Raw genomic sequence first — 144,179 nt, forward strand, 5'->3', positions numbered from 1 at the left:
TCAGACGGGATGACTGTTCTCATGGTCAAAAAGAAAAAAAATATTTTCTCTTCTTTTGGTTTTGAGAGATAGGGTGTCACTTTGTCACCCAGGCTGGAGTGCAGCGGCACGATCATGGCTCACTACAGCCTCGACCTCTCTGGGCTCAGGTGATCCTACAGCCTGAGTCTCTCAATTAGCTGGGACTACAGGTATGCAACACCATGGCTGGCTAACTTTTGTATTTTTGTAGAGACAGACTTTCACCATGTTGCCCAGACTGGTCTGGAACTCCTGGACTCAGCTGATCCACCCACTTCGGCCTCCCAAAGTATTGGGATTATAGGCATGAGCCACTGCTCCCAGCCTTTATCTTCTTAACCACGAGATTGTTGTCACAAATGAAAGGCTAAACATAAGAAACAATTGTCATTGCTAAATACAAAGGAAACTGGCAAGTGTATAATATGAAGAAGTTAATATTGATTAGAAAATCCAATTATTTCTATGGTTTATTCTGATATATCCCAAGATAGCTGTTTGTCAGCAGGTGAATTTCCTATTTAATTGGCATGATTGAGTAATTAGATGTATTCTCAGAGCAGCAATAAAATGAAATTCTCATGTCTCAGTAACACGGTCGAGGTTTTTGTTTTGTTGTTTTACTCTTGGGTTTATCCAACTGAGACCAAGTAGACTTTGTTTTATCTGGAAATAATTTTCAATTTAATATTTGGTAAGTGTGTGGTTATATAATTATTTTAATAATAAGAATTATGAAAAAATTTATAAATGACAAAAATTGTGATAATTTACCTTTTTCTCATACTAAATCCTTCAAAGCCTCACTGTCTTTTTCTTGGGTTCCTGCAGGAGCCTTCTGATTGGCTTCTCTCTGTGCGTTGCAGAACTTTTCCTCAGGTCAACTTATCTTCTAGAAGAGAAAGTTTATCTTTGTACCATGTAATCTATATCATAATGCGTTCATCTGTAAATAATATAAAACTATACTACAGTGGCTTAAACAAATAGGGGTTTATTTGTCTCATCCATTACACATGTGGGGTTAGGTACAGTGGCTTCAAATTGCTTCCAGGGTTCCAGTCTCTTTTCGTCTTTCTGCTCTGCCATCCTTGCTATATAGACATTCACCCTCATGCTAGTTGTGGCATGAATGCAAGATGACTGCTTCACCTCCAGGCCTTGCTTCTACATTCTAGGCAGGAAGAAGGTAGAGGGTGAAAAGGACAAAAAGGATTAAAAAGTCTCGAGAAGACTTTGCCTTTTTCCATAAAGGGAACCCCTCCTTGAGCACTTTTGACTAGTTGCAAAGGAAGTGGAGAAATTAGGTACTTTGGTTATTTTAACCTTAATAGTAGAAGTAAAGAGAAAGGTAGATATTATTGGTTTTTCAATAGCCAAACCATAGTTTTTATTATATACTCTTTTTTTTTTTTTTTTTTTTTTTGAGACGGAGTCTCGCTCTGTGGCCCAGGCTGGAGTGCAGTGGCCGGATCTCAGCTCACTGCAAGCTCCGCCTCCCGGGTTTACGCCATTCTCTCGCCTCAGCCTCCCGAGTAGCTGGGACTACAAGCGCCCGCCATCTCGCCCGGCTAATTTTTTGTATTTTTTTAGTAGAGACGGGGTTTCACCGTGTTAGCCAGGATGGTCTCGATCTCCTGACCTCGTGATCCGCCCGTCTCGGCCTCCCAAAGTGCTGGGATTACAGGCTTGAGCCACCGCGCCCGGCCTTTATTATATACTCTCTATTCCATATAAGATCTTCAGAGGTTCATCATTGCTTACAGTGTGAAGTCTATATCTCTTATTATTGTGTAGTATGATGTTGTAGAATGATTTCTTACCTAACTTCAAGAATTTATAGACAATTTAACTTCATTTTTGCTAATGTACATTTATTAGTCAGGGTTCTCCAGAGAAATAGAACCAATAGGATGTGTAGATGTATAGAAAAAGGCTTATTTTAAGGAACTGACTCACCTGATTATGAAGACAAGCAAGTCTAAAATCTGCAGAGTGGGCTGTCAGGCTGGAGACTCAAGAAGAGCCAACACTGCAGTTCAAGTCTGAAGGCCGTCTGCTGATAGATTCTTTTTAACTCAGGGGAAGTCAGCTTTTTGTTCTAATTAGACCTTCAATTCACTGGGTGAGGCCCATCTAAATTACGAAGGGCAAACTGCCTTACTCAAAATCTACTGATTTAAATATTAATCTCGTCTAAAAATATCCCCCTCGAAACATCCAGAATAACATTTTATCATACAGTTACGCACTGTGGCCTAGCTAAGTTGACACAAAACATTAACCATCACAGCACCTAAAATAAGCATGCTTGAAGGCCGGGCATGGTGGCTCATGCCTGTAATCCTAATACTTTGGCAGGCTGAAGTGGGAAGATTGCTTGAACTCAGGAAGTCAAGACTGCAGTGAGCTGTAATTGCACCACTGCACTGTAGCCTGAGTGGCAGAATGAAGCCCCCTCTCTCTCTCTGTCCAAAAAAAAAAACAAAAAAAAAAAAACCATGTTTGAACACCAGGAAAGAATGATTGAGAAAGATGAGCCCAAAGGGGTGACAGAGACAATATCGTGCACGGTAGTACAGGCCCTGATGAGGAAAGAGCAGCCTTTATATCAAGAGCAATAGAGATTAATGAAGCATTTTAAATCACTTCAGACAGCGGTTCCCAACCTCTGAGTGGCAGACTGGTACCAGTTGTTGACCTGTTGGGAATTGGGCTGCACAGCAGGAGGTGAGCAGCAGGTGAGCAAGCATTACTTCCTGAGCTCTGCCTCCTTTAAGATCAGTGGTGGCATTAGATTCTCATGAACCCTATTATGAACTGCACATGCGAGGGATCTGGATTACAAGCTCCTTATAAGATTCTAACTAATGCCTGATGTTCTGAGGTAGAACAGTTTCATCCCAAAACTATCCCTCTCCATCCATGGAAAAATTGTTTTCCGTAAAACTGGTCCCTGGTGCCAAAAAGGCTGGGGACTGCTGACTTCAGATGTTTACTCACCTATTTCCTCCCATCTTTATTCTGACCCTTCTTCCAACCAATGTAGTTTGTATGGAATTGGCCTCAAATTAAGACGTTGAGCAATGTCTGGCTTAAGACGTTTGGCTTAAGATGTTTAGCAAACCTAATCCCATTGGCCACAGTGATTAGTTCAGGGATGAGTCAATAAGACACAGTATTCCATTTGCTGGAGCTTCTGAGAAAGTGGCCTCTTTTACTGTGTTTGCTGGAGTAACTATGTGATGCTTAGAAACTGCTGCCGCCATGTTGCTATCACTATAGGAGTAATCTTAAGGTAACACTGACACACAGAGAAGACAGAACTGTGAGATGGAGCTTGGTGACAGATTATAAACAGATTCATGTATCAAGCTGTAACTGAAACTCTTCTACTCCTAAATCTACAGTTGAGACAGAAAATTACCTTTTATTATATTTAAAACCACATGACTTAGGCTTTCTATGCCTTGCAACATGAATATTGTTAATTAGTATATGTCAAGTAATCACATTTTCATTTTAGAAAGCTTATTTTGGTCTGTAGGGATAATGGATTGTAAGGCATAAGGTAGAGAGACAAGTCCCAGTAATATTAGGTCACAGTTTAAAAATGTCCTTGGTTTGCAAAGATGGTGCACCTCCGCTTCCAAGTTCTGGGCTCTTGCTGTTGCAGGGCAGACTATGGCTGCCAGCAAGCCACCCCAGGCACCTTGTCAGAGGAGAGCAGTACTTTGGACCTGCCATAAGCCTATATGTGAGGGATTATGTCCTGCAGAGACCCAGCCAAGAGGCCAACAGCAAGGCTTTTAGTTCTGTGAAATTCCATTCTTTTCCTTGCTTTTCTGATGTGGATCCAGACACTAGTAGCCTAAATACTGAACAAAATGACTCTGGGACCACTGAGAACTTTTTTTTTTTGAGACAGAGGCTGGCTCAGTCACCCAGGCTGGAGTGCAGTAGCGTGATCTCGGCTCACTGCAAGTTCCACCTCCCGGGTTCACGCCATTCTCCCGCCTCAGCCTCCCCAGTAGTCGGGACTACAGATGCCCGCCACTATGCCTGGATAATTTTTTTGTATTTTTAGTAGAGACAGAGTTTCACCATGTTAGCCAGGATGGTCTTGATCTCCTGACCTCGTCATCCACCCATCTTTACTTCCTAAAGTGTTGAGATTACAGGTGTGAGCCACCGTGCCCAGCCAAGAACTATTGATTTCATCTTTTAAATGAAAGGCCAATCAGAGACTAAAGAAGAGGATAATGGACTTCAGAAATCTCTGGATAAATTCTATGAAATGTTTAGCTATCCAAAGTTAGCCTCTGGGAATCCACTCTCTGCATCTGTCTGCCAGTGCCTGTCTCAGGAAATCCCTCAACTAAGAGTCCAGGAGAGCCAAAAGTATGCCCTCCATAGTTTTCAAATGTCCCAGGTCATCTTTAACTGTGAGGCTGCTCAGTCTTGCAGAGGGACATCCACTTCTACTCACTGGAGGAAGGAAATATGTCTGTAGAAAAGCCAACCTAGAACTTTCAAAAGATATTAATTTTCTCTTATGGCAGAATGCAACAAAAGACCCACAACTGGTGCCTGGCGGTGAACAGGCAGTATTGGAGGTATAGGCTATGACCAGTACTATTGGCTATGACCATCCAGATACCCTAGGGTCTCTTGCCAGCTCACTGTGCGCAATCTTAACTAAGTGATTTGTGGTTAAAGGCTGGCATCTGTGACCTGGTGTTGGAGTCAGTCAGTCTGTATAGAAAGCAACAGGGTCTGGGGGTTTTATGTGCCTGTGGCTACTCCACCTCCCACTCCCCTTGGCTGAGGCCATTGACTGACAGGGTTAGGAGTCAAAAGCCCAGCTCCCTTCACAAGGAGGGACACACTCTGAGGCATAATTTATACTCCATAGGTCCCTCCCCTAGCAGTCAGGCCAATGCTGGGAGTTCATATGAAATCACACTCTTTCTGGGCTTCATTCCTTTCTCCATCCTCCTCCCATTCATTTATGGGTCTGTCTGTGAGCCTTTCCTTAATAAACCTCTTATATCTGAAAAAAAATTGCTTTGTTCAATATTGCACTATTCATACACAGACCTCATATTTAAAATCCATTTCCAGGCAACCACCTTTGGGTCCCTTCCCTTTGTGTGGGAGCTCTGTTTTCACTCTATTAAATCTTGCAACTGCATTCTTCTGGTCTGTGTTTGTTACAGTTCAAGCTGAGATTTCGCTTGCCGTCCACCACTGCTGCTTGCCGCCATCGCAGACCCACCGCTGACTTCCATCCCTCCGGATCCGGCAGGGTGTCTGCTGTGCTCCTGATCCAGTGAGGCACCCATTGCTGCTCCCTATTGGGCTAAAGGCTTGCCATTGTTCCTGCATGGCTAAGTGCCTGGGTTCATCCTAATTGAGCTGAACAATTAGTCACTGGGTTCCAATTAGTCAGTGGGTTCCATGGTTCTCTTCACTGACTGACGGCTTCTGATAGACCTATAACACTCACTGCATGGCCCAAGATTCCATTCCTTGGAATCCGTGAGGCCAAGAACCCCAGGTCAGAGAACACAAGGCTTGCCACCATCTTGGAAGCAGCCTGCTGCCATTTTGGAAGTGGCCCATCACCATCTTGGGAGCTCTGGGAGCAAGGACCTCCCAGTAACATTTGGCAACCACGAAGGGACCTCCAAAGCAGTGAGTAATATTGGGCCACTTTTGCTTGCTATTCTGTTCCGTCCTTCCTTACTTAGAATTGGAGGAAAATACAGGGTACCTATCGGCTGGTTGGTCTGCCTGGAGCCAGCTTCCACTTTTCATTTTCTTGGAGAAGCTGAGGGCCAACTAGAGGCAGAAATCTGTCATCTCAAACTCCTGGCATTGGCCGGTTGAGATCATGGTGCAGCTAGAACTCTCTACTGTAGTCGCCCATGCATGTGCCCCTACCTTTCCTTCTGACCCATACCTCCTGGGTCCTGACCATGACTTTCTTGAAAGTGTAGCCCCAAAATTCTCCTTACCTCTAAATTACTTCCTCTGATCCCTGCCTTCTAGGTACTAATGGTTCAGACTTTCATTTCCTCTAGCAAGTTGTATTTCCAAAGGAATGTGAGGAAGCTCTCTGCTACATCCTTAGGCCTCTAGATGATAAACTCAGGGAGTCTTATCCCTGGTGTCCCTCCCAATTTAGGTATTCAGCTTTCAACATGGGCAGTTATATGGGACCTGTTTCCCACCACACTTGCCAGGGCCCCAAGTTTGTAATGGCCAAGAGGAGAGAGAGAGACAGAGGAGAGAGAGAGGGATGGAGGAGAGAGAGAGAGATGGAGGAGAGAGACGGAGGCGAGAGAGAGATGGAGGAGAGAGAGAAAGATGGAGGAGAGAGAGTCGGAGGAGAGAGAGAGAGACAAAGAGGGAGTCAAAGAGAAAAAGAAAGAGAAAGAAATAGAAAAAAAAAGTGTGCCCTGTTCCTTTAAAAGCCAGGGTAAATTAAAAATCTATAATTGATCATTGAAGCTTCTCCGTGACCCTATAACACTCCGGTACCACTTTGTTGTCAGTGTAAATAAGAGCGTATCCCAAAAGCACTGAGGCCACTGACAACCAGTAGCCTTCCTATCAAAAATCCTTAACCCAGGAACCTGTGGGTGGCCCAAATGCATTCAATCTGTAGTGGCAACTGCTTTGCTAACAGAAGAAAGTAGAACATTAGCCGTTAGTGGAAACTTCATTGTGAGCACACCTCACCAGTTCAGAACTATCCTAAGTCAAAAATGCAAAAAGGTAGCTTACTAAAAAATCTTAAAATGTGGGGCTATTCTGTTAGAAAAAGGTAATTTAACACCAACCACTGATAATTCTCTTAACCCAGCAAATTTCCTAACAGGGGATTTAAATCTTAATTACCATACAAAGGTCCGACCAGATCTAGGAGGAACTCCCTTCAAGACAGTACGATAGATGGTTCCTCCCAGGTGACTGAGGAAAAACCACAGTGGGTGTTCAGTAATTGATAGGGACACTCTTGCGGAAGCAGAGTTAGAAAAATTGAGGCCGGGCGCGGTGGCTCAAGCCTGTAATCCCAGCACTTTGGGAGGCCGAGACGGGCGGATCACGAGGTCAGGAGATCGAGACCATCCTGGCTAACACAGTGAAACCCCGTCTCTACTAAAAAATACAAAAAACTAGCCAGGCATGGTGGTGGGCGCCTGTAGTCCCAGCTACTCAGGAGGCTGAGGCAGGAGAATGGCATAAACCCGGGAGGCGGAGCTTGCAGTGAGCTGAGATCCGGCCACTGCACTCCAGCCTGGGTGACAGAGCGAGACTCCGTCTCAAAAAAAAAAAAAAAAAAAAAAGAAAAATTGCCTAATAAATGGTCTCCTCAAATGTGTGAGCTGTTTGCACTCAGCCAAGCCTTAAAGTACTTAAAGAATCAAAAAAGACCATCTCAATCCTGACTCAAAGTGTTACCTATACCCTCTCTGAAATAACTTTGCATAAGAACTGTTGTTTATGGGAATGCATCTTGATGGGGCAGCTGGGTTGTTATGAAATACTCTGGAAGCCAGCCCAGCTCTAGGACTCACCCCTGAGCACAAAGGCAATGTTGGGCACACTGGCAAAGGACCACTAGAATCCAGCAGCCCGGACCCCTTTCTTTGCGGTCAAGAAAGGCCGGAAAAGGGGTGCAAGACAGCTACATCGGTGAGCATAACTAATCCGATAAGCAGAGGTCCGTGGGTAGTTATGCACCCTGGAAAGGAATAAGCATTAGGACCATAGAGGACGCTTTAGGACTAATGCTCGTCGGAAAATGACTAGGGGTGCTGGCATCCCTATGTTCATTTTTCAGATGGGAAATATTCCCCCCAAGGCAAAAATGCCCCTAAGATATATTCTGGAGAATTGGGACCAATTTGACCCTCAGATGCTAAGAAAGAAATGACTTACATTCTTCTGCAGTACTGCCTGGCTACAATATCCTCTTCAAGGGGGAGAAACCTGGCCTCCTGAGGGAAGTATAAATTATAACACCATCTTAGAGCTAGACTGTTTTGTTTTCTCTAAGACCACCAGAGCGGGCGCAAAGGAACCAGCGACTAGGCAAGGGTAGGAGCAAAACTGCAAGTTTATTTTGGTCACCTAGCTTCAGGGGAAGAAGGTGGGTAAGGAGAGGTCTGTTGGCCTCCGGCAAATGAGGCCCACAGAGTTCTCCGTGCTGCCCTCGGACGGAGTTCCGACAGTCCCGACTGCAGTGGGGAAGCTGGGAAGTCCACGCGTAGCACTCGTCCAGAGCGGCTTTTCTGGGAGTGGGAGGGCGATAGGCGGGGCACGGGCGTGTCCGGGGGCGTTCCGCAGGTGCGACCAGGTAAATCTTGGTCTCTTCAGATTGACGTCACCTGGCGCATGCCCAGTTGGTCTGCACCTTCCCGGGCGTCGGCTGCATTTTCGCGCGCGCGGGAAAAGTTGGGGGGGGATGAAGAACCCGGAAGTGCACCATCTTGCCTCCGTTCGTCCAAACATAGACCTCTTTTGTAGAAAAGAAGGCAAATGGAGTGAAGTGCCATATGTACAAACTTTCTTTTCATTAAGAGACAACTCGCAATTATGTAAAAAGTGTGATTTATGCTCTACAGGAAGCCCTCAGAGTGAGGTAACCCTCCCTACCCCAGTGTCCCCCTGACTCTTTCCCCAACTAATAAGGACCCCCCTTCAACCCAAATGGTCCCAAAGGAGATGGACAAGGGGTAAACTATGAACTAAAGAGTGCCAGTATTCCCCGATTATGCCCCCTCCAAGCAGTAGGAGGAGGAGAATTTGGCCCAGCCAGAGTGCATGTACCCTTTTCTCTCTCAGACTTAAAGCAAATTAAAATAGACCTAGGTAAATTCTCAGATAACCCTGATTGGCTATATTGATGTTTTACAAGGGTTAGGACAATCCTTTGATCTGACATGGAGAGATAAAATGTTACTGCTAAATCAGATATTAACCCCACATGAGAGAAGTGCTGCCATAACTGCAGCCCGAGAGTTTGGCGATCTCTGGTGTCTCAGTCAGGTCAATGATAGGATGACAACAGAGGAAAGAGAACAATTCCCCGCAGGCCAGCAGGCAGTTCCCAGTGTACACCCTCACTGGGACACAGAATCAGAACTTGGAGATTGGTGCCACAGACATTTGCTAACTTGCATGCTAGAAGGACTAAGGAAAACTAGGAAGAAGCCTATGAATTATTCAATGATGTCCACTATAACACAGGGAAGGGAAGAAAATCCCACTGCCGGAGAGGCGGTTCCAAGATGGCCAAATAGGAACAGCTCCAGTCTACAGCTCCCAGCTTGAGCAATGCAGAAGACGGGTGATTTCTGCATTTCCAACTGCGCTACCGAGTTCATCTCACTGGGCCTTGTCAGACAGTGGGTGCAGCCCACCGAGGGTGAGCCGAAGCAGGGTGAAGCACTGGGAAGCACAAGGCGTCAGGGAATTCCCTTTTCTAGCCAAGCAAAGCAGTGACATAGACGGCACCTGGAAAATCAGGTCACCCCACCCTAATACTGCACTTTTCCAATGGTCTTAGCAAACGGCACACCAGGAGATAATATCTCGCACCTGGCTCAGAGGGTCCCACCCCCATGGAGCCTCACTCACTGCTATCACAGCAGTCTGAGATCGAACTGCAAGGCAGCAGCAAGCCTGGGGGAGGAGTGCCTGCCATTGCTGAGGCTTGAGTAGGTAAACAAAGTGGCCAGGAAGCTCGAACTGGGTGGAGCCCACCACAGCTCAAGGAGGCCTGCCTGCCTCTATAGACTCCACCTCTGGGGGCAGGGCATAGCCAAATAAAAGGCAGCAGAAACCTCTGCAAACTTAATATCCCTGTCTGACAGCTTTGAAGAGAGTAGTGGTTCTCCCAGCACGGAGTTTGAGATCTGAGAACTGCCTCCTCAAGTGGGTCCCTCACCCCTGAGTAGCCTAACTGGGAGGCACCCCCCAGTAGGGACAGACCAACACTTCACACAGCCAGGTACCCCTATGAGACTTCCAGAGGAACAATCAGGCAGCAACATTTTCTGTTCAGCAACATTTGCTGTTCTGCAGCCTCCGCTGGTGATACCCAGGCAAACAGGGTCTGGAGTGGACCTCCAGCAAACTCCAACAGACCTACAGCTGAGGGTCCTGACTGTTAGAAGGAAAACTAACAGGCCGGGCGCAGTGGCTCAAGCCTGTAATCCCAGCACTTTGGGAGGCCGAGACGAGCGGATCACAAGGTCAGGAGATTGAGACCATCCTGGCTAACATGGTGAAACCCCGTCTCTACTAAAAATACAAAAAACTAGCCGGGCGAGGTGGCAGGCGCCTGTAGTCCCAGCTACTCGGGAGGCTGAGGCAGGAGAATGGCGTGAACCCAGGAGGCGGCGCTTGCAGTGAGCCGAGATTGCGCCACTGCACTCCAGTCTGGGCGACAGAGCGAGACTCTGCCTCAAAAAAAAAAAAAAAAAAAAAAGGAAGGAAAACCAACAAACAGAAAGGACATCCACACCAAAACCCCATCTATATGTTGCCATCACCAAAGACCAAAGGTAGATAAAGCCACAAAGATGGGGAGAAACCAGAGCAGAAAAACTGAAAATTCTAAAAATCAGAGTGCTTCTCCTCCTCCAAAGGAATGCAGCTCCTCCCCAGCAATGGAACAAAGCTGGATGGAGAAGGACTTTGACGAGTTGAGAGAAGAAGACTTCAGATGATCAAACTTCTCTGAGCTAAAGGAATAAGTTCGAACCCATCAGAAAGAAGTTAAAAACCTTGAAAAAAGATTAGACAAATGGCTAACTAGAATAACCAATGCAGAGAAGTCCTTAAAGGACCTGATGGAGCTGAAAACCATGGCATGAGAACTACGTGACAAATGCACAAGTTTCAGTAGCCAATTCAATCAACTGGAAGAAAGGGTATCAGAGATGGAAGATCAAATGAATGAAATGAAGCGAAAAGAGAAGTTTAGAGAAAAAAGAATAAAAAGAAACAAACAAAGCCTCCAAGACATATGGGACTATGTGAAAAGACCAAATCTATGTCTGATTGGTATACCTGAAAGTGATGGGGAGAATGGAACCAAGTTGGAAAACACTCTTCAGAATATTATCCAGAACTTCCCCAACCTAGCAAGGCAGGCCAACATTCAAATTCAGAAACTACAGAGACGCCACAAAGATACTCCTTGAGAAGAGCAACTCCAAAACACGTAATTGTCAGATTCACCAAAGTTAAAATGAGGAAAAATATGTTAAGGACAGCCAGAGAGAAAGGTCGGGTTACCCACAAAGGGAAGCTCATCAGACTAACAGCAGATCTCTCGGCAGAAACTCTACAAGCCAGAGGAGAGTGGGGGCCAATATTCAACATTCTTAAAGAAAAGAATTTTCAACCCAGAATTTCATATTCGTCAAACTAAGCTTCATAAGTGAAGGAGAAATAAAATCCTTTACAGACAAGCAAATGCTTAGAGATTTTGTCACCACCAGGCCTGCCCTACAAGAGATCCTGAAGGAAGCACTAAACATGGAAAGGAACAACCAGTACCAGCCACTGCAAAAACATGCCAAATTGTAAAGACCATCAGTGCTAGGAAGAAACTGCATCAACTAACAAGCAAAATAACCAGCTAACATCATGGTGTCGGGATCAAATTCACACATAACAATATTAACCTTAAATGTAAATGAGCTAAATGCTCCAATTAAAAGACATGGACTGGCAAACTGGAAAGAGTCAAGACCCATCAGTGGGGTGTATTCAGGAAACGCATCTCACATGCAGGGACACACATAGGCTCAAAATAAAGGGATGGAGGAAGATCTACCAAGCAAATGGAAGACAAAAAAAAAGAAGGGGTTGCAATCCTGGTCTCTGATAAAACAGACTTTAAACCAACAAAGATTGAAAGAGACAAGGCTATTGCATAATGGTAAAGGGATCAATTCAAGAAGAAGAGCCAAGTATCCTAAATACATATGCACGCAATACGGGAGCACCCAGATTCATAAAGCAAGTCCTTGGAGACCTACAAAGAGACTTAGACTCCCACACAATAATAACGGGAGACTTTAAGACCCCACTGTCAACATTAGACAGATCAACGAGGCAGAAAGTTAACAAAGATATCCAGGAATTGTACTCAGTGTTGCACCAAGCGGACGTAATAGACATCTCCAGAACTCTCCACTCTAAATCAACAGAATATACATTCTTCTCAGCACCACACTGCACTTATTCCAAATTGACCACATAGTTGGAGGTAAAGCACTCCTCAGCAAATGTAAAAGAACAGAAATTTTAACAAACCGTCTCTCAGACCACAGTGCAATCAAACTAGAACTCAGGATTAAGAAACTCACTCAAAACCACTCAACTACATGGAAACTGAACAACCAGATCCTGAATGACTACTGGGTACATAACAAAATGAAGGCAGAAATAAAGATGTCTTTGAAACCAACGAGATCAAAGAGACAACATACCAGAATCACTGGGATACATTTAAAGCAGTATGTAGAGGGAATTTTATAGCACTAAATGCCCACAAGAGAAAGCAGGAAAGATCCAAAACTGACACCTTAACGTCACAATTAAAAGAACTAAAGAAGCAAGAGCAAACACATTCAAAAGCTAGCAGAAGGCAAGAAATAACTAAGATCAGAGCAGAACTGAAGGAGATAGAGACACAAAAAACCCTTCAAAAAATCAATGAATCCAGGAACTGGTTTTTTGAAAAGACCAACAAAATTGACAGACCGCTAGCAAGACTAATAAAGACGAAAAGAGAGAAGAATCAAATAGACGCAATAAAAAAATGATGAAGGGGATATCACCACCGATCCCACAGAAATACAAACTACCATCAGAGAATACTATAAACACCTCTATGCAAATAAACTAGAAAATCTAGAAGAAATGGATAAATTCCTGGACACATACACCCTCCCAAGACTAAGCCAGGAAGAAGTTGAATCTCTGAGCAGACCAATAACAGGCTCTGAAATTGAGCTGATAATTAAGAGCCTATCAATCAAAAAAAGTCCAGGACCAGACGGATTCACAGCTGAATTCTACCAGAAGTACAAGGAGGAGCTGGTACCATTCCTTCTGAAACTATTCCAATTAATAGAAAAAGAGGGAATCATCCCTAACTCATTTTATGAGGCCAGCATCATCCTGATACCAAAGCCTGACAGAGACACAATGAAAAAAGAGAATTTTAGACCAATATCCCTGATGAACATCGATGCAAAAATCCTCAATAAAATACTGGCAAACTGAATCCAGCAACAAATCAAAAAGCTTATCCACCATGATCAACTGGGCTTCATCCCTGGGATGCAAAGCTGGTTCAACATACGCAAATCAATAAACATAATCCAGCATATAAACAGAACCAAAGACAAAAACCACATGATTATCTCAATAGATGTAGAAAAGGCCTTTGACAAAATTCATCAACGCTTCATGCTAAAAACTCTCAATAAATTAGGTATTGATGAGACGTATCTCAAAATAATAAGAGCTATTTATGACAAACCCACAGCCAATATCATACTGAATGGCCAACAACTGGAAGCATTCCCTTTGAAAACTGGCACCAGACAGGGATGCCCTCTCTCACCACTCTTATTTAACATAATGTTGGAAGTTCTGGCCAGGGCCATCAGACAGGAGAAAGAAATAAAGGGTGTTCAATTAGAAAAAGAGGAAGTCAAATTGTGCCTGTTTGCAGATGACATGTTTGTATATCTAGAAAACCCCATCATCTCAGCCCAAAATCTCCTTAAGCTGATAAGCAACTTCAGCAAAGTCTCAGAATACAAAATCAATGTACAAAAATCACAAGCATTGCTGTACACCAATAACAGACAAACAGAGAGCCAAATCATGAGTGAACTCCCATTCACAGTTGCTTCAAAGAGAATAAAATACCTAGGAATCCAACTTAAGGGATATGAAAGACCTCTTCAAGAAGAACTACAAACCATCGCTCAACAAAGTAAAAGAGGATACAAACAAATGGAAGAACATTCCTTGCTCATGGATAGGAAGAATCAATATTGTGAAAATGGCTATACTGCGCAAGGTAATTTATAGATTCAATGCCATCCCCAACAAGCTACCAATGACTTTCTTCACAGAATTAGAAAAAACTACTTTAAAGTTCTTATGGAACCAAAAAAGAGCCTGCATTGCCAAGTCAATCCTAAACCAAAAGAACAAAGCTGGAGGCATCACGCTACCTGACTTCAAACTATACTACAAGGCTACAGTAACCAAAATGTAACCAGCATGGTACTGGTACCAAAACAGAGATATAGACCAAAGGAACAGAACAGAGCCCTCAGAAATAATACTACACATCTACAACTATCTGATCTTTGACAAAACTGACAAAAACAAGAAATGGGGAAAAGATTCCCTGTTTAACAAATGGTGCTGGGAAAACTGGCTAGCCATATGTAGAAAGCTGAACCTGGATCTCTTCCTTACACCTTGTACAAACATTAATTCAAGATAGATTAAAGACTTAAATGTTAGACCTAAAACCATAAAATCCCTAGAAGAAAACATAGGCAATACCATTCCGGACATAGGCATGGGCAAGGACTTCATGTCTAAAACACCAAAAGCAATGGCAACAAAAGCCAAAATTGACAAATGGGATCTAATTAAACTAAAGAACTTCTTCAGAGCAAAAGAAACTACCATCAGAGTGAACAGGCAACCTACAGAATGGGAGAAACAAATTTACAAGAAAAAAACAAATAACCCCATCAAAAAGTGGGCAAACAATATGAACAGACACTTCTCAAAAGAAGACATTTATGCAGCCAACAGACACATGAAAAAATGCTCATCATCACTGGCCATCAGAGAAATGCAAATCAAAACCACAATGAGATACCATCTCACACCAGTTAGAGTGGCGATTATTAAAAAGTCAGGAAACAACAGGTGCTGGAGAGGATGTGGAGAAATAGCAACACTTTTACACTGTTGGTGGGACTGTAAACTAGTTCAACCATTGTGGAAGGCAGTGTGGCGATTCCTCAGGGATCTAGAACTAGAAATACCATTTGACTCAGCCATCCCATTACTGGATATACACCTGAAGGATTATAAATCATGCTGCTATAAAGACACATGCACATGTATGTTTATTGTGGCACTATTCACAATAGCAAACAAAGACTTGGAACCAACCCAAATGTCCATCCATGATAGACTGGATTAAGAAAATGTGGCACATATACACCATGGAATGCTATACAGCCGTAAAAAATGATGAGTTCATGTCCTTTGTAGGGACATGGATGAAGCTGGAAACCATCATTCTTAGCAGACTATTGTAAGGACAAAAAAACAAACACCGCATGTTCTCACTCATAGGTGGGAATTAAACAATGAGAACACCTGGACACAGGAAGGGGTACATCACATACTGGGGCCTGTTGTGGGGTGGGGGGAGGGGGGAGGGATAGCATTAGGAGATATACCTAATGTAAATGACGAGTTAATGGGTGCAGCACACCAACATGGCACATGTATACATATGTAACAAACCTGCATGTTGTGCACATGTACCCTAGACCTCAAAGTATATATAAAATCCTACTGCCTTTCTGGAGAGTCTGAGGGAGGCATTGAGGAAGCATACCTCCCTGTCACCTGACTCTATTGAAGGCCAACTAATCTTAAAAGATAAATTTATCACTCAGTCAGCTGTAGACAAAAACTTCAGAAGTCCACCTTAGGCCTGGAGCAAAACTTAGAAACCCCATTGAACTTGGCAACCTTGGTTTTTTATAATAGAGATCAGGAGGAGCAGGCAGAACAGGATAAAAAAAAAAAAAAGGCCACCGTTTTAGTCATGGCCCTCAGGCAAGCGGACTTCAGAGGCTCTGGAAAAGAGAACAGTTGGGCAAATCAAATGCCTAATATGGCTTGCTTCCAGTGCGGTCTACAAGGACACTTTAAAAAAGATTGTCAAAGTAGAAGTAAGCCTCCCCCTCGTCCATGCCCCTCATGTCAAGGGAATCACTGGAAGGCCCACTGCCCCAGTGGACGAAGGTCCCCTGAGTCAGAAGCCACTAACCAGATGATCCAGCAGCAGGGCTGAGGGTGCCCGGGGCAAGTGCCAGCCCATGCCATCACCATCACAGAGCCCTGGGTATGCTTGACCATTGAAGGCCAGGAGGTTAACTGTCTCCTGGACACTGACTGTCCTTCTCAGTCTTACTCTCCTGTCCCAGACAACTGTCCTCCAGATCTGTCACTATCCGAGGGGTCCTAGGACAGCCAGTCACTAGATACTTCTCCCAGCCACTAAGTTGTGACTGGGGAGCTTTACTCTTTTCACATGCTTTTCTAATTATGCCTGAAAGCCCCACTCCCTTGTTAGGGAGGGACATTCTAGCAAAAGCAGGGGCCATTATACACCTGAACATAGGAGAAGGAATGCCCGTTTGTTGTCCCCTGCTTGAGGAAGGAATTAATCCTGAAGTCTGGGCAACAGAAGGACAATATGGACGAACAAAGAATGCCCATCCTGTTCAAGTTAAACTAAAGGATTCCGCCTACTTTCCCTACCAAAGGCAGTACCCCTTTAGACCCGAGTCCCAACAAGGCCTCCAAAGGATTGTTAAGGACTAAAAGTCCAAGGCCTGGTAAAACCATGCAATAGCCCGTGTAATAGTCCAGTTTTAGGAGTACAGAAACCCAACGGACAGTGGAGGTTAGTGCAGGATCTCAGGATTATCAATGAGGCTGTTTTTCCTCTATACCCAGCTGTACCTAACCCTTAGACTCTGTTTTCCCAAATACCAGAGGAAGCAGAGTGGTTTACAGTCCTGGACCTTAAGGATGCCTTTTTCTGCATCCCTGTACATCCTGACTCTCAATTCTTGTTTGCCTTTGAAGATCCTTTGAACCCAATGTCTCAACTCACCTGGACTGTTTTACCCCAAGGGTTCAGGGATAGCCCCCATCTATTTGGCCAGGCATTAGCCCAAGACTTGAGCCAGTTCTCGTATCTGGACACTCTTGTCCTTCAGTACATGGTGATTTAATTTTAGCCACCCGTTCAGAAACCTTGTGCCATCAAGCCACCCAAGCACTCTTAAATTTCCTCGCCACCTGTGGCTACAAGTTTTCCAAACCAAAGGCTCTGCTCTGCTCACAGCAGGTTAAATACTTAGGGCCAAAATTATCCAAAGGCACCAGTGAGTAATGTGTCCAGCCTATACTGGCTTATCCTCATCCCAAAACACTAAAGCAACTAAGAGGATTCCTTGGCATAATAAGCTTCTGCTGAATATGGATTCCCAGGTACAGTGAAATAGCCAGACCGTTATATACACTAATTAAGGAAACTCAGAAAGCCAATACCCATTTCGTGAGATGGACACCTGAAGCAGAAGCGGCTTTCCAGGCCCTAAAGAAGGCCCGAACCCAAGCCCCAGTGTTAAGCTTGCCAACAGGGCAAGACTTTTCTTTATATGTCACAGAAAAAAACAGGAAAAGCTCTAGGAGTCCTTACACAGGCCCGAGGGACCAGCTTGTAACCTGTGGCATACCTGAGTAAGGAAATTGATGTATTGGCAAAGGGTTGGCATCATTGTTTACTGGTAGTGGCAGCAGTAGCCGTCTTAGTATCTGAAGCAGTTAAAATGATACAGGGAAGAGATCTGACTGTGTGGACATCTCATGATGTGAATGGCATACTCACTGCTAAAGGAGACTTGTGGCTGTCAGACAACTGTTTGCTTAAGTATCAGGCTCTATTACTTGAAGGACCAGTGCTGTGACTACGCAGTTCTTAATGCAGTCACATTTCTTCCAGATAGTGAAGAAAAAAATGGAACATAACTGTCAACAAGTAATTGCTCAAACCTGCGCCACTTGAGGGGACCTTCTAGAGGTTCCCTTGACTGATCCCGACCTCAACTTGTGTACTGATGGAAATTCCTTTGTAGAAAAAGGACTTTGAAACGTGGGGTATGCAGTGGTCAGTGATAATGGAATACTTAGAAGTAATCCCCTCACTCCAGGAACTAGTGCTCAGCTGGCAGAACTAATAGCCCTCACTCGGACACTAAAATTAAGAGAAGAAAAAAGAGTAAATATATATTCAGACTCTAAGTATACTTACTAGTCCTACATGCCCATGCAGCAATATGGAGAGAAAGGGAATTCCTAACTTCCCTTTCTTAGGGCTGTTGGCCCAAACTGTGGAAACCCTCACTCTAGGGTGCACACAGAAATTCCAGAAGCCCCGAGGTTGAGGCTGACATGCAAAGCTTCAATGATCACAGCACTAGATTCTAGCATTACAGAATACTGTCTACGGAGAGTGCTAGCTGATTCTTTGAAGGCACTGTGAAGAAACCCTATGACAACAGTGTTGATGAAATTCAACACTGTGTGTAGCTGTACTTTGTTGATTTTCGTTGCTATATGATATTCCACTGTATGAATAGACCCCCTAAATTATTAGACTATTGATGGATATTTTGGTTGTTTCCCATTTGGAGTAATTATTTACAATGCTGCAATAGACATTATTACTATTATTATTTTGAGAGAGGGTCTTGCTTTGTTGCCCAGGCTGGAGTGCAGTGGTGTCATCACAGCTCACTGCAGCCTTGACCTCCTGGGTTCGGTTCAAGCAATCCTGCCCGCTCAGTCTCCCAAGTAGTAGCTGGGACTACGGGAGCACACCAACATGCCTGGATAATTTTTAAATTCTTGTCGGTGGAGATAAGGTCTCACTATGTTGCCCAGGCTGGTTTTGAACTCCTAACCTCAAGTGATCCTCCTGTCTCAGCATCCCAAAGTGCTGGGATTACCCGTGGGAGCCACGGCACCCAGCTGGCATTATTTTACATATTAAAAAGAACAGAAAAACACCCTGATTCTCTGGATTAAGCCATCATCCTTACAATAGTCCTTGAGGTCCTATGTTACTTCTCTGATGTAATACCTACTACTCTCCCCCTTGGTTATTCCATCCAATCATACCAGACTTTTAGTTACTCACCAAACATGCCAAGCACCCTCCTGTCTTAGAAGCACTGCACTGTCTAGTCCTTCTGCTGGGAATGTTCTCCCCAAGATCTGCACAAGCCTGTCTCCCTTCCCTCCTTTAAATCTGCTTCCATGTCGTCTCCATAAGACCTTTTCTGACCACACTATTGTAATTTCAATTTGCTTCTGTAACAGTCATCCCCCTTTATCTTGCTCTACTTCTTTTCTTCATATAATTAGGTATAAATTTACATACAATATATTTTATTATGTTTATGACTTAATCTCCCTCCCCTGGCTAGATGAAAAGCCCTAGAGGAGGAATCTTTAATTTTTATTCACTGATGTATACTAAGTGCCTACAAGAGTGCCTGGCACGTAGTAGGAGTTCAAGTGATACTTGTGGAAGGAAGGAGAAGAAGGAAAAAGGGAAAAGAGAGGAGGGAGGGAAAAAGTAGGGGAAGGAGGGAGGCAGAGAGGGAAGAAGTAAAGAAGATAGGAACAAAGGAAAGAAGGAAAGGAGGGAGGAGGAGGAGAGAGAGGAAAGATGGAAGGAATTTTGCCCTGAATAGGAAGACATAGGAAGTTAGTAGATAGAATCAATCAGTGAAAGAATTTTCTAGGATGGCAGAGATTTGAACATGTCCCACTTCTGAAGAAAGGAACCGGTAGAGACTGGAGGTCCAAGAGCATAGACTGAGCCAATTCTGAGAGTGTGTGAGGAAACAAGATCCAGAGCAGAGGCAGTGGAATTAGCATTAGACAAGCCCAGGGCTGCAAAAAGCTGCTTTAAATCCTGGTGAATGTTTTGTCAAGCTCCCAACAAGAGTGGACAAGCTAAACATATGCCATGGGATTTCTGTTGCTACAGAATTGTTGGCTCTTGGGGTCCTGAGCTTCCTTCTAGATGGCTGGGCCTGGTAATTTTTAACCAAGTCCTCCTTACTCTACTGCCACCCCTAACCTGTCGGCCTTGGACAAATCAAAGGATGAATGACCATTATAACTGGAGAGAAGGAAGGATGGATGATGACGCAGACAAGTCACAGACTTACTGGTACGATCCTAGTTGGAAGTGCTGGTTTGGTAGCTAGTTTTTTCATTATATTTTTCACAGAAGTGGGGCTGAAGTCATTTGCTATGATTTAATCATGATACTGGTGGTAGGCTTTGAGGTGAGAATGGAGGTACAATATTTTTGTTATTAAAAATAGGAGAATCAGCTGGAGGTGGTGGCTCATGCCTGTAATTCCAGCACTTTGGGAGGCTGAGGCGGGCGAATCACTTGAGGCCAGGAGTTTGAGACCAGGCTGGCCAACATGGTGAAACCTGTCTCTACTAAATATACAAAAATTAGCCAGGTGTGGTGGCGCACATTTGTAATCCCAGCTATATGGATGGCTGAGGCGTGAGAATTGCTTGAACCTGGGGGGCGGAGGTTGCAGTGAGCTGAGATTGCGGCACTGCACCCCAGCCTTGGCAACAGAATGAGACTCTGTCTCAAAACAAAACATAAATATAGGAGAATGGTAGGAATTGCTGCTGTGGTAAAAGGTAGGGGAATATAGAATTATGTCTAGTTCGTGTCAGTGATGTGAATTCATGGTTGCTAGAACCTGCCCAACTGTGCAATGTACAGCCCAGGTACAGGCATGGAGCTCCAACCCCTCTCTCTTTTTGACCAGCTGAGATAGAACAATGGTGCAAATAATTCAAGGCAGCAAAAGCATCTTGGCTGAAGTGATAGACAATGAAGTCAAGGCTAGATGAGAAAGGGAATAAAGATTTAAGGAAACGGATAGAAATAAAATGGAGGATTCTACAAACTACAGCAGTAATGATCAAACTTTCATGTGTGTAAGTATCACCTAGAGGGCTTCATCCTGAAATTGTTATTCACTAGGTTTGGGTGATGACCAGAATCTCTATCTTCAATAAGGATCCTAGTAGATTCTAATGAAAGAAGGTCATAGACCAATTTTTTGTGAAATAGTGGATTTGAAATTGTAGTAAGTTTAAAGAAGTGTTTTTTTTTTTTTTGAGATGGAGTTTCACTCTGTTGCCCAGGCTGGAGTGCAGTGGCGCAGTCTTGGCTCACTGTAGACTCTATCTCCCAGGTTTGAGCATTTCTCCTGCCTCAGACTCTCAAGTAGCTGGGATTACAGGAATATGCCACCACACCTGGCTAATTTTTTTTTTTTTTTTGTATTTTTAGTAGTCATGGGATTTCACCATGTTGGCCAAGCTGGTCTCAAACTCCTGACTTCAAGTGATCCACCCACCTCGGCCTCCCAAAGTGCTGAGATTACAGGCATGAGCCACTGTGCCTGGCCAAGTGATATTTTGAAAAGAGCTGAAGAGAAGGAGATGGAAGTGGGGGTGAGGGGGACAGAGAGAGAGAGAAATAAAAGGGAGAGCATGTGCACAAGACAGCAATAATGAGCTGGAAGAACAGGTCATTATCGTGGGAGATGATGAGTTTGTGATCTCAAAAGGTGAAGCCGATTTGAATGATAAAAGCCTCAGGGAGTGACCAAGGCAGTGGATGGCTGAAGTGCAGTGGAGGTGAACATCACCAGAGGTGAGGAGGTCAAAGTATGGAAAGCCTGGCTAATCCATGTGGACCTGAAGCCACCGCAAATGATAGCAGTACTCGGGGTATGAAGCAAAACTTGAATAGAGTTCAAGGCCATTGGTAAATGAAGGGGAGGAACTACAGGTGGGTAAACAAAACAAAATACACGTAGTAGAGGGGTGGAACTGGTTAGGAGTTTTTACACAATGGTGGAAACATGAAACCGGCTAAAGTCAGATGAGTGTTTATTGTTTGCCAGGCTTTTGCATACATTAGTCCATTTAATTCTCAGAAATGACCTTCATATGAAACAGGTACTGATTTTATTCCCATTTTATAATGAAGGAACCAAGTTACTGAGAGGTTAAACATCTCACAGTTCTTATCCACTATGTTATGCTGACTCTCTTAAAAAATGATCATGGAAGATGTGTTAATACATTTCAACTGAAAAAAAAGGTCAGATCCCCTGAATATTGTTAGGAGTTGGGTTAACTGCTTTGGAAAAATAATGGAAATATTTAAATTCCAGTTATACTGAAATATCTTCTAACATCCAGCAGGTGGCAGCACTAAGTAACAATTCCATACTAGGTCATCTAACAAACATTAATCCATTCTGCACATATCAAGACTTCTGTACACTCCATGCCTTGATGATTTCTTCAGCAGCATCCAGTGTGCTGTCTTTCTGTAAATTAATGAAATAATCATCATTATTACAGATAGACATAAATTCAAGATGAAGCAAATATTTAAATATACAACATAATGAAGATTTAAGTGAATATCTGATCTCAAGTGAAGAAAAATTTTCAAAGTGAAAAAGCAAAAGCAGAACCCAAAACAGGAAAACAGTTAACCAAATGAATTATAATTACAGAAATGGGTCAAAGGGTACAGAAGAGTTTACACTGAAAAATAATAGCTATCTGCTCCACCCCTTTTCCACCCCTTCCAATGACTCCCTCTACCTTCAAGATAACCTTTTACGGCAATTTCTGGTTTTAGTTCTAATGGCTACCACCAAAAATCTAATAATGTGTTTATGCTTCTATTTCCTTATTTGTGAACTTCACATATTATCTACTATACCTATACTTTGCTCTAAACAAAAAAATTAGTTCATTCACACTACTCTGCCCCTTGTTTTCAAGGTTTCCTAGTTGTAATTATTGAAAAATAGTTTATTTTTTGAATAGGTGATTCATACATATAGCATAAAATTAAACAGGTGTAAGCAGAGAAAATCCAGCCTTCTGTTGTTCATCTTCTGTTTCTCTACTTCTTTTTCTTTGTCTTTTCTCTCCTCCAGAATGATTCAGTCTGAAAGCCAATAGGTGAGGCTGAGCAAAGTGGCTGTCCATGTATAGGGCTGGAAGAGCCTTGGCAACCCTAGTGCAGGACACTGCAGCCAGAGTGGAGTGAGCAGGGTGGCTAGCACAGGTGTCATGAGGTGAAAGTGCTGGCTGCAATAGGATGTCACACTCTGAGTGGGGTAAGTGAGGCACCTGTATGGTAGGGTGCTGGAGCCTGGATGAGGTGAGGCAGGCATCTGGCATGGTGTCAGTGCCCAAGAGGGGCAAGAAGGGCTTCTGTGTAGTAGGTGACAGTGGAGGCCTGGTATGGGGTACTGGAGACCTAGATGGGGGCACCCCTCCAGGAGGATGACAGGACAGGTCGGCATGGGTGATAAAGCCCAGGTAGGATGAAGATGTAATGTAGCAGCCTGGCACAAAATGTCAAAGCCTGAACGGGGAAAAGGGTATCCTCTCAGGGACTGGGAAGGTGAGGGGTGCGCAGTGGCTTTGACAGGAGATTGATCCCATACAGAAGTATTGATTAAATTAGTAATTACATGACTAGTGGACAAATCTGGGAAAATCTAAGTATCAAAATAAGTAATAATAATAATAAATTTTAGCCCACTGTACTATCAAATAAAAATCCAGAAGTCCACATTGATACATATGAATAAGTTAATAAATGGCTTAATGAGATATGAAATATTTTCATAGTACCTTACTATAAAATGTTTACTATTTAACAAGAAAAAGTGTAACTTTATGCTAGAAAAGACTGGCAAACACCACCTTAATCAGGTGGTTAAAGTTAACATCACTGGTAATAGGAAAATTGAAATCATGTGCCACCTGATACAATGAAAAGGATAGACCATCATCACTTCTGTGGTTTCCTGCCGAAGTGTATAGCCTGAATCTGAGCATGAGGAAACATCAAGCTTAAATTGAGGTACTTTCTTAAAAATAATTCGTTGATAATTTTCAAAAGTATCAAGATCATGAAAGTCAAAGAAAACTGAGAAACCATTCTAGCTTGAAGGAGACATGACAACTAAATGTGATGCATGATTCTAGCCTGAATTAATTAAATAAATTGTTATAAAAAGGACATTATTGGGACAATGAATGACATTTAAATTGGATCTGAGGATTAGATGGAGTATCAACATTAACTTCATGATTTTGAGGGTTATATTGTGGTTTGGGAGGACAATGTCTTGTTTGTGAAGAATACACAAGAAAGTATATGGGGGTGATAGAAGCATCATCAGTAATTAAGTTGACGACTTACTCTGAAATAGTTTAGAAAAAAGTTCTTGAAACTTAGGTTGAGAGCATTTCAAAATATTTGTTTTAAAGTAGGTCAGCTTCTCACCTATCTGCCTCAGTCACCCAGTTTTTCTCTCCAGAGGCAACACTGGGATTTCATTATATATTTTCCAGAGATTTTCATCTATCTTTCTTTTTAAAATTGTATATTTTTTATTATTCTTGTTTATTTATTTTTAACTTTTATTTCAGGTTTGGGGGTACATGTGAAGGTTTGTTACATAGGTAGACTCATGTCACAGGGATTTGTTGTACAGATTATTTCATCACCCAGGTATTAAGCACAGTACCAATAGTTACCTTTTCTGCTCCTTTCCCTCCTCCCAACCTCCACCCTCAAGGAGGCCTCAGTGTCTGTTGTTCCCTTCTTTGTGTTCATGAGTTCTCATTATTTTTGGCTCCCACTTATAAGAGAGAACATGTGATATTTGGTTTTCTGTTCCTGTGTTAGTTTACTAAGGGTAATGGGCTCCAGCTCCACCCATGTTCCTGCAAAAGACACGACTTCATTCTTTTTTATGGCTGCGTAGTAGCCCATGGTGTATATGTACCACATTTTCTTTATCCAATCTGTCATCGATGGGCATTTAGGTTGATGTAAATGTACCATCATTTATTCAAGTGGCCCCCACTGGTGAATAATTTTGTTGTTTACAATATTTTGCTATTACAAATGATGCCTCAGTGAAAATTCTTGAATACAAGTCATTCAAAATGTGCAAGTAAATCCACAAGAAACTTGTAGAAGTAGAATTGTTGGGTCAAAGGGTATGGGAAATCACATCTGGATAGAAATTTTCAAACTAACCACCATGGAGATTTTACAAATTATACTCCCACTCTCAATTTGTGAGAGTGTTTTATGAAACTTTTTAGTTGTTTTGGTTGTTTCCAATCTAAGAGATAAAATAAAATTTCTTTGCAATTCTAATTTTCATTTCTCTTACTATGAAATAAGTTTGACAACTCTTATAAGTTTAACAACTACTAAGGATCTTACCCATAATATTACAAAGTGCTAATTTTGCCTTACATTTATTTATTTTTATCATTTCTATTTTGCTCTGAATTCAAACTGCTTTCTTTCAGTTTCTGTTTTCTTGGTATGGTTTTGTCATTCTTTTATTTTTAGCCTTTCTAAGAGGTGGAGTTAGGTGTGTCCACTTTCCCTAGAAACTTCCAGCTACTTCCACACTGTCTGCCAATATTGACTGTTGATGTAAGAAGAGTCTGGGTCCACACTGATCCTCCTTTCCTGGCCCCTCTGGAGGCCTTGATCTTATTGTCTAGGTGCTCAAAGGAATTGTCTTTGAAGCCCAATATATCAAGCGAGGTATATCTCAGTGTTAATAATTGTGTGACAATTATTATTATTTCCAGGTTCCATTTGTTCTGCTCTTGTTTTTTTCTAGCAACTCTACGTATTTTATTTTTCCTCTGCATCAATAATTTTTCTGCCTAATATTTTAAAAATTATTTGTTCCTTTCCACTTCCTTTTGTTCACTTATCTCCATCCTTAATGTCCTTACGGAAGTATTTAGTGTTCTTTTAGTGTTCATTATTTCAGCAAATAATGTCACCATAATTTCCAATAGCTTTATTTATTCTTTGCAATTTCCTACCTGAACTCTGATAGCTCCCATTTGATCTTCTTATAACATCTTACTCTATCTTCCCTGAATTCGTAAAATCTCTGCTTTAATTTCTCATTTTAAAGGTTTTAAATTTGAAATAGCACTAATTTTATTTGCTCTAGGGCAACATTTTTTTTTTGGGTGAATATTCTCTAACACTTGTTTTTCCTTGTACCTTTCTCTTTTCCTTACAGTGTCCTATATAGATTCACAGTTGGTTCCTCTTTTATTATTATTATTATTGTTATTATATTTCTTGAGACAGAGTCTCACTCCATCACCCAGGCTGGAGTGCAGTGGAGCAATCTCAGCTCATTACAACCTCTGCCTCCTGGGTTCAAGTGATTCTCATGTGTCTGTCTCCCGAGTAACTGAGATTACAGGCATGTGCCACCACACCCACCCCAATTTTTTGTATTTTTAGTAGAGATGGGGTTTCACCATGTTGGTCAGGCTGGTTGTGAACTGCTGACCTCAAATGATCCTCCTGCCTCGGCCTCCCAAAGTGCCGAGATTACAGGTGTGAGCCGCCACACCTGGACCCTCCCCTTTGATTATTAATCATTTTTTATTGAATTCTCTTTGTAAGCTTCCACTGCCAAAGCATGTACTATACCTATTGTTCTGGGTAATAAGCATGCTACCTGCTGGCTTTGTCTGTGATTTGAAGATAGATTTGCTGATTTGTATAAGGGAGAAGCTGGGGCAGCACCAGAAAAGAGCAGAAATTCTCCTTGTCTCATAGTAAAATTTAATAGAGTTGAAAATTACATAGTAAAATTTAACTCAGTGGGCGGGAGTTCTTTTAGACCAGACTTCTTACCAAATAATTAAATTGGTTATCCCCAATTTAATACATCTCTTCTGCATTGCTTCAACATAGCTTTTAGCAAAATGACAGGAGTAAATGAGGAAATCTATAGACCAACCAGAGTCTCCTTTCCACCTGCCTCACATAGTTTCTGGATGACATGACTGTATGTTTTTGCCCTGTTTCCTCCACGATGCCAAACGGTCTAGAGAAGTTCCTGCTGCCAGTGCATCAACTGCTTCTATTGTTCTCAATAATGAGTATGCTGCCTTCTGGCTTTGTCTGTAATTTGAAGATGTAAAAGCAGGATCCTTTCTAGGTATCTTCCCTCTACTATCACCTTCACAGTATTTAGCAACCTTTCCTTAAACACTGGGGAATTTGTTTTCTATTCTCTTAGTTGTTTTTAAATAATTTCTAAAAAGCGATTAGGGAAGGGCTGGGTTTACCATTTTAAAACTGGAAGTCCTATGTTACTTCTTTCTTCTGTTAGTTTTGTTTAAAATTTCAAATAATAGGCCAGGCGTGGTGGCTCAAGCCTGTAATCCCAGCACTGTGGGAGGCCGAGACGGGCGGATCACGAGGTCAGGAGATCGAGACCATCCTGGCTAACATGGTGAAACCCCATCTCTACTAAAAAATACAAAAAACTAGCCGGGCGAGGTGGCGGGCGCCTGTAGTCCCAGCTACTCGGGAGGCTGAGGCAGGAGAATGGCGTAAACCTGGGAGGCGGAGCTTGCAGTGGGCTGAGATCCGGCCACTGCACTCCAGCCTGGGCGACAGAGCGAGACTCCGTCTCAAAAAAAAAAAAAAAGATTTCAAATAATATACCACTATTTCTCAATCCAGTATAAGATGATGGATATTAATAGTGTTACTGTTCTTTAAAATTTCAGTCAATTGAATGTTTACATTGTTAGGTTGTTAATATTTATATTCTATTCTGGGCAAGTCTGGCATAGTCTGTCTATCGGTTGTCTCTAAAAGTTGAAAACAGTGTCTATGTTACTCTGACTAGGTTTAAAGATGAGTGAGTTGATAAAGTGTCTTGATCTTAGTAAGACTATTTTCAGTACCAACTACATTTTAAAAACAGCAGTAACATACTTGGAACCTTTTAAAAAAGGAGGAGAAGTTTGATGGTGATAAATCTCTCAACTTTCACTCTTCAGGGATATCTACTTCATTTTCATTTCTAAAGGATATTTTCCTAGATATAGTATTCTAGGCTTTTTTTTTTTTATGTCAGTGCTCAGAAGATGTTATTTCATTGTATTCTGGTCTCCATTGTTTCTGATAGGAAGTTAGTTAACATTTCTACCGGGACCTGCTGGGCTTATGCGATCCTTGTACCATAAACTCCTGAGTAGCGAGTACCATAGGCATGTGCCAGCAAGCCTGGCTAATTAAACATTTTTTTTATAAAGACAGGATCTCATTATGTTTCCCAGGCTGGTCTTGAACTCCTGGACTCAAGCAATCCTCTCGCCTTGGTCTCCCAACATGTTGGGATTACAGGCATGAGCCACTACACCTGACCTCTGGCTGTTTTTTTTTCCTGTCATCTTCAATACTCTGTTATCCCTATAAGTATTTCATAGCAGATATTATACTTTTAAGTTCTTGAATTTCCACTTGGTTCTTTTTTTTTTTTTTAATAGTTTGAATCTCTCTGTTCACTTATTATAACCACGTTTTCATCTAATTTCTTAAACATACTTCAAATGTTTAAAGTCCTTGTCTGCTAATTTCTAGATTTGGGTCACCTTTAGGCCTATTTCTATCAACTTATTTTTTGCTTTGCTACAGGTCACATTTTCTTCTATTTTCCTATGTCTAGTAATTTTTCAGTGAATGCTGGAAATTGTCATATTACGTGGTAAGGGGTCTATATTATGTTGTCTTCTTTCAAAAAGTGTTGAATTTTATTTTGGTAAGCAGTTAATTTTAAAACCATAAGCCAAAATTTAAAAACTGCATATGAGCATATCATTTTTAGAAACAGAAGAAAATAGTGCTTTACAAATGGAAATGAGGATACTATATACGTGTTTTCAATAGAGCAAGGAACTTACTTTAATGAAGCAAAATCGCACAAACTTCTCAAACTGTGATTTAGTCTCTGAGTTACAGAATGCTGAAACGGGGATGGCTGATAGTTTCTGAAAAATAGAAACATATAATAAGAAAATTACACTTCAAATATTAATTTTGGTACTATAGACACTAGAGGCAACTAGATACTTTTAAATAGTCACAATAATTTCCAAAAAGAAAAATGCTTTTAAAAGCCACAAGTGGAGTATCATATAACAACATTATATTTGATCGATTCCAAAGCATACTAGCAGGTTTCCTTCATAAATTAACTATAAAATATAATACAATCTTGTAAAGGACAATAAACATTACCTTATGTTTAGTCATCCATTTCACAAACTTATAGTCATAAGGCTCATTATTCTTCATATCAGAGAGGTCTGGATCTAAAACCACAATGAAAATTAGGTGGCCTATGAATTTCATCTGATGCAACATGTATTTCATTTCAGTCTATCAAGATTCAACATTTTCTCCTGTTTAAATTTTCTCAGAACATAGTCACAGAATATGCTGGAGTCTCACACTGCACGGTGGGGTGAGAAGTGAATTCACAGAGCTTTACTGATAGTCTAAGGCAGTACTCACATATACATTAGGGTGATTAGGCTTATACATGCAGCTTTCAGCACAGGAAGAGAGTAGAAAAGGTGAAGGGCAGAGGAGGGATGCCTTTCCATTTAGAAATAAGATTCTATGATTATTACTAAGGAAATAACTGCTAAATTTATAAGTATTCATCAGCAATGATTATATCTCCACATAGCCGCCCATTAGACTATAAGTTCCATAAAAGTAAAGTTCTGTTTTGTAACCTATTGTATTCCCAACCCCTAGGTCAGTGTCTAGCATATAAGTGACAAAAAGTATATTTGTTGAATGAATAAATTAATATTATTCATTATTTATAAATACAGGATATCTGTTTAGCTCTTCCAAATGCTACTGTTATATTTCATCTCTTACTTCCATATATTATACTGTTTTTTAAATTTGTGAAAAAGTCAAATATATACTCCTACTCGCTCTTGCCTCAATCTTGCTTTAAGGTCTGGGCAAGATATATCTCTGGCATTCAGTTTCAGCAATCCACATTTCATATTGTTTCAACTTTATTGACTTAATACTCTTTGATCTTTTTGAACGCCCTAAAGCAACTAATGTTGATGCTTATCATCATCAATGAAATTTTATAATGTATTGCTCAAAACAAATTGAGGCAGATACCTTACTTCTTTCTTCTATACATTAAATACTAGTGGTTCTTTTCAAATTAATCATGTAAAACCTTTGACACTGAAGAAAAGGTTCACCTGCATTTTTAAAACAAAGCCCTACTATCCTTTTACCTGATATTTTAATCTCCATTCTCCCCTTAAGTGTTTTAAGGAGAACATAAAATTTCCAAGTAATAACGCTAACAACATACTGCAACTTATTGAACACTTATTATTGGTTAAGCATGTTACATGATCATCTCATTTAGTTGTTACCACAATTCTGAGAGGTAATTATAATCCTCTGTTTACAGATAAGGAAGTTAAATTATTATTTCAAGGTATTTATGTGTAATTCAGGTTTGGCCCTAACAAAAATACCAGCTAAAAAACTTAGTCTAATTGTAAAGTACATAAAAATTCCATGTGACAGGTATACAACAGCACTGTACTGAAGGTATATAGGAAGCCAGAGAAAGGAGTGAATACCTAAGGGAGTAGAAGGAGATTAATAACTCTAATTGACACTCTGCTACTCATTTATTCTTGTAGAACTTAGACAAAAAGAATTTATTTATTTATTTTTTTGAGATGTAGTTTCGCTCTTGTTGCCCAGGCTGGAGTGCAATGGTGCGATCTCGCCTCACTGCAATCTCCACCTCCGGAGTTCAAGCAATTCTCCTGCCTTAGCCTCCTGAGTAGCTGGGATTACAGGCATGCACCACCATGCCCGGCTAATCTTCGTATTTTTAGTAGAGATGGAGTTTCACCGTGTTGGTCAGGCTGGTCTGAAACTCCTGACCTCAAGTGATACTCCCGCCTCGGCCTCCCAAAGTGCTGGGATTACAGGCATGAGCCATGGTGCCCTGCCAGAAAAAAGTAATGTAACACCACGATGCTGAAAAAGGAAAGAAGGGAATAAATATAATTATAAAGGTTTTATAGACAGAAGGAAGTTGGAATCTATTTCTTTTGACATGCCTCAGCTAGACATGGGAACTAAATAAAGTCTTTCTTTATTGATGGTAAGAGTTTAAATCAAATGTGTGAGCATATTTAAGTAATTTATGAAGGCCGAAATTTGTTTTTGCATTCTTACTATCTCCTCCATAATTTTGGATCCTATTATTTCACTAGAAAAACTGTAGCAATCTCATTGGAAATCTTGTCTTCTAATTACTGGATTCAGAGGCCAGCTTTGATACTTATTAGTCGATTAACTTCAGTAAATTACTTGATTATCTCCTCTTCTCTATCAATAGTGATATAATAGCACCAATTTCATATGGCTTTTGTGAGAATATATTTGCAAAGCTCCTAATGTAATTCATACTATATCATAAATTCTCAAATATTAACTAGTCAGCCCTTGCTATTAATTGTAAAGGGAAATAATTACTATTTTCATGAATATTATGGTTTACCTTTATTCTCAAGCTATGATTAAATAAGAGTTTTTGTTTCTATCTCTAGTTTATGGGCCAACTTTTAGTATCTGGAAGAATTATCACATTGCAAATTAAGCAGATGAAAGAGTAAAACAAAACATAAATTTTTTTATATATAGGAAGGTTTTGTGGACACTAATATTTTTCCACATGGGTGAAGGAAGACCATGAAAAAATCTTGTTTTCATTATCAGAAAAGCTTTCCTAACCAAAATCTTTTTTGCTCCTATTATCACCACAGTAATTCAAGATCTAAGACCTAAATTAGTATTGCATATAGAATGGATTGACTGAGGAAAGAAATGGAAATTAATTAGGAGCTTAATGTAATATTCTGAGTTGTATCACTGTTCTTTTGATAGTTAATGTCACAATGTGATAAATCCAGTTTACTATCTGGAAGAGTTTAGTTCCAGGAAAGAATTGTTCTTACCTAAAAAGCTAAGTTTCCTTTTATTCAAAAACTACGTAACTAATTTCATTTTTCTATTTGCCTTTACTGTCAGGAAGTTTAGTCTCAAGTTAATGCTAATTACAATACTATGTCAACCTAGGTGACTGAAATATTTGCTTTCTTCCCTTCCTATGTGTCACTGATTTTTTTTTTTTTTTTTTTTAATTTAAGAGACACGATCTCGCTATGTTGCCCAGGCTGGTGGTGAACTCCCGGGCTCAAGTAATCCTCCTGTCTTGGCCTCCCAAAGTTCTGGGATTACAGAGAGGAATCACTACACCGGCCATGTGTCATTGATTTTTGATTTAGATACAATCATTTCTATTTATATATTACTGCATAGAAAACTTTTTTTATTTTTTTATTTTTTTTTTGAGACGGAGTCTGGCTCTACCGCCCAGGCTGGGGTGCAGTGGCCGGATCTCAGCTCACTGCAAGCTCCGCCTCCCGGGTTTACGCCATTCTCCTGCCTCAGCCTCCCGAGTAGCTGGGACTACAGGTGCCCGCCACCTCGCCCGGCTAGTTTTTTGTATTTTTTAGTAGAGACGGGGTTTCACGGTGTTAGCCAGTATGGTCTCGATCTCCTGACCTCGTGATCCACCCGTCTCGGCCTCCCAAAGTGCTGGGATTACAGGCTTGAGCCACCGCGCCTGGCCATAGAAAACTTTTAATATGAGTAGGCTCACATTCCTTTTGGAAGCATATTTTGTTCTTTTAAAAAAATAATAATTCAAATGGAAATCTTGTTGATTTATGATTCAAAGGCAAAAATATAAGTGATGACAACTGTGCTAATATTTCTTTTTATCATTTCATAAAATAAACTGCACATTTAGACTCAATATAGAAAAAGCACTTCCCAAATCTCAGAGTCTAGAACATCTTAAGGGTTTTTATATAAGCATAGAGCTTGGGAGCCTGCTAAATATAGCTCTATGGCAATAGGACTGCAGGAACCTTTGCTTGCCAAAGTCTCTTCTCTCACAACAAATGAAGAAATAAGTTAATGTGAAAGGAAGGATAGTGTTTCAGTTTGAGCCAAACATTGTGTAATGAATTCTTATGACTGTATGTTGCCTTGGCATCCATTGTGAATATAAGTTGGTCTTTCTTATACCAGAAGCATGGCTTAGTCACCCTTGACACAATTTCCACTTCTCTTCCTCCTCGTAGTTCCTCAGTGTAGTTGATTCAGATATCTGCCTGAGACAACCACCTCCTGGCGAGCACTTCACTGTGGGACAGCTAGATACAACTTACTTGACTCGCCCACTGACCCCCACCCTCCTCATGGACTGCCTAGATATGCCACAGTGACCACCTACCTCTCAATCACAGCCTGACTCTGTGAGCTTGTGCCTGCTTCCTCTAAACCCATCTGTTAGAACTCTCTGCAGAAAACCTGCTTGGGTAACACCCTGGACCCCCAAAAAGGCTTTGGCCCACAGATCCCACTCTCTCTCTGTTCCCCACCTGCTGGTTAAGTGTGTATATCCTGGACCGCTCCTCACTTCCCATTGGTCACGGAGACCTGCTGCCTCCTCTGTGTCCCAACTGACCAACACGCTGGAACCTAACTCTCCTCCTCCTAGAGAGTGGCTATCTCTGTGGAAATAAACTGGATACACGTCAGACGAGAGCCACAAGGGTGTCTGCCAGTATAAACCAGTTTCCAGGGATGTCTGGTCATGGGTCAGACACTTAACATCAGGCCATCTGCCAGGATAAACAAGTAGCCCATGAAAGGCACATTGCAAACATCTAGGACCTCCCCTGGAGCCTCATCAGGGAACAGCTAGAGTTTATAGCCACTTTCCAGAGAGACAGACCTGAAGACCAAATTATAGGAAAATCATAACACCTTACTTTTCTGAAATTTGCTAAGATGATAATGAACTATTACAAGGAAAAATTACTAGCATAAAATGCTTATAGTAAGAAAGAACTCAGCCAGTGGCTCGTGCCTGTAATCCCAGCACTTTGGGAGGCCAAGGCAGGTGGATCACTCATTAAGCTCAGGAATTCATGACCAGTCTGGGAAACATGGCAAAACTTCGTCTCTAAAAAAAATTTAAAAATTAGCCAGGTGTGGTGGTGCGTGCCTGTGGTCCCAGCTACTCAGGAGACTCAGGTGGTGGAATGGCTTGAGCCCAGGAGGCAGAGGTTGCAGTGAGCTGAGATCACGCCACTGCACTCCAGCCTGGGTGACAGGGCCAGACCTTGCCTGAAACCAAACCAAACCAAACCAAACCAAAACAAAACAAAACAAAGTAAAGCAAAGCGAAACGAAACAAAATGAAATGAAACAAAACAAACTCCTATGAAGGACGTAAAGTTAAAAAATATAATCAGTATTTTGTTATAAAATTGAAAATTTCCTTTACTCTTTCCAGCTTTATACAATTTGGTATAAATAAAACACTTCAGTTTTTCAAGTTCATTGGCATATAACTTCATTGTAATAAAATTTTAAAACATTTAAAGCTATATTTAGAATGGCTGTAATTTCTGTCACGATAAATTAGGCTTCAAGGTTTACTATTATTAATTTCTTTTTAAAGAAAAGTTATGGCCGGGCGCGGTGGCTCAAGCCTGTAATCCCAGCACTTTGGGAGGCTGAGATGGGTGGATTGCGAGGTCAGGAGATCGAGACCAACCTAGCTAACACGGCGAAACCCCGTCTCTACTAAAAAATACAAAAAACTAGCCGGGCGAGTTGGCGGGCGCCTGTAGTCCCAGCTACTTGGGAGGCTGAGACAGGAGAATGGCGTAAACCCGGGAGGCGGAGCTTGCAGTGAGCTGAGATCCGGCCACTGCACTCCAGCCTGGGCGACAGAGCGAGACTCCGTCTCAAAAAAAAGAAAACTTATGTATGACACGTTATCGTGCTTCCGACTTTAGATTTGTATGGCATGTCAGAATTACACATAATAGCTTTAGGTAATATAAAAAACAATGCTTTTTGGAAACAGAACTATTTAGAATCTAGCTGTGTGACTTCAGGGAAGCTATTTAAAACTTTCTAAATGTTCTTACCTGCAAAAATGAAGCTAATGTTTTCTTCAAAAGGGTGCTTTGAGGACATGGCACAAAGTAGACCCTCAATAAGTGTTATTCTCCCATTTATTTTATTTCAGTACATTCTAAAATGGCAAATATTCCCTGATAGCTTTAAAATTTCTAGATTTTTTTCTAATGAAATAGTACATTTTGTTAAGTAAAATGGAAACTACAATTTTACTCAAATGAACGCTGAGTATATAATACTATTTCACACACTTGTGTTTTAAAATGACACACCAGAAGAGAGTGACAGCAAATCCTATGTTTAATAGACTAACTAGAACAACACTGACTTCATAACCATTTAACAATGGCCACATTTAAGGTAAAAGACCTAAAAGTAAAGATAATTATAGAAAATGTAGACATTGCAAAAATCCATCCTTCTCCACAGATAAAATGCTGCTGTGGCTTTGACACCAATCTTTTCTCCATAATTCTGATATAATTTCACACATAAGTTTCTGTATAGTTGAAATAATAAAAGCCTTTACAAACCTAGCAAAGACACATCAGCGATGATGAAGTATCCTCCGTCAGGAACTATGGGTTTTAGGCCAACACTTTCAAGTAAATGTACTATCCGATCTCTTTTTACTTCTAACTCTTTTGGCAAAGAATTAAAGTAACATTCTGGGTCATCCATGCGCTTGATGTCAATCCAGAAAGCTTGAGCCAAGGCTTCCTGTTTGTCAGAATTAAAAAATATGAAAAGGAATATGGTAATGTTATTTATTGCTTAGTTTATTGGTATAATAAAGATGATCTGAGTAAAATTATTGGCAAAGAAGTCACTCAGGAAATAACAGTTGAATTCCTGTGAACCTATATTAAACTCCATAGGTTAATGGAGGAATCAGTTATACCTAAATGATTAAATCTCATATAAAGAACTGAGAATGAGTCCTGAAAATTCAAATTGAAAAAGAGCTGTTACATAAGGCTTGCTTGTTACATAAGGCTCGCCAAAAAGACATTAAGATATTTTCTGTTGAGGTGAGTTGTAGAATGACTTGCTAAATCTAAGTCAGAAGAACAACCACAGAGTAGTCAGCCTCTCACCATTATATTTGGGGACAGAGTGGAAATGAAAGCCGACCTACTGTGCAAAGGAGAAATGTGCCTTTCTTGTTCTCCATAGGTGTGGAAATCCTTGCTGGAATTATTCACATGCCAGGAAGGTGGTCAAAGTGTAAGAGGGTTTCTGGAACATCTACAGTAATTCCTCTACCTTTCTTCAAGAGCCAGGACAGCAAAGTGGGCCAAGGAAAAAGCCAATGTTGTTAAGTACAGTGGACTGAATGTTTGTGTCCACTCTCACATTCACATATTAAAATCGTAAACCCCAAAGTGATGGTATTAGGAGGTGGGGCCTTTAGGAGGTGATGAGGGCAGAAGGGTAGAGCCCTCAGGAACAGGATTAGTGCCCTTACAAAGGAGGGTTAGCTTGCTCCTTCCACCACGTAAGGACACAGCAAAAGACACCATCCATGAAGGAGCACATCCCCACCAGACACCAAATCTGCTGGTACTTTGCTGCCTTCAGAACGGAGAGAAACAAATTTCTGTCATTTATAAGCCACCCAGTTCATGGCACTTTGTTATTGCAACTCAGACTAACTAAGACATTAAGGATCAGGCAGGTAAGAGAGACTGTGTGGCAAGAGATGAGACTGGAGACAGAGAGGGGCAAGATCACAGAGAAGATTTGATGCCAAAAGAATGCAGTAAAACAGAATTAGTAATAATTCTCCAGTACTACAAAATCTTGGAAAACAAGGATTGATTGCCTTAGCCTAGAAATCTGTGGTTTCCTGGAACCAAACATGGTTGTCCCAGGACAAAACAGAGCACCTAGCTGAAATGGAGAATAAGAGGGTTCAGAAAAAGATGTTCTGCATTCTTAGCTATATCTTTTTTTTTTTTCCTCTTGGCAACTTGTTCATTTACTATAGGAGATACTGCCTTAGAAAATTCCAAGTATAAGGAGACAAAAACATCCATCCTAACTACAGCATTATCCTGGACTCCTTTCTTTTTCTCATACCCCATATGTAACTTATTGACAAATAATGTGGGCTCTACTTTCAAAATATATTCAGAGTCCAATCACTTTTTACTGCTTCTACCATCCCCATCTTGGTTCAATGCACTGGCATTTCTCTCTTGAATCACTGTAACAGCTTTCTCACTCAATGAGGCAGTCAGAGTCCATTTGCTAACACAAGCCAGACCAAGTCACTCCTGAGCTCAAAACTCTCTGGTGACTTCCTATCTCACTCAGTCCTTACAGTGACGTGCATGGCCCAGCTCCATTGGACTCCCAGCTACCTCTCTGGTTTTAGCTTTTCCTACTCTTCTCTCTCGATCATTCCATTCCAGTCTCTGTGCTGTTCTCTGATATTAACATGCCAGCCAGGCTGTCTACCACTGGGCCTTTTCTTTTTTTTTTTGAGGCGGAGTCTCGCTCTGTCGCCCGGACTGGAGTGCAGTGGCCGGATCTCAGCTCACTGCAAGCTCCGCCTCCCGGGTTTACGCCATTCTCCTGTCTCAGCCTCCCGAGTAGCTGGGACTACAGGCGCCCGCCACCTCGCCCGGCTAGTTTTTGTATTTTTAGTAGAGACGGGGTTTCACCATGTTAGCCAGGATGGTCTCGATCTCCTGACCTCGTGATCCGCCCGTCTCGGCCTCCCAAAGTGCTGGGATTACAGGCTTGAGCCACCGCGCCCGGCCCACTGGGCCTTTTCACTTGCTGTTTTCTCTGTACAGAGGGGTTCTTCTCTAGGTAACTATGTGGCTGCTTAATCTCCTTCAGTTAGTTGTTCAAATGTTACCTTTTCAGGGAGGCTTTCAAAGATTACCCTGTTTAACACTGTATATCTCCCACCTGGAACTTTATATCCTTCCTCTTCCCTATTTTATCTTTCTTCTTCATATCTATCAACATCTTTTTTTTCTTTTTTTCTTTTTTTTTGAGATGAAGTCTTGCTCTTGTTGTCCAGGCTGGAGTGCAGTGGCACGATCTTGGCTCACTGCAACCTCTGTCTCCTGGATTCAAGCAATTCTGCCTTAGCCTCCTGAGTAGCTGGGATTACAGGTGCTCACTACCACGCCCAGCTAATTTTCGTACTTTTAGTAGAGATGGGGTTTTGCCATGTTGGCCAGGCTGGTCTCGAACTCCTGACCTCAGGTGACCCACCCGCCTTGACCTCCCAAAGTGTTGGGATTATAGGCGTGAGCCATTGTGCCTGGTTCTTTTGCCCTTTTAACTGCCTTCTAGAAAAATACTATTTTTTTCAGCATTTTGATTATCCATAGAATGATGTTAACTAAATCCCTATTTCCATAATAAATATATAAAAATATTAAATATTAAATAATATTTAAATAGTTTTTCTTTTTTACTTTATGATGTATTCTGGAAATCTTTTTTATCTCAGTACAGTAATTATAGTATTTTCCCATTTTCTTTCTTGTTTCTTTTCTCTTCAGTAGTCAGTAGACAGAGTAATGGGTCCCAATGACATCTAGGTCTTAAAACTCAGAACTTGTAAATATGTTATGTTGCATGGTGAAAGGAACTTTGCAGATGTGATTGAAATTAAGGAGATTATCCTTAATTAATTGGGTAGATTATGCATTGAGCCCAATGTTATCTCAAAGGTGCTTGTAAGGGAAAAAAGGGAGGCAGGAGGGTTGAAGCCACAGGAAATGTGTTGACAGAAGCAGAGGATGGACTGATGTGACTGTGAACCAAGGAATGTAGGCAACCTCTAGAAGCTGGAAAAGGCATGGAACAGAGTCTCTCCTAGAGCCTTCAGAAGGAACACAGCAATGCCAGCACCTTGATTTCAGTTCTTTAAGACCCATTTCGGACTTCTGAGCTGAAGAACTGTAGGATAATCAATTTGTGTTGTTTTAAGTCACTAAGTTTGTGGTAATTTGTTATAGCACCAATAGGAAACTAAATATGGTCATATAGCATTTCAGTGTTTGGATAGATCATGGTTTATGTAATCAATTGTCTGTAGATGCTAATGGATTATCCTCAATCATCTGCAATGAATAGCCAGGTAAGTGCATAACTTCTTACATGTGCAGATAGCTTGATATGGTTTGGATCTGTGTCTTCATCCAAATCTCGTGTCCAGTTGTAATCCTCAATGTTGGAGGTAGGGCCTGTTGGGAGGTGATTGGATCATGGGAGTGGTTTCCCATGAATGGTTTAGCACCATCCCCTTGATGCTGTTCTCATGATAGTGAGTTATTGGGAGATATGGTTGTTTAAAAGTGTGTTGTACCTTCCCACTTCTCTCCCTCCTGCTCCAGCCATATAAGACATGCCTACTTCCTCTTTGCTTTCCACCATTATTGTAAGTTTTCTGAGGCCTCTCCAGAAGCAGAAGCCACTATGCTTTCTGTACAGCCTGTAGAACCGTGAGCTAAGTAAACCTCTTTTCTTTATAAATTACTAAGTCTTGGGTATTTCTTTACCTAAGTGCAAGAATGGACTAAAACACAACTTTAGGGTAAATTCTTAGAAGATGGATTGCTTTCATAGGGCAAACATATGTGTAATTTTGCTTGGTGTTGCCATTGTCCTTCACAGAGTTGTAGCACTTTAGATTCCTGCCAGCAATGTTGAACACAGCTAAACTTGTGTTTAAAAAAACACCCAAACCATCCTTGATAACAGTGAATATGTATTTGCTCCCCAAATTCCAAATTATATCAGAAGGCCCTGCAACAGAAGGATAGAAAGAGAACTCAGTCCATTCAAATATGCAATATAAAAGTAATACCTTCACCGAAAGACCATGCTTCTACCCTGAATTACTATAACACTCACCTGTAAAGGAGTTGCACAAGTATAAATCGTGTTTTGTTGAACTGTCTGTAAATGTTTTATCAAATGATTCGGACCAATGGACCAGCCAAGCTGGGAAAGGAGAAGATAAAACACATCAGAAAATCTAATTATATATAACAAATCTGAGACAGCAGTTTAAACTTAGTACAATTGTTAAATATATACAATCCTAAAATGTTGGCTGGGTATGGTGACTCACACCTGTAATTCCAGCACTTTGGGAAGCTGAGGTTGGTGGATCACTTGAGGTTAGGAGTTGAAGACCAGCCTGGTCAACATGGTGAAATGCTGTCTCTATTAAAAATACAAAAAAATTAGCTGGGCGTGGTGGTGGGCACCTGTAATCCCAGCTACTTGGGAAGCTGAGGCAGGAGAATCACTTCAATCACTCACAGAGTGAGACTCCATCTCAAAAAAAAAAAGTTCACACTATGAAAATAGTACAGTATTAGTACTTAGAATCATTTCGATGGTGTTCTTTTCAAGGAACAGCTTCCAAATGGAGTCATATTCTGAAAGATTAAAAACTGGTAACAAAGCTTGTTTGAATTACAGATTAAAGTAACTCTGAATGAGGGCCTAAGGAACTCATAATTAAAACATATAGACTTGATTCTGCAGGCCTAATTTTTGATGCTCCCTCCTTCTTCTTTTTTTTTTTTTTGATACGGAGTTTTTCTCTTGTTGCCCAGACTGGAGTGCAATGGCCGGATCTTGGCTCACTCAACCTCTGCCACCTAGGTACAGGCGATTCTCCTGTCTCAGTCTCCCAAGTAGCTGGGATTACAGGCATGCACCACCACGCCCAACTAATTTTTTTGCATTTAGTAGAGATGAGGTTTTACCATGTTAGGCTGATCGAGAACTCCTGACCTCAGATGATCTACCCGCCTTGGCCTCCCAAAGTGGTAGGATTACAGGCGTGTGCACCATGCCCAGTCAATGCTCCCTGCTTTTTACCCGTGTTCAGGAGAGATGAGGCTGGAAGAGAATTGGGTTTTAACTGGATAAATTATTGTAATAAATAATACAGTGGTTAAGTGCATGAATTCTGGAGCCAGACTTCCTGTACTGGCTTGAATTTATTAGCGGGGTAATCTTAGGCAAGTCATTTAACTTCTCTGTGCTTTAGCTTTGTCATATGTAAAATGAAGATACTAACCATACCCACCTTATAGTGCGGTTATGAGAATGAAAGAAATTAGTATGTGTAAAACATTTAGAACCTGGTATATATTTAGAACCTGCCAAAATATTAGCTACCATTATTTTTTTCCTTTTATATTAATATGCAGGAATCTGAACACTTTTTTGCAAAGAAAAAGGTGTCATTAGTTGATCACTTATAAAAGGGAAAATGACCTAATTTTTCTTACTTTTAAAGAAATAATTAGGTCTCAAAAAGGATAAAACTCAACATGAAAGCCAAATAAGTCAAGAGATAAGCAAAGATCACCAGGTATAAAAATCTATATAAACTGAATATGTATGCAATTATTCATTTATCTGTTTACTTATTTATTTCATTATTTTTTTAAAGATGGTCTTGTTCTGTCTCCCAGTGGCCGGAGTGCAGCTCACTGCAGCCTCAACTTCCTGAGCTCAAGTGATCAGTCCCAAGTTGCTGTGACTGCAGGCATGCAGCACCCTGCTTGGCTAATTTTTTAAAAATGTATTTGTAGAGACAGGGTCTCACCATGTAGTCAAGTTTGGCCTTGAACTCCTGGCCTTAAGTGATCCTCCTGCCTTAGCCTCCCAAAGTGCTGGGATTATACGCATGAGCCACCATGCCTGGCCAGCATTTAAAACACAAAACACTCTACAAAAAAAAAAAAATATACAGGCCTATTTTTAAGCAATTAAATTCTTACTCATCTTACCTTCCAGCCAGTTACACTGAAAGTCTTTCCAGCACTTCCTATTGTTATTGTTCTCTCCCACATACCTGGAAAAGTAGCTAAACAGAGGAGGAAAAAAGGTTAAATAATTGTTTTCCAATTAATCTACATTTAGTATAATCTAAAAACATAACAAAGATACATAAATTCAATGAAAATAAGTGTTTTATGGTTTAGCCAGTCTAGTTATTTCTAGTTTTTTTTTAGATAATGTAACTTTAATGTAAAACACAGATGAAAAGGTTACAACACTGTGATGTTGCACCAAAATAATATATAAATAGATTTAAACATTTTAAAATTAGTTCTGGGGCAGGAGTGTCAGGGGTACCAGCAGGCAGTGTTCCAGACTGCCTTAAGTGGCAGCTGTCACAGGAGCTGTAGCATTCAGTGTTCAATGTTAGCAGTGGCTGCAGGTTCAATATAATAGTCCAGTGGCAGGGCTTAGGTTGTGATCCTGATTATTGTTTAGGCCCCTTTATTTTGCCTATTTTCTGAGTGTATTTCTCCAGGCTTCCTAGAGCAATGGCTCTTAAAATGTGTTCTCACACTAGCAATATCAGCATCACTGGGTAACTTGTAAGAAAGGCAAACCATTGGGCCTCATCCCAGACCTACTGAATCAGAAACTCTGGAGGTGGGACCCAGTAATCATGTGTGCATGTGTGCGTGTGTGTGTGTATGTGTGTGTGTTTTGCTAACAGCTTTATTGGGATATAAATCCCATAAATTCACCAATTTAAGGTATGCCATTCAGTGATTTTTTAGTATATCTATAGACCTGTGCAACTATCACCATAACCAATTTCAGAACACTTTTTTCATCCCAAAAGAAGCCCTGTACCTTTTAGCTATCACTCTTTAATATCCTCATGGCCATTGTGCCTGAATGAAACTTATCAAACACACATATTTTCTCCATAAGGAACATCACAACCTTCTTGCACTTAGGGACACTAGACAGCACTTCAGCACTAGGCTTGGGGGCCATTTTAAGCAGCAAAATCACTGTACAGAGAACAATTGCTTATAGTGTGAATTGAAACAGAACCAGAGTGTTGCCTTGTTTGACCTTGACTGGGAATGTGTGTAGGGTGACTCAAATTTCCGCTTCTCTTCAAATGAAGTGCTGTGAGTATTGATTTTGTTACACATATATTTTAGGGAGTAGGCAAATTTGCAAATACAGAACTCAAGAATAATGCGAATAGGGTGTATAATGGTTTTCAAGTTGATTAACATCTTTAATAAAGACATTGATTCATTCATACATCAAATATTCATTAGCACCACCAGGTGCTAGGGACTAAGGTCTAGAGGAAACAAAAATGAATAAGATGCAATTCTTCAAAAAATTTAATGTCTAGTGGGGACATGAGACACATACAATGACAATTGTAATACAGTGTGATAAATGCTGTAATAGCAGGAGGCATGGAGGGTGATGCAAGGATAGAAGAGGGTGTTGAGGGTGGCTTTCTGCAGCCAGTAATTCTTAAGCTGAGACACAGAAGACCACATAGGCCATAGCCAGGCAGAGAAAGGGAATGAAGATATTTTGGGCTAAGAGAATGCAGGTAACAAAGGTCTGGAGGTCTAAAATGCAAGAGTTTGTAAATTTTGCTAGACATTGGTAATAACTGGTAAATTACCATTCTGTCACTCTTCTGACAATGCCACCCACAATACTGCTTTTTGGATTCCTCAAGTAATTTAGTTGTGAAGTTCTTTCCATGCAACCCACAAGTTTTTCCACTTGTTTTTCAGAAGCACAAGTGGGGGATCTTGTATTGTTCTTAGAGTGTTGGTACACACAAAGGGAAAATACATGCTCATCTCTGGGAATCTAAGCTTCTGCTTTCTGAAATAATCTGCTCTTAAGCAAGTAAAGTGCCTACTAAAATGTAAGGCAGCTACAGGAATTTCCAAAACAACGTGTAAGTAATTTCAGTCTACCCTGAAATACCTGCTAAATTTGAAACAGTAGGAAAAGTATATAAATCAGAAAAGTTATAATTTTATTCTCTGTGGAATATAACAAAACCGAAAAAGATAAATGAGAAAAATAGTTAGAATGTTCACTTGAGGCCGGGTGCGGTGGCTCAAGCCTGTAATCCCAGCACTTTGGGAGGCCGAGACGGGCAGATCATGAGGTCAGGAGATCGAGACCATCCTGGCTAACACAGTGAAACCCCGTCTCTACTAAAAAATACAAAAAACTAGCCGGGCGAGGTGGCGGGCACCTGTAGTCCCAGCTACTCAGGAGGCTGAGGCAGAATGGTGTAAAACCCGGGAGGCGGAGCTTGCAGTGAGCCGAGATCTGGCCACTGCACTCCAACCTGGGCGATAGAGCGAGATTCCACCTCAAAAAAAAAAAAAAAAAAAAGAATGTCCACTTGAAGAAGAAATATTTTAAAATTTGATATAAATAATTATATCTTTTCTAGTTTTGAGACATTTCTGGTCTTCCAAAATACTCCAAAAGAATGCTATGACACATGCCCCACTTTTCTATTTGACCAGAGAAAATCTAAACTATGTATAATGCAGATTATCACTTTCTTTAAAGTAAAGGATACATCATATATTAAAGGACTACTGTTGCACTTTGCAAATTGATGTAATAGCTGTTTTGTGGCCATTTTGCATCTTTAATGTAACAAAGACTATTGTATGTGATAGAATACCTAAGTTTTAATGCAAACAAATTGCACTTTCTAAATAATGAAATAGTGTATCCATTTTTTGGTCTTATTTAAACTTTATGGGCTGTTACAACTAAAAAAAATCTAAGTTCAAAATATACATCTTGCATATCTTTAGTAAATAATGTTATCAGTTACACTTTACCCTGAAGGGCTTAAAATGAGTAGATCTAAATAATAAATTTCAAGATGATCTAAAGTGATCTTTTGGGATGAATATTGCTACACTGAGTTAATTACAACAAGAAAGTAATTGTTCATGTTAATCTGATTTTCCACTGGGAAACAGTTCAAATGACTTGAGACGAGGTCACCAACAGGATGGGCAATGGTGGACTCTGATGCAATTTAACACATGATAAAATTTTGGTGTAGTAAGGTGCCACACCCTGCAAATCTCTGGCTGCCTTCTCTGTTTATATATTCCCCTTGAGAAAATTCATTCTCTTCCATGTGTCCAGCTACCACCAACATTTTGATGACTGCCAAAAATAATTCCATTATAATTTGATTCTGATGATCAGGCCTATAATTCCACTTGTCCCCAGATATCTATTCTTCTATGTCCCATAGACACCCAAACTCAGCAAGTTTAAAGCATGAGAAGCAGGAATTCCCTTTGCTCAGCCCTTCCCTACAAATCTGCTCCTCTCCATATTTACTCTGATTAAAGGCCTCATCACTGCTGAGTAGTTCAGGCTAGAGATCTTAGTATCACGCTTGCTTGCTTTCCACCTTCAAATGCTATACTCTATAATTTCTAAATAGCCCCCATGTACCATCTCCACTGCTAGGTTATCTGATTTGCTTAAGACCCTCCTCTGTGGCTGGCTCTCATCTTTGTAAAAAAAAATCTAGTCATGGAACCAATTCTCCTGTTTTGTTACACCTTTTGCAATAGTTCTCAAAGTAAGCTCACTGGCACTCTGGTAATCAAATTAATGTGCAAAATTAAAAAAAAATCAATGTTAAGTTTTCTTCCACACAATTTTCTTAAGCCTTTACCAAATACTACCACTTATCTGATAGTGGATGCTCCAATAGTGAAACAGATGAGCATTTAGTAAATGCATATTAATGGAAAAATCAGAAAAACTCAAATGTGTTTATTTCAATAGCTTTTTGTTGTGGACAAGTATGAACAGAATTGTGATTTTTATATTGGCTTCTAATTGTTGAATTTCTGTTAGGAAAATTGCTATTACTTTCAGGATGGAATTCACAATATCACTATTTCATGATGTAGAACACTGTGATCTCATGGTGATCTACCATTAAATTAAGTTTCTTGTTGACCTCCTCAACAAAGTTTATACTCTTTATCTCATATTCAAAGCCCTTTAGAATCACCCTACTTTTCCACCCTGATCTATGCCAGTTACTACAACACACCCTCATAAATCAAACTGAGGCTGGGTTCTATGGCTTATGCCTGTAATCACAGCCCTTTCGGAGGCCAGGGCAGGAGGACTGCTTGAGTCTAGGAGACTGAGAACAGTCCGAGCAACATAGTGAGATGCTATCTCTACAAATATTTTTTTTTTTTTTTTTTTTTTTTTTTTTTTGAGACGGAGTCTTGCTCTGCCACCCAGGCTGGAGTGCAGTGGCCGGATCTCAGCTCACTGCAAGCTCCGCCTCCCGGGTTTACGCCATTCTCCTGCCTCAGCCTCCCGAGTAGCTGGGACTACAGGCGCCCGCCTCGTCGCCCGCTAGTTTTTGGTATTTTTTAAGTAGAGACAGGGTTTCACCGTATTAGCCAGGATGGTCTCGATCTCCTGACCTCGTGATCCACCGTCTCGGCCTCCCAAAGTGCTGGGATTACAGGCTTGAGCCACCGCGCCCGGCCTACAAATATTTTTAAAAAATTAGCCAGATAAGGGGGTGCAGACTTGTAGTCAAAGCTACTTGGGAGGCTGAGGTGGAAGGATTGCTTGAACCCAAAAGTTTGAGATTGCAGTGAGCTCTGCGCCACTGCACTCCAGCCTGGGTGACACAGCAAGACCCTGTCTCTTAAAAAAAAAAAATAAATAAACAAGGCCGGGCTCGGTGGCTCAAGCCTGTAATCCCAGCACTTTGGGAGGCCGAGGCAGGTGGATCGTGAGGTCAGGAGTTTGAGACCAGCTTGGCCAACATGGTGAAACCCCGTCTCTACTAAAAGTAAAAAAATTTGCCAGGCATGGTGGCATGCGCCTGTAATCCCAGCTATTCAAGAGGCTGAGGCAGGAGAATCGTTGGAACCCAGGAGGCAGAGGTTGCAGTGAGCCGAGATCGTGCCACTGCACTCCATCCTAGGCGACAGAGCAAGACTCTGTCTCAAAAAAACAACAAAAAAAACCAAAACTTATTTACCTTTCTTCTTCTTTGTTTTTAAAATTTCAATAATCATTTACCTTTCTTAAGTGTATCTTGATCTTTTACACCTCCTTGTCTAAGTACATGCTAGTTTATGTTTCAGGAATTTAGTTTCTATTTCTCTGTTTAGCTAATTCTCTATCTTTTGGTCACTCTTTTTTATTCCCCTCAAACAGTTGCTTTCTCTTCCTACATCTATAGCAACTTGTAATATACTATAGGAATAATTATGGCACATGCAACAATGCAACAATTCAATATATAAGCACATTACATTTCTCATTTTTATTTTTCTTAAAAAAATTAGCCGGGTGTGGTGGTCTGTGCCTGTAGTCTCAGTTACTTGGGAGGCTGAGGTGGGAGGATTGTTTGAGCCCAGGAGATGGAGGTTGCAGTGAGCCAGTGGTACCAGGGCTCAAGGGATCCTCCCACCTCAGCCTCCCAAGTAGCTGTGACTACAGGTACAGACCACCACACCTGGCTGATTTTTTGAATTTCTGTGTAGAGATGGGGTTTCTCCATGTTGCCCAGGCCAGTTTTGGACTCCTGGACTCTAGCAATCCACCCACTTTAGCCTCTCAAAGTGCTGGGATTACAGGCGTGAACCACTATACCTGGTCTAAATTTTAAAATTTATCTATTTCTGCTACATTTTTTAGTCATCCTTCCCTTAATCTTTTCATCTTTCCTCTTCATTTATTCAACAATTTCTTTCTAATTCTCTACCATGTACAAGATTCTATGGAAAATGGGGATGCAGAAGAGACTAAAACAAACAAAATCCCTCCATTACTGTGGTATAGAATTAAAATATATAGATTCTGATATTTACTATAGAGGAAAAAACAAAACAAAACAGAAAAAGGACAAAGCAAATACTGGAGGGGGAGGTCTATCTATTTTCAATGTGATGGTCATGAAAACTGACATTGGACAAAGGCCTGAAGGAGGCAAAGGATATTTGGAGCCAGGTGGATATTTGGAGGAAAAGTGTTTCCAGGCAAAGGAAAGGGAGGTGCGAAGACCCAAAAGTTGCAGCCCAGTTTGTAATCCTATAGTTCACATGGTTTGGACTACTGCAGCAGACACTATGGCATTCATGAGATAGCCTAGTAGCAATGGCTGAATCTCAAGCAAGGGCCAAGCAGCATACCTGACTACCCCTGTAATTTCTTTCTGTTGACTTGGCATTTTGGTAAGTTGTTGAGCACAGACCGTCTAGAACCTCTTCAGACACAAGAAAGCTCCCTGTGTCTTATGTACCAAGTAATTGCTGGATTGCTGCTAAGAAGCTGGGGATATGGGCAAAAGAACTACTACTCTGGTATCATAGCTTTATAGTATGATCCAAAATCTCTTATTCTTTGTCCTTTGAACTATTCATCAATTCACTAAAGTATTGCTCATTTAAATACCATTTTTAAGTGTTCATACAGACAGATACCCATTACAAAGACCATTTTAGATTTGGTCTGGGATACTTTCCAATCAGTTCTACTATATGTGCCCAAACACATTTAGATTTGTGACTCTATATTATAGTCGGTACCTATTTTTAAGTGCTTATTTCCAGAATATACAAGCCATTCATAAACCTCATCGCTGATGCAAAGTGTGTCATATTTGATGCAAAGGTCAGCAATTACTTGCAGTTCCTCTTTGTTATACACCTACACATAATAAAGGAAAGAGCACAGCCAATTATTCAACATGTAAGAAAATGATAGGTCAGAAGACTGTGTAAGGAGATAAGAGACTTGTTTACCTTGCCAAGTGGGTTATGTGGAGTATTTAGTATAATAGCTTTGGTTTTGGAATTAAATTTACTTTCCAGTTCTTGAGGATCTAATGTCCAGTCAGAACTAGACCATCTTTTTCCATCAACAGGTTTCTAAGCATGAAGAATGGAGATATAATTTAATTCAATTAAGTCATGTTTACTGTCTTACAAACAATCTAATAAGAAAAAAACATCAAAGAAAGTCATGGCAAAGGAAACTGAATAAATTACCAACAAATGCTTTCCTGGAGTAGGAACAGAAAAAAAAGTAGAAAAAGACTAACAAAGAAGATAAACAGAAATAACCAGGCTGTAGTTCTGCTTAAGAGCCCAAGAAGTCTTATGCTCACACCTGTTAAATGGAAAAATAAGCCCTGTCAACATTAACTGCTGTTACTATTCCTTCACAGGAACTAGCTACAACTATGGTTAACATGTCTGATATTGTAAGGTTAGCTGATGATTTTGTGACTCACCTTAGTGTATTACTTATGTTGAAAATATTTAAAAAGGACTACTAGACAAACAGAGACACACAGGAAATCTCCAAATGCAATCAAAGTAGAAACTTTATCATAACAAAGTAATTGGTATTTTCAAGACTTCTTAAGTCTTGAAACTTTGCCATATGAACCCTACTGGCAAACTTACAGATCTCAGGGGAATAAAAACAGGTGTTGCTCCAGCCATTCTCACCATGGGCTCATAGCAGTCATAGAAAGGCACTATTAGTATGACCTGCAATAAAAGCAAATAAGATCACAACCTATCAATCATTTATTCATGTTAATAATACTGTGTACCTACTATGGACTAGGCACTGTACTATATGTTGGGATACGGCAGTGAAAAAGGCAGGCTTTGCCCTTGTGGAGCTAACATCTGAGGGGAAGAGACCTCGGAGACAAACTTGTCCAGGTAGTCTTAATTGGATGCCTTGGTATCTTAGGGAGATCTATAAATAAGCATGCAGTGGGAGTATTTGAAATTGCATATAAAATTTCATATATGCAGAGGTAGATTTACCTGGAGAATGGGACTATCACATTCTCAAAGGGATATTCCAGCCAAAACAATTAAGCATTTCTTCATATTTCAAATTAGAAACTAAAATCTAGAATGTAAGTGATGTATAGGCAGTGACAGACAGCAGGCTATGTGGAAAGAGAACACTGTAATGTTCCCTGGTACAAAGTGCTAATTTAAAAGCATTATCTTGAGAGTAGAAATGTTTCTCTCTTCTCAAAAGCACGGTCAATTTTTGTACTTTTAGTAGAGACGGGGTTTCGCCATGTTGCCCAGGCTGGTCTCGAATTCCTGACCTCAGGTGATCTGCCTGCCTCAGCCTCTCAAACTGCTGGGATAACAGGGCTGAGCCACCACTCTCAGCCTCATCTGTGAGGTTCTCAGGGACTAAGACAACCTATCTTTGTAACTCTAGTGGGAAATATAAAATTCAATACAAAGTGAGAGCACAATAAGGAAAATAAATTGGAGAGGCAGGGCAGTACAGTGGGAGGAATATACCTGCTACTCTTCGCCTTGATTTCTTCACTTTTATGATATGAACAATTCCTCTCTCTCTCTCTTTTTTTTTTTTTTTTTGAGAGTATTTATTGAGTCCTTACTATTTTAGGTGCTGGCAATAAAGCTATAAAGTTCTCCTAGAACTTACATCCTACTGAGAGGGCTTATAATGAACGGAGAAACAAATAAGGACATTAAATAATTTCAGATAGTAATAAATGCGATAAAGAAACAATAAATAGGTCAGTGTGATAGCAAGTGACATGTATGTGGTTTCAAAATACTAGATAAGTTGATGAAGGAAGAAAGAATAGAGGAAAGAAGGCTAAGGGCTAAGCCTTACAATACTCCCAACAGAGTGCAGAGAAAGAAGCAACAAAGGATTAACAATATTGAAGTATGAGACAAAATTATGTTATAGGATTAAAGGAGATTATGTATATGAAACTGTGAACTTCCTTAACATGTTTCCTTAAACATCTTGTCTGGCATAGTAGAGGGAATCAAAGTTGTAAAAGAATAACATAACACAAAGCAGATAGCAGCATCTTTCATAAAAGGGGAATGATAAAGGGCTATGAGAGTTCAAAGAAAGTTAACACTATAGATCAGGATAAATACTGGTTCTTCAGTCCCAGTTTAAGCAATGTCTTCCTGGAGCTTTCCAGACTTAGCAGATGTGATTGCCTCTTCCTTTTGCCACTACCATAAGTTATACATTCTCCACTATTGGCTAACACACAGTGTTCCTCTTAATCCATTTGCAAGTCTGTGTTCTCTACTAGACAGGGAATTCCTTCTGCACAGAATCTATTTTTAAAAAAATCTTCTATCTCACAGTGCTTAGCATATATTGGATCCTCTGTAGTTTGTGAATAAATGAAAGAGGCAAGAAGTAGTAAAGCAAGGGTATTGGAATGATAATGGGAAATACGGGTAGAGATGACTGAGGTAGGTGCCAAAAGTTGGTTATACATCACAGTACTAAATAGCAAAATCATTTTACCTTTCTGTTATATTAATACATCCTCAGCCAGGTGTGGTGGCTTACGCCTGTAATCTCAGCACTTTGGGAGGCTGAGGCAGACGGATCACCTGAGGTCAGACCAGCCTGGCCAACATGGCAAAATCCCATCTCTCCTAAATATACAAAAATTAGCTGGGCTTGGTGGCGAACACCTGTAATCTCAGCTACTCAGTAGGCTGGGGCAGGAGAATCACTTGAACCCGTGAGGTGGAGGTTGCAGTGAGCCAAGATCGCACCACTGTACTCCAGCCTGGGCAACAAAGCGGGACTCTGTCTCAAAAAAAAAAAAGAAAAAATCTTCATATGAGATGGCTTATACAATTACTGGGCATACAAAGACATTAATCAAAAACTTGTAGACCAAGTTAAGATTAAAGGTCATTTTTGCAATGAAAACAAAAGATTCTTTTTCCCCAGCAGTGTTAGTCCCTTCCATCTGCCCTTATTTAAATAGGCTATAAAAATAAGAATAAATTATATGCAAGAAAATGGATGAATCTGACAGACACAAAAATAAATGAATGGATCTAGACCCAAGAGTATATATACACTGTATAATTCTATTCATATCAAGTAAAAGAGCAGTCCAAATAAGTCTATGGTTATAAAAGACAGAAGAGTAGTTACCTCTGGGAGAATACAGACTATGAAGAGGAACAAAGGAGCTTTCTGGGTACTGGAAATGTGTTATATCTTTATCTGGTTGTAGTTACATAGAAATTTACACAGTGATTTATCCAGCTGTACATTTAAGATTTGTGAACTTTATTGTACATGCATTATACTTAAAACATAATTAAAAATAAAAAGAGAAAACAGCATAATATAAACAAAAGATTCAAAGGTGGGACAAATGATAATTGATTCAACATAGGTATTATGATAATGTTAATATACTTACTTCATCTCCCTCATCAATTAATGCTTGAACGGTGTTAAAAAGAGATCCATATGCTCCTACTGTCACAAGGATTTCTTTATTTGAATCGATTTGCTTTTGGTAAAGCTTTTCATACAGGTAGGACAGAGCTTTCACAAGTGATGGATGGCCCTGTTGGATTAAAAATAAGAACAAAACCTTAAATTTAAATATGGGACTTATCGTTTGAGGTAATATGGCTCTAAAATGTAAGAATTTTTAAAATTTGGATTTGATGTTTATAATTACCCAAAGAAAATTTATATTTTTTAATGGCAATGAATTTTTTAAAATTTACTGCATTTAGAGGATTCCCACACTATTGGTCATGAAGGCTTGCTAATGATTAAAACTTCTTACTAAATAAAGGATTTGGGATTATATAATTTCAAAGTATTTGCTTTGAATAAAAATGAACCTTTCATATTTTTTGACAGTAATTAAATCATATCGAAAAGAGTTGGATTTGTTTCCTAGTTAAAATAAGTAAAAAAACCCCATGTTAACTGTATACCCCCTCCTTGGCTCTTCCTGATTGATGGAGAGATGATTATACTGACCAATGGACTAGGGAGAGAGAACAAAAACAAATTCACCAAAGACACGAACACTAGTGTTGATGTAATAGCAAATGTTAGAAGGAAGTGAGACGCTACTCACATTGATAGTCAAGAGAGCAGTGGTTATCCAAGGTAACCACTTTCATAGGTGAAGTGAAGGGATTATGAAGGTATAGTCTGAGGCAAGTAGGGGGTCTGAAGACTCCTGGATTAGCTCTCCCTAAGTTCTCTTCTAGGTTCTCTCCCCTTCTTTCCTTTTCTTTCTTCCTTTCCCTTTCCCCCTCCTTGTTTTCTTTGGTATTTAAGTCAATATTTCTTGTTGTTTTCTGTCCAGCATCTACCTCCTCATTTTGCTTTTGAAGTACCATCCTGATTTTCTATCCCCTGAGAGTGAGAGTGCAAATGCAGGTCATGTGCCTTTGTTTGAAAGCACTTTGGGCTCTGGAGCAATAAACTGAGTCCCTCTGAATTTTACTTTAATAGCGGGTCTAACAAATACTAGCAAAAGGAGATCTGAAAAGCAACTGTAAACACTATACACATTTCTTAGAATGATAAATGCTTGTGCTTTTAAAATCAAAAATTTAAATACAAAAATAATTTATGCTTCATGTAATAAGTAAAACTAGGCAAAGATGTGTAAAAAATTACAATCACTCCTCAATATTATTTCATTCCCATCCCCTTGAGGTGACCGATGTCCATAGCCTGGTGATAGTGCAACACCACTCTCAGTGCTTATACCAATATAAAAACACATAGACATGTACATACCTATGTATTTACAAAAACTAGAATATACATATTAATAAATAAGTGGGTATGGTTGTGTTCTAACAAAACTTTATTTACACAATCTGACAGATTGGACCCATAGGCCACAGATTGCAAAACCCCGCTATAGACCAATTTGAGAAAACTGACAGAGATGATATTTAGTTTCTCAATCCATGAACATCATTCCCAATTTATTTAGGTATTGCTTAATTTCTCTCAGTAATGTTTTATAGATTTCATTGTACAGATCTTGGATATATTTTAAAAAATTTATTCTTAAATGTTTTGTGTTTTGGGATACTACTATAAATAGTATTTAAAAAATTTTACTTTCTAATTGTTCATTTTAATATATAGAAATACAACTGATTTTTGTATATTGGCTTTGTGTCCTGTGACCTTGCTCAATTCATTTATTAGTTATAGTAGGCTTCTTTTTTTTTCTTTTAGAATTCCTTAGGATATTCTATGTACACAGTCATGTTTTCTGAAAATGAGTTTACATTTTTCTTCTTTCTAATCTATGTATCTTTGTATCTCACAGGGCTCCAGTACACTGATGAATAACAGTGATCAGAGTGGACATCTTTGCTGTCTTTTCAATCTTACTACATTATGTGCATTACAGGTGTAATCTGTAGGTTTCTCATAGATTCCTTTGATGAGAGTGAGAAAGCTCCATTCTATTCCTAATTGGCTGAAAACTTTTATTATAAATGAGAGTTGAATTTTGTCAGATGTGTTTTCTATATATACTACATAAGATGATCTTTTTTTCTGATAATATAGCATCATTGCAATGATTAATTTTTGGATATTAAAACTAACCCTGCATTCCTATGGTAAACCTTACTTGGTCAGGATGTATTGCTTTTTATATCTTTATACACAGGGGCACACACACACATGCACGCACACATCTGGATTTGATTTACTAAAATTTCACAATTTTTGTTTCTATGTTCATGAGAGATATTGAACTGGAGTTTTCTTTCTTTCTTTCTCTGGCATTTTTAAAATCAGTTTTTGTATCAGGGTAATGCTGAAACTAATTTTATGAGACCAGCATTACCCTGATACAAAACCCCTGATTAAAAGGTGAGACAGAACCATTAGGCATTTCTTTATTTTTCAAATTACACAAATTGTTGATCAATAAGTAAAAGTTTTCCATCCTGCTCCATTTTCTGAATGTGCAGAATTGGTATTATTAGGTTGGTGCAAAAGTAATTGCTTTTGTCATTAAAATTAATGGAAAAACTGCAATTACTTTTGAACCAACCTAATAGTTCTTCCTTAAATGCCTGATAGAATTCACTAACAAGCCATCTAGGTATTGCGGTTTATTTGCAGGAAGACTTTAACTACTAATTCATTTTGTTTTTTGTTTTTTTCTTTTTTTGAGACAGAGTCGCACTCTGTCACCCAGGCTGGAGTGCAGTGGAGCGATCTCGGCTCACTGCAATCTCCGCCTCCCAGGTTCATGTCATTCTCCTGCCCCAGCCTCCCAAGTAGCTGGGACTACAGGTATCTGCCACCACACCTGGCTAATTTTTTGTATTTTTAGTAGAGACGGGGTTTCATCATGTTAGCCAGGATGGTCTCCATCTCCTGACCTCGTGATCCACCCACCTCGGCCTCCCAAATTGCTGGGATTACAGGCGTGAGCCACTGCGCTTGGCCACAAATTCATTTTCTTTCATTGACATAGAGCAAGTTGCGTTTTTCATCTCTCCTTGTGTCTGTTTTGGTAATTTGTATCTTTTTTTTTTTAATTTTATTTGTTTATTTATTTATTTTTTATTATACTTTAAGTTCTAGGGTACATGTGCACAACGTGCAGGTTTGTTACATATGTATACTTGTGCCATGTTGGTGTGCTGCACCCATCAACTCATCAGCACCCATCAACTCGTCATTTACATCAGGTATAACTCCCAATGCAATCCCTCCCCCTTCCCCTCCCCATAATAGGCCCCAGTGTGTGATGTTCCCCTTCCAGAGTCCAAGTGATCTCATTGTTCAATTCCCCTCTATGAGTGAGAATATGCGGTGTTTCGTTTTCTGTTCTTGCGATAGTTTGCTGAGAATGATGGTTTCCAGCTGCATCCATGTCCCTATGAAGGACATGAACTCATCTTTATTACGGCTGCATAGTATTCCATGGTGTATATGTGCCACATTTTCTTAATCCAGTCTGTCACTGATGGACATTTGGGTTGATTCCAAGTCTTTGCTATTGTGAATAGTGCCACAATAAACATACGTGTGCATGTGTCTTTATAGCAGCATGATTTATAACCCTTTGGGTATATACCCAGTAATGGGATGGCTGGGTCATATGGTATTTCTAGTTCTAGATCCTTGAGGAATCACTATACTGTTTTCCACAATGGTTGAACCAGTTTACAATCCCACCAACAGTGTAAAAGTGTTCCTATTTCTGCACATCCTCTCTAGCACCTGCTGTTTCCTGACTTTTTAATGATTGCCATTCTAACTGGGGTGAGATGGTATCTCATTGTGGTTTTGATTTGCATTTCTCTGATGGCCAGTGATGACGAGCATTTTTTCATGTGCCTGTTGGCTGTATGCATGTCTTATTTTGAGAAATGTCTATCCATATCCTTTGCCCACTTTTTGATGGGGTTGTTTTTTTTTCTCGTAAATTTGTTGGAGTTATTTGTAGGTTCTGGATATTAGCCCTTTGTCAGATGAGTAGATTGCAAAATTTTTTTCCCATTCTGTAGGTTGCCTGTTCACTCTGATGGTAGTTTGTTTTGCTGTGCAGAAGCTCTTTAGTTTAATTAGATCCCATTTGTCAATTATGGCTTTTATGGCTTTTGTTGCCGTTTCTTTTGGTGTTTTAGACATGAAGTCCTTGCCCATGTCTATGTCCTGGATGGTATTACCTAGGTTTTCTTCTAGGGTTTTTATGGTTTTAGGTCTAACATTTAAGTCTCTAATCCATCTTGAATTAATTTTCACATGAGTAAGGAAAGAATCCAGTTTCAGCTTTTTACTTATTGCTAGCCAATTTTCCCAGCACCATTTGTTAAATAGGGAATCCTTTCCCCATTTCTTGTTTTTCTCAGGTTTGTCAAAGATCAGATGGCTGTAGATGTGTGGTATTATTTCTGAGGGCTCTGTTCTGTTCCATTGGTCTATATCTCTGTTTTGGTACCAGTACCATGCTGTTTTGGTTACTATAGCCTTGTAGTACAGTTTGAAGTCAGGTAGCGTGATGCCTCCAGCTTTGTTCTTTTGACTTAGGATTGTCTTGGCAATGCGGGCTCTTTTTTGGTTCCATATGAACTTTAAAGCAGTTTTTTCCAATTCTGTGAAGAAAGTCATTGGTAGCTTAATGGGGATGGCATTGAATCTATAGATTACCTTGGGCAGTATGGCCATTTTCACTATATTGATTCTTCCTGTCCATGAGCATGGAATGTTCCTCCATTTGTTTTGTCCTCTTTTATTTCACTGAGCAGTGGTTTGTAGTTCTCCTCGAAGAGGTCCTTTACAGCCCTTGTAAGTTGGATTCCTAGGTATTTTATTCTCTTTGAAGCAATTGTGAATGGAAGTTCATTCATGATTTGGCTCCCTGTTTGTTTGTACTGGTATAAGAATGCTTGTGATTTTTGCTCATTGATTTTGTATCCTGAGACCTTGCTGAAGTTGCTTATCAGCTTAAGGAGAATTTGGGCTGAGATGATGGGGTTTTCTAAATATACAATCATGTCATCTGCAAACAGGGACATTTTCACTTCTTCTTTTCCTAACTGAATACCCTTGATTTCTTTCTCTTGCCTGATTGTCCTGGCCAGAACTTCCAACACTATATTGAATAGGAGTGGTGAGAGAGGGCATCCCCGTCTTGTGCCAGTTTTCAAAGGGAATGCTTCCAGTTTTTGCCCATTCAGTATGATATTGGCTGTGGGTTTGTCATAAATAGCTCTTATTATTTTGAGATACATTCCATCAATACCGAATTTATTGAGAGTTTTTAGCATGAAGGGCTGTTGAATTTTGTCAAAGGCCTTTTCTGCATCTATTGAGATAATAATGTGGTTTTTGTCTTTGGTTCTGTTTATATGCTGGATTATGTTTATTGATTTGCATATGTTGAACCAGTCTTGCATCCCAGGGATGAAGCCCACTTGATCATGGTGGATAAGCTTTTTGATGTGCTGCTGGATCCTGTTTGCCAGTATTTTGTTGAGGATTTTTGCATCGATGTTCATCAGGGATATTGGTCTAAGTTTCTCTTTTTCTGTTGTGTCTCTGCCAGGCTTTGGTATCAGGATGATGTTGGCCTCATAAAAAGAGTTAGGGAGGATTCCCTTTTTCTATTGATTGGAATAGTTTCAGAAGGAATGGTACCAGCTCCTCCTTGTACCTCTGGTAGAATTTGGCTGTGAATCCGTCTGGTCCTGGACTTTTTTTGGTTGGTAAGCTATTAATTATTGCCTGAATTTCAGAGCCTGTTATTGGTCTATTCACAGATTCAACTTCTTCCTGGTTTAGTCTTGGGAGAGTGTTAGTGTCCAGGAAATTATCCATTTCTTCTAGGTTTTCTAGTTTATTTGCATAGAGGTGTTTATAGTATTCTCTGATGGTAGCTTGTATTTCTGTGGGGTTGGTGGTGATATCCCCTTCATCATTTTTTATTGCATCTATTTGATTCTTCTCTCTTTTCTTCTTTATTAGTCTTGCTAGTGGTCTATCAATTTTGTTGATCTTTTCAAAAAACCAACTCCTGGATTCATTGATTTTTTTGCAGGGTTTCTTGTGTCTCTATCTCCTTCAGCTCTGCTCTGCTCTTAGTTATTTCTTGCCTTCTGCTAGCTTTTGGATGTGTTTGCTCTTGCTTCTCTAGTTCTTTTAATTGTGATGTTAGGTTGTCAATTTTAGATCTTTCCTGCTTTCTCTTGTGGGCATTTAGTGCTATAAATTTCCCTCTATACACTGCTTTAAATGTGTCCTGGAGATTCTCGTATGTTGTATCTTTGTTCTCATTGGTTTCAAAGAACATCTTTATTTCTGCCTTCATTTTGTTATGTACCCAGTAGTCACTCAGGAGCAGGTTGTTCTATTTCCATGTAGTTGAGTGGTTTTGAGTGAGTTTCTTAATCCTGAGTTCTAGTTTGATTGCACTGTGGTCTGAGAGACGGTTTGTTAAAATTTCTGTTCTTTTACATTTGCTGAGGAGTGCTTTACTTCCAACTATGTGGTCAATTTTTGAATAAGTGCGATGTGGTGCTGAGAAGAATGTATATTCTGTTGATTTGGGGTGGAGAGTTCTGTAGATGTCTATTAGGTCCACTTGGTGCAGAGTCGAGTTCAATTCCTGGATATCCTTGTTAACTTTCTGTCTCGTTGATCTGTCTAATGTTGACAGTGGGGTTTTGAAGTCTCCCATTATTATTGTATGGGAGTCTAAGTCTCTTTGTAAGTCTCTAAGGACTTGCTTTATGAATCTGGGTGCTCCTGTATTGGGTGGGTATATAATGAGGATAGTTAGCTCTTCCTGTTGAATTGATCCCTTTACCATTATGTAATGGCCTTCTTTGTCTCTTTTGATCTTTGATGGTTTAAAGTCTGTTTTATCAGAGACTAGGATTGCAACCCCTGCTTTTTTTGTTCTCCATTTGCTTGGTAGATCTTCCTCCATTCCTTTATTTTGAGCCTATGTATATCTCTGCATGTGAGATGGGTCTCCTGAATACAGCAAACTGATGGGTCTTGACTCTTTATCCAATTTGCCAATCTGTGTCTTTTAATTGGACCGTTTAGTCCATTTACATTTAAGGTTAATATTGTTATGTGTGAACTTGATCTTGTCATTGTGATATTAGCTGGCTATTTTGCTTGTTAGTTGATGCAGTTTCTTCCTAGCATTGATGGTGTTTACATTTTGGCATGTTTTTGTAATGGCTGGTACCGGTTGTTCCTTTCCATGTTTAGTGCTTCCTTCAGGAGCTCTTGTAGGGCAGGCCTGGTGGTGACAAAATCTCTAAGCATTTGCTTGTCTGTAAAGGATTTTATTTCTCCTTCACTGATGAAAGTTAGTTTGGCTGGATATGAAATTCTGGGTTGAAAATTCTTTTCTTTAAGAATGTTGAATATTGGCCCCCACTCTCTTCTGGCTTGTAGAGTTTCTGCCAAGAGATCTGCTGTTAGTCTGATGGGCTTCCCTTTGTGGGTAACCCGGCCTTTCTCTCTGACTGCCCTTAACATTTTTTCCTTCATTTCAACTTTGGTGAATCTGACAATTATGTGTCTTGGAGTTGCTCTTCTTGAGGAGTATCTTTGTGGCGTTGTTTGTATTTCCTGAATTTGAATGTTGGCCTGCCTTACTAGGTTGGGGAAGTTCTCCTGGATGATATCCTGCAGAGTGTTTTCCAACTTGGTTCCATTTTCCCCATCACTTTCAGGCACACCAATCAGACGTAGATTTGGTCTTTTCATATAATCCCATATTTTTTGGAGGCTTTGTTCATTTCTTTTTCCATTTTTTTCTCTAGACTTCTGTTCTCGCTTCATTTGATTCATTTGATCTTCAATCATTCATACTCTTTCTTCCAGTTGATTGAGTCGGTTACTGAAGCTTGTGCATTTGTCACGTATTTCTCGTGTCATGGTTTTTATCTCTGTCAGTTCGTTTATGGCCTTCTCTGCATTGATTATTTTAGTTATCCATTCTTCCATTCTTTTTTCAAGATTTTTAGTTTCTTTGCGCTGGGTACGTAGTTCCTCCTTTAGCTCTGAGAAGTTTGATCAACTGAAGCCTTCTTCTCTCAACTCGTCAAAGTCATTCTCTGTCCAGCTTTGATACATTGCTGGCTATGAGTAGTGTTCCTTTGGAGGGGCAGATGCGCTCTGATTTTTTTAATTTTTTGAATTTCCAGCTTTTCTGCCCTGCTTTTTCCCCATCTTTGTGGTTTTATCTGCCTTTGGTCTTTCTTTGATGCTGGTGACGTACTGATGGCATTTTGGTATGGGTGTCCTTTCTGTTTGTTAGTTTTCCTTCTAACAGTCAGGACCCTCAGCTGTAGGTCTGTTGGAGATTGCTTGAGGTCCACTCCAGACTGTTTGCCTGGGTATCAGTAGCGGAGGCTGCAGAAGATAGAATACTGCTGTACAGCGAGTGCTGCTGTCTGATTCTTGCTCTGGAAGCTTCGTCTTAGGGGTGTACCCCACCGTGTGAGGTGTGAGGTGTCGGTCTGCACCTCGTCGGGGATGTTCCCCAGTTAGGCTACTCAGGGGTCAGGGACCCACTTGAGCAGGCAGACTGTTCTCAGATCTCAGCCTCCATGCTGGGAGATCCACTGCTCTCTTCAAAGCTGTCAGACAGGGTCATTAACATCTGCAGAGGTTTCTGCTGCTTTTTTTGTTTTATTGCTATGCCCTGTCCCCAGAGGTGGAGTCTACAGAGACAGGCAGGCCTCCTTGAGCTACTGTGGGCTCCACCCATTTCGAGCTTCCCAGAGGCTTTGTTTACCTACTTAAGTCTCAGTAATGGAGGGCACCTCTCCCTCAGCCTTGCTGCTGCCTTGCAGTTAGATCTCAGACTGCTGTGCTAGCAGTAAGGGAGGCTCTGTGGGACCCTCCCAGCCAGGTGTGGGATATAATCTCCTGGTGTGTCATTTGCTACGACCCTTGGTAAAGCACAGTATTAGGGTGGGAGTTATCCGATTTTCCAGGTGTTGTGTGTCTCAGTTTCTAAAGGGATTCCCTTCCCCTTTGCGCTTCCCAGGTGAGGCGATGCCTTGCCCTGCTTCAGCTCTCGCTGGTCGGGATGTAGAAGCTGACCAGCACCGATTGTCTGGCACTCCCCAGTGAGATGAACCCGGTACCTCAGTTGAAAATGCAGAAATCACCCGTTTTCTGTGTCACTCCCGCTGGGAGCTGGAGGCTGGAGCTGTTCCTATTCAGCCATCTTGCTTGCACCCCTCCTGTATCTTTTAAATAATCTGTTCATTTCATCCAAGTTGTCAATGTACTAACATAAAATTATCCCTAATATTACCCTATTATTGCTTTCATGTCTGTATGATCAGTAATTATATTCCTTCTTTCATTCTTCATATGGTACTTTGAGTTTTCTCTTTTTTATTGGTCAATCTAGGTAAAACTTTTACTTACTGTTCTTTTCAAAGAACCAGCTTTTGGTTTCATTAATTTTCTCTATTGTTGGTTTATTTCTAGCCTTTCATTATGGATTTGTATAGCCTGGGGAGTGAGTTATGTTGAGTAGGTCTGAGATGGAGGTCTGTAGGGTGGGCCAGGGATTGAGAGTCTATGAAGAGCAGGGATTCTCACCAGTGTCAAACCCTGTGACACAGGTAAGTTTCACTGCTTTTCCCTGTGCTATTCCCAAAGCAAAACCCTTCTATGGATTTTTATAGTTAGACCACTATAAAAGCCAAAAAAGGCTTCCTCCTATACCATTCCCTCCCCATTTCCCACAATATCATGAAAGGGAAAGACAAGTGGTCAGACATATGATAACTGCATGGCTGTTGGCACAACAGATACAAGTCTACAGTTCAAAGGTATATCTGCTCTAGAAAATCTTTGGCTATCCTAGGCATTTCATTACAGAAGGATGGGAGTGAGCTGGGAGAGGGAGGAAAAAGGTAACTAGTTGGATATAGAGTACATTAAATAAAGGGTCAGTGCTGAGGCTGCATAAATGTTGATGAGATAGAAAAGATACATCTCAAGAGAATATTGTTCCTTATCTTGTTGCCATAGGATCCTATCTTGGAGCAACAGTAAAGTAAGGGCCAAAAGAAAAATGTAGAGGGGCTGGAAGTAGAGGAAGGCTCATCCCAGGACAAAGGGCAAGGGCAGAAGTTTCTGTGTTGCTAAGATGGGACAGCTGGTCCCAGAAAGTCACTTACATATGAATGACAGAAGTGCACACGCACACACACACACACACCCTAATATAAAATAAAAGCTCACGCCCCATATGGTCTTGATATACTTACAAAGCCTCGTGTATACTGATTCAGGCTATCGATTGCTGCAATCTTTGATAATTCTTCTTTTACATATGTAGGAGGGGATATATCTGGAAAGCCTTGGCCAAGATTCACAACAGAAGGGTCTGCAGCCAATTTGGTAAATTCAATCCTAAGATTGAAAAAAATACTAACATTAATAAGTTCTACAATTATAAAGTTTGCTTTTTTACATCTTATAGTCTTATCAAAAAACTGACAAATAAGACCCTAGTTTAGTCCTATAGGTTTTAAAAAATGAGTTTCCAACAAAAATTTACCACCCACAAAATCAGTTTACCAGATAGAATGATGGCTGAATTTATGAATCCAATGTCCCTTACAAACCTCAGTTTCACGCTACCCATATTTTAACCATATATATATATTTTCTCAACAATTCCACCTGCTGCTAAGTTCTTTCATCAACTATTAGAGAACAGAACTAACAAGAAAAGTTCCTGGATTGGAAGGTAAGTTCCATGAGGGCATTAACATTTGTCCTTTTCTATGCCATATGTCCAGTGTCCAGCACAGGGCATGGCACATGTGCCAAATGAACAATTCAGTATATGGATTGCTAACTTCCTTCCATTTTCATTTAATGGATGAATTAAATGAGGATCTTTATTTATAGATGGGGCAAAAAAACTCCCATCTAAAGATATGAAAATATGTAGGAAAACCTCACTAAATTATTATTATTTATTTTAAGATACTCACCACATATTACTATCAAGTCCTTCAATCCGTTTTGCATTTGTGAATTTCAGTGACATTTTCTGAAATACATAAATATTGAAAAGGAATTGCCTTAGTCAAAATTTTAAAATGCCAGTAAATCATGGGTCACTTTTCTTCCTTTCCCCTACTGTTCCCACGTAAATAGTAGTTCCATAAAGATAAATCTTAGACTCCAACACAAAATTCTGAAGAGGAATTCATCTCCCACCTACTACTGAAGGAATGCCTTTTTTTTTTCTCAGACATGGTTGCCCAGGTTGGAATGCAGTGGTGCGATCCTGGCTCACTGCAACTTCAACTGCCCAGGTTCAAGCAATCCTCCTGTCTCAGTCTCCTGAGTAACTGGGACTATAGGCATATCCCACTGTGCCAAACTATTTTGTTGTTGTTGTTGTTTGTTTGTATTTTTTACAGAGACAGGGTCTTGTGGTGTTGCCCAGGTTGGCCTCAAATTCCTGGCCTGAAGTGATCTTCCTACCTTGGCCTCTCAAAGTTTGGGATTACAGGTGTGAGCTACCATGCTTGGCTGGAAGGAATGCTTTTTAAAAATGAAATTTAGATGTTCATCTTCTCACCTAAGGACAAAAAGTATCATCCTACCCTAGAAAGCTAATCAGTTTGAAGGCTTGTAATGTAGTAAAGAGAACAATAATAATATTTAAAAAGTCAGTTAAAAAAATATCTTCAGCCACGCTCTGAAGATCATTTTAGGTAAGATGTACTAACAGTTTCACAAGTAAGCTCCTTGTATGACATATAGGAAAGACTCAACAAATGGTTGTAAAGCTACTCACTAAGGGGTTCCGTAATTATTGCTAACATTATTGAGTACTGAGTATGTACTAGGTGCTGTTCTAAGTGCTTTACATAATTACCTCATTATTAACGTATATTTAAAAATATGTAGTAGTTGTATTACATAGTTAGAAATATGAGGCACAGAGGTACAGAGAGGTTAACATCACACGGCTTTTCACATCTGCTCAAGTTTATGAAAGCCAGTAACATTTAAACCCAAGCAGGTTCAACTCAGGATCTGAACCCAGACAGTCTGACTCCAGAATCCATACTCAGAACTATTATATAATTTTATACTGTCTTTTATATAATAAGACCTTCTAAAATTATTACTAGAATGCTGCCTCTTAAAAGTATATTATAAATTTAGGATGAGCTTACTTATACCAAGCAAGCTAAGGCTGTGGTAGAAAAATAGGAATTAAAATGATCACATAGCATACAATTTTTTAGTTCTTTAGATTCTAAAATTGAGTTTTATACTATCTCTCAAAAGTATTGAATTAGCTTTGAGTTCATTGTTAACAAGCTGGTAGAAATAAAAAAATGATTGACAGCGTTTTTGCAAAGAATTTTCTAATAGAATATTAATGTAATTTTAATTCAATCTAGGAAGAAGATAACGATCATGGTTATTAAATAGACCATTGTTCTCATTCTATTCTAAATAATGGAACCAAGAAAAATACCTTTTTTAGTCTCATATTTTTAGTCTTTGAAACTCCAGTGAAGTAAATCACATGAAAATTCTCTAGAGGTTAAAACGCTTGCTGGAATAGCATTATAATTACCCACCTGAACCTGATGCCCTTCCAGAGACAACAGTTGTACAACTACCAAGTTCTAGCATGATAGATAGAAACATACATCTTAACAAATGCTCTTTTCTGTCTCTAAAACAATGTTTAAAGCTTAATTCATTCAGTAGAGACCACAAACACAAAGGATGATTTATACATAAAAAAGTGAGGATGATGTGCTGTAGATAATTTAGATGCAAAATCCAACTTTACTTAAAATTATTTAGGTAATTGAGGTTGAAATGCACTTTCAGGTTTAATTTTCTTTAAAATTTGTTTCTAGACCGGCCTCTTCTCTCATTGTTCCTCCTGCTTCCTCTTCCCGCCCAATTCTATGCCACACCCATTCTAATTTTTCAAATAGTCCATGTTCTCTCTCATTTCAGTAGTTTCATGTGTGATCTTTGCTATGCCCAAATGCTCTTTCTATACCAATGTTTCTCTCTTTTTTTTTTTTTTTTTTTTTGAGACGGAGTCTTGCTCTGCCGCCCAGGCTGGAGTGCAGTGGCCGGATCTCAGCTCACTGCAAGCTCCGCCTCCCGGGTTCACGCCATTCTCCTGTCTCAGCCTCCCGAGTAGCTGGGACTACAGGCGCCCGCCTCATCGCCCGGCTAGTTTTTTGTATTTTTTAGTAGAGACGGGGTTTCACCGTATTAGCCAGGATGGTCTCGATCTCCTGACCTCGTGATCCGCCCGTCTCGGCCTCCCAAAGTGCTGGGATTACAGGCTTGAGCCACCGCGCCCGGCCACCAATGTTTCTCAATGTGTGTGTGTGTTTTTTTAATCATTGCCCACCTAAGGAGACCTTCTTAGAATTTTTCTCCTAGTCATCTTCCCTCCCCTCAATTAAATATTAAGAGGAATGCAATTTTGTCAGGTAGGATTGAGCTTTGGATGGTGACAAAACAGTGTGATAGCTAAGATTTATCTTGTCTGCCAAGCATCCATTTTCTTCTCCTGGGGGAGGTCATGCCCTTGTTGAGAATGTATGTTCTCTACTCAGTCCAATTCCTGGTCTCCACCACCCTTCCTTGCACTTGGCTAACTCGTATTCCACCTGCCACGTGCAGTTCTCAAATTTGACTTCATTCCCTCCCGAAAGCCTTCCTTGATTCCATGAGTCTGGGTCAGGTGCTTTTTCTATGTGCTTCCATTAAATGCAGTACAGCAAGTCATCACTTAAAAGTGTCATATAGGTTCTTGGAAACTGCAACTTTAAGCAAAATGATATACAACATGACCAATTTTACCATAGGCTAATTGAGATAAATAAGAGTTCAGTTTCTACAGCATATTTCTGGCCACAAAAACATTGCTATACTTCTAAATAAAGACTGAAACACTTCTAATATGAAACACTGAAATAAATGTGAGCTATACATACATTTATTTTAAGGAATTTGCTTAAGTGTTTGTGAGGGCTGGCAAATCTGAAATCTGCAGAGCAAGTTGGAGACTCAGGGAAGAACTGATGCTGCAACTGGAGTCAGAAGAACTCCCTCTTCCTTGAGGACCTCAGTCTTTTCCTCTTAAGATCTTCCACTGAATGAGGCCCACCCGTATTATGGATGGTAATTGGCTTTACTGAAAGTCTACTGATTTAAACGTTAATCTCATCTAAAATGTACCTTCACAGCAATACTTAGACTGATGTTTGGCAAATATCTGAGTACCATGGCATAGCCAAGGCGACACCATCACAGTGTCCAACATATAGTTATATGCCTAGCACATAGCAAGTTTTTAATAATTATCTGATGAATGAATTTTTTTTAAAAACCTCACTCACATTACAGGGTGAAGTTATAGTGTCAGCTGTGTCAGTCAGCTAAAGTTAATTTGTGCTTCGGTGATAAATGACCCCAAAGTCTTGGTGGCCTAAAATCATAAAGGTTTTCTTGCTCATACTACATATCCACTGAGGTTCAGCTGCTGCCCTGGTTTGTGTCACTGTCATTCTGAGACATAGGCTGATGAAACAGCCTCCACCTGGAACACTGCCTGTTTCATGGCAGAAGGAAGAGGCTCTTAAAAGACTCTGTTAGGATGTGCACACATCGCTTCTTTTCATATTTTATTGGGCAGAGCAATTTCACGGCTAAGCTTCACATCAGTGCAGCAAGGAAATGTAACTGTCCACCAGGGAAGAGCAGCAAATAATTGTGAAAAACAACATGGCAGAAATGAAGTCTGGAGGTATAATGAGATACATGGTTGTTACGGGTTGCACCATGTCCCCCCTTAGTTTCATATGTTGAAGTCCTAACTCCCAGTTCCTCCGGATGTAACCTTATGTGGATATAGGGTTACTGCAGATGGTCTCTGCTCTTTTTCCCCTCATTTTAAAGTTTGATGTGGAAGGTGAGTACTCTATTGTAACAAAACTACTAATTATCACAAGAAAGATAATATCCTCAATATTATAGTCATCTGGTTCTATCAAACTAAACACATCCACTGTTGATGTACATTTATTGAAGCTTTACATTATATATACAACAGAGCCATGTGATGTGCTACATAAACACGTTTAGTCAATGACAGATCGCATATATGATGGTAGTCCCATAAGACTATATGGAGCAGGCTGAGCATGGTGGCTCATGCCTGTAGTCTCAGCACTTTGGGAGGCCAGGGTGGGCGGACCACCTGAGGTCAGGAGTTTGAGACCATCCCAGCCAACATGGTAAAACCCCGTCACTATGAAAAATACAAATATTAACTAAGCGTGGTGGCAAGTGCCTGTAGTCCCAGCTACTCAGGAGGCTGTAGCAGGAGAATCCCTTGAACCCAGAAGGCAGAGGTTGCAGTGAGGTGGGATCATGCCACTGCACTCCAGCCTGGGTGACAGAGTGAGACTCCATCTCAAAAACAAACAAACAAAAGACTATATGGAGGTAAAAATTCCTGCTTGCAGCCGGGTGCAGTGGCTCATGCCTGTAATCCCAGCACTTTGGGAGGCTGTGGCAGGTGGATCACAAGGTCAGGAGTTCGAGACCAGCCTGGCCAATATGGTGAAACCCTGTCTCTAATAAAAATACAAAAATTAGCTGGGCACGGTGGCATGCGCCTGTAGTCCCAGCTACTCTGGAGGCTGAGGGAGGAGAATTGCACCCGGGAGGCGGAGATTGCAGTGAGCCGAGATCACACCACTGCACTTCAGCCTGAGTAACAGAGCGAGACTCCCTCTCAAACAAAACAAAACAAAACAAATTCCTACTTGCCTAGTGGAGCCATTGTAACATTGTGGCACCATGCATTAGTCATGTGTTTGTAATGATGCTGGTATAAACAAACCTATTGCACTGCCAGTCATATAAAAGTCTAGAACATACAATTACATACAGTACATAGTACTTGATACTGATAACAAGCAACTATGTTACTGGCTTATGTATTTACTATACCATACCTTTTATTGTTATTTTAGAGTGTATCCTTAATTACTAAAAAAAAAAAAGTTGACTATAAAACAGCCTCAGGCAGGTCCTTCAGGATATTCTAGAAGAAGACATTGTTATCATAGCAATGACAGCTCCCTACATGTTACTGCCCCTGAAGACCTTCCACTGAGACAAGACGTGGAGGTAGAACACAGCGATATTGATGATCCAGTTCATGGGTAGGACTAGGCTAATGTATGTGTCTTAGTTTTTAACACGAAAAAATGAAAAAATGAAATAAAATTTCTAAAAATAGAAAAAAGTTTATAGAATAAGGACACAAAATATTTTTAAATATTTTGTATAGTTTGTGTATTATAAAAGAGTCAAAAATTAAACATTTAAAAAGTTTATAAGGTAAAAAAGTTACAGTAGGTGAATTTGTCTTCCATTTATTATTGAAGAAAAAAGGTTTTTTGTTTTGTTTTGTTTTTTTTGAGATGGAGTCTCACTCTGTTGCCCAGGCTAGAGAGCAGTGGTGCGATCTTGGCTCACTACAACCTCTGCCTCCTGGGTTCAAGTGATTCTCCTGCCTCAGCCTCCTGAATAGCTGGGACTACAGGCGTGTGCCACCACGCTCAGCAAATTTTTGTATTTAAAAAATTTATTTATTTATTTTTTTGAGACGAAGTTTCACTCTTGTTGCTCAGGTTGGAATGCAATGGCGCAATCTCGGCTCACTGCAACCTCCACCTCCCGGGTTCAAGTGATTCTCCTGTCTCAGCCTCCTGAGTAGCTGGGATTACAGGCAACTGCCACTAGGCCTGCCTAATTTTTGTATTTTTAATAGAGATGGGGTTTCATCATGTTGGCCAGGCTGGTCTCAAACTCCTGACCTCAGGTGATCCGCCCTACTCGGCCTCCCAAAGTGCTGGGATTATAGATGTGAGCCACCGTGCCCTTCCTAATTTTTGTACCTTTAGTGGAGACGAGGTTTCACCATGTTGGCCAGGCTGGTTTTTAACTCCTGACCTCAGGTGATCCACCTGCCTCGGCCTCCCAAAGTGCTGGCATTATAGGCATGAGCCACTGCACTCGGCAGAAAAAAGTTTTAATAAATTTAGTATAGCATAAGTACACAGTGTTCATAATGTCTATAGTAGTGTACAGTAATGTCCTAGGCCTTCACATTCACTCTCTACTCACTCACTGACTCACCCAGAGCAACTTCCATTCCTGCAAGCTCTATTCATGGAAAATGCTCTACACAGATGTACCATTTTCTTATCTCACTGCATTTTTACTGTACCTTTTCTGTTTAGATATGCAAATACCATGATGTTACAGTTGCCTATAGCATTAAGTACAGTAACATGCTGTATAGATTTGTAGCCGAGGAGCAGTCTATGCCATATAGCCTAGGTGTGTAGCAGGCTATATACCATCTAGATTTGTGTAAGTGCACTCTATGATCACAGAATGTATCCCAGTTTTTAAGTGAAGCATAACTGTATTATACATAGATATGTATATATAATACACATGTATGTACATATGTATGTATATAATATACACATGTATGTATAATATATATCTTATGTATATTTTGATGTTCCAACCATCACACTGATGACATTTAGTATTAATTCATTCCTTAGCACTTGTACCACTTCCTAAGTGTCTTTGTTTAAATACAGATCTTAAAAAGAAACTTTGTTGTGTTCCTTCCTAGCTTTTTTGCTTTTTCTTTCCTGCTATATAATTGTGTTGGCTGCTCATGCTTCCATGAGATTTTATTACTTCTGCGGGTGGAGTTATGGTGTCTTTTTTTTTGAGACAGGGTCTCGCTCTGTCACCCAGGCTGGAGTGCAGTGCCACCATCATAGCTCACTGCAGCCTCAACCTCCTGGCTAAGGTGATCTCCACCTCAGCCTCCCAAGTAGCTGGGATGATATATGTGTGCCAGTATGCCTGGTTAATTTTAATTTTTTTTTTTTTGAGACAGGGTCTCGCTCTGTCACCCAGGCTGGAGTGCAGTGCCACCATCATAGCTCACTGCAGCCTCAACCTCCTGGCTAAGGTGATCTCCACCTCAGCCTCCCAAGTAGCTGGGATGATATATGTGTGCCAGTATGCCTGGTTAATTTTAATTTTTATTTTTTTGAGACAGTCTTGCTCCGTTGTTCAGGCTAGAGTGCAGTGGTGCAATCATGGCTCACTGCACCCTCAACTGCCCAAGTTCAAGTCATCCTCCCACCTCAGCCTCCTCAATAGCTGGGACTACAGGTATGTGACACCACGACCTGGCTAATTTTGTTCTTAATTTTTTTTTTTTTTGGTAGAGATAGAATATTGCTATGTTGCCCGGGCTGGTCTCCAACTCCTGGGTTCAAGTGATCCTCCTGACTTGGCCTCTCAAAGTGCTGGGATTACTGGTGTGAGCTGCCCAGCCTTGTTTTTTTTTTTTTTTTAAACATTCATTTGTAGAGAGGGTCTTGCTTTGCCCAGGCTGGACTCAAACTCCTGGCTTCACACAATCCTCTTGCCTTGGCCTTTCAAAGTGCTGGGATTGCAGGCATGAGCCACCACATCTGGCGGAGTTGTGATTTTTGCTAAAGGGCAGAGTACATGCTTCAGGTTGAACAGTGGGGAAGAGACAAGTGCATAAAATGCCTTAGAAGTTCCAAAGCTGTAGTAATCAGATCTCTTAGCTGCGTGAGAGAAACTCAATCTGAAACAATTTAGGTGAAAAGGGAGAATTCATTAGAACGCTTATGTTACCATGGGAAAGGCAGAGGTCCAGCCAGACTGAAGGGTAACAGAAACCAGGAACTTGAACACCATAGGGCTTTGCTTCATCTCCATTTGTACCCACTATCTCAGTTTGCATTTCTTTACTTGAGACTAAATAGAGTCACATCTCCCACCTTCATGACCATAGAGGGACTGAAAGATGAACACTCAAAAACGTTAATTATTACTATGGCTTGACTTGAAAAAACTATAAAATCTATATATCATTCAGTGGGCTCAAATATCCCTTAAAAAGTTGCCAGATTCTGAGCCATAAAACGAAAGAAAAGTATTTACGAATATGTATCTTACAAAGGACTTTAATACAGTATATATAAACAAGTTTTACAACTCAATAAGACAAACAATCCAATTAAAAGTGGGCAAAAGATTTGACAACAACTTCACAGAAGATATACAACTGGCCAAAAAGTACTTAAAAGATGCTTACCAGCATTAGTCACCTGGGGAAATGAAAATAAAACCATAATGAGATACCACTAGATTCCCATCAGAATGGCTGAAAACTGAGTGTTGGCAGGAATCTTGGGCAGCTGGAACTCTACACAACCCTGGTGGGAATATAAAAGGGTATAGTCCCTTTGGAAAACAAACAGTTTGGCAGTTACTTAAATATTAAACATAAATCTGCCATGCAACCCAACCATTTTACTGTTAGGTATTTACCCAAGAGAAAGGAAAACCTACGTCTACACAATGGCTTGTACACAAATGTTCCTAACAGTTTTATTCACAGTAGCCCCAAACTAGAAACAATCCCAAGGTCCATCAACAGGCAAGTAGAAAAACAAATAATGGCATATTTACATAATGGGATACTACTCAGCAATAAAAGGAATAAGCTACTAATACACTGCAACCTGGTGAATTTCAAAGTCATTATGTGTGTGAAAGAAACCATAAACAAAAAAGTACATGCTACACAATCCCATTATATAAAGTACCAAACAACACCACGAAGCAAACTAATACATGGTGGCAAAGACAAATCAGCAGTGTGAGGGATGGACTGCAAAGGAACTTGAGGAATCTTTTGGGGGCGACGGAAGTGTTGTGCATGTTGATGGTGACAGTGGCTTCATGGCATACATATATCTGTCAAAATAACCATTGAGTTGTAATTCTAAACGGATACAGTTTACTGTAACTTGATAAAGCTGAATTTAAAAAGCTGCCAGAGTATTCTGAAATCATGCCCTCTTTTCTCCCTCTGGACCAAGCACCTCCCCAAGCAAGCCAACTTGAACAAAATTATCTCATAGATTTTGGATTTTTTTTTTTTTTTTTTTGCCATGTTAAAGGTTTATTAAGTTTCAATAGAAAACATTCCAAAAAGTGAAAAGTGATCTATAATACCCAAGTTCTATGTTCAACTACCAGTTAAACAAGGAAAACATTTTCTATATCATTCTGTTTTACAACCAGTATAGACCCAGAAGAATCAAGATCTGATTCTTTTTCCACACATCTGCTAGGTCAGTAAACTATTTATCAAAACTGGTGTCTCGTCATTTTAACATACTCCTTGCTTTGAACAATATTCATTCATATTTGGTACAATCTCTATATCCTATACTGTATTTAGGATATCTAAATATCTTAAATATTTAGGATATCTCAAGGGCCAAAAAGTCCTCACAGAAGCTGTAACCCAAGTAATCGTAAGAATATGGAAGGATTGGGAAGTGCAACAACCACATAAATTTGGTCATTACCTTTGTGGTCTGGGATTAGTAATAGTCTGTCAAATGAGAGTTTAAAATGTTGTACTTACTATCCCTAGCTGCAAATGTTAAAACATGACAGTGCCATAGTTACGACAAAAAAAAATATTAGAAGTTCAGTTAGTTCCTCTAATCCAACAACTCAAGTCTGTTTCCTTTGAGAACATTATACTATTGGCTCTAGTCTCCAGAGCAATAAACTAAAACTTGTTTTCAAGACTGGGACGTAAAGTAGGCTTATAAAACAATACAGCAAAAGAAAGCCAAGTGGCCCAATTGTTTCCAGTGTGTTTGCCATCTTAGCATGATTGTTACTTTCCAGATGTCACTCATAAGTTGTATTCTACAACTAAACTGTTTCTGGATAAGCCACCACCAAAAAATGTTTCACTTACTGACAGACACTTCAGTAGATAGAGCTACCATTTTTAAATTCTAAATTGAAGAGTTGTCCCCATGACTTTAGCTAAACAAAATGAAACCCAAAGCTGTAAAATCTATGTAAAGGACCACAAGAACTTCCTCCACTTACCAATTTCCTTAATTACCTACCCTTTTCCATTTGGTCAATTACTTGTTTTAAGTAACTACCACTCACTCCCTAGTTACGAGTGTTAATCAACACTGATGCCTTCCTGAGATCTACAGGAACCCCTGAAGGCAAAATCTATTGCCTGCACCAAAACAATTCTGACAGCACTGCTTATGCAACTGTCTGACAATCAGCCGCCTTCTGCTTCAACAGCTCTTAGCATTTGATTTCTCTTACTGCCACCTTTATCTACTGTGAATCAATCAGCAGCACTCCACAACCATAATGAGCATAATCCTCAACCATCTCTGCTGTTTCACAGGCATTTGATGCTTTAAATCTGATGTGGAATGCTGATAGATTCACTTTTTAGAAGTCATAAGCCTTTAGGAAGTTGGAGATAACTTCATTACTTAACTATTTTCTCCTTTGCAATCAAATTTTAAAAGTCAGACACTACAGAGTTGCAAAAATTTGAAACAGTAAGAGCAAGCACCTTTGCAGCTTCATGGTTGGTTCTGGCCAAACTTTTTATTTAGTATTCTGCAGTTGTTTAACACACACTTAATGCATTGTCTTATTGTGGGAGAGGAAAGGGGAGGTTCTTGCAGATTCCCAAGGAAATGTCAGAAAGGCAAAATGGCCAGCATTATCCATTTGCTTTTTTTGGGTTTACCAGGTGAATAGCACTTTCCTTACATAGGCATCTGATTTCAGGTTTTGCATACTAAGAACATTGAGATTTCCGTTGGAAAACACCCTGAAATCTTATGAGTAGCATACCCCAACCACCCTCTTAATAGCTAGCTTGCTTGTATAGGCAGAACAATTTATCTCTCCATTTTAGATGGCTAGATGTTTTGTGGAAGATCTTAGAATTGCTTGCCTCATTTACTGGAAAAAACCAGATAGGAAGTGGTCTTTAGGGACACTTTTACTTGAAAAGTTACAAGTTACAAAGTTACTAGTACAATAAGGCTTAACACATTTAACATTTGCTTGTTGAAAAGCAATGTCATAAAGTCAAATAAAATTAAACATGTTTTACCTTTTTCCTCACAAGAACATAAAACTTAGGGAGGGGAACTTAACAGGGAATTTTAAAAAGGTAACACAATTTTTCCTTTTAGTAGTCCTTGGGTAGTAATGATAGAATAGTTTCCACTTTTTTGTTTGTTTGTTTGTTTCTTTGAACTGGGATTTTGGTCCAAAGTTTTGTTTGTTTCTAGTATCTGCTTCTGCCTCCCCCTCTATCAGATCGGCTTCCTCCAGGGCCACCACCTCTTGGTGTTCCCCGGCTTGAACTGCTGTAGGAATCACGTGGAGAAGGGTACCCCCTTTCTACAGAAGGGGGAAGCCCTCTTTCTTGTCTGCCAACCCGATCACAACCACTTGAGTAGAGATCACTTCGGCTGCTTGAGTAACTGTCCCGACTTCCACCATATCCATCACGTGAGCTGCTATAATCATCATAGCGACTGCTTCCACCATAAGATGGCGGGGGCCCTCGTGTAGGTGGAGCACTACGTGAGTTACCATAACTCTCATATGAATCTCTGTAGGAACCTCCACTTGGATGATCGGAATAGTCACGATCACGACCATATCCATCTCTATCGCCATAGCCTCTTGATGGATAGTCATCCCGTGAACTGGAATGACCATAATCACGGTAATTATAATCTCGTGGTGGTGGTGCATAATCTCTTGTATCACGAGAACTTGGGTAATCTCTGCTTGAATAGCTGTCTTTAGTAGAATATCCATCATCTCTTGGGTACAAATAAACATCTCTACGAGAGGGGAGCGGTTCCCTTCGAGGTGGACCTCCGTAACTATCTCTTCCACGTGATAGAGGAGCTCTTCCTCCCATGCCACTGCTGCTGCGAACTAGTCCTGAAGGTGCAGATCTCTTAGGAGAAGGACCCCCACTTCTTGGTGGTGGTCCTCTTTTCACTGGGAGTGGTCCCCTGGAAGAACTCATGTTAAAATGCATGGAATATCCACCGTCATCCATGTGTCCTCCTCGTGAAGGAGGTCCCCTGGTTCCTCCACTTCCTCCTCTTCCAGCTCTAAAACCTCGTGGAGGACCTCTACTTCTTGGAGGTGGGGGCGGTCCATGTCTACCTCTTTCAAATGATGGTTTGGTGGCTTGTTCCACCTTGATGGCTTTTCCATCTAATGACTTTCCATTCATGTCTCTGGCTGCATCCTTAGCATCTGCTGGGCTTTCAAAGGTGACAAAAGCAAATCCTCTTGATTTGTTAGTTTCACGGTCTTTTATCAAGAGTACTTCCACTATTCGTCCATATTTGCCAAATACTGTTTCAAGAGCTTTCTCATTTGTTTCCGTATTAAGCCCACCAATGAAGAGCTTTCCCGGGCGATCTGCTTCAACCATTTTTTTTTTTTGCCGGTGAGTCGGAGGGGTGACAGTGGGTTCAAGCTCCAAGGAGCTCGCTGACAGGGGCTTCCTAGCAACTCAGCACCAGTGGCGGCTGTCGGGTACGAGGACTGAACTGCGAAGTCGCTAGCACTACTGCGCAATCTGGATGCTTTTTAAGGGATGACTATCCATTCAAAAAACCAGGAAAATTACTTTCTTTTGCCACTAGATGGCAGAGGAAAACAACAGAATGTTCCTGTAATGGTGGAAGAAATGAAAGTAAAACTCAGAAGTGGAAATGTAAAGCAGGGAAAGATGCTTAAAGATACATAAAGAAAAAATACAATTATATTAAGCTCAAAAGTGTGTATAATTAACAAGAACCCTTTTTTTGTAGCTTTTTTTTTTTTTTGTAGACAGAGTCCCACACAGTCGCCCAGGATGGAGTGCAGTGGTATAATCTTGGCTCACTGCAACCTCTGCCTCCCAGGCTCAAGCGATTCTTGTGCCTCAGCCACCTGAGTAGATTGGATTACAGGCATGCGCCACCACAACTGGCTAATTTTTGTATTTTTAGTAGAGGGGGTTTCATCATGTTGGCCATACTGGTATCGAACTCCTAGCCCAAGTGATCCGCCTGCTTCGGCCTCCCAAGTGTTGAGATTATAAGGGTGAGCTACCATGGCTAGTCTTAACTGGAACTTTGAAACAACATATATTTTGTTACTTTATTTTATAAAGAATTATTTGTGCCTGATATGCTGTAACTATTTAACATCTGTTGACTGAACAGATCTGCTGAGTGAAAGGGAAACAATTTGGACTCCCTCTGAGAGATAATATATTTGGGGAAAAATCGTACTTCAATAGAAAACTATGCACTGGCCACAGCACAGCTTTAGAGCTGATATTTGCAGGGCTAGAATTTGCCTTTGAGTTATTCTGCGCTTTTGTAAATTGAAGCTAAGTGATAGGCATGCAAACTCTGGTTCTAGCATTTTGATTATCTTCCCTCCACCCTGTAGAAAAAACAGTTTTGCCTTCATTTGCAATCCAATTCCTTTACTACATATAAATTTGTACTTTTTGACTTTCCCTCTATACTGGTTATAACTTCTGTCTGGTTACCTCATATCACATGAGTAAAATAAAAATCTTTGGCACATGCTCATTTTTATATTTGTATGAGTCATGATTTAACCTTTTTCCAAAAATTATCTTTTAACAATTACTTCAGAGAAACAAGCTTATTGGAAACAAAGCTTTCTCTAAACCCGAGAGCTGATAACATAGGTAAACACATGGCTGGAATGCCAGAAATGGAGTCAGGCCAAGCAGAGAACAAAAAGTCTGATTTATTCTCTCAAAAAAAATTGGGTTCAAGTCAAGACCTTGGAAGAGTGAGTAAGTGAAGGGAGTGTGTGAGTATTGTCCTCACCCATATCAATAGGCCTGGGGCCCTTTGGCTTGCCCACACTGTGTAATCTCAGTCCCCCCAATGACAGCTATAATTAAATCAGAGTTGGACAGAGTCAGGCTGAACCAATCAGGACAACTGGAAGTTTAGGTTTGAGGCTGAGAAACAGGTTGTTTCTGCTGGGCACATGAAACAGGAAGATTGGTAAGTCTGAATCTGAGCAAGTCTGTGCTCAGTCCCTCACACACATGCCATGTTCTGATGCCAAAAATACACCTATGTTCTAAGTATGTTGTTCAAGGTTGTTTAATGCAAAGAGCTTTCAAGCCAGATAGATCTTAGTTCAAAAGTAAACATCAAAACTCCTTGTGTGTGAAGTAGGCAGTTTACCTGATGTCTCTGAAATTCAGTTTCCTTATTTGCTAAGCAGGAAAATGAATACCTGCCCCATGTAAGTGCTATGGTAATTAAATGAGGCAAAGCCATAAGCGGAAAAATATAGTTCATGGCATACAATATATATACTCCAAACCTAGTGCCCACTCAGAAAGTAGAAAAGATTCTCTTAGACACAAGTAGGATGAGTAATTTTGCACTAAAGGAGGCAAAGAAATGTTGGGTATGGACTAAACGTACAAAAGGTAATACTTTCACGTCAAAAGAGAGGGTTGGGCTGGACGCAGTGACTCATGCCTGTAATCTCAGCACTTTGGGAGGTTGAGGAGGGTGGATCGCTTCAGCCCAGGAGTTTGAGACCAGCCTGGCCAACATGGCAAAACCCCGTCTCTACAAAAAATGCAAAAATTGGCCGGGAGTGGTGGTGGGCACCTATAGTCCCAGCTACTCAGGAGGCTGAGGCAGGAGAATCGCTTGAACTCGAGAGGCGGAGGCTGCAGTGAGCTGAGATTGTGCCATTATACTCCAGCCTGGGCAGCAAGAGTAAGACTCTGTATGGAAAAAAAACAAAAAGAGAGAGAGAGAGAGAGTTGACTTCTAAGGAAGGACAGACCTAAGGAAAAGGTTTTGTCCAGTGTTGCTTTTGTGCTTCTCTGGTGGACATTTAAATTTTAGAATCTCTTAAAAAAAAAAAATTAATAGACCATTTTAGGTCCAGGCACGGTGGCTCATGCCTGTAATCCCAGTACTTTGGGAGGCCGAGGCGGGCGGATCATGAGGTCAGGAGATCGAGACCATCCTGGCTAACACGGTGAAACCCCATCTCTACTAAAAATACAAAAAATTAGCCAGCCAGGTGTGGTGGCGGGCGCCTATAGTCCCAGCTACTCGGGAGGTTGACGCAGGAGAATGGCATGAACCCAGGAGGCAGAGGTTGCAGTGAGCTGTGATTGCGCCACTGCACTCCAGCCTAAGCGACAGTGCGAGACTCCGTCTCAAAAAAAAAAAAAAAAAAAAAAAAAACAGGCTATTTTTTAGTGCAGTTTTAGGTTCGTGGCAAAATTGAACAGAAAGTACAGGGAGTTCCCACATACTCCCTTGATACCCCCTCTATCACATGTCACCCTTTGTTAGACTAACCTTCATTTCAGGTTTAGTCCTTCAGATTGCTATTTTTTTTGTTGTTATGTTTGAGATGGAGTCTCACTCTGTCACTCAGGCTGGAGTGCAGTGGCCCGCTGTCAGGTCACTGCAACCTCTGCTTCCTGGGTTCAAGTGATACTCCTGCCTCAGCCTCCCTACTAGCTGGGATTACAGGTGCCCACTACCACACCCGGCTAATTTTCGTATTTTTAGTAGAGATGGGGTTTCACCATGTTGGCTGGGCTGGTCTCGAACTCCTGACCTCAGGTGATCTGCCAGCCTCGGCCTCCCAAAGTTGTGGGATTACAGGCATGAGCAACCACACCTGGCCCAGATTGCAATTTGTATTCCATCTGGTTTTCTATTCTTCTTTCATTAATAATCTATCAACTGCTTATCCTCAACAAATTCTTCTTTATATAAGACTTCCTAGGGAAACTACTCAGCATGGACGCATGTCACACATTTGTCAAAACTCATTTGTGAAATCTTCTTTGCTTCTTTCCTTTCTTCTCTTTCTATCAGTCATTTATCCATCAACATTCACTGGCATTCTGGCACTAGAGGATAATATAAAATTACATTCCAATTTCTAACTCTTTAAGATCTAGGTGCTAAAAGAGAGGACCAAAAAAGATTTTCATTCTGAGTTTCTCTCTTTTTTTTCTCTCTTCTTGTTGTATAGCAGTACATTTTTTTCTTTTCTTTCTTTCTTTTTTTTTTTTTTTGAGACAGCATATCACTCCTATCACCTAGACTGGAGAGCAGTGGTGCAAACATAGCTCACTGCAGCCTCAACTTCCTGGGCTCAGGTGATTCCCCACCTCAGCCTCACAAGTAGCTGGGACTACAGGAGTGTGCCCAGCTAATGTTTCGTATGTTTAATAAAGATGGGGTTTTGCCATGTTGCCCAGGCTGGTCTCGAACTCCTTGTCTCAAGCGATCCACTGGCCTCAGCCTCCCAAAGTGCTGGGACTGGAGGTGTGAGCCACCACGCCTCACCTACATTTTTCCTTTAGCATTCAAAACATTCTTTAAAATTAGAGAATATGTAAAATGTTTTTGTAAAAAAGCAAGTAATACAGGAAAGTACAGTCTATCCTCCATTCTATTCCTTCACTTGGAGGTAACCTTCCGGTAGGTTTTCAATGACATTAAGGATGATGTGGATGAAACGAATATTCTAAGTAGGTTCACAGTAACTTATCTGGCTGGTTCTGACAACTCTTTCTTGATCTAAACTTATCACTGTTGCTTTTGTAACACTGGCCAGTGTTTTTCATTTGCCCAGCAATAGGAAGAATATTTATCTCTTTATCCCTGTGCGATTATTTTAAATGCAAAGCCTCTGATGAACTATAGACACTTTTTCAGTGTAGTTAAAATGACACAAACACTTTGGCAGTTACTTAATTAAACATAAAACTACCACACAACCCAACCATTCCACTGCTAGACATGGAGAGGATTTAGTGCTATCCCAAATAGTCCACAAGTTTGAATAATGCATTTTTAGTGGTTCTTGCCTGGGACATACATCAGAATCACCTGGAAAGATTTTTTAAAATACATTCCAGATATGTAGAATCAGAATGCATAATGGTGGGCCCTGGCATACGTAATCTAATAAAAGTTCCACAAATGAGGATTCTGCACACAAATGCCCTTTTAGTGCCATGGTTTCATATGATCATCTTGGCGAAGCACACCCACTTCCTTGGCTTCAACCAACTTCTATGTTGGGAGAGGGCCTGAAAAAGGTGGTCACGGTGGCATTAAAGAGGAGAGAATTCAAGACAGTTATGAGGTAGAATTCATAGGATTTACATATAGAAGACACCGATGATGGTTTTTTTTTTTTTTGAGATGGAGTCTCGCTGTGTTGCCCAGGCTGGAGTGCAGTGGCCGGATCTCAGCTCACTGCAAGCTCCGCCTCCCGGGTTTACGCCATTCTCCTGCCTCAGCCTCCTGAGTAGCTGGGACTACAGGCGCCCGCCACCTCGCCCGGCTAGTTTTTTGTATTTTTTAGTAGAGACGGGGTTTCACCGTGTTAGCCAGGATGGTCTCGATCTCCTGACCTCGTGATCCGCCCGTCTCGGCCTCCCAAAGTGCTGGGATTACAGGCTTGAGCCACCGTGCCCGCCCTGATGATGGTTTTTATGAAAATTTTAAACCATTGAGAAAATTTTAAACCAGTTGAGAGATTAGAATTAGGTTGAACACAAAATTGCCAATATTCAACCATTTATGACAAAAGTGGCACTTCATATGCCAAAAATGGAATTTCTCATACAAAAATAGCAATTTCATATATTTTAACCTAATATAAAACACTCATATGCACACTACCCAGATTCAGTAATTCTCAAGATTTTGCCTCCTTTTTTTTTCTTTAATTGCTGAGTAACTTTAAAGCAAATCTTAGACCTTAAGTCATTACACTCCTACATACTTGGCATATATCTCAAAAATATTGCCGCTTATAGAACTGCAATTTCATTACCATACCTCACCAACAATAATTTCTTGTTATCATCTAATACCCAGTCCACATTCTTATCTCTCTGATTGTCTTTAAAAAATGTCTTTCTGCATTTTGGTTGACTGAATAAAGTTCCTAAAGCAGATGTACGCATTGTATTTGGTGGTTATGGTTTTTAAACCTTTTTCCATCCCTGAGCAGTCCTCCTGAGATATCCTCTCCTACTTTTTTCCCATGCCACTGGACTTATATTCATAACTTGAACAGTTTTGTGAAGACAAAATGAGGCAATGAGTATATAATGACCAGCACATTGCCTGATCCACAGACAGGCAAGCAGTTGCTCAGTGAATGTTAATTCTAGTCAACGACAAGAGACACCTTCATCATATATAATAGAAATGTTCATTTCAATAAAATATTTGTAAAAAAGCATCTGAAGAATGACATAAAGAATTACATATTTTTTGGACAGTGCAAAATATGTACAATAATTTATCTGTAAGTAAGCAATACCTACAGCAGAAGCAGAGAATCCGAGGATTTTGGAAGAAGAAATTGTCTTCAGGAATTTTGCTCTACCACTAGGAAAGCAGAGGCTCCTCTGGGCCAAAAACATGCTATTAAATAAAAGAAAAATTGAGAAGAGGAATAAATATATGACGGGTACATCATTATCAGACACTTACAGCCAGCTGATATATCATAAGCTTATGTAAAATCCAAGCAAACATTTTTGATAAGTGAGCTTACTTTCTTTCAAGTTTTCTTTCTATGATATAATCTCTCATCACTGGAAGCATTCTAATAAATGTATTCTTCCTTATACAAATTTATATTCACATCATTTCAAACTAGAGAGCTGTAAGAATATTCTTAATTCAAAAACCAAGGCTTTAATTTAGTCAAGAGCATTAAATTTCAGTAAGTGAAAGTTCCATTTCTAGCAGCTATAAAATCCAGAATATTTCAATCTAGGAACGACTCAAATTTCAGAATCCTCTGGATAATAGTCACTAGTAAAAGCACAATTGGTAACAGTAAATTAAAATTGTTAGGAACAATTATTTAAAAAGTTATTTGTAAAGATGAATGATAGTAGTTCCTTGATAAACAGAAAGAATATATGAGAATATATGAGTGAATCTTAGATTATTCTGAAGGTTCTTCCTCCAATAATTCCCGCAAGCCATTTTAGTGGATTCCAGTGGCATGATAGGCATACATTCTGAATTGCTTCTCTACCTGTAAGGAAATTGATATCCATCATGGGTAAATGGAGGAAGATTAAGGCAATGAAACTCTATTATAATACTGCTACTTGGAAGTGGAAAGAAAACCCAGTTTTCTAAAAACATTCAGGCAAATAGATATTTCTCATAAGGTTTTACTCTGAGAATGTTGTTCTCTTAAGTCTCTTAAGTATAAGGCTGCTGTATCAGTGGATGGCATTTCGTCTAACAGTTATCAAACCTTAGAGAAAAAGAGACCTAATCTATGGAAACTAAATAGAACTTCTACACAAAATGCTAACAAATCAAACCCAGTAGTACACAAGAATAATAATACATCATGACCAAGGGGGGTTGGGTTTATATAAGAAACCTATTAATGTGATTCACCACATTAAGAGATTAAAGTCGAATTCAATCTTAAAAAGTTTCTATCTGTAGTCAAGTTATGGACTCCTGCTGGGCCTCAGTTTCTCCATTTTTCACAATAGATGAATAAATTAATAAGGTTTGAGTTAAAGCAAGCAGGTAGAGGGAACCCTCTAAAGACATAAAGATACAATGGAATTTGCTGATTACAACTGTCCCAAAAGACAACAGTTGAAACTTTGGAAAGTGGAAGAGAAAGGAAGAGCCCGGTCAGTTGACAGGAAGTACGCTGCATGATGCAGGTAATGTGCTAATAATAAAAGCAAGTGAGCTTGGAGTGCAGCTTCTGGGAGATTTCACCCCAGACTGGGTGAGCCATACTCTCTAGGTACCAGGCATTTTATTAAGTAAACACATTTTGAGCAGCATTTTCTAATGCAATCAACACTGCATATATATATTCACCAATGAGATAAATACATTAAATTTAGATGTCACCGAAAGGTTGGAGAAAATAAAAAGGTATATGGCTCTTAATTCTAAACAATATTTTCATTGTATTTTTCTCCCTAAAAACAACTTCTGTGAAGAAAACCTGGCAACTTATGAATCAGGATGATCTATGTGATCTAACTATAGCATATTATGCATAAAGTCCACATTCCAAAACACACGATCTATAGAAATGAAACTGTCGATTTATTATCAATGGGTTAGACTGTTTAAAATGAAGATTCAGAAGGCATGCTTGGCAGATTTGGGGGTGGCCTGACGCTGAGAAAGCTGGTGAATTTTTGAGGGCTGAATATAAAGCTAAAAGGCAGACAAGGCAGTCAAAATAAATCTTATGAAGCTTAAAGCTCCAGACTTAAATCCAAATGATCAATTTATACTTTACACATGGGGAGGAGAGGTAGGAAGAGATTTAATTTGACAAAGCCCAGAACATCTGGGTTAACTGCAAGTTCAAGCAAGATTAACATGAGGCAAAAAGGGCTACAGCTAATACTGCGCCGCCCACACTGTTACAAGAGTCCGACCACTGGAAAACGGATTTTCCTTTCATACTCTACCTTGTTAGTTTGCTTCTAGAATGTTTATAAGGTTCACTGATACAACACAGGGAATCTAGGCGGTGAACAAAGTCCTGGACGGCGGAGTACTGTGGAAGGATGGGCTTCAAAGCCACGTCTTTAGAACAACAGCGGAAAGAATTCGCCAAAGTTGGGCAGCACATGATTTAAGGAGGCACCAGCCTGAAACTGCTGAAAAACTGTTCTATGAAAATGGGATTCGTGTAACTATAAACTTCTCCAGAGGGAAAGCAGTATGGCTGCCTGGGTGATACCAGGAATTCGGTTTTAGCTCCCGAGGTCAGACTTGCTAAGGGCTGACCTGCAGCCCCAGTCCTCCTCAGGTGGCCGCTAAGGAGCCACGCGTGGGAGAAGCGAAGGAAGGCCATTTCTGCGCCACTTGACTCCAAAAGCAACAGATTTGACTACTTTTCTCTTTTAACTACAAACGTTGGATTCTGCTAAGCTTCACTTATAAGGCAACGTAACAGCCTTGGTATCCTTTTGGATTTTTTTTTTTTTTTTTGAGACGGAGTCTCGCTCTGTCGCCCAGGCTGGAGCGCAGTAGCGCAATCTCGGCTCCGCCCACGGGCTCACGCCATTCTCCTGCCTCAGCTTCCCAAGTAGCTGGGAATGCAGGCGCCCGCCACCATGCCCAGCTAATTTTTTGTATTTTTAGTAGAGACGGGGTTTCACAGTGTCAGCCAGGATGGTCTCGATCTCATGACCTCATGATCCGCCCGCCCCGGCCTCCCAAAGTGCTGGGATTATAGGCGTCAGCCTCTTTTGGATTTTTAAATTAAAAGTCCCAAAGTCACTCTTCTCAGACTACCTTCTAAAAGCCCAAACAGCGAAATCAAGAGTAAAAGCGCCAAGATGGTGACCGGGTCTTGGGGATCCCTCTTGGAGGCCAGTCACCTCCGCGCCTTCCCCTCAAACTGTTAATCCAGGGCCGACTCCCTGCAGCCGCCCCAGCAGGCGGCCCCCGCGTGACTCAGGCAAGAGCAGCCCGGCCTCCGTCCCCTCACCCCGCATGCCGGAAAGGCCCTAGTCAGTCCGCACGGAAGTGCCGCACCGAGCCGCGCCGCGCGCCCGGCCGCCTCACTCACCTATCTGGTGCGGGAACCTCGCCTCCCCAGGCTCGAGTCCCACCTGGGTTTGAGGGCCCGGCTGAGAGAGATTCGGACGCGGGGGGCGTAGCTGGGACACGGATTGACTCTGGGGTTTGCACTCAGTGCGCGCTTTGGCTGAGGCCTAGGCCGTGATCTCTAGGCTGGAAGAGACTGGATGAAAGGTGTTTTTTTGGGGGAGGAGGGGAGGGATTTGGTGGGTTCCGGGCTCGTGGGAACAATGGGGCGGGCCGGGGGCGAGCCCGGATGTGGCCAGGGATTGGCTGTGGAGTGTGACTCACGGCGCGCGTTGGCTGTGGGGTCCGCCGCGATCGCGGACCGGATGGAAATGGAGGAGGGACGGGGTGGGGGCCGCGGGTTGGGCTTGAGTGAGGAAGGGGACAAGATGGAGGCGGGCCTGGAAGTGGCCGGGGATTGGCTATGGGTGTGGACTCAGTGAACTCATTGGCTGTGGAGTCGGCCGGGATCACGTGCTGGTTCAGGCAAGCATAGGTGCGGGGCTGGAGTTAGTGGGGCGGGGACTTGGATATGGGTATGGAATTTGGGCCCAGGGCTCGAATCGAATGTATGCAACTGATCGGGTTGGGGCAGGTTATAGGACGAGTACTGGTTTGCAAGGATGGGCAAGCTATGGGGCTGCTGGGCTTGTACAAGCGGAGGGGTCGGGTTAGAATAACTTTGGAAGGTTCCTGAGAGAGGGCAATGCCAGAGTGAGTGTGAAAAGCGATTCCTAGATGCATTTGTCATTTGAGATGGGGGTGAGGGGTTAAAAAGCAGAAAGGAACTTATTTTCCTTGGTATGAGTTTGATCAGCACACTAAGAATGAAAGGGACATGTGAGACTGAAGGAGGAAGAAAAATGACACTAAAAAGCAAAAAAGAAAAGTCTCTAGGAAAACAAGGAAGGAACCCACTGGTGACTTATTTGGGGAGGGCAGTGTCAGCGAAAGGAGAGTTTTTGTTAAAAATTGAGTTTTATGTTTGGATTTTTTTCCTCTTCTATTTTAAGAGGATGAGAGGCTAGAGGGAGTGGGAGAGGCGTTAGCATTGTTTTTCAGTTCTAAAGGAGGGAACAAAAGTAATCATTGATTAAAGGAATATGCTCTTCAACTAGGTACAGGGAGTTTCAGAAGACGATTAGGTAGGTGCATGGAGAAATTACTGTATACAGGCAGGGGCGAGCCTGATATGGCTTGGGATTGGCTGTGGAGTATGACCCAGCACGCATTGGCTGTGGGGTCCGCCGCCATTGGGGATCATACTACCTCTTACCTTTAGGAGCGAGGAAAAGTGCAAGGCTAAAGCTGTAATTGGTAAATAAGCAACAATCATATTAGTTGGGGGAGGAGGATGGTTTGATATTTTTGTAGTTTGCACAGTGATCTTTTTTAAAATCTGGTTAGGCAAACATTGTGTGATTCTTGTTTGTTGTCTCACTTCATTATGCTCACAGAATGACCTGGTATTGTGTCCGGATTTGGTGGGTTCTTGGTCTCACCGACTTCAAGAATGAAGCTGCAGACCCTCGCAGTGAGTGTTACAGTTCTTAAAGATGGTGTGTCTGGAGTTTGTTCCTTCAGAGGTTCAGATGTGTCTGGAGCTTCTTTCTTCTGGTGGGTTCATGGTCTCGCTGTCAGGAGTGAAGCTGCAGACCTTCTCAGTGAGTGTTACAGCTCATAAAGGCAGCATGGACCCCCAGAGTGAGCAGCACCAAGATTTTTTGCAAAGAACAAGAGAACAAAGCTTCCACAATGTGGAAGGGGACCCAGGTTGCCCCTGCTAGCCAGGGCAGCCTGCTTTTGTTCCCTTATCTGGCCCCACCCACATCCTGCTGACTGGTCCATTTTAAAGAGAGCTGATTGGTCCACCTTACAGAGAGCTGATTGGTCCATTTTGACAGAGTGCTGATTGGTGCGTTTACAATCCTTGAGCTAGACACAGAGTCACAGAGTGCTAGTTAGCTAGATACAGAGTTAGCTAGATACTGAGTACCAATTGGTGTATTTACAAACCTTGAGCTAGACACAGAGTACTGATTGGTGTATTTATGAACCCTGAGCTAGACAAAGAGTGCTGGTTGGTGGGTTTACAATCCTTGAGCCACACACAGTCACAGAGTGGTAGTCCTCCAAGTCCCCACTAGGTGAGCTAGATACAGAGTGTATTCACAAACCTTGAGCTAGACACAGAGTACTGATTGGTGTATTTACAAACCCTGAGCTAGACACAGAGTGCTGATTGGTGTGCATACAATCCTCTGGTTAGATTTAAAAGTTCTCCACATCCCCATCCAGCTCAGGAGCCCAGCTGGCTTCACCTAGTGGATCCTGCACCAGGGCTGCAGGCAGAGCTGCCCGCCCGTCTGGAGCCCAGCCTGCACTCCTCCTCAGCCCTTGGGCTGTCCCTGGGACTTGGCACCATGGAGCAGGGGGTGGTGCCCTTGGGGGAGGCGGGAGCCCACAGCAGGAGGGGAGCTCAGACATGGCAGGCTGCAGGTCCCAAACCCTGCCCCCCTGGGAGGCAGCTAAACCCTGCGAGAATTTGAGTGCAGCGCTGGCGGGCCGGCACTGCTGGGGGACCTGGGGCAACCTCTGCAGCTGCTGGCCCTGGTGCTAAGCCCCTCACTGCCCTGGGCCTGCCTTGCTGGCAGGCTGCTCCGTGTGCTGGGCGCCGAGCGGGAGCCCGCCCCAACGTGGGCGCCCGCGGGAGCGCAGCCCGGCTTCCCACCCACGCCTCTCCTCCCTCCACACCTCCCAGCAAGCAGAGGGAGGAGGCTCAGGCCTCAGCCAGTCCAGAGAGGGGCTCCTGACCGGGAGCGCAGCCCGAGTTCCCACCCACACCTTTCCTCCCTCCACACTTCCGGGCAAGCAGAGGGAGGAGGCTCAGGCCTTAGCCAGCCCACAGAGGGGCTCCCAGGGTGTGGTGGCAGGCTGAAGGGCTCCTCAAGTGCTGCCAGAGTGGACTCCGAGGCCGGAGGCCAAGGAGGCGCTGAGAGTGAGGGCTGCTAGCACATTGTCACCTCTCAGTATGATGTTAGCATTTTGTGAGATTGTTATGTTTTAACAGGGGAACACGACAGCCAATTCCTAACAACCCTGAAGTGTCAGTTCTGTTGGTGACACCAAGGGCTATTTTTCTTTTTCTCATATTTACCAAATATGAATTGCATACATAGATGCTGAGGTAACTGAGAAGAATGAGGTAGAGAGAAACATGTGTCTTAAACCTTACATTCTGGTAGGGAGAGACAAGCAATAGACAAGTAAGTATAAAAAATGATTTTAGAGGGTGACATGTGCTATGAAAGAAGAAATGATGGGTGGAGATAGCTGCAAATTTAAACAGGATGGTCAGGAAGTCTTTTTTGAGGACGTGACATTAGAATTCAGAATTGAATGATAACGAAGCAGACTTGCAAAAATGATTCTGGAAAGGGAAATAGGAGTTGAAAAGGCCCTGAATGTAGAAAAAGGCCCTGTAAGTGAGTCCTTGAAATTACTAGCTAATAGGCCGGGCACGGTGGCTCACGCCTGTAATCCCAGCACTTTGGGAGGCCAAGGTGGGTGGGTGGATCATCAGGTCAGGAGTTCAAGACCAGCCTGACCAACATGGTGAAACCCTGTCTCTACTAAAAATGCAAAAAATTAGCCTGGTGTGATGGCGCGCGCCTGTAATCCCAGCTACTCAGGAGGCTGAGGCAGGTGAATCGCTTGCACCCGGAGGCAGAGGTTGCAGTGAGCCAAGATTGTGCCACTGTACTTCAGCTTGGTCGACAGAGTGAGACTCTGTCTCAAAAAAAAAAAAAAAGAAAAAGAAAAAGACATTACTAGCTAATAGGTATATTACCCTTATATCTTGTTTTCTGAATAAAAAAATTACCCTTATACCCTAATATTACCCTTATATTACCCTTATACCCTTGTTTTCTGAATAAAACATTACCCTATACCCTTATTTTCTGAATAAAAAATTATGTAGATTAGGCCTTTTTCTTTGCCTCATCTAAAGAACTAAAAATATTTTGAAATATAGCAGAGAGAAGGTGGTATAGCATAATGGATAAGTCAAATTGCCTGGTTCAAATTCCACCTCTGCAATTTTCTAGCTGTGTTACCTTGGACAAGTTATTTCATTTCTCTGTGCTTCAATTTCCTCAATTGTAAAAAGTGAATAATAGAACCTTACCCAGAGTATTATTGTAAGGATTAAATGATTTAATGGATCAATCAAGCAACCAAAACAAAACCAACAATACTTAAGAGAGTACTCAGTCCTTAATAAGTACTGTAACATTGGTCGTTACAAAAAAGAGAAAGAGAAACTTTAGGATGGGGCTACTATTTATCCCCCACTATTTGATACTATCTTCTATTTTTTAAAAAAACTTTTTAAATCTATAGTGATAGAGTCCCCAAGTTTCAGCAATGTACCTGGGTGCGTGATACAAAGAATGCATTTCCATCCTCTGTTATGGCTAGGTTGGCTGTATGACCAAATTGTGGCCAATGGCATATAAATGGGAGCTGTATGTGCAGCTGCCATGAAATGTCTTAAAGGAGTGGTAGGCCCTTCTTGTTCCCTTGGTTTGCGGTTTACCTGCCAGTTTGGGTGCAGGGTACAGGTCTAAGATGCCTGCAGCCCTCTTGGGCCACCATATGGAATCTACAAGTTCAAGATAATCAGATGATCTAGTACAATAGAATGAGAGAGAACGATCCTGAGCCCTGACATCGTGGAGCCACCACTCCAGTTCTGGACCAACTATCTATATTTGTGGTTAAAGAAATCAACTTCAATTTTGTTTAACTCTTTTCATTTGTTTCCTGAAGTGTAGCCACAGTTTGCCTGTAATTGTTTACTGACTACTATTCTAGTTTGATTCCCAAAGGCATTCCGCTTTACTTTTACATGGGTCTTCCAGGTAACAATAGAGGAGTGAGGGAGGAAAACAAGTTGGATGACAGTAGCAATCCCTCGTTATCTGAAAATGCTGCTGAAGAGGTATCTGTGACTTCTAGGTACTAAGAGTCAAGGAGGCAGGACTATATTTTCCTTTATCTTATAACCCTACAGTGGTACTAAGAAGGACCTGCTCTAGGAAACAAGACAACTAAGTGTGGGTTTGTAAGTTCCTAAAGACTTTTCCACCTTATAATCCTGCTCTAAAGAATTATGTTCAGGTTTCAGTCTCATGTAACTATTTTAAATGCAATATTTATGTGTGTGTATCAGAATATTAAACTAATGTTTCCTAGCCAGATAATAATAGCTATATAGACATTAGTTCAACTATTTCAAAAAGATAATAGAAATTGTACACTTAATCCATGGAAAGGCTGATCAGGGTAAATATGCATCTTATTTATCTGTTGTCTGTCTATCCACATACACGTTTGGCTGGATTGATAGCAACTTAACTGTTAGAATTTGTGATTTGAATCGGTCAGATAATCTTTACAGTCTGAACAATTTTTAAAAGGGGAAAATGAATTTTGACTTTACAAATCAGTTTGGCAGCAGAATATACCTTCCTCTCATCTGTACATGGCACATACTGTAAGGTTGACCACATGCTCAACCATAAGGCAATTCTCAACAAACTGAAAAAAAACTGAAATAATACCAGCCACACTCTAGGACACAATAAAAAACAGAAATCAATACCCAGAATATCTCTCAAAACTATACAATTACATGGAAATTAAACAGTCTGCTCCTGGGTGACATTTGGGTAAACAATGAAATTAAGGTAGAAATCAAAAAAGTCTTTCAAACTAGTGAAAAAAAAAGATACAACATATCAGAATCTCTGGAACACAGTTAAAGCAGGTGTAAGAAGAAAGTTTGTAGTGCTAAACACCTACATCAAGAAGTTAGAAAGATCTCAAACGAACAACCTAACATTACACCTATAGGAACTAGAAAAACAAGAGCACATCAACTCCAAAGCTAGAAACAGAAAAGAAATGACCAAAATTAAGCTGACTGAATGAAACTGAGGTGCAAAATCCATACAAAAGATCAATGAAACCAAAAGTTGTTTCTTTGGAAGAATAAATAAGATTGGAAGACTATTAGATAAATAAGGAAAAAGAAGATCCAAATAAACACGATCAGAAATGACAAATGTGACACTACCATTGACCTTACAGAAAAAAAAAAAAAACCCAGACACTATTATGAACTCCTCTATGCACACAAACTAGAAAACCTAGAAGAAATGAATAAATTCCCAGAAACATACAGCCTCTCAAGAAGAAATTGAAATCCTGAACACACCAATAATGGGCTCCAAGTTGAATCAGTAATAAAATACCTACCAACAAGAAAAACCTGTGGACCAGATGGATTCACAGCCGAATTCTACCAGATGTATAAAGAAGATCTGTCAATAATCCTACTGAAATTATTCCAGAAAAATCAAGGAGGAGGGACTCCTTACTAACGCATGAGGTCAGCATCAGTCTGATATCAAAACCTGGCAGAGACACAGCAAAAAAAGAAAACTTCAGGCCAACATCCCTGATGACTACAGACACAAAAGTCCTCAGCAAAATACTAACAAATCAAATCCAGCAACACACCAAAAAGCTAATCCACCATAACCAAAAGGCTTTATTTCTGGGATGCAAGGTTGGTTCAAAATATCCAAATTACACATCAAAACTCCAATGAGATATCATCTCACCCCAGTGAAAATGGCTTACATTCAAAAGACAGGCAACAAAAATTCTAGCAAGGATGTGGAGAAAAGGGAAGCCTCACACACTGTTGGTAGGAATGTGAATTAGTACAGCTACTATGGAGAATAGTTTGGAGGTTCCTGAAAAACAAACAAAACAAAAACCTAAAAACAGAGCTACCATATCATCCAGGAATCCCACTAGTGGGTATATACCCAAAAGAAAGGAAATCAGTATATCAAAGGGATGTCTTCACCCCCATGTTTATTGTAGCAGTGTTCACAATGCTGGCCCAAAGTTAGTGCTACATGCTTCGTGCCAGTTAGATCCCTAGAGCAATGTTAGAAATATTAATCAACACCAGCTTCTCTAGGTCTTTAAAGAGGGGATACTGATTAAATACTTTGTGGGGAGTAGAGGGAGAAGGTTCTATTATAAATAGCACAAGAATATATATACTTATCAAACTCGTGAAATAATATGATGTTTAATAATTAAATGGTAAACTTTCAGGGAGAAGTGTTAGGAATGGAATTGGTATAATAAAGTGTATATAAGATGTTCATTCATTTTTAAAAAAATATTTATTATATATATATGTGCCTGGCAACCTTTCTAGACTTTACTGATGCCGTGAGGAACAAAAAGACAAAGACCCTGCTCGCTGGACCTTAATTTCTAGTAGGGAGGGGAGACAGGCAGTAAGTTTAAACAAACTCATCAGTAATATAAAGTAGTGATAAAATATTATGAGGAAAAATAAAAATTCTGGTCACTAGATGGTGCTCATGGCTTTCTTAATTTCTTTCACTTATCCAGTACATTCAACTGTGGAGGGATGCTGACTGCCTGATGCTCTATTAAAGTTGTGTTTGGGGCCAGGTGCAGTAGCTCATAACTGTAATCCCAGCACTTTGGGAAGCTGAACTGGGAGGCTGGCTTGAGCCCAGGAGTTCAAGATCAGCCTGGGCAACATAGCCAGGGCTCGTATCTATTATTATTATTTTAAGATTGTGTTTGGGTCAAAATAATAGGTTCTTTCTTTTGCTGTCTCCCTTCTCCCAATTTTTATTTGTTTACATTTGTTTTTTATTTTTTAGAGGTAGGGTCTCATTGCTGTGTTGCCCAGGCTGGAGTGCAGTGGTGGGATCATAGCTCATGGCAGCCTCGAACTCCTAGGCTCAAACAATCCTCCTGCCTCAGCCTTCCAAAGTGCCGAGATTACATGCGTGCACCACCATGCTCAGCCTCCTTAGAGATTTTCAGGACTTTTTTTTTTTTTAAGAGGCAGGTCTTGCTCTGTTGTCCAGGCTGGTCTCGACTTCCTGGACTTATGTAATCCTTCCTCCTTAGATTCTCGAGTATCTGGGACTACAGGCACACACTACTATGCCTGACTGGATTTCTCTTTCTTCTCCTTCCTTCCTTCCTCCCTCCCTCCCTCCCTTCCTCTCTCCTTCCCCCCTTCCCCCCTTCCCTCCCCTCCCCTCCCCTCCCCTCCCCTCCCCTCCCTTCCCTTCCCTTCCCTTCCCTTCCCTTCCCTTCCCTCTTCCCTCTTTCTTTCTTTTCTCGAATTGACTGATAAGGTGAAATAGGACTAAGACATACTAAAGAGCTGTGTGAACTATCTTGGTATAGGGGGATTAGATTAACTCCCTAAATCATAGATATGCTCTCCCGTCAATTTCCTGGGTATTTAACTTTCTTTCATTTATTTAATATATGTATTCAGCATAGACTTTTAGCTCTTTAAGAGAGAAACACAACCATGTTTCCTAGTCCTTGGCGGAGTATCTTGTAGATAACAAATATCTTCAATGAATAAATACCTCTAGCCTAAGCAATTGTTGTTTTCTATGTAGTCTTACCTAACTTCCTAAAAGGACTGTTTTAGAGTTAGACTGGGGGGAAAATCTATATAATAAGACATGGGAGAACATTAAAGTTCGTCTTTGTTAAGGCTAATTCTAGAAAGAAGGTCTTGAAACTTCTTTTCTACCGTGAGTAGAAGGAACATTATAAGAACTACAGGGTGATGGAATCTAAGCAGATATAGGAATTGTGATCCATCCTGACAGTCTCTTGGTCTTTTAGTATATTTTAGTAGTAGTATATTTTAGTAGTTTTTAGTATATAGATCCTGTTTATGCTTTGTTAGATTTATATCTATTTATTTCCTTTTTTTTGTAGGTGTTGTAAATAGTATCATTTTTAAAACTTTGGTTTCCAGTTGTTCTTTGCTTATGTACAGAAACTGTTGGAGGTTGATTTTATGTGGTGACCTTGTATCTTTTGACTGTATTAAATTCATTTATTAGTTCTAAGAGTTTTATTGTAGATTATCTGGGATTTTCTACATAGGCAATCATGTTGCCTGCAAATAAGGACAGTTTTATTTGATGCTTTCTGATCTATATGCCTTTTATATCCTTTTCTTGCCAAATTGTACTAACACTTCCAGTTGTACTAACACTTCCATTGTACTAACACTTCCAGTGTAATGTTGAATGGGAGTGGTGAGAGTGAACATTCTTGCATTGTTCCTAGATCTGAGGGGCAAAAGATTCAGCCTTTTATCAAGTATGATGTTAGCTGTAGAGTTTTTGCAGATGCCCTTTATCAGTTCGAAGAATTTCATTTCCTCTCCTATTTGCTGAATTTTCATATGAATGTCATATTTTATCAAGCTTCTCCTTTATCTATTTATATAATCGTGATTTTTTTTCCTTCTTTAGACATTTAGTGTGGTGAATTACACCAGTTGATTTTTGAACTGCTTTACATCCGCAGGATGAATCCCACTGGATTGATGTGCGTTATTTTTGTATATTGCTGGATTTGATTTGCTAATAGTTTGTCGAGGATTTTTGCATCTATGTTTATGAGGGATAATGGTCTGTAGTTTTCTTTTGTACTGTCTTTGTTTAATTTTGTTATCAGGATAATGCTGTGCTCATATAATGAATTGAGAAATGTTCCCTTTTATATTTTCTGAAAGAAATTATTAAGAATTAGTATTATTGGCCGGGCGCGGTGGCTCAAGCCTGTAATCCCAGCACTTTGGGAGGCCGAGACGGGAGGATCACGAGGTCAGGAGATAGAGACCATCCTGGCTAACACGGTGAAACCCTGTCTCTACTAAAAAATACAAAAAAACTAGCTGGGCAAGGTGGCTGGTGCCTGTAGTCCCAGCTACTTGGGAGGCTGAGGCAGGAGAATGGCTTAAACTCGGGAGGCGGAGCTTGCAGTGAGCTGAGATCCGGCCACCGCACTCCAGCCTGGGCTACAGAGCGAGACTCCGTTTCAAAAAAAAAAAAAAAAAAATTGGTATTATTTTTTTAAAAAGCTTAGTAAGATTTACCAGTCAAGAGGAACCATCTGGATGTGGAGATTTGTTTTTCAGATTCTTAACTTTTTTACTCCATTTCAGTTGCTTTAGAAATTATATGAGAGTTCAGGTTATCTATTTTAACTTGGGTGAGTTTTAGTTGCTTGTTTGTGCTTTTTTCAGAAATTACTCCATTTGTCTGAGTTGTAGAAGTTGCACACATAGAGTTGTCAGAATGTTGAAATGTTGATTTTCAGTTTTACTATTTAATGCATCAAAGATTAAAAGTATTTCTTAAATCTTTATGTTTTTAAAAAAATTTTTGGTAGAATCGCTTTATTTGGCTTAGTTGATTCTTGAGCCTGGTCATTTATAAGACTGATTGGACAGATTTCACTGAGGGATTTCTAATTTTTTTTTTTTGTCAGGATCTCAGTATTTGATATCTCCTTCCCTGTAGATCAGAGGAGCTTGTATTTCCTTTCACTAAACTCAGAGAAGGAAAACTAGCAACTTACTACTTAAGCAAGAGAAGAAATACTTCTGTAAACTGAAAATATTTTTGGCACAGAGACACATACCATACAGGCCAGCAATTGTAGGCCTTAAGCTGTGGTAGCTTCAGCAAACAGGCAGGAAATGAATAAGGGAAACTTGAAGCACCTTGTCATATAGATAGAGAAAGCTACAGGGTCATTCCAAAAGGACTCCAGAGCCAACTTAATCAGGCTCCCAATGGTCAATACTCCTGGTTGTAGATCCAGGAACGATGCAAGAAAAACAGCATTGCATTGCCATTTTCTTGTCATTGTTGCACTCAATGACACTCTCAGACCTACTATGTCAGAAAGTCAGAGGAAGGGTAGGGGTCAGGGGATCTTTATACTTAATAAGGTGATTTTAATGCCTATCAGGATTGAGGAGCACTGGTGAAAGCAACATGCCTCCTTGAAGAGAGAGCTTTATTTGATTCCTGGAGATATTAAAGAAAAGCACTAAATCAGAAGTCAGATGATATGGAATCAGGTAGGGACATCGATGCTACCAAACTAAGGAGGAAGTAACTTAATTTTGCTGAGTTTCAATTTTCTTATTTTAAATGATTGATAAAGAAACTGTTATTTGGTTTTGAAGGCAGAGTGAAATTTTTCTACTGTGAAGTTTCTCCAATGATAAAAAATGTATTTTATTTAATCCTTTGTAGCAATACAGCTTGAAAAAGAAAAGATAAAGTATGTATTAGTCTGTTTTCATGCTGGTGATAAAGATATAGCTGAGACTGGGAAGAAAAAGAGGTTTAATTGGATTTGCAGTTCCACATGGCTGGGGAGGCCTCAGAATCATGGCAGGAAGTAAAAGGCTCTTCTTACATGGTGGCAGCAAGAGAAAATGAGGAAGATGCAAAAGCAGAAACCCCTGATAAACCCATCAGATCTCGTGAGACGTATTCACTGCCATGAGAACAGTATGGAGGAAACCGCCCCCATGATTCAAATTATCTCCCACTGCATACCTCCGACAACACGTGGGAATGATGGGAGTACAATTAAAGATAAGATTTGGGTGGGGACACAGCCAAACCCTATCAAAGCATATCTACACAAACATACCATCTATATGTTGTGGTCTTTACTGGTCCCCTATGAAGTTTCAGTTCAGGTGAAGAAATACTGCTTGGGAGCACCATGCTCAACTGTGAAGAGGCATTTCCATTTGATGGGAGAGGAGGGAGTTCATGATTAAAAAACAAAAAAGGCCCCTAAGCAATCAGGAAAGACAGTTATTAATGTGGATTGAATGGCATAACTGCTTTCTTGCTTTTTTCTCATCATGTAATATTTATTTATTTTTTCCATAAGTTACTGGGGTACAGGTGGTATTGGTTACATGAGTAATTTCTTCAGTGGTGATTTGTGAGACTTTGGTGCAACAATCACCTGAGCAGTATACACTGCACCATATTTGTAGTCTTTTTATCCCTTGCCCCTCTCCCACTCTTCCCCCCAAGTCCCCAAAGTCCATTGTATCATTCTTATGCCTTTGCATCCTCATAGCTTAGCTCCCACATATTAGTGAGAACATACAATGTTTGGTTTTCCTTTCCTGGGTTACTTCACTTAGAATAATAGTCACCAATCTCATCCAGGTTACTGTAAATGCTGTTAATTCATTCCTCTTTATGGCTGCATAGTATTCCATTGTGTATATATACCACAGTTTCTTTACCCAGTCATTGATTGATGAGCATTTGGGTTGGTTCCATGATTTTGCAATTGTGAATTGTGCTACTATAAACATGTATGTGCAAGTGTCTTTTTCAAATAATGACTTCTTTTCCTGTGGGTAGATACCCAGTAGTGGGATTGCTGGATCAAATTGCTGGTAGTTCAATTCTTAGTTCTTTAAGAAATCTCCACATTGTTTCCCATAGTTGCTGTACTAGTTTACATTCCCACCAGCAGTGTAGAAGCGTTCCTGTTCACTGCATCCATGCCTACATCTACTGTTTTATGATTTTTTGATTATGGCTATTCTTGTAGGAGTAAGATGGTATTGCATTGTGGTTTTGATTCACATTTCCCTGATCATTAGTTATGCGGAGCATTTTTCCGTATGATTATTGGCCATTTGTATGTCTTCTTTTGAGAATTGTCTATTCATGTCCTTAGCCTACTTTTTGATGGGTTTCTTTGTTTTTTTTCTTACTGATTTGTTTGAGTTCGTTGTAGATTCTGGATATTAGTCCTTTGTCAGATGTATAGATTGTGAAGATTTTCTCCCACTCTGTGGGTTGTCTGTTTACTCTGCTGCTGGACAACATGCTGGATCCGGAGGGGTAGAAGTCAGCGGCGGGTCTGCAACGGCGGTGATCAGCAGTGGTGGACGGCAAGCGATAGCTCAGCTCAAGCTGGAACAAACATGGACCAGAAGAATGTGCAGTTGCAAGATTTAATAGAGTGAAAACAGAGCTCCCATACAGTGGGAGGGGACCCAAAGGGGGTTGCTGCTCCCTGCTTGAATGCCTGGGTTTATATCCTGATCATTGTCCCTCCCCCTGTGCTCCCAGGCAATATATGATTTGACTATTTCTTTACCTCCTGCTTTAGCCTAATTTGTATTTTAGTGAACCCTTTTTTACTAACTGATTGGTCAGGTGTGAACTGAGTTACAAGCCCCATGTTTAAGGGTGGGTGCAGTCACCTTTCCTAGCTAGGCTTAGGAATTCTTAGTTGACCTAGGAAATCCAGCTAGTCCTGTATCTCAGTATTAAAAAGATAATCCACCATGATCAAGTAGGTTTCATACCAAGGATGCAGGGATGATTTAACATATGCAAGTCAATAAATGTGATACATCACATAACAGAATTAAAAACAAAAATCACATGATCATCTCAATAGATGCAGAAAAAGCATTCAACAAAATCAAGCATCGCTTTATGATTAAAACTCTCAGCAAAATCGGTGTACAAGGAACATCCAGTGAGGCGCCCATTGCCGCTCCTGGTTGAGCCTGGTTGAGCTGGGCATTGTTCCTGTATGGGTAAGGGCGCAGGGTTCGTCCTAATTGAGCTGAACACTAGTTACTGGGTTCCACAGTTCTCTTCCATGACCCACAGCTTCTAATAGAGCTATTACACTCACCACATGGCCCAAGGTTCCGTGAGGCTAAGAACCCCAGGTCAGAAAACAAAAGGTCTGCTGCCATCTTGGGAGTGGCCCGCCCCATCTTGGGAGCTCTAAGAACAAAGACCTGCCCATAATAATATGTTGTTGGATTTGGTTAGCTAGTATTTTGTTAAGGATTTGAGCATCTACGTTCATCCAGGATGTCAGTCTGTAGTTTTCTTTTTTGGTTGTGTCTTTTCCTCGTTTTGATATTAGGATGATGCTGGCTTTATAGAATGAATTAGAAAGGGTTCCTTCTTTCTCTAGCTTGTGAAATAGTGTCAAAAGGATTGGTCCCAATTCTTTGAATGTCTGGTAGAATTCTGCTGTGAATCCTTCTGGTCCTGGAGTTTTTTTGTTAGTAATTTTTAAATTGCTATTTCAATCTCGCTGCTTGTTATTGGTCTGTTCAGGGTATCTTATTCTTCCTGATTTAAGCTAGGTGGGTTGTATTTTTCCAGGAATTTATCTATCTCTTCTAGGTTTTCTAGTTTATGTGCGTAAAAGTGTTTATAGTAGCCTTGAATGATTTTTTGTATTTCAGTGGTGTCAGTTTTAATACCTCCTGTTTTGTTTCTTAGTGAAGTTATTTGGATTTTGTCTCTTCTTTTCTTAGCTAATCTTGCTAATGGTCTATCAATGTTATTTATCTTTTCAAAGAACCAGGTTTTTGTTTCATTTATCTTTGTAATATTTTTTCAATTTCATTTATTTCTCTGATCTTGGTTATTTCCTTTCTTCTGCTGGGTTTGGGTTTGGGTTTGGTTTGTTCTTGTTTCTCTAATTCTTTGGGGTGTGACCTTCGATTGTCTGTTTGTGCTCTTTCAGACTTTCTGATGTAGGTGTTTAGGGCCATGAACTTTCTCCTTAGCACTGCTGTTGCTGTATCCCAGAGGTTTTGATAGGTTGTGTCATTATTGTCATTCAGTTTGAAGAATTTTTAAATTTCCATCTTGATTTTGGTTTTGACCCAATGCTTTTTCAGGAGCAGGTTATTTAATTTCCATGTATTTGCATGGTTTTGAAGGTTCCCTTTGGAGTTGATTTCCAGTTTTATTGCACTGTGGTCTGAGAGTATGCTTGATATAATTTTAATTTTTTAAAATTTATTGAGGCTCATTTTATGGCCTATCATGTGGTCCATTTTGGAGAAAGCTCCATGCGCTGTTGAATAGAATGTGTATTTTGAGGTTGTTGGAAGAAATTTTCTGTATGTATCTGTTAAGTCCATTTGTTCCAAAGTACAGTTAATCCATTGTTTATTTGTTGTTTTTCTATCTTGATGACCTGTCTCGATGACCTGTCTAGTGCTGTCAGTGGAGTCTTGAAGTCCTCCACTATTATTGTATTGCTGTCTATCTCATTTCTTAGGTCTATTAGTAATTATTTTATAAATTTGGAGCTCCAGTGTTAGGTGCATATATGTTTAGGATTGTGATATTTTCCTGTTGGACAAGGCCTTTTATCATTATATAATGTCCTTCTTTGTCTCTTTTAACCACTGTTGCTTTAAAGTTTGTTTCGCTTGATATAAGAATAGCTACCTCTGGTCGCTTTTGGTGTCCATTTGCATGAAATGCCTTTTCCCACACCTTTAACTTTATGTGAGTCCTTATGTGTTAGGCAAGTCTCCTGAAGACAGAGGATAGTTGATTGGTGAGTTCTTATCCTTTCTGCAGTTCTGTATCTTTTAAGTGGAGCATTTAGGTGATTTACATTCAATGTTAGTATTGAAATGTGAGGTAATCGTTGTGTTCTTTATGCTCATTGTTGCCTGTGTACTTTGTTTTTTTTTTTTTTTTTTTTTTTTTTGCTTTTGCTTTTTACCTTGTGTTTTTGTTTTGGAGGTCCTGTGTGATTTATGCTTTAAAGAGGTTCTGTTTTGATGTGTTTCCAGAATTTGTTTCACAATTTAACCTCCTTTTAGCAGTTCTTATAGTGGTGGCTTGGTAATGGTGAATCCTCTCAGCATTTTTTTTTGTCTAAAAATGACTGTTTCTTTCCTTCACATATGATGCTTAGTTTTGCAGGATACAAAATTTTTGGCTGATAATTGTTTTGTTTGAAGAGGCTGAAGATAGGGCCCCAATGCCTTCTAGCTTGTAGGGTTTCTGCTGAGAAATCTGCTGTTAATCTGATAGGTTTTCCTTTATAGGTTACCTGGTGCTTCTGTTTCACCAGGTAATATTTTTTCCTTCGTCTTAACTTTGGATTCTTAAGATTTTTTTCCTTCATCTTAACTTTGGATAACCTGATGACAATTTGCCTAGGTAAAGATCTTTTTGTGATGAATTTCCCAGGTGTTCTTTGTGCTTCTTGTATTTGCATGTCTAGGTCTCTAGCTAGGTTGGGGAAGTTTTCCTCGATTATTCTCCCAAATATGTTTTCCAAGCTTTTAGAATTCTCTTCTTGCCCAGGAACACTCATTATTCTTAGGTTTGGTCATTTAACACAATCCCAGCCTTCTTGGAGGATTTGTTCATATTTTCTTATTCTTTTTTCTTTGTCTTTGTTGGATTGGGTTAATTCAAAGACTTTGTCTTTGAGCTCTGAATTTCTTTCTTCTGCTTGTTCAATTCTATTGCCGAGACTTTCCAAAGCATTTTGCACATCTAAAAGTGTTTCCAAAGTTTCCTGAATTGTTGATTGTTTTTCTTTAAGCTGTCTATTTTATTGAATATTTATGCCTTCACTTCTTGAATCATTTTTTGGATTTCCTTGCTTTGTGCTTCACCTTTCTCTGGTCCCTCCCTGATTAGCTTAGTAACTAACCTCCTGAATACTTTTTCAGATAAATCGGGATTTCTTCTTGGTTTGGATCCATTCCTGGTGAACTAGGATGATTTTTGGGGGGTATTGAAGGGCCTTGTTTTGTCATATTACCAGAGCTGGTTTTTTGGTACCTTCTCATTTGGGTAGGCTCTGTCAGAGGGAACGTCTAAGGCTGAAGCCTGTTGTTCAGATTCTTTTGTCCCATGGAGTGTTCCCTTGATGTAGTACTCTCCCCCTTTTCCTATGGGTATGGCTCCTGTGAGCCGAACTGCAGTGATTGTTGTCTCTCTTCTGAGTCTACCCAGCTCCAGGCTAGTACTGGGTCTCTCAGCCATGGATACTAAGGGAGGAAACCACCCCTCATATTGTCTTATGCCCAATTTCTGCCTCCAAAGAAAGAAGAAGTAAAAATTAAAAGGCAGAAATGAAATCCACAAGCAGACAGCCCGGCGCCACACCCTGGGTCTGGTAGTTAAAGATTGACCCCTGACCTAAGGTTATGTTATCTATAGACTACAGACATTTTATGGTAAAGCACTGCGAAGGTCCCTGTCCTATTCTGTTCCGTTCTAATTTGCTGTGCATGCAGCCCCCAGTCATGTGCCCCCTGCTTGCTAAATCAATCACAACCCTCTCACATGGACCCTCTTCGAGTTGTGAGCCCTTAAAAAGGGACAGGAATTGCTCACTCGGGGAGCTCAGTTGTTGGAGATGTGAGTCTTGCTGAAGCTCCCAGCTGAATAAAGCCCTTCCTTCTTTAACTCAGTGTCTGAGGAGTTTTGTCTGTGGCTCGTCCTGCTACCTTTCTTGATTCCCTGACCGGGAAGTGAGGTGATTGGCGGATGGTCAAGGCAGCTCCTTAGGCGGCTTAAGCCTGCCCTATGGAACATTCCTGTGGGGGACTCTGACCAGCCTGAGCAATGCGGATCCTGAGAGCACTCCCGGGTAGGCATTTGCCCCCGTGGGACGCCTTGCCAGAGCAGTGTGTAGCAGGCCACCATGGAGGATCAATGCAGTGGCTGAACACCAGGAAGGAACTGGTACTTGGAGTCCAGACATCTGAAACTTGGTAAGACTAGTCTTGAGAACTTGCCCACTCCATTTGAGTGGAAGCATGGCCTGATCGCCCACAGCATGCCTTTATTGGCACTTTGGTTTTGGTTTTGACTTGGTTTAAATTGCTTGACAGGACTGGTCTTGGGAACTTGCCTACTCCATTTCAGTGGAAGCGTGGCCTGATCACCCACGGTGCATCTGTACTGGCACTTTGGTTTTGGTTTTTGACTTGACTTGGATTGCTTAATACTGTGGTTTTGGTTTTGACCTGGCTTAAATTTCTTGATACTCTGATTTTGGTTTTTGATTCTGGTTTGGCATGAACTATAAAAGTGTGTGTGTGCCCTTTTTACCCGTTCTTTGTTTTGTGGTGTGTGTGTGGTGTGAGCGTGGTGTTTTGTCTCAAGGAAACATGGGTCAGGCACAAAGCAAGCCCACCCTACTAGGAACTATGTTGAAAAATTTCAAAAAGGGATTTAAGGGAGACTATGGAGTCATCATGACACCAGGAAAACTTAGAACTTTGTGTGAGATAGACTGGCCAGCATTAGAGGTGGGTTGGCCATCAGAAGGAAGCCTGGACAGGTCCCTTGTCGTGAAGGCACGGCACAGGGTAACCTGTTAGTCAGGGTACCCAGATCAGTTCCCATATATAGATTGTTTGTTACAGCTAGTTTTGAACCCCTCACAGTGGTTAAGAGGGCAGGCAGCAGCAGTACTAGTAGCAAAGGGACAGTTAGTTGAGGAAGGTCTTCACTCCACCTGCCGAGGGAAGTCAGCACCAAAAAGTCTTGTCCGACCCAACACCAGAAGAATCATGGCAGGAACTGGTGCCAGCAATACCCCCTCTTTATCGGGAGGTAGGGCTCCCCACCCCTGAGCCCACAACACCTCCACCTCCACCAGATGACCACACCCCTAGACCACCCAGAGTAGACAAGAGAGGAAGTGAAGCTGTGGGAGAAACTCCTCCCTTGGCAGCTCGCTTGCAACCCAAAACTGGAATCCAAATGCCCTTGAGAGAGCAGCGATATACTGGGGTAGATGAGGATGGACACATGGTGTAAAGGCATGCCTTTCAACCTTTCACCTCTGCTGACCTCCTCAATTGGAAAAAAAATAATACTCCATCTTACACTGAAAAGCCTCAAGCTTTAATTGACTTGCTCCAAACTATTATACAGACTCATAATCCTACTTGGATTGATTGCCACCAGCTGCTCATGTACCTCTTTAATACAGATGAAAGGCAAAGGATGCTCCAGGCGGCAACTAAGTGACTAGAGGAGCATGTCCCAGCCGATTACCAAAACTCCCAAGAATAAAAAATAGAAAAAACTGCTGGGCGAGGTGGCGAGCGCCTGCAGTCCCAGCTACTCGGGAGGCTGAGGCAGGAGAATGGCATAAACCTGGGAGGCAGAGCTTGCAGTGAGCTGAGATCCGGCCACTGCACTCCAGCCTGGGCGACAGAGCGAGACTCCATCTCAAAAAAAAAAAAAAAAAAAAAAAAGAATTCAACTGCCAGGAACAGACCCCCAATGGGACCCAGACGAGGGACCAGACATGGAGAGGCTAATATGGTACCGTGAGGCATTAATAGAAGGTCTAAAGAAAGGGGCTCAAAAGGCTACAAATATAAATAAGGTCTCTGAGGTCATCCAAGGAAAAGAGGAGAGTCCAGCGCAATTCTATGAAAGACTGTGTGAGGCTTACAGTATGTAAACTCCTTTTGATCCAGATAGCTGTGAAAATCAGCGCATGATTAACATGGCCTTAGTTAGTCAAAGCACAGATGATATCAGGAGAATATTGCAGAAACAGGCTGGGTTTGCGGATATGAATACCTCACAGTTACTGGAAATAGCCAATCAAGTAAGTGTTTGTGAATAGAGATGTAACAAGCCACAGAGAAAGCCATAAGGAAGGTGAATGCCAGGCTAGGGGAAACGCTGACTTACTGGCTGTGGCCATTAAAGGGAATTCCACTGAAAGGAAAGGGAAAGAGGGGTTCAGGGAAGAATACCTAGTTTAATCGCCCATGCTTGCAACATAACCAATGCTCCTATTGTAAGGAAATAGGACATTGGAAAGATAAGTGTCCCCAACTGAAGGAAAAGTAAGGTAGTTTGGAACAAAATACCTCAGATACAGGTGAGGGAGCTTTGTTAAATCTGGCTGAAGGGCTACTGGACTGAAGGGGACCAGGCTCAAGTGCCCACAAGGAGCCCACGGTCAGGATTACAATTGGGGGCAAGGACATTAAGTTTTTGGTCGATACTGGTGCTGAACATTCAGTAGTGACCACCCCGGTCGCCCCCTTATCCAAGAAACCCATTGATATAATTGGAGCAACAGGAGTTTCCACTAAGCAGGCTTTCTGTCTACCACGGGCCTGCTCGGTGGGGGGACATGAGATAGTTCACCAGTTCTTGTACATGCCTGGTTGTTCCTTGCCCTTGCTGGGAAGAGACTTGTTTAGCAAGCTGAGAGCCACCATCTCCTTTACAAAACAGGGCTCTTTACAGCTAAAGTTACCGGGAACAGAGTTATCATGGCCCTTACGGTCCCCCAGGAAGAAAGATGGAGACTTTTTCTAACCAAGCCAGGCCAAGAGATGAAACCAGCTCTGGTTAAGTGATGGCCCTGAGTATGGGCAGGGGATAACCCTCCGGGACTGGCGGTCAACCAAGCCCCTGTACTCATAGAAGTTAAGGCTGGGGCCCAACCAATTAGACAAAAGCAGTATCCAGTTCCCAGAGAAGCTCTCGAAGGAATCCAGGTTCATCTCAGGTGCTTGAAAGCCTATGGAATTATAGTTCCTTGCCGGTCTCCATGGAACACCCCCCTCCTGCCTGTCCCTAGCCAGGGAACAAGGACCACCGGCCAGTACAGGACTTGCGCTTGGTCAACCAAGCTACAGTGACTCTGCACCCAACAGTTCCTAACCCTTACACATTGTTAGGGCTGCTCCCAGCTGAGGACAGCTGGTTTACCTGTCTGGAGTTAAAAGATGCCTTCTTTAGCATCAGAATAGCTCCTGAGAGCCAGAAGTTATTTGCCTTTCAGTGGGAAGATCTGGAGTCAGGTGTCACTACTCAGTACACTTGGACCCGGCTTCCCAAAGGGTTCAAGAACTCCCCTACTATCTTTGGGGAGGCCCTGGCTCAAGACCTGCAAAAGTTTCCTGCTAAAGACCTAGGCTGCGTCTTGCTCCTGTACGTGGATGACCTTCTGCTGGGACACTCCATGGCAGTTGTGTGTGCAAAAGGGACTGATGCCCTACTTCGGCACCTGGAGGACTGTGGGTATAAGATGTCCAAGAAGAAAGCTCAGATCTGCAGACAGCAGGTACGCTACCTGGGATTCACTATTCAGAAAGGGGAGTGCAGCCTGGGGTCAGAAAGAAAGCAGGTCATCTGCAGCCTACCAGAACCTAAAACCAGAAGGCAAGTAAGGGAATTCCTAGGAGCTGTGGGGTTTTGCAGATTATGCATTCCAAACTTTGCAGTACTAGCCAAACCTTTGTACGGGGTTACAAAGTGGGGTGACTGGGAGCCTTTTGAATGGGGGTCTCTACAACAGCAAGCCTTTTGTAAGTTAAAGGAAAAAGTTTTGTTGGCCTCAGCCCTAGGACTACCCAATTTGACAAAGCGCTTTACACTCTATGTGTCAGAAAGAGAAAAAATGGCAGTTGGAGTTTTAACCCAGACTGTGGGGCCCTGGCCAAGGCCAGTGGCCTATCTCTCAAAACAACTAGATGGAGTTTCCAAAGGCTGGCCACCATGTCTAAGGGCCCTGGCAGCAACAGCCCTGTTAGCACAAGAAGCAGATAAACTAACCCTTGGGCAAAACTTGAATATAAAGGCTCCCCATGCTGTGGTAACTTTGATGAATACCAAAGGGCATCATTGACTAACAAATGCTAGATTAACCAAGTACCAAAGCTTGCTATGTGAAAATTCCCACATAACTGTTGAGGTCTGTAACACCCTAAACCCCGCCACCCTGCTCCCAGTATCAGAGAGCCCAGTCGAGCATAACTGTGTTGAGGTATTGGACTCAATCTATTCTAGCAGACCTGACCTTCAGGACCAGTCATGAACATCAGTAGACTGGGGGTTATACATGGACGAGAGCAGCTTCATTAACCCACAAGAAGAAAGATGGGCAGGATATGAGGTGGTAACTTTGGATACTGTCATTGAAGCCAAACTATTGCCACTGGGCATTTCAGCCCAGAAGGCTGAGCTCATTGCTTTAACTCGGGCTCTAGAACTCAGTGAAGGTAAGACGGTAAACATCTACACTGACTCTCGATAGGCCTTTCTAACCCTCCAAGTGCATGGAGCATTATATAAGGAAAAGGGTCTGTTAAACTCTGGGGGAAAGGACATAAAACATCAACAAGAAATTCTACGATTATTAGAGGCAGTGTGGAAACCTCAGGGGGTGGCAGTCATGCACTGCAGGGGACACCAGCGAGCCTCCATCTCAGTGGACTTAGGAGACTCTCGAGCTGATTCAGAAGCTCAAAAAGCAGCATCTACCCCTTACCTGGCATCAGTAGTAGTCCCCTTACTCCCTCAAACACCTGACCTGGTACCTACCTATTCTAAGGAAGAAAAAGACTTCTTCCAAGCAGAAGGGGGGCAAGTAATAAAAGGAGGATGGATCAGACTGCCAGATGGGAGGATAGCTGTGCCATAGTTGCTGGGAGCCACAATAGTATTGGCTATGCACAAAACCACTCACCTAGGTCAAGAGTCACTTGAAAAATTGTTAGGTCGGTACTTCTACATCTCACACTTGCCAGTCCTTGCCAAAGCAGTAGCACAACGGTGCGTTACTTGCCGACAGTACAATGCGAGGCAAGGCCCTAGTGTTCCACCCAGCATACAAGCTTATAGAGCGGCTCCTTTTGAAGATCTTCAGGTGGATTTCACAGAAATGCAAAAATGTGGAGGTAACAAGTATTTGCTGGTTCTTGTGTGTACTTACTCTGGGTGGGTGGAGGCTTATCCAACACGAACTGAAAAGGCCTATGAGGTAACCTGTGTGCTTCTCTGAGATCTTATTCCTAGGTTTGGACTGCCCGTATGAATCAGCTCAGATAACGGGCCGGCATTTGTGACTGAGTTGGTACAGAAGACAGCAAAAGCATTAGGAATCACTTGGAAGCTACATGCCGCCTACCGACCTCAAAGTTCAGGAAAGGTGGAGCAAATGAATCGAACTGTCAAAAATAGTTTAGGGAAAATATGTCAGGAAACAGGATTAAAGTGGATAAAGGCCCTTCTTATAGTATTGTTTAAAATTAGGTGCACTCCTTCTAAGAAAACAGGATACTCCCCTTATGAAATACTGTATCATGGGCCTTCTCCTATACTACAGGGGCTTCCAGGCACTCCCCGGGAGTTAGGTGAAGTTGAATTACAGCGATAGCTACAGGCTTTAGGAAAAATTGCACAAACAATCTCAACTTGGGTAAATGAGAGGTGTCCCATCAGCCTATTCTCCCCAGTTCACCCTTTCTCTCCAGGTGATCACGTGTGGATCAAGGACTGGAATGTAGCCCCTTTGCAGCCACGGTGGAAAGGACCTTAGACCATCATCCTGACCACCCCCATGGCTGTAAAGGTAGAAGGAATCCCAACCTGATCCACCACAGCCATGTGAAACCTGCAGCCGATGAAACCTGGGAGGCAAAACTGAGCCCGGACAACCCCTGCAAAGTGACTCTGAGAAGGATGACAAGCCCTGCTCCAGTCACACCCAGAAGCTGACTGGTCTATGCACGGCCGAAACATGAGGAGAATCGTGGTGGAACTCATTTTCCTTATAATTTGGACTTGTATAGTGAAAACTTCCACTGATTTTCCCTGCGTGGAAGACTGCTGTCAGTGTATACATGAGGTTGCCGAGGTAGGACAACTAGTTAAAACAATCTTTCTGTTCAATAATTACTATGAATGCCTAGGAACTTTAAAAGGAATATGTTTATATTAATGACACTCAGTACAAGGTATGTAGCCCAGGAAACGACCAACCAGATGTGTGTTATGACCTCTCTGAGCCTCCCATGTCCACAGTTTTTGAAGTAAGATTAAGGACTGAAGACTGGTGGGGACTCATAAATGATACAAGTAAAGTATTAGCCAGAAGAGAAGAAAAAGGGGTGCCCAAATGATAATCTTGAAATTTGATGCCTGTGCCATTGTTAATAGCAATAAGTTAGGAAAGGGATGTGGCTCTTTTAGTTGGGAGAAAGGCTATATGACTGAAAATAGGTACATTTGTCATGAATTAGGACTGTGTGGAATGAATGTGGATACTGGTCTTGTGTCATTTGGGCCACTTGGATAAAAAATGAAAAGGATCCAGTTCACCTTCAGAAAGGAAAAAGTGGCCCTTCCTGTACTAAGGGACAATGTAACCCCTTAGAGCTCGTAATAAACAATCCCCATGATCCTCGCTGGAAAAAAGGGGAGCGTGTGACCTTAGGAATCGATGGGGCTGGACTATATCCTCAAGTAAATATCTTGATTTGAGGAGAAGTTTACAAATGCTCTCCTGAACCAGTGTTTCCAACTTTCTATGATGAACTAAATGTACCAGTACCAGAAATTACAGGAAAAACCAGAAATGTGTTTTTGCAATTAGCCAAGCATGTATCCCAGTCTCTCAATATCACTTCATGTTATATATGTGGAGGAACTGTAATGGGAGATCAATGGCCATGGGAAGCTCGAGAATTAGTACCTACAGACCCAATTCCTGATGAATTCCAGCTCAAAAGAATCACCCTGATAACTTCTGGGTCCTAAAAGCCTCAATTATCGGACAATATTGCATAGCTAGAGAAGGAAAATAATTCACTCATCCCGTAGGATGACTTAGTTGTCTGGGACAGAAACTGTATAATGGTACCATAAAAACAGTCACTTGGTGGAGTTCAAATCAAACAGAGAGGAATCCATTTAGCAAATTTCCAAAGTTGCAAACTGTGTGGACCCACCTGGAGTCCCACCGGGACTGGATGGCACCCACTGGATTATACTGGATATGTGGGCATAGAGCTTATGCCAAATTACTTGACTAGTGGGCAGGTAGTTGTGTTATTGGCACTATTAAACCATCTTTCTTATTACTGCCCATAAAAACAGGTGAACTCCTGGGCTTCCCTGGCTATGCTTCCCATGAAAAGAGAAGCATAGCTATAGGAAATTGGAAAGATGGTGAATAGCCCCCTGAGAGAATCATACAATATTATGGCCCTGCTACTTGGGCACAAGACAGCTCATGGGGATACCGGACCCCCATTTATATGATCAACCAAATCATATGGTTACAAGCTGTCTTTGAAGTAATCACTAATAAAACTGGCAAAGCCTTGACTATTCTGGCCCTGTAAGAAACTCAGATGAGAAATGCTACCTATCAAAATAGATTGGCTCTCAACTACTTGCTAGCAGCTGAAGGAAGGGTCTGTGGGAAATTTAACCTTATTAATTGCTGTCTACAAATAGATGATCAAGGGCAAGTAGTTGAAGACATAGTTAGAGATATGACAAAACTGGCACATGTGCCCATGCAAGTGTGGCATGGATTTGATCCTGGGGACATGTTTGGAAAATGGTTCCCAGCACTAGGAGGATTTAAAACTCTTATAATAGCAGTTATAATAATAATAGGAACCTACCTACTGCTCCCTTGTTTGATACCTGCACTTCTTCAAATGATAAAAAGCTTCATCACTACCTTAGTTCACCAAAATGCTTCAGCACAAGTATACTATATGAATCACTATCGATCTGTCTTGCAAGAAGACATGGGTAGTGAAAATGAAAGTGACAACTCCCACTAATAAAATGAGTGAGAATCTCAAAAGGGGGGAATAAGGGAGGAGACCACCCCTCATATCGTCTTATGCCCAATTTCTGCCTCCAAAGAAAGAAGAGGTAAAAACTAAAAGGCAGAAAGGAAATCCACAGGCAGATGGCCCAGTACCACACCCTGGGCCTGGTAGTTAAAGATCAACCCGTGACCTAATGGGTTATGTTATCAATAGATTACAGACATTGTATAGAAATGCACTGTGAAAATCCCTATGTTGTTTTGTTCCAATCTAATTACTGGTGCATGCAGCCCCCAGTCATGTACCTGCTGCTTGCTCAATCGATCATGACCCTCTCACACACACCCCCTTAGAGTTGTGAGCCCGTAAAAGGGACAGGAATTGCTCACTCTGGGAGCTCAGTACTTGAGACAGGAGTCTTGCCAATGCCCCCAGCCGAATAAACCCCTTCCTTCTTTAACTCAGTGTCTGAGGAGTTTTGTCTGCAGCTCATCCTGCTACAATACCAGCGCCTGTTCTGGTGGAGGTGGTGGAGGGTGAAATGGACTCCATGAAGATCCTTGGCTTTGGTGATTTAATGCTCTATTTTTGTGCTTGTTGGTCTCCTGTGAGGAGGTGGCACTGTCCAGAAAGCATCAGTGGGAGAGGGAGTGATGGTGGGCAGGGTCCTAGAACTCCCAAGATTAAATGCCCTTTGTCTTTTGCTACCAGGGTGGATGGAGAAGGACCATGAGGTTGAGGCGGGGCTAGGAGTGTCTGAGCTCAGCCTCTCCTTGGGTGGGTCTTGCTGTGGCTGCTGTAGGGGATGGGAGTGAGATTCCCAGGTCACTGGAGTTGTGTACCTAGGAGGATTATGGCTGCCTCTGCTGAGTCATGCAGGTTGTCAGGGGAGTGGAGGAAGCTAGCAGTCACAGGCCTCACCCAGCTCTGATGCAAACTGGAAGGCTGGTCTCACTCCCACTTCCCCCACACCCACCAACAGCCCTGAGTCTGTTTCCAGGCAGAGGGCAAGGGGGCTTGAAAATTTACCGGAGGCTTTCCACCTCCCAGCTGAGAAAGAAAAAGACTTTAGTTCTTCACCCTCCTGTGAAGTTTGCATGCTGGATTTGTGACTTCCCTGAGTTCTGGCAAGAGGCTCCTCTGGCTGACCTCCTGATAGATCTCTGTGGTGCCAGGCAAGAATGGGCTGCTGGGGACCCAGCAAGCTCCCAGGGCCTTCCAGCTGCTTCCTCTACCCCTGTATTTTGCTTGGCTCTCTAACCTGACTCAGCTTCAGCTAAAGTCGGAAACTTCTCCTGCACACAGACCTTCAGCTTCTCCAGTGGGGTTGTGTGTTCCAGAGAGAAGAGTCTCCTTTTCCCACTTCTGCAGTTGGGGCAGAATATTTGGAGTGTTTCCTGGGTCCTGCAGGAGCAGTCCGCTTCCTTCAGATGGTCTGTGGGTCCTCTCAGGATTCATAGTGTAATATTTTGAAACGCTACATAATTATTTCAAGATTCTAACATATGCAATCTAATCCTTATGATTCTTATAAATGTATGTAAAATAAAGCATGTATATAATGAAACTTTGACCAATGTTTCTATAAAGCAAAAGTCTGCAAACTATAGCTTGTGTGTGCCACCTGTTTTGGAAAATTAAGTGTTATTGGTACATAGCCCCACCCATTTACTTATGCAAAACCATAAATAATCACCATCTGGTATTTTACAGAAAAGTTAGCTGACCACTGCTTTAAAGACTCAAGCCTTATTTTTTGGTGAAAAACTAAAAAAAAAAAAAAAAAAAAAAGGAAATAAAAAAACTAGTGAAACTTATTTTATTTCTAGGTTAATTTATTTCTAGTTCAAAAATAATCTGTAATTGCTGTAAGAAATGTCAACCACTTACCTAGGACTTTTGACCATGGGGATGAAGTCTACATATACTAAGTAATAACAAGATAATTATTTTATTGTTGAAAAAAGTCAAAAAAATTCCATATTCCCTTTGGGGAAAGTTGGCAGGATTTCAAGTATGACCTTTAAGAATTAGGAAAAGACTAGCCTATGCTTTAAGATTAAAACAATCAAATAATTAAGTTAGTTCAATTTTCTGACATATTCTCTATCATCAAAGTGCATCATTGCAAGTTATACATTACTAAAATTACACAGTGAATAATTATTATCATGTGATTATTGAATTCAGTGTCAACTGTCTAAAGGTCTAAAGTGTCACGTTAAGGTTATAATCTAGATGAACTGAAGAAGAAAGAAAAGATTTCTTCATAGCCCATTTGTTTATGATTCAATTCCTACTCAATGCTAATGATTTCTTCTACCTTCCTATGGAAAATATAAGATTCTAGATTTTGTATAAGGTGGTTTGCTTTAGCTTGAGATCTGTCAGTGAGAATTATCCCTGGGCAATGTCCAGAAATCACCTTGTAGGCTTGATATAATGGAGAACTATACACTGTCTTCCCTAGTAGGCTCGGATGGTTGTTTCTGATATTGGGACCCATTGTACACTTGGCCAAACCAGTGCCCAAATATGTCCCAAGATTTTTACCTAAGACTTTCCTCAGTATCCACTGGTCATCTGGAAGAAGAAACTTCTGAATGGCAGCAACTCATGACCCCTCCTCTGTTGGTACAGAGGTAAATGCAATCTTTGTTGCACAATTTACAATCTTTTTAAGGAAAAAACATGGTTTCAATAATTGAACTGCATGTTCTTGTAAACTTTTAGTGTTATGATGCAAGATCTAATTATTATCAAATATAGTGACACTTGTCCCAAATTCTAAAATTGTTTCAGTTATGCCTTGGGTCAGGGTGACAGAAAAGCTCTGTTGTTTAGATCTTTAGCTTATGAGACATATATCTCTTGGTTTTGTTTTTCAGGGTCTTCTGTAGCTTTTGTATCTCATTTTGAAGTTGGGTACTTTCACCTTGGCATCTCTCCTTCAGTAGTTGGGCCTGTTCCTAAAAAGGGACAAATGGAGACTAAATAAGTGTAGGATTAAGTAAATCTCTATAAGCTATCTAGTTTCCACATGCATTGATTTATTTAATACTTAATTTTTTTCTTGAAATTTTCTCTACCCTTGATTTTAATTATAGTTTTTGTTGGGCATTTGGGCTGTGTGATTATTTCTCCTGGGTTTTCTATAGCCGAAAGAGTTTCAGCTTATGCCTTCTGCTGTACTGATAAAGTTCTTGCTTTTTTCCCCCTATTACAAAACCTTTGTGGTCAATCTTAATATATTTGACTTCAAGTCTTCCCTATGCATTATAGACTTTTTAGAACACCTACCTACACACATATTATTATATATACACATAATACAGAAATAAGGTACTCTCAAAATCTGATGAGGTATATGAATCTTAGATCAGGAAATTTGATCTAAGTCTCTACTCCCTGTTAGCAGGGGTAGCAGAAGATAGGCAAGGAAATCCAAGTGCCAGACTTAACATATATAATTTCTGCACATAGCTACCAACTCAACACAATCTGTGAGTAGGGCACAGAAAACAGACAGGAGTGGTAGACTGCCCTACAGGTGTGAGGTTAGGGAGTCCTTCTGCTCATAAAAGTTCTCTTAGAGCCAAAGTCATACTAGATGGGATAGAAAAAATATTACTGTGGATTCCATGAAGTGATGAAGATGGGTCAGATATTTACTAGCTGTGTGACACTGTAAAAGTTGTTTAATATTTTCTGAACCTCTGTTTCCTCTCCTAAGTAATTGGGATAAAGTTCTTACTTCATATGGTATTAAGCAAGAGATATAGATAAGGCATTTTTATGATGCCTAGTATATGACAGCCATAAGTGGAAGGATATACTAAAAAATGACTGAATGTGACATGCTGCAAATAAAATTTTAGTGACCACATGTAGGCAGTGGCCAGTTCAAGTCAGACAGACAGAAACAAGAAGGTACAAGTGAGCAAGCAGAGTCCTTCTCCTGGGCTTTATATTCTCTCTGCCATACTAAGTTTGTGATCAGGAAGAACAGACAGAAAACAGAAAAACAAACAAGGTGATGCATTTGGATACCTGAAGTTTACTAGTGAGGGTCCTCTCTTGCTCTTCCAGCAACTGGGCCCTCTCCCTCTCTATCTTCTCCGTCAGTTGTTTCACATGTTCCTGATAACTCTTCTCTTTCTCTTCCATCATCTGCTGATACTTTATTTGCATTTCCTCCACCATTTTTGCTGAAGCCTGTGCAGATTCAGCTTTTACATGTTCCACTGTGGAGGAAAAGGAAGAAGAAAAGTTTGTGCCGGGTTATTTTATTACCTCATTCTTTGTTACAAACTTACTTGCCATTGTTGCTGCTGACTGCATATGACCTACTCAGAGATGACCTCAATAAGTAAGACACGTCTTGCTTTAGTTTATGGAAGTTAGGTTTATCCAGTCAAATTATTTAAAAATTGAAAAGCTTTAGGATAATCTGATCCTTTGACTTGCTCCTCACCTTCAATCTCCTTTTCCTTTTTTGTGAGAATCTGGTCTGTCTGTAGAATTGCATCAGTCACAGACTCCTTGGATTTCAAGTATGTCTGCAGAATCTCTTCAGCCTTAGGACCCAGAGAACACAGAGTGAGAAGTAGGAAATGGCTGTAAGCAGGTGTTCCTGTTCGTCTTTCCACCATCTTTTCTTCTGAGAATTCTTCCTCTTGGTGTGCCTGGTAGTCAAGATTCCCTATCACAGGGCCAGATACATGCTCCAAGCTGGCCAATCAGATGACCTTACTTAGCAGAATCTTATTTAGGAGGATGATATAGATACTGGGAAATAAGATTCCCTGTTCTTTTCAAATTGAGGGCTCTAAATTTAATGCTGTGGTTCCTATGGGCTGAGCTGAGTGGAGAATGAAGCCCTCCTTGAGAGGAGGGAGAGAGGGAGAGAATTGTGGGGATGCAGGGAGGACATTAGGCAGAGAGACAGATCATGACGTTATTTGAAATCTTGGATCCAGATGTCCTTTAAATCCAGTTTGAAACCTAAAACAATGAATTACCAATTTTTTTTTAAGCAACCATCACTGGGTTTCTGTCTCTTGGAACAGAAAAAAATTCAGCTGTAATGATCATTAACTTGGTGGTTAATCTGATAATTGAATTTATAACTCAATAGTTAATTGACTGCACTCTGTAATTAAGTAATTAACTATTTATTTATTTATTTTTTTTGAGACAGAATCTTGCTCTGTTGCCAGGCTGGAGTGCAGTGGCACGATCTCAGCTCACTGCAACCTCTGCCTCCTGGGTTCAAGTGATTCTCCTGCCTCAGCCTTCTGAGTAGCTGGAATTACAAGCACCCGCCACCACGCTCAGCTAATTTTTGTATTTTTAGTAGAGATGGGGTTTCACCATGTTGGGCAGGATGGTCTTGATCTCTTGACCTCATAATCTGCCTGCCTTGGCCTCTCAAAGTGCTAGGATTACAAGCATGAGTCACTGTGCCTGGCCTAATTAACTAATTTTTGAAAGACAGAGTCTGGCTCTGTTGCCCAGGCTAGAGTGCTATGGTGCAATCTTGGTTCACTGAACCTCCCGGGCTCAAGCAATTCTCCTGCCTCAACCTTCTGAGTAGCTGGGACTACAGGCATGTTCCACAGTGCCCGACTAATTTTTATATTCTTACCAGAGACAGGTTTACACCATGTTGCTCAGGCTGGTCTTAAACTCCTGAGCTCAAGCAATCTGCCTGCCTCTGCCCTCCAAAGTGTTAGGATTATAGGCTTGAGCCACCACACCTGCTGACTGCACTTACTTTGATGAGCACCTGGGACATATCTGTTATAACAGTCTCCCTGCATATGTTATTGAATGAAAGCATGAATGTTATACAGACAAAAAAGCACATCTGTGTGCAATGAGACTTGGTCACTTTGGTGTTTGTAGGAGGCAGGTCAGCTTATTTCCATAATCGACAGATGAATCTTGGTTACCTGTATCCCCTTCCTTGGTTCCTCGTGGTACTTTTTCTTCAGGTCTTGTAGCTTCTGAATAAAGAGACGATAGCCTCCTGGTTTTGAATAAGTTCCCATCTTCACTTCTTCTTCTAGAGGACTGAAAATGTCCTGAAGTAAAGCTGAGCAACGATCTGATGATGCTTCCTGATTCTGTTTACAAAAGTCATCCTGCTTTTTTTCTAGCTGGACCTTTAGTGTAAAAGTACGAAGTAAAGGAGGGGCGGAGCAAGATGGCCGAATAGGAACAGCTCCAGTCTCCAACTCCCAGCGCAAGTAACACAGAAGACCGGTGATTTCTGCATTTTCAACTGAGGTACTGGGGTCATCTCTCTAGGGAGTGCCGGACAATCGGTGCTGGTCAGCTGCTGCAGCCTGACCAGCGTGAGCTGAAGCAGGGCGAGGCATCGCCTCACCTGGAAGCGCAAGGGGGAAGGAAATCCGTTTTCCTAGCCAGGGGAACTGAGACACATAACACCTGGAAAATCGCGTAACTCCCACCCCAATACTGCGCTTTAAGGAAACAGGCACACCAGGAGAATATATCCCACACCTGGCCGGGAGGGTCCCACGCCCACGGAGCCTCCCTCACTGCTAACACAGCATCTGCGGCGATCTATCCGCAAGGTAGCAGCGAGGCTGGGGGAGGGGCGCCCGCCATTGCTGAGGCTTAAGTAGGTAAACAAAGCCGCTGGGAAGCTCGAACTGGGTGGAGCTCACAGCAGCTCAAGGAAACCTGCCTGTCTCTGTAGACTCCACCTCTGGGGACAGCCCACAGCTGAGGTCCAATAGGGAAAGCAGCGGGGGCGGTGCAGAGGCGAACGACTCTGTCTGACAGCTTTGGGGAGAGCCGTGGATCTCCCAACGCGGAGGTTGAGATCCGAGAACGGACAGACTGCCTGCTCAGGTGGGTCCCTGACCCCTGAGTAGCCTAGCTGGGAGACATCCCCCACTAGGGGCAGTCTGACACCCCACACCTCACAGGGTGGAGTCATCCCTGAGAGGAAACTTCCAAAGGAAGAATCAGACAGGTACACTCGCTGCTCAGCAATATTCTATCTTTGGCAACCTCTGCTGCTGATACCCAGGCAAACAGGGTCTGGAGTGGACCTCAAGCAATCTCCAACAGACCAACAGACAGTCCTTCTGACTGTCAGACGGAAAACTATCAAACAGGAAGGACACCTATACCAAAACCCCATCAGTACGTCACCATCATCAAAGACCAGAGACAGATAAAACCACAAAGATGGGGAAAAAGCAGGGCAGAAAAGCTGGAAATTCAAAAATAAAAGCGCATCTCCCCCTGCAAAGGAGCGCAGCCCATCGCCAGCAACGGATCAAAGCTGGTCAGAGAATGACTTTGACGAGATGAGAGAAGAAGGCTTCAGTCCATCAAACTTCTCAGAGCTAAAGGAGGAATTACGTACCCAGCGCAAAGAAACTAAAAATCTTGAAAAAAAGTGGAAGAATTGACAGCTAGACTAATTAATGCAGAGAAGATCATAAACGAAATGACAGAGATGAAAACCATGACACGAGAAATACGTGACAAATGCACAAGCTTCAGTAACCGACTCGATCAACTGGAAGAAAGAGTATCAGCGATTGAGGATCAAATGAATGAAATGAAGCGAGAAGAGAAACCAAAAGAAAAAAGAAGAAAAAGAAATGAACAAAGCCTGCAAGAAGTATGGGATTATGTAAAAAGACCAAATCTACGTCTGATTGGGGTGCCTGAAAGTGAGGGGGAAAATGGAACCAAGTTGGAAAACACTCTTCAGGATATCATCCAGGAGAACTTCCCCAACCTAGTAGGGCAGGCCAACATTCAAATTCAGGAAATACAGAGAACGCCACAAAGATACTCCTCCAGAAGAGCAACTCCAAGACACATAATTGCCAGATTCACCAAAGTTGAAATGAAGGAAAAAATCTTAAGGGCAGCCAGAGAGAAAGGTCGGGTTACCCACAAAGGGAAGCCCATCAGACTAACAGCAGATCTCTCGGCAGAAACTCTACAAGCCAGAAGAGAGTGGGGGCCAATATTCAACGTTCTTAAAGAAAAGAATTTTCAACCCAGAATTTCATATCCAGCCAAACTAAGTTTCATCAGTGAAGGAGAAATAAAATCCTTTACAGATAAGCAAATGCTTAGAGATTTTGTCACCACCAGGCCTGCCTTACAAGAGACCCTGAAGGAAGCCCTAAACATGGAAAGGAACAACCGGTACCAGCCATTGCAAAAACATGCCAAAATGTAAAGACCATCGAGGCTAGGAAGAAACTGCATCAACTAATGAGCAAAATAACCAGTTAATATCATAATGACAGGATCAAGTTCACACATAACAATATTAACCTTAAATGTAAATGGACTAAATGCTCCAATTAAAAGACACAGACTGGCAAACTGGATCAAGAGTCAAGACCCATCAGTCTGCTGTATTCAGGAGACCCATCTCACATGCAGAGACATACATAGGCTCAAAATAAAGGGATGGAGAAAGATCTACCAAGCAAATGGAGAACAAAAAAAAGCAGGGGTTGCAATCCTAGTCTCTGATAAAACAGACTTTAAACCATCAAAGATCAAAAGAGACAAAGAAGGCCATTACATAATGGTAAAGGGATCAATTCAACAGGAAGAGCTAACTCTCCTAAATATATATGCACCCAATACAGGAGCACCCAGATTCATAAAGCAAGTCCTTAGAGACCTACAAAGAGACTTAGACTCCCATACAATAATAATGGGAGATTTCAACACTCCACTGTCAACATTAGACAGATCAACGAGACAGAAAGTTAACAAGGATATCCAGGAATTGAACTCATCTCTGCACCAAGCGGACCTAATAGACATCTATAGAACTCTCCACCCCAAATCAACAGAATATACATTCTTCTCAGCACCACATCGCACTTATTCCAAAATTGACCACATAATTGGAAGTAAAGCACTCCTCAGCAAATGTACAAGAACAGAAATTATAACAAACTGTCTCTCAGACCACAGTGCAATCAAACTAGAACTCAGGACTAAGAAACTCAATCAAAACCGCTCAACTACATGGAAACTGAATAACCTGCTCCTGAATGACTACTGGGTACATAACGAAATGAAAGCAGAAATAAAGATGTTCTTTGAAACCAATGAGAACAAAGATACAACATACCAGAATCTCTGGGACACATTTAAAGCAGTGTGTAGAGGGAAATTTATAGCACTAAATGCCCACAAGAGAAAGCAGGAAAGATCTAAAATTGACACTTTAACATCACAATTAAAAGAACTAGAGAGGCAAGAGCAAACACATTCAAAAGCTAGCAGAAGGCAAGAAATAACTAAGATCAGAGCAGAACTGAAGGAGATAGAGTCACAAAAAACCCTCCAAAAAATCAATGAATCCAGGAGTTGGTTTTTTGAAAAGATCAACAAAATTGACAGACCGCTAGCAAGACTAATAAAGAAGAAAAGAGAGAGAATCAAATAGACGCAATAAAAAATGATAAAGGGGATATCACCACCGACCCCACAGAAATACAAACAACCATCAGAGAATACTATAAATGCCTCTACGCAAATCGACTAGAAAATCTAGAAGAAATGGATAATTTCCTGGACACTTACACTCTCCCAAGACTGAACCAGGAAGAAGTTGAATCCCTGAATAGACCAATAACAGGCTCTGAAATTGAGGCAACAATTAATAGCCTACCCACGAAAAAAAGTCCAGGACCAGATGGATTCACAGCTGAATTCTACCAGAGGTACAAGGAGGAGCTGGTACCATTCCTTCTGAAACTATTCCAATCAATAGAAAAAGAGGGAATCCTCCCTAACTCATTTTATGAGGCCAACATCATCCTGATACCAAAGCCTGGCAGAGACACAACAAAAAAAGAGAATTTTAGACCAATATCCCTGATGAACATCGATGCAAAAATTCTCAATAAAATACTGGCAAACCGGATTCAGCAGCACATCAAAAAGCTTATCCACCATGATCAAGTGGGCTTCATCCCTGGGATGCAAGGCTGGTTCAACATTCGCAAATCAATAAACGTAATCCAGCATATAAACAGAACCAAAGACAAGAACCACATGATTATCTCAATAGATGCAGAAAAGGCTTTTGACAAAATTCAACAGCCCTTTATGCTAAAAACGCTCAATAAATTCGGTATTGATGGAACGTACCTCAAAATAATAAGAGCTATTTACGACAAACCCACAGCTAATATCATACTGAATGGGCAAAAACTGGAAAAATTCCCTTTGAAAACTGGCACAAGACAGGGATGCCCTCTCTCACCACTCCTATTCAACATAGTGTTGGAAGTTCTGGCTAGGGCAATCAGGCAAGAGAAAGAAATCAAGGGTATCCAGTTAGGAAAAGAAGAAGTCAAATTGTCCCTGTTTGCAGATGACATGATTGTATATTTAGAAAAACCCCATCGTCTCAGCCCAAAATCTCCTTAAGCTGATAAGCAACTTCAGCAAAGTCTCAGGATACAAAATTAATGTGCAAAAATCACAAGCATTCTTATACACCAGTAACAGACAAGCAGAGAGCCAAGTCAGGAATGAACTTCCATTCACAATTGCTTCAAAGAGAATAAAATACCTAGGAATCCAGCTTACAAGGGATGTAAAGGACCTCTTCAAGGAGAACTACAAACCACTGCTCAGTGAAATCAAAGAGGACACAAACAAATGGAAGAACATACCATGCTCATGGATAGGAAGAATCAATATCGTGAAAATGGCCATACTGCCCAAGGTTATTTATAGATTCAATGCCATCCCCATCAAGCTACCAATGAGTTTCTTCACAGAATTGGAAAAAACTGCTTTAAAGTTCATATGGAACCAAAAAAGAGCCCGCATTGCCAAGACAATCCTAGGTCAAAAGGACAAAGCTGGAGGCGTCACGCTACCTGACTTCAAACTATACTACAAGGCTACAGTAACCAAAACAGCATGGTACTGGTACCACAACAGAGAAATAGACCAGTGGAACAGAACAGAGTCCTCAGAAATAATACCACACATCTACAGCCATCTGATCTTTGACAAACCTGACAAAAACAAGAAATGGGGAAAGGATTCCCTATTTAATAAATGGTGCTGGGAAAATTGGCTAGCCACAAGTAGAAAGCTGAAACTGGATCCTTTCCTTACCCCTTATACAAAAATTAATTCAAGATGGATTAGAGACTTAAATGTTAGACCTAATACCATAAAAACCCTAGAAGAAAATCTAGGTAGTACCATTCAGGACATAGGCATGGGCAAGGACTTCATGTCTAAAACACCAAAAGCAACGGCAGCAAAAGCCAAAATTGACAAATGGGATCTCATTAAACTAAAGAGCTTTTGCACAGCAAAAGAAACTACCATCAGAGTGAACAGGCAACCTACAGAATGGGAGAAAATTTTTGCAACCTACTCATCTGACAAAGGGCTAATATCCAGAATCTACAAAGAACTCAAACAAATATACAAGAAAAAAACAAACAACCCCATCAAAAAGTGGGGAAAGGATATGAACAGACATTTCTCAAAAGAAGACATCCATACAGCCAACAGACACATGAAAAAATGCTCATCATCACTCGCCATCAGAGAAATGCAAATCAAAACCACAATGAGATACCATCTCACACCAGTTAGGATGGCAATCATTAAGAAGTCAGGAAACAATAGATGTTGGAGAGGATGTGGAGAAATAGGAACACTTTTACACTGTTGGTGGGATTGTAAACTAGTTCAACCATTATGGAAAACAGTATGGCGATTCCTCAAGGATCTAGAACTAGATGTACCATATGACCCAGCCATCCCACTACTGGGTATATACCCAAAGGATTATAAATTACTCTACTACAAAGACACATGCACACGTATGTTTATTGCGGCACTATTCACAATAGCAAAGACTTGGAATCAACCCAAATGTCCATCTGTGACAGACTGGATTAAGAAAATGTGGCACATATACACCATGGAATACTATGCAGCCATCAAAAAGGATGAGTTTGCGTCCTTTGTAGGGACATGGATGCAGCTGGAAACCATCCTTCTTAGCAAACTATCACAAGAAGAGAAAACCAAACACCGCATGTTCTCACTCATAGGTGGGAACTGAACAATGAGATCACTTGGACTCGGGAAGGGGAACATCACACACTGGGGCCTATCATGGGGAGGGGGGAGGAGGGAGGGATTGCATTGGGGAGTTATACATGATATAAACGTTATGCACATGTACCCTAGAACTTAAAGTATAATAAAAAATAAAAAAAAAAAAAAATAAAATAAAAAAATAAAAAAAATAAAATGCCTTCTTCACTAAAAAAAAAAAAAAAAAAAAAAAAAAAAAAAAAAAAGTACGAAGTAAAAAGAATAACAGGAAAAGGATGTTAGCTTGACCTCAGAATTTTGGGAAAGACTTCTGAAAATAAAAAGTCAATGACTCTGGAGAAACTGACAGACTCCTCAGCAGGACCACACTCTTCCTCCTGACCCCACTTTCTACTGAAGTCGCTTTCTTTTTGGAGGTGAGATTCAGGGCTGAGATTGATAGCTTTATGTCAACTGTTAGAGGAAAACTCTGCTTTTGCATATTGGACTAATGATTTCACATGGAATAAATGTGGTTGAACAGAACCCTGCTCAAGATAACTAAGAAGAAAATTTTCTTTGCATTTGGCTAGAATATCAAATCAGTCTGAGAAGAGTGGGCATGTAATTTGATTAGAAGCTCTGATTGTCAGTTACATGAATTTAATAAAGGGAAGACCCTTTATTGATAAGCAATGTTTTTAAACTTTGAGTCTGAAGTAATAAAATTGTTTTTTTCTGATTATTATGATTACCAAGAGCTAGTTGTCACCATTTTAAAATCTAGAATAATTATTTCTCTCAAAATAAATACCAATTTCATTTCTTAGTAGTACTTTACCTTCCAAAATCCAAATCTATGTAAACGTGATAGAAAAATTACCGCTAATTTCTTTTGAAACAGATGGTCCACATCCTTGAAAGAGTTCTTCATAAATACTTCAGTGGCCTCCCTCTCACTGTCTCTGTGCATGTCCAGCAACTCCTGGAGGGTTTCCGTGGGCAGCTGCACCTTCTGGCCCATCTGCTGGTCGTAGTGAGCAATGGCTTTTTGCACTGCAACTGAGTTCTCTCTCTGGGCCAAGACCAGGATTGCGTTCTCCATGCAGGGCAGATCCCCACTGCTGATGGCATTGACGTAGGTCAGCACCAGGCTTTCTAGACCTACATATAGAGAACAAACGATAATGTTTCTTGTACTAAAGAAAATTCTGTATTCTGTGTAATTCTGAACATGTCAATTTCCACCTATTTTCCTCACAGCATCAAGGTCCTCAGAATCAACTGGAAGCTTGCTGGAAATGCCTATTGTCAGCCTCTGTCCCAGATCTACTGAATTAGAGTTTTCTCTTTGGGTAAGATTCCCAGATGATATGTATGCATATTGACATTTGAGAATCCTTGTTCTAGATGACATAGGCCTGTGTTAGTTGAATGTTTGCATCCATTTCAACCCCAAGCACCATCAGAAAAGGAACCCATAGCTATTTCATTTATGACTGTATCCTCAGCCTATTCACAGTAGCATTTGATCAATACTTTTGGAACAAATGATACTCTCCTAGTCAAAAGGAGTCCTCCATTTGGTTTATTTAACAAATAAATTAAACTTTCTTTAATTTAAAAGCATTGTCAAAATAAACTTTCTGTAATGATGGAAGTGTTCTATATGTGCTCTTCAGTAAGCTAGCCACTAAGAACATGTAAATGTAAGCCTTTGAAATATAGCCATATGAGTTGACATTTAATTTTTCCTTATATTAATTGATTTACATTTACATTTAGATAGTCCCACTTGTCTAATGGCTACTGTACAGTACAGGCCCAGTTTACTGTGGCAATTTTAAGTAATAAAACTTTTTTCCTTTGCTTTTCCTATCCTTTCCCACCAAGAAAGTTGACCAACAAAATCTATTAGAAATGTTGGTGTCATCTAGAATTTAACACAAATGTAGCAGTAGTTTGGAATTTTTCAATGCTAAAACTAGGTGGAGTTATTCCATGCTCCTTTCATATTTTTTTTTTCCTCTGTCACCCATGCTGGAGTGCAGTGGTGTGATCTCATCTCACTGCAACCTCTGCCTCCCAGTTTCAAGCAATTCTCCTGCCTCGGCCTCCCAAGTAGCTGGGATTACAGGCATGTGCCACCATGCCTGCCTAATTTTTTTTGGTATTTTTAGTAGAAACATGGTTTTGCCATGTGGGCTAGGTTGGTCTCAAACTCCTGGCCTCAAGTAATCTGCCCTCCTCGGCCTCCCAAAGTGCTAAGATTACAGGTGTGAGCCATCATGCCTGGCCATCCTTTAGTTTTAACAATGAGTGGAAGTACTAGGAAGGGGACTTACGAGGCCCGTTGACCTTGATGCCTCCTGAAAGAGTTTTAGTTTTGGAATTACTAAAGATGTAGGAACAGAAGTCTGCTACTTGTTGCACAAATTCAGGGTCCAGCTCTTCATCATGTAGTTTCTCGAGCTGGGCAAGCTTCTTGCAGTCAACGGGGCGATCAAAGACAAAGCATTTTTTCTTTGGGAAGAACTTCCGGATACAGAGTCGGGGCAGATTAAAATTTTTATCTTTTTCACTGGTACCTAGAGAAACACAATAAAGAAATTTGCCTAATATAAGTGTTGCTGTAAAGGGTCAAATAGTAAGTATTTTAGCCTCTGCAGGCTAGGTGGTCTCTTTTCCAAGTACTCAACTCTGTTATTGGAGCATGACAACAGCTTTAGACAATATGTAAATGAATGGGCAGAACATTCTTCCCAAAAAACCTCATTTAGAAAGACAGCTGGCAGGCAGAATTGGCCATCATTTGTCTTAGGCTGCAGTTCGCCAGCATTTGGACTAGTACACTGTTCATGTTTAATCTATGTTCTTTAAATAAATATCCATTGTCCTTCATATTTTATGGGTAAATACAGAATCACAAACCCTACATAAGGAGATAAAATTTCCCTAAATTATACAATAGAGAAAAATGAAAGAAAAAGAAACTTATTTTAGAACACGGGAGAATATAATTTAAAATCTAATCTATTAATTTAGATATTCAGCAAGCATTCATTCCTTTTTTCCTTTTTTCAGAAAACCTTTTCTATTGCTAATAGCAAGCATTAATTCTTAAGAATAGCAAGCTAGAGATACAGAAAACTATAAATGTGAGAAAACTATAAATAGTAAACTAAAAAGTGATAATTTCTAGTGTTTCGTCATCCTCATTTATCAATGGTATGTCCCTGTTACCTTGTGTTAGCTTCAGAGAATACTCCAGGTACTCATCTGCTGTGAGGGGTTGTCCATCTGCTTCTAAGTCCAGGGAGAAATCTCTCAGTGTCCACACAAAGTCTGGGAAGAAGCTCACAAAGTCAGCTGAATCCTCATTCTCATTTTCATCAGGTGAGGATTTTGATCGGATTCGATGTGTCAGCTCTGTCACATAGCTGAGTAGCTAACTAAGGAAATGTGACAAAATGAACAGGGACCTCATCCCATATTAGTTCAACACATTCCCAAACCTTCCATTTTCCTTTGCTCCTAACCTAAGTGTCAAGTCTAAAGTGGATACATGGGATCTCTCCTCTGTACTTGCATTATTTTTTGTTTTCTCCTCTTGAGCTTGATTCATGAGGATTCACAGTCAGGCAGCTGGTTTATGAATACAGGTGTCCCCTCTGACCTTGGTGCTGTTGTGGGTCACAAAGGATACTGCAGTTGGTCCATGGCCTGCTGGTTGATGGTTCCCATGCTGTTGTACACGAAGGTGCTGCTCAGGAGGACGGCCAGGGCGAAGATCCAGGAGTCATTCTGGTTGTCACCCTGGAAGTCAAGACACACTGGAGTCAGAAGCAAGTTTCATCATCACAGCTCTTTCCAGAGTAACAGTAGTATAAGTATATCATAAATTAGAGTTTTCTTTTAAGACTAATGACCCAGGAAAATAACCCAAATCCAAACAAAATAATTGTTACTCAGCTGATTCTCACTAGGTCCTCTTATGATCATTGGCAGATAATTGCAAAATAAACATTCAAGGTTGGTGGGCATTCTAAGGCCTGAAGTATAATTTAAATTTGCTCAGGCTACTGAATTATAAGTTCTCTGCAGGATAGGACTCAAGACATTGGATTTATTTGTGCTCCCTTTATGCATCTGTGTTAACTCACATAGCTTACAACCTACAGTTAGTAGAATACTGTGTGTTGACCAACATGCTCTTCTAGGATTCTGTCTTATGAACATTTTTCTCACTTCTGGTTGCTAAGTTTGGCCTTATGACATGTACACGGAAATGAAAAGACAAATTATAGTTAAATGCAAATGCTTCTTTAAGAAAAAACTAAATGGTGCTTAAAATATTCAGAGATGAGAGGCTTATTCCAAAATTGAATCTTTGACCTTTACCTTCTTTACATCTCCCAGCCCCTCAGTGTCAAGCAGGACTAGCGTGTGTTCTGGCTTCTTGGGGTGAGGCACACACCACATCCAGATTCCTTTGGTGTGAGATTCCACTGTGGATCCCATAGAGAAGCCTGTAAAGAAGAGATGGAATAAGAAGGGCTGGAGGTTTAGTAGCAGGTAGTTCTGGAAATTAAGGCAAATATAGCGTCATAATTAATGTTAAGAGAGATAACCAAAACCACAATCCGTACTTACCTTACTTATAATCAGAAAAATAGAAAAAATTGAATATCCAGTATATAAATGGATTCAGGACCTTTCGTGATAAAAACAATCAACAAGTTAGAAATAGAAAAAAACTGAGGCAGGAGAATTACTTGAACCCAGGAGGTGGAGGTTGCAGTGAGCCGAGATAGCACCACTGCACTCCAGCCTGGGCAACAGAGGGAGACTCTGTCTAAAAAAAAGAAAAGAAGAGGGGTAGGGAAATAGAAAAAAATTACCTCAACAATATAAAAATATAAAGGATATATATGAAAAATTCATAGCCTACTTCATACTCAATGGTGAAGACTGAAAATTTTCCTCTAATATGGGAACAAGGAAAGGATGCCCACTTTTGCCGCTTCTTTTCCACAAAGTACTAAAGGTCCTATCCAGGGTAATTAGGTGAGAAAAGGAAACAGAAAGCATCTAAATTGGAAAGGAAGATGTAAAATAATCTGTATTCATTGATGATATGATCTCTGCAGAAAACTTTAAATATTACATAGAACTGTTAGAACTAATAAAAAGAATTCAGCAAAGTTGCAGCATACGAAATTAACATGCAGAAATCAGCTGCATTTCTATACAGTAGCAATCAACAATCCAAAAAGGAAATTTTGAAAGCAATCCCATTTAACATACCACCAAAAGGGCAAACTACTTAAGAATAAAATTGACCGGGCACAGTGGCTCACGCTTGTAATCCCAGCACTTTGGGAGGCCGAGGTGGGTGGATCACAAGGTCAGGAGATTGAAACCATCTGGCCAATGTGGTGAAACCCTATCTCTACTAAAAATACAAAAAAAAGTTAGCTGGGTGTGGTGGCGGGCGCCTATAATCCCAGCTACTCGGGTGCCTGAGGCATGAGAATTGCCTGAACCCAGGAGGCGGAGGTTGCAGTGAGCTGAGATTGCTCCACTGCACTCCAGCCTGGCGACAGAGCAAGACTCTGTCACAAAACAAACAAACAAACAAACCCAAAAAACTTAACCATAGAGGGCAATGACTTGTATAATGAAAATAACAAAACTTTTTTTTTTTTTTTTTTGATACAGAGTCTCGCTGTGTCATCCAGGCTGGGCTGTGATCACTGCTCACTGTAGGCTTGACCTCCAAGGCTCAAGCAATCCTCCCACCTCAGCCTCCCGAGTAGCTGAGACTACAGGCATGTGCCACCAGGCCTGTCTAATTTTTGTATATTTTGTAGAGATGGAGTTTTGTCATGTTGTTCAGGTTGGTCTCAAATTCTTGAGCTCAAGTGATCTGCTGGTCTCAGCCTCCCAAAGTGCTGGGATTACAGGTGTGAACCACTGCACTGGGCCAAACATTCTTAAAAGAAATTAAGGAAGAGATAAATAATTAGAAAGACATCCTGTAAAAGTGACGTATGGATTCAGTGCAATCCCTATCAAAATTCCAATGACTTTTTAATAAATAAAAATATCAAAAATATCTACACTTTCATATGAAATTTCAAGAGATCTCCAAATTGTCAAAATAATCTCAAAAAGAAAGAAGAAAGTCAGAGGCTCACAGTTTCTAAGTTCTGAAACTTACTATAAAACCAGGATAATCAGCACAGTTTGGTATTGGCTTAAACACTATCATCAACCAATGGAGTAAAGTAGAGAACCTAGAAATGAACTCTCACATCTATAGTCAAATAATTTTCAACATGGGTGCTAAGATCATTCAATGCAGAAAGAGGAGTCTCTACAACAAATGACACTGGGAAAACTGGATATTCACATGCTCACATGCCAAAAAAAAAAAAAAAAAAAAAAGTTGGACTGTTAGCTTACACAATCCAAAAAGTAACTCAAAATGGATCAAAGAACTAACCATTAGAGCTAAAACTATAAAACTCATGGGAGAAAACAAACGGGAAAAAACAGACAGTAAGAGGAAAAAACAGATAACTTTGACTTCATCAAAATTAAAAACTCCTGTGTATCAAATGACACTATCAACAGAATAAAAAAGGCAACACATGGAATGGAAGAAAGCATTTGCTAAACATGTATCTGATAAGGAATTGATATCTAGCAAATATAAAGAATTCCTACAATGCAACACAAACAGATTAAAAAGTAAACAAAGAACTTGAATTAACATTTCTCTAAAGAACGGCCAATAAGCACCTGAAAAGATACTCAACATTACTAGTTGTTAGGGAAATGCAAATTAAAACCATAGTGAGATACTACTTCACATCCATTAGTATGGTGACTATCAAAAAAATTGAAAAGGGCCAGGTGTGGTGGCTCAAACCTGAAATCCCAGCACTTTGGGAGACCGAGGCAGGTGAATTACCTGAGGTCAGGAGTTTGAGACTGGCCTGGCAAACATGGAGAAACCCCATTTCTACTAAAAATACAAAACTGAGCCATGCATGGCAGCAGGCGCCTGTAATCTCTGCTACTTGGGAGACTGAGGCAGGAGAATTGCTTGAACCCAGGAGGTGGAGGTTGCAGAGAGCTGGGATCTTGCCACTGCACTCCAACCTGGGTGACAGTGTGAGACTGTGTCTCAAAAAAAAAGAAAAAAAAAATTAAAATAACTGTAGGGAGACCCTCTGAAACTATTGCTACCGAATAAAAGATGAAATGCTCCTGATCATTGTAAATACAAAATTGCATGCAGGATTGTGTAAAGACAATGCCAGGTTGGACTGCCAGAATGAGCCAACAGCACATGATGTGCTTCCCTCTGCAGGGAGCCTATGAATGGACATGCAGTCAGGGAGGTTTCACATCACCAAGATTCCTATCCCAGAAAAGCAGATGTTCACAGTTCTGGGAATGGAATGTGACCCTTGTGGAGAGCCTATAAATGGACGCATGAGGGACACCTGTCCATATGGATAAGATGGGACTATAAACGCCCTCATCTTGCCACGGCTCTTCTGGGCCTCTTTAGGGTTAAGGCATACTCCCTTCTGAGAATTTCTGGTCTAACCAGTTGTCTAGCTTCACATCCTGTTTCTATGGATTGTTTGTAACCAGCTTTTGCTGCAGCTGAAACTTACTATAAAACCAGGATAATCATCACAGTTTGGTATTGGCTTAATACCAAACTGATTATTAATATCTTGATCTGATGATTAATATCTTGCTAATCATAGGTTATGGAAAGACTGTGTTTTGTTTTAAGGCTCTGTTAGAAGTTACTGATGCGTGCACTATATTGTAAATTCTTATCTCTGTATATTGTACTTCTGCATACAGATGTTATGTTAAAGAAAAAAATCACATCCCCATGTGACCATCTCACCTCATAATCAAACGACCCTAAATCCCTTACTAACCTACCCACGCCCTCACTAAACTTAATAATAAATGCTGACATATCCAGTGCATTGGCGGCATCCCAGGACCAGAAGGCGGTAACCCCCCGGACCCAGCTTTCATTATCTTGTGTGTGTCTATTATTTCTCAACCTGCCAATCCACCTGGGAACAAAGAGAGAGCCCCAATGCATTGCAGGCTGCTGACCAGATCCCACAATAAATAACAAATGTTGGGGAATTTGAAGAGAAATTAGAACCCTGTGCATTTCAGTTGGGAATGTTTAATGGTGCAGTCACTGTGGAAAATGATATAGCAATTCCTTAAAAAATTTAACGTGGAATGACTATATGAGCCAGCAATTCCACTTCTGGGTGTATACCTAAAAGGAGTGAAAGCAGGGACTTGAACAGCTGTTTAGACACCCATGATCCTATCAGCATTATTTGTAATAGCCAAAAGGTAGAAGCAACCCAAGTGTCAACTGACAGGCGAACAGATAAATTAGTATACACATACAGTTACTTAGCCTTGAAAACGAAGAATTTTTTCTCTCTTTCTTTATTTTTGGGACAGAGTTTCACTCTATGCCTAGGCTGGAGTGCAAAGGCACAATCTTGGCTCACCACAACCTCTGTCTCCCAGATTCAAGCGATTCTCCTGCCCCAGCCTCCCAAGTAGCTGGGATTATAGGCATGTGCCACCATGCCCAGCTAATTTTGTATTTTTAGTAGAGATAGGGTTTCTCCACGTTGGTCAGGCTGGTCTTGAACTCCCGACTTCAGGTGATCTGCCTGCATCGGCCTCCCAAAGTGCTGGGATTACAGGTGTAAGTGCCTGGCCAAAAAGGAAGAATTTTGACACATGCTACCACACTGAACCTTGAAGACATTATGTGAATTAGAATAAGCCAGTCACCAAAGGACAAATATTGAATGAATTCAACTTATATAACATTCCTAGAGTAGTCAAATTAATAGAGATGAAATGTAGAATTGTGGTAGGAGATGGGGGTTTTTGCGCCTTTTGTTTAATTGGCACAGAGTTTCTCTTGGGGAAGATTAAAAAGTTCTTTGCATGGGCAACATGGTGAAACTCTGTCTCTACAAAAAAATACAAAAGTTAACCGGGTGTGGTGGCATGCACCTATAGTCCTACTCACTCAGGAGGCTGAGGTGAGAGGATTGCTTGAGCCCGGGAAGTCAAGACTGTGGTGAGCTGAGATCTTGCCACTGTGCTGCAGCCTGGGAGACAGAGCAAGACCTTGTCTCAAGAAAAAGAAAAAGAAAAAAAAAAGACTAATCAAGTGCAGTCAGTAGTGAGAAGGGTGAGGGGAAAGAGTAGAACAAGGAGTTCAACTGTAACTCATGGTGAACAATCAATTGAGATAACTCACTACCTTCAGAACAGCCATGAGCTGACTCTTAACCCCTAGAAGAGTGAAGATAAGGAGCCCAACTGTGAATGGAAAGTTAGCTTATCATTCCCAGTGCCAACTTCCTCTCCTCACATCCTCATAATGGATGCTGACTGTGTGGTGGGACAGAAGGAAGTTTGCAGAGCTTTGCTCATGCCACTCACCCATATTCTTCCCAGCCAGCTTGTTCATCAGGTAGGATTTTCCTGTGCGGTAGAGGCCCACAATTGCCACCACCACCACAGGCTGTGTAATGGCAGACAGTATCTTCAGAGCTTCTGGATTCGCCACCAGTTCCCCGTTAGTGTTCTCAATGAGGCACATTGGGCCTGTCATGTGGATCTCTGGAGCCATGTCCAGGGCGTTGTTCTCTTGTCTGCAAGGGAGGAGTTGGAATGAATTAGAATTTCCAGTCTTTTGCATTTAGAGGATAGAGTCACAAAATTCCGCAAGATGGCCAAAAGTTTTGTGTGTGTCAGTGAGAGAGATGAGGGAAAATCTGTATCATTTTAAAAAGTATGGAAATATTATCATCAAATTAAATATTGGTATGACAGCAACTTATCAACAGTCAACTACTCTTGCGACCTTATTGTGGAAAACCTTCCCTTGGATTCTTATTTAAAAATTTACACTAGACAATAAATAGAAGATAAAATAGGACATAGAGAATTTTTTTTACATCTTGGCTATATGTAAGAAATTCAATATTGATTTGTTTATTCGTGAATTCTTATGGTGAATAAAGAGCCCCATGAGTAAATTTTTCATTGTTTGATTTTTGCCCTTAGGACAATTTCCAGAGATTTTTAAATAACCTTCCTCCATTTTCAACTGGTTATGCTTACTTCCCTGCAATGAAAATCCACAAAGCTTTTCACAGTGCCGTTCTGGAGGTGGAACCAATGTAACATACTTTTGCAAATTTTATAGAACTACATAACCATGTGAAACACATGCCTAGGGACCTTTCCAAGGGCTTTGAAGGGGCACATGCAAGAGAGGGGCCCTGAAACTTAAGCTTCATTAGTGTCACAATAAGGTAGCCTCTAACTCAGTGTGGTTATAAATGCAAAACTGCCAATATTGAATGTTGCTAAGAAACACACACACACACACACACACAACAACAACAAAACAAACAAAACAATCCATGAAATAAGGATTGAAAGACCAGGAGGCACATAAAGAGAGCTACATAGGAAGTTGTTAAAAGAAAATATATTTCCAGCAATACAGCTTTAGGTTTTCTGTTTTGTTCTGTTTTTCCATTTTGTAGAGTAAGAGAAAGAGAAATGGGAAGAGGAGAAACAGAAGTGGGGAGGAGGAGGACAAAGGGCTGGAAAGATGAGAGAGAGAGAGAGAAAGAGAAAGCGCCCACAAGGGAGCTGTCAGACAAGGTGATGAATGAGGCTATTGTTTTGCCAAGGAATTCAGGGAAGGAGTTTTCAGAAGGTGGGATCTGAGTTGTCTGAGTGCATGGGAGAAGTTAAAGTAAGCAAAGATACTGGCTTTAGTAGTGATGCATTACAGGAAATTCTGTAAATTCTCCAGAGAGGAAGTTCTGCAGAGGAAAACTAGGCCACCGCCCTCTTTCTTTCACTAAAAAAGAAAAAAAGAAAAAAAGAAAAAAAAAAGAAAGGAGAGGAAGCTCTTTAGCCTGGATTATTTCTAAAGAAGCAATCTGAAACAAATGCTGTTTTCATGAATCTTCCTCCTCTTTGGTGCTGGGTTTCAGTTTTTCCTTTGCTGTAACCCTGTCAGTGGGCTGCTTACTCTGCATTAACTTTGCTGTTCTTTCCTTCTGGTGAAAAGAACCCATTTGTAACTCTTTCCATTTCTTAGCTGCATAGGACCAGAATTCAGCAAGCTCCATCACTGACAATGGAGATGTAATCATGTCCCTAGTCAACACAGACAGTGTCAACAAAGAGAAAGACTATCCTAGTGCATTTCAAACTCTCAGTTTAGTTCCTGTCTGCTGGTGCCTCGTTCAACACAAGCACTGTAGTGGCACTTAGAGCCATGCTGCTTCTGATAACACCAGGATTTCATCTGACCTGTGTCCCACGTCAGGCTCAGCTGCAGCCTAATTTGGTCCTGGTCATTTTTAAGAAAACGAACTGACTTTTATAAATTCCTTCCTATCCTTGCCACAATGTTATAGGCTCCACGTCCCTGAGCTGAGGTACTTCAGAGCTGGAGAGGAAGCAATAGGAGTTCTTACCTGTGCTTTTCTCTTCAGTCCAGGTAAAGTTGTTTCTGTCACTTCTCTTTTCTTTCACTGGATAGCTGGACTTTTATTTCACCCCTCCAGTGTTGCGTAGCTTTCTGGATTTTCCTCAGTGATCAAATAGTTAGAAGTTAAGCCTTTAACCTTTGTGATGGCTTCAGAGCCTAATGAAACTGAAAGTACTTCTTTCAAGGCACTGACTCAATAACCATAAATACAATTTCTGGATTCTGCTAGTGGGAGGGTTTAAAATGAGGTTTCAAAGTTTTTTGTTGGAAGAGATCTTAGAGACCATTTATTGTTTTAAGAACATGTCCATTAGGTATTGAAAAAAATGGAATGTATCTCAAGATTAGAGATCTGTTTGAGAGTTGTAGAATGAGGAGGCATCACATTAATTTTTAGATATAATTTCCTATAACAAGAGACAATTCACAGTGGAGCTGCCTATTCTTTTAGAGGTGCAATAAGTGAGGAAAGGGCATGTTTTACGCTCTCATGAACACCTAGTCCCTGGCACTGTGTGCCGAGCACACAGTCAGGAGGGGGCTCCATGCATTGTACTCACGTTCCAGACTCAGTGCTGACTGGTTTACATGAATTACACTACTTAAATCTCATAACAAGTATTTACCTATGATTTTGTAGAAACCAAGGCACAGAAAGACTTTATCAGTTGTCTAAGCTCATAGCACTATAACTAATCTGAACCCAGGGAGTCTTGATCGCAAACCCTCTTCTTGAACCACCTTACTATGCTGCCTTTGTTTGGTGAGCAAATAATTGTAAAAATATTTAATTTATAGATGACTTTCCTCTTTTTATTTAGTATACTATAATTTGATCTTTCATAACTTGTTTTCTAAGAGCTTCATATGTTATGTATCTCTTTCATTCATGACTACTTACATGCAGAATAGGTGGTATAAACTCTATTTTACAGTAAAAACAAGAAATTGCAAAAAACCCTTGTGAGCATTTATTTGTTAGTTACACACACATTAAAAAGTATACATTAGGTATATATGAAATGAGATATATTGTTCTCTCTTGCTCATATTTTATAAAATAATTTTATTCAAACTCTTCCTATTCTTCCTGAACACTTTAGCTTCATCGTTATTAAAACTACTTTAAAATATTTTTTTTTGGGGGGGACGGAGTCTCACTCTGTCCCCCAGGCTGGAGGCTGGAGTGCAGTGTTGCAATCTTGGCTCAGTGCAGCCTCCACCTCCCGGGTTCCACTGATTCTCCTGCCTCGGCCTCCCAGGTAGCTGGGATTACAGGCCCATGCCACCATGCCTGGCTGGTTTTTGTGTTTTTTGGTAGAAATGGGTTTTACCATGTTGGCCAGGCTGGTCTCACACTCCTGACCTCAAGTGATCCACCCTTCTCAGCTTCCCAAAGTGCTAGGATTACAGGCATGAGCCACCATGCCCCGCCAAAGTCTTTTAACTTATTTTTTTCAGAGTATATCATTGTTACTTTTGTCATAATCATTTGAACCATTTAAAATCCTGCAAATTGTCCTAAAAACATATATCAAACAACAAAACATCTATTCAAGAAGACCCCTACAACTATGGTAACAATAGCAAGAGTCCATGGTACTTGTTCTACAGCCTGCTTCTTCCCCATCTTCAATTCAGATTGTCAAACATTCCACTACAGGTGGGTATGACCAAGAAGCCTGTGTTCCCTCTTCTTTCATCTTCCAGTCAGGGATAAAATATCCCATTAGGAGGGGCAGTCTGTGAGCATTTCTGATTCCCTCCAACACCAAGTTGTAGAAACTAAATTCCTGGTGAGTGTGGCCAGATGTCAAGGGCTTTCAACCTCCCCCACCCCACTCATAGGGTAAAAGGTCTAACCCAGGCTTCTCAGCCTGAGAACACCTCCTGATCCCTTCACTGTGGTTCACTTGTAGGGTGGAGTTTCCATGCTTGGAGAGACAAGCAAAGAAGACCAGAGGCTCCCATCCCTGTCCAGTAGAAGGGGCCATGGCTCAGAGGTTTTGCCCAGGAAAAGAGGCCAATCATAAAATCAAAGGGCTTGGAAGCTATTCCCCAAAATACCAACTTTGGTTGAAACAACGTGTGGAAAAATTCAAGCATAGATACTTGAGGAAAGGTTATTGCTAGCTGATCTACTCTATGAGCAATACTAAAAGAAGATTTTCAAGCAGAAAGCAAGTTACCTTTTCAAATGGTAATACAAATCCACCTGGACAAACAGTAAGGGAATTATGTAATTATAAAAGACAGTATAAATATATATTTTTTGCTTTCTCCTTATAACTTATTTTTTAAAAATAAGTATTTTATTGTATAAAAGAGTATGTATATAAGTGTATTTCAAGGTCTATAGCATATAGAAATGTATTATACTTAACAAGAGTGATACAAAGAGAAAAGGTGGGAGCAAAGGTATATTGGAATAAAGAAACAATAGCAGATGTTAATTTGAACCTCTAGAAATAAAGAGAACTTGTAAGTAAGAAAATAAAAATGTAAAGCTCTATAAATTTATACCTTTTCCTTCTGCTTCCTTAAAAGACATAAAATACTATGATTTAATAATCATAACAGTGTATTGTTGAATTTGTAACATATACAGATTTAATATATGTAATAATAATAGTACCAAAAGAGGGAAGAGCCAATAGTTATAGAGTTATTAGTATAATAATTCAGGATCTCACAGGAATTAATTTAGTATAAATTTCAAACATCCTTTGGTAAGTTATGTATATCATAATGCCTAGAACAATTACTAAAAAATAATAAGTCTCAAATCAATAACCTAGTCTTTTATCCTTGAGACACTGGTTAAAAAAACAAAACAAAACAAAAAACTAAATCTGAAGCAAACAGAAAGAAGAAAATGAAAAGTTTTGGAAATTAACAGAGTAGAAACCAATGAAATAGAGAATAGAAGGCAAAAGTAGAGAAAGTTGATAAAACCAAAAGCTGTTTTTAGAAAAGATCAACAAAATTGACAAAGCTTTTAGTTAGACTGGCCAAAATGAAACAAAACAAAACGAAACAATCCAGAAAAACAACAGAAGACTTAAAAAACTAAAACTGAGAATGAAACAGGAGGCATCACTACTGACCTGACAGAAAAAAAAGATTATAAGGTAATACTATGAACAACAGTATGTCCACAAATTAAATTATACAAAATAGGCAAATTCCTAGAAAGACACAAACTACAAAGCTATCTCAAGAAGAAATAGTTCATCTGAGTAAAAGTAACAAGTAAAGAGATTGAATTACGTATTCGTCCATTTTCGTGCTGCTGTGGTGAAATACCTGAGACTGGGTAATTTGTAAAGAAAAGAGATTTAATTGACTCAGAGTTCCACATGGCTGGGGAGGCCTCAGGAAACTTACAATCATGGCATAAGGCAGCAGAGAGAATGAGAGCAAAGCAAATGGGGAAGTCCCTTATGAAATCATCAGATCTTATGAGAACTCACTCACTATCATGAGAACAGCGTGGAAGACACCACCTCGTGATTCAATTATCTCCACCTGGTCCTGCCCTTGACACATGGGGATTATTACAATTTAAGGTGAGATTTGGTTGGGGACACAGAGCTAAACCATATCAATTATTAATCATAAAACTACCACAAGAAAATTACAGGCCCAAATGACTTCACTGGCTAGTTCTACTAAACAGCTAAAGAAGACTTTATACAAGTTTCTTACAAACTTGACCAAAAATAGAAGAGTACAATTTCCCATTCCATTTGAGGCAATGTTACAATGCTATGAAACCAAAAGACATCACAATTAAAGTGTAGACCAGTACATTTTATGAAAAAGGATGCAAAAATCCTCAATAAAATGCTAGCAAACCAAATCCCAGAAATATATACCAAGACTTATATGAAGTGGGATTTATCCCATGAAAGCAAGTATGGTTTAACATGTGAAAATCAGTTAATATAAAACATCATGTCAACAGAATGAAGGACAAAAACCATATAATCATCTCAATATACCCAGGAAAAGCATTTGATAAAATTTGATACCCCTTCCTGATAAACACAGTCAACACACTGAGAACAAAAGGGAGCATTCTCAGCTTTATAATGTCCTACGAAGTTTTATTTTGATATAATTTTAGACTTGAGAAAAGCAGCAAAATAGTACAAAGTTTCTGTACAATCTTTTCCTCAGTTCCCCAAATGTTATTATTTTAAATTTATTTTCTTTCTTTCTGAACTATTCAAGAGTTAGTGACAGACATAATGGCTCTTTATACCTAAAAAATTCATTGTGTGTTTCTTAAAAAAGAGAAATTATTTTACAGAGCCACAGTATATTTGTGTAAAGTCCTTCTTAGGCCATACTTTTTTTTCTAGTTTTTTTATTTAAATTTTTTTTATATTTCAACTCTTATTTTAAGTTCAGGAGTACATGTGCAGGATGTGCAGGTTTGTTACACAGATAAATGTGTGCTATGGTAGTTTGCTGCACAGATCATCCCATCACATAGGTATTAAGCCCAGCATACCTTAGCTACTCTTCCTAATGCTGTCCCTTCCCAAAACCCCACCCCAATAGGTCCCAGTGTGTGTATTCCCCACCATGTGTCCATGTGTTCTCATTATTCAGCTCCCACTTATAAGTGAGAACATATGGTGTTTGGCTTTTTGTTTCTGCGTTAATTTGCTGAGGATAATGGCTTCCAACTTCCATCTCCATCCATGACCCTGGAAAGGACATGATCTCGTTCCTTTTCATGGCTGCATAGTTAACAGCTGGAATTCTGTGTCTCCTTCTGGGAGGGAAAACAATATGTAACAGACTCTTTAGACCTGTTCTTGCAAGTGTAACATGGATATGTGTCTTTAAGAAGCAAATATTAATAGTTAATATCTGATTTTCTCTGCCCATCTACTGGGAAATGATAGAAGGTTGATTCAGGACTGGTGGAATCCTTTGGTGTCAGTCTTGAAGCTTTTTAAGGTTAGGGATTGCAGCACTCTGTGTTGGGACTACTTACTTTTGCATTTGTCGCTGAGATAATAAACATTATTCACAAATTTTAAAATGTTCAAACTATTAAGAGATCTTGGTTAGTATATCCCAGAACCAAAAGTCTGCATGTGGTATTTAGTTAGTAAATAATGTTTACAAGGACAAATTTATTTACAAATTTGTCCTTGTAGACTCCACGGAGCATATGAAGGCTTGAGTTTTTTTAATTCAATGTAAATCACATAAAAGCACTTACCAAAGTCTTGAAGAATATTTGTTATCATTTTGAATGAATAGTGGCAATTATTGTATTTTAACTGAGGCTTGCTCTACATGAGGTTATGATTGAAACACATTCCTGGAATAATGGATATTTCATAAGAATCATGAAACTACTTGCTGAATATTATTCATTTTTACATGACTATTTGGAAAAATGCCAAAATCAAAAAAAGACAAATGTGTCATCTGTATTCAAAACAGAGTAAAATGAATTAATCAAAATAAAAAATATAAAAATATTTGGGAAAAAAACAGACCCCAAAATACTACTCTAGTATTACAAGTTTTTCATGAGATTGGACAAATACTAATCAATTAATGATTATTATGAGTTGAAGGTATTATAGAAAACCGTGAAAGTTTGTAAATGTTTTCATTTCTTGCCACCCGAAAGCAATGTTTCTGGGATAAAGTGGAATATATATGTTCTGGATGTTAGCAGCATTCTATTGAACAGTATTTGAGGACAGTAGTATAACTATATCATTTGACAATATAGCTATTATGAAAAGTAAAGACAAAGGATTGCATGCACTTTTTAAATTATACTTTAAGTTCTAGGGTACATGTGCACAATGTGCAGGTTTGTTACGTAGGTATACATGTGTCATGTTGGTTTACTGCACCCATTAACTCGTCATTTACATTAGGTATTTCTCCTAATGCTATCCCTCCCCCTGCCCCCGCCCCAAGACAGGTCCTGGTGTGTAATGTTCTCCACCCTGTGTCCCAGTGTTCTCATTGTTCAATTCCAACCTGTGAGTGAGAGAATGCGGTGTTACATTTTTTGTCCCTGTGACAGTTTGCTCAGAATGATGGTTTCCAGCTTCATCCATATCCCTGCAAAGGACATGAACTCATCCTTTTTTATGGCTGCATAGTATTCCATGGTGTATATGTGCCACATTTTCCTAATCCAATCTATCATTGATGGACATTTGGGTTGGTTCTAAGTCTTTGCTATTGTGAATAGTGCTGCAATAAACACATGGGTGCATGTGTCTTTATAGTAGCATGATTTACAATCCTTTAAGTATATACCCAGTAATGGGATGGCTGGGTCAAATGGTATTTCTAGTTCTAGGTCCTTGAGGAATCACCACACTGTCTTCCACAATGGTTGAACTAGCTTACACTCCCACCAACAGTTTAAAAGCAGTCCTATTTCTTCACATCCTCTCCAGCGTCTGCTCTTTCCTGACTTTTTAATGCTCACCATTCTAACTGGTGTGAGATGGTATCTCATTGTGGTTTTGATTTGCATTTCTCTGATGACTAGTGATGATGAGCATTTTTTCATGTGTCTGTTGGCTGCATAAATGTCTTCTTTTGAGAAGTGTCTGTTCATATCCTTTGCCCACTTTTTGATGGGGTTGTTTGTTTTTTTCTTGTAAATTAGTTTAAGTTCTTTGTGGATTCTGGGTATTAGCCCTTCATCAGATGGGTAGATTGTAAACATTTTCTCCCATTCTGTAGGTTGTCTGTTCACTCTGATGGTAGTTTCTTTTGCTGTGCAGAAGCTCTTTAGTTTAATTAGATCCCATTTGTCCATTTTGGCTTTTGATGCCATTGCTTTTGGTGTTTTAGTCATGCAGTCCTTGTCCATGCCTATGCCCTGAATGGTATTGCCTAGGTTTTCTTCTAGGGTGTTTATGATTTAGGTCTACCATTTAAGTCTTTAATCCATCTTGAATTAATTTTTGTATAAGGTGTAAGGAAGGGATCCAGCTTCAGCTTTCTATACATGGCTAGCCAGTTTTCCCAGCACCATTTATTAAGTAGTGAATCCTTTCCCTCTTGCTTGTTTTTGTCAGGTTTGTCAAAGATCAGATGGTTTTTAGATGTGTGGTGTTATTTCTGAGGCCTCTGTTCTGTTCCATTGGTCTGTATCTCTGTTTTGGTACCAGTACCATGCTGTTTTGGTTACTGTAGCCTTGCAGGATAGTTTGAATTCAGGTAGTGTGATGCCTCCAGCTTTGTTCTTTTTGCTTAGGAATGTCTTGGCAACATGGGCTCTTTTTTGGTTCCATAGGAACTTTAAAGTAGTTTTTTCCAATTCTGTGAAGAAAATCATTGGTAGTTTGATGGGGATAGCATTGAATCTATAAATTACCTTGGGCAGTATGGCCATTTTCACGATATTCATCCTTCCTATCCATCAGCATGGAATGTTCTTCCATTTGTTTGTGTCCTCTTTTATTTCGTTGAGTAGTGGTTCATAGTTCTTGAAGAGGTCCTTCACATCCCTTGTAAGTTGGATTCCTTGGCATTTTATTCTCTTTGAAGCAATTGTGAATGGGAGTTCACTCATGATTTGGTCTCTGTTTGCCTGTTCTTGGTGTATAGGAATGCTTGTGATTTTTGCATATTGATTTTGTATCCTGAGACTTTGCTGGAGTTGCTTATCAGCTTAAGGAGATTTTGAGCTGAGACGATGGGGTTTTCTAGATATACAATCATGTCATCTGCAAACAGGGAAAATTTGACTTCCTCTTTTCCTAATTGAATACCCTTTATTTCTTTCTCTTGCGTGATTGGCCTGGCCAGAACTTCCAACGCTATGTTGAATAGCAGTGATGAGAGTGGGCATCCCTGTCTTGTGCCACTTTTCAAATGGAATGCTTCCAGTTTTTGGCCATTCAGTATGATATTGGCTGTGGGTTTGTCATAAATGGCTCTTATTATTTTGAGATATTTATCATGAAGGGCAGTTGAATTTTGTCAGAGGCCTTTTCTGCATCTACTGAGATAATCATGTGGTTTTGGTTGTTGGTTCTGTTTATGTGATGGATTACTTTTATTGATTGGCGTATGTTGGAACAGTCTTGCATCCCAGAGATGAAGCTGGCTTGATTATGGAGGATAAGCTTTTTGATGTGTTGCTGGATTCAGCTTGCTGGCATTTTATTGAGGATTTTCACATTGATGTTCATCAGGGATATTGGCTTAAAATTCTCTTTTTTTGTTTGTCTCTGCCAGGCTTTGATAGCAGAATGATGCCGGCCTTATAAAATGAGTTAGGGAGGATTCCCCCTTTTTCTATTAATTGAAATAGTTTCAGAAGGAATGGTACCAGCTCTTCTTAGTACCGCTGGTAGAATTCGGTTGTGAATTCATCTGATCCTGGACTTTTTTTGGTTGGTAGGCTATTAATTTTTGCCTCAATTTCAGAGCCTGTTATTGGTCTCTTCAGAGATTCAACTTCTTCCTAGTTTAGTCTTGGGCGGATGTGTGTCTAGGAATTTATCCATTTCTTCTCGATTTCCCAGTTTATTTGTGTAGAGGTGTTTATAGTATTCTCTGATGGTAGTTTGTATTTCTGTGGGATCAGTGGTGTTATCCCCTTTATCATTTTTTATTGTGTCTATTTGATTCTTCTCTCTTTTCCTCTTTATTAGTCTTGGTAGAGTTCTATCAATTTTGTTGATCTTTTCAAAAAACAACTCCTGGATTCACTGATTTTTTGTGTCTCTATCTCCTTCATTTCTGCTCTGATCTTAGTTATTTCTTGCCTTCTGCTAACTTTTGAATGTGTTTGCTCTTGCTTCTCTAGTTCTTTTAATTGTGATGTTAGGGTGTCAATTTAGATCTTTCCTGCTTTCTCTTGTGGGCATTTAGTGCTATAAATTTCCCTCTACACACTGCTTTAAATGTGTCCCAGAGATTCTGGTCCATTGTGTCGTTGTCCTCATTGGTTTCAAAGAACATCTTTATTTCTGCCTTCATTTCATTATGTACCCAGTAGTCATTCAGGAGCAGGTTGTTCAGTTTCCATGTAGTGGAGCGATTTTGAGTGAGTTTCTTTATCCTGAGTTCTAATTTGATTGCAGTGTGGTCTGACAGACAGTTTGTTGTGCTTTCTGTTCTTTTACATTTGCTGAGGAGTGCTTTACTTCCAATTATATGGTCAATTTTGGAATAAGTGTGATGTGGTGCTGAGAAGAATGTATATTCTGTTGATTTGGGGTGGAAAGTTCTGTATATCCTTGTTAACCTTCTGTCTCGTTGATCTGTCTAATATTGACAGTAGGATGTTAAAATCTCCCCTTATTATTGTGTGGGAGTCTAAGTCTCTTTGTAGGTCTCTAAGGACTTGTTTTATGAATTTTGGTTCTTCTGTATTGAGTGCATATATATTTAGGATAGTTAGCTTTTCTGGTTGAATTGATCCCTTTACCATTATGTAATGGCCTTCTTTGTCTCTTCTGATCTTTGTTGGTTTAAATTCTGTTTCACCAGAGACTAGGATTGCAACCCCTGCTTTTTTTTTGCTTTCCATCTGCTTGGTAGATCTTCCTCCATCTCTTTATTTTGAGCCTATGTGTGTCTGTGCACGTAGATGGGTCTCCTGAATACAACACACTGATGGGTCTTGGTTCTTTATGCAATTTGCCAGTCTGTGTCATCTAATTGGAGCATTTAGCCCATTTACATTTAAGGTTAATATTGTTCTGTGTGAATTTGACCCTGTCATTATGATATTAGCTGGTTATTTTGCTCGTTAGTTGTTGCAGTTTCTTCCTAGCATCAATGGTCTTTACAATTTGGCATGTTTTTGCAGTGGCTGGTACCATTTGTTCCTTTCCATGTTTAGCACTTACTTCAGGAGCTCTTGTAAGGCAGGCCTAGTGGTGACAAAATCTCTAAGCATTTGCTTGTCTGTAAAGGATCTTATTTCTCTTTCACTCATGAAGCTTTGCTTGGCTGGATATGAAATTCTGGGTTGAAAATTCTTTTCTTTAAGAATGTTGAATATTGGCCCCCATTCTCTTCTGACTTGTAGAGTTTCTGCCAAGAGGTCTGCTGTTAGTCTGATGGGTTTCCCTTTGTGGGTAACCTGACCTTTCTCTCTGGCTGCCCTTAACATTTTTTCCTTCATTTCATCTTTGGTGAATTTGACAATTATGTGTCTTGGAGTTACTCTTCTCAAGGAGTATCTTTTTGGTGTTCCCTGTATTT

The 144,179-nt window shown here is 40.6% G+C and overlaps 3 protein-coding genes and 1 pseudogene across 8 annotated transcripts; 1 reads left to right on the forward strand and 3 right to left on the reverse strand.

Annotated features, from left to right (window-relative positions):
• Window positions 1-3,653: 3,653 nt before the first annotated feature.
• LOC117093517 lies at window positions 3,654-4,643 on the forward strand (annotated as a pseudogene).
• A 17,243-nt stretch (window positions 4,644-21,886) lies between these two features.
• Window positions 21,887-85,227, reverse strand: KYAT3 (kynurenine aminotransferase 3). 3 transcript variants are annotated; one of them, XM_033225509.1, is made up of 14 exons: window positions 84,854-85,049; window positions 81,591-81,690; window positions 63,175-63,233; window positions 62,440-62,584; window positions 52,086-52,235; window positions 49,282-49,368; window positions 48,616-48,741; window positions 48,400-48,520; window positions 41,776-41,852; window positions 39,875-39,964; window positions 35,524-35,710; window positions 29,156-29,229; window positions 28,819-28,905; window positions 21,889-22,355 (listed from the first exon to the last, which is right to left on the reverse strand). In XM_033225509.1, exons 2-14 carry the CDS (start codon window positions 81,687-81,689, stop codon window positions 22,293-22,295), a joined length of 1,365 nt encoding a protein of 454 aa, XP_033081400.1. In that variant the 5' UTR covers window position 81,690; window positions 84,854-85,049; the 3' UTR covers window positions 21,889-22,292. The 3 variants fall into 3 exon arrangements, with proteins under 3 accessions (XP_033081401.1, XP_033081400.1, XP_033081402.1); XM_033225510.1 differs by lacking the exon at window positions 81,591-81,690 and having other exon boundaries at window positions 21,887-22,355; window positions 84,854-85,227; XM_033225511.1 differs by lacking the exon at window positions 52,086-52,235 and having other exon boundaries at window positions 84,854-84,993.
• On the reverse strand, window positions 72,249-84,993 carry RBMXL1 (RBMX like 1). The gene is made up of 3 exons (XM_033225512.1): window positions 84,854-84,993; window positions 81,591-81,690; window positions 72,249-75,888 (listed from the first exon to the last, which is right to left on the reverse strand). Exon 3 carries the CDS (start codon window positions 75,645-75,647, stop codon window positions 74,472-74,474), a length of 1,176 nt encoding a protein of 391 aa, XP_033081403.1. The 5' UTR covers window positions 75,648-75,888; window positions 81,591-81,690; window positions 84,854-84,993; the 3' UTR covers window positions 72,249-74,471.
• A 26,823-nt stretch (window positions 85,228-112,050) lies between the features above and the next one.
• Window positions 112,051-134,133, reverse strand: GBP3 (guanylate binding protein 3). 4 transcript variants are annotated; one of them, XM_033225502.1, is made up of 11 exons: window positions 133,939-134,133; window positions 131,876-132,087; window positions 126,743-126,870; window positions 126,048-126,157; window positions 125,585-125,781; window positions 124,687-124,929; window positions 123,183-123,505; window positions 116,191-116,403; window positions 114,711-114,813; window positions 114,287-114,480; window positions 112,051-113,205 (listed from the first exon to the last, which is right to left on the reverse strand). In XM_033225502.1, the coding sequence occupies exons 2-11, from the start codon at window positions 132,063-132,065 to the stop codon at window positions 113,077-113,079; spliced, it is 1,830 nt and encodes a 609-aa protein (XP_033081393.1). In that variant the 5' UTR covers window positions 132,066-132,087; window positions 133,939-134,133; the 3' UTR covers window positions 112,051-113,076. The 4 variants fall into 4 exon arrangements, with proteins under 4 accessions (XP_033081393.1, XP_033081394.1, XP_033081396.1 ...); XM_033225503.1 differs by having other exon boundaries at window positions 112,054-113,205; window positions 123,225-123,505; XM_033225505.1 differs by lacking the exon at window positions 124,687-124,929 and having other exon boundaries at window positions 112,898-113,205.
• Window positions 134,134-144,179: the final 10,046 nt, after the last annotated feature.

Source organism: Trachypithecus francoisi, unplaced genomic scaffold (assembly GCF_009764315.1).
Source record: "Trachypithecus francoisi isolate TF-2019V2 unplaced genomic scaffold, Tfra_2.0 Lachesis_group12, whole genome shotgun sequence".
Taxonomy (NCBI): Eukaryota; Metazoa; Chordata; class Mammalia; order Primates; family Cercopithecidae; genus Trachypithecus; species Trachypithecus francoisi.

Bases quoted from the DNA above. Each gene is read 5' to 3' on its own strand.
- RBMXL1 (XM_033225512.1), bottom strand. From the start codon at position 75,647: ATGGTTGAAGCAGATCGCCCGGGAAAGCTCTTCATTGGTGGGCTTAAT.
- KYAT3 (XM_033225509.1), bottom strand. From the start codon at position 81,689: ATGTTTTTGGCCCAGAGGAGCCTCTGCTTTCCTAGTGGTAGAGCAAAA. The intron at 63,234-81,590 runs GTAGGTATTGCT...TATGTATTTCAG, and splicing joins TCGGATTCTCTGCTTCTGCT to AAAATGTCACTGAAATTCAC. The intron at 48,521-48,615 runs GTAAACAAGTCT...TATTATGTGTAG, and splicing joins CACATAACCCACTTGGCAAG to GTGTATAACAAAGAGGAACT.
- GBP3 (XM_033225502.1), bottom strand. From the start codon at position 132,065: ATGGCTCCAGAGATCCACATGACAGGCCCAATGTGCCTCATTGAGAAC. The intron at 123,506-124,686 runs GTAAGTCCCCTT...CTCTATATGTAG, and splicing joins CATCAAGGTCAACGGGCCTC to GTCTAGAAAGCCTGGTGCTG. The intron at 113,206-114,286 runs GTATCCAAATGC...GTCCCTTTTTAG, and splicing joins CCCTCACTAGTAAACTTCAG to GAACAGGCCCAACTACTGAA.